Below are 123,772 nucleotides of genomic sequence, written 5' to 3'. Positions count from 1 at the left end.
TAAATTTTATTTTATAGTATTCAATAAAAATGTATGCAATATTATAAGGAAAAAAACAATGAACTACCTACTAATATGAATATCTTTTTACTTGTATGTCAATTAGTTTATTCGTTCTGAATCTGTTCTGACATAATTAAGAGTATTCCATTTCAATAGTTTTCCTCACATTACATATTACCTGTATATTTAATATGATATGGTTAACATAAACATATCTTTACTTTGTTTATTGTTTGTTGCTACTTACTTAATTGTATGTTTTCCATTTAGTAAGTATTTAATACCTAAATCAATAATAAAAAAAAAAACTACACTTATATATACTAAACTAATAATTAATAAGATAAAATAAATTACAAACAGTATTAATAAATTATTTAATTGAACAAAGTTAGATTTTATTCTTGATTTAAAATTAAATTTGCTGTATGAATGACTATTATTTGCTAAAATACAAATTTTATTTTAATCAATAAAAATATTTGCCAAATTAATTTTTTAATGTTTTTTTAAATTTATTAAATCAATTAATTTTCATAAATGTTATCATGATATTCATAATTGAAGAATAATATTACATTTTAATGAATATTATGAATAAACAAATTTTACTTTCATCGATATAGTTCCGAATTTTCCTCAAATATTTTTTACACACTTTGTTTATATTTTTTGATTAACCAACACTTAAAAGTATTTTTTATTAAATTTGTTCAACAAAATGTTAAATTTACAAAACAATGGCTGTGTTGTACTTATATTTTACTGTACTATTATAGAAAATAATGTATGTATATCAATCAATTATATATTAGTTTCTTGCATTTCAATAAATAGCTCAACGTTATACATACTTATTCCTACTGCAATGTTGTTTGTTCATTAAATATAAATTTTGTTTTATTTAAAAATAATATTTGTACATAAAAATTACAAATTATAAATGATATAGCGTACGTATTGATAATATAAATGTCTGTCACTCATATAGAATTGACAACTATTGTAAAACTGTACATAATAAAATATATTATAATTCTTGAATTTAAAAAAAAAATTATTTTAGTGTAGTTGTATAATTTTTAAATAGCTAAATTAACACGTGTTAAGAAATTCATTTCACTATTTTTTATTTACTACCTTAGAAATAAAATACGCTAACACCATTTTATAAGTAATAATTTGAAAATAAAACTTAACATTGTTATACATAAGATTTTACTATTCCTACGATGACCACGCTATTTTTTTTTTAACTTTGCTAAATATATTCTTCAGTGCCAAAATTTATACTTGGTAACATTTTTGTGTGCGTGTGAGAGTTATTTATGAGTTAGTTTTTTCTTATTATTATTATTATTATTATTAAAAACCGACATGTAGATAAGACAAAAAATAATTTTGGACAAAAAAACAATGTTAACATTATTGTGTTGTTTCAAACTTATTGTAAGATGTTATCGTATGTAATCTTCAAAATGTGTAATACGTTGTATTTTTTTTCTGTATAAGCTTCGAAATATGTAATACTTATTATATTAATTTATCATTATTATTTTTTAATTTTATGTGAACTACTGATTATGTGCTTAATTGTGATATACATATTATGCGTAATCTGTAACCATGTGAATTTAGTATTTAATTTTTTTTTACATTTACGAACTAATTGTATTATATTTTAACAATGTACCAATTGTGCAGTATTGTGATTTGTTAAGTTGTTTATTATTATTTTTTATTTCATTTAATATTATTTTAAGATTTCATACTAAACAAAATGTGATACCCTACTTAAATGTATGTCCAAGTCCAACCAAGTATTTTTTATGACCATTAAATGGATTATATACTTACCTAAATGTGTGTAAAATTTTTACTAGTTATACTAGATATACGCTCGTATACTAATTCAATGAATACTTTTATGAAATAGTGATTTAAACTTCATTAAATTTTAATAGCTTTGTAATATTAATATAATATTATAGGCAGTAGTGTCTATATTACTGCAAGTTGGGTGTACTTCCAAAAGTATTTCGTGTTCGTGTACGCTTTAAACGTTGATAATAAAACGCGAAACGAATTCATGCAAATACGAGTACAAGGCGGTAGTAACAATAATGGTTTTTACTTTTCTAATTAACTTTAGTGTGAGTTAATTATTGCAAGTTATATGTACTTAGTTAATAATTAGTGTAATAAATATTACAAACATTATCAAGTTTCCTGTAAGTATGCGCATTTATTTAAAGTTATATATTATAAGTAACTAAATAGTTTATAATAACGGCAATAACGCTATATATAATATTATATATATGCATGTACATAGTACCTACATAATGCAATTGTTCAACATGTAATAAAAAAATATATTAATACAAATTCTATTTTTACAGACAGCTGTAGAGAGGCATTGAGTGTTTGAAACGTTTAAGTTAATTTAAACATAGTGAGATATTATTATAATAACAAAAATCAAGTCTGTAAAACAGTATTTCTAAAAGTTATTAATCCACTCCTGAAAAAATCGCTTTTTTACATAGTATATAGTCTATATACTGATAAGATTTCCTACCACAACAACGCGAATTACATTTTAACAAAAAACGAATTTAATCATTTTTTTCTACGTGTAAAATTACATTAATATACTTTGTTTGAAGCGACGTGCTGACTATAATAATGAGCTGAAAACATAAAAAATTAAATTAAGGAAACAAGTATTATGCACTAACAGACAAATATCTTTTTCGTTTTTTGAATAAAATTACTTTTGTTTCTTTTCAGTCTTGAAATTTTAATAATATAAAGTCTAATATCCAAAAGAACTCTCGTTATAAAATATTAACTGAATAAAATACCTATCAAAACTTTTCATACAGTTCTCATTTAGTATATAAACTTATATATTTTTTGTAATCAAAATAATAGTTTATACTGACTTTTAATGGATCGAATTTGTTGATGATTTACGTGTAATCTTCAGGCTTAGTGCAGTAAAATTGAGAAACTGTCAACTGCAGTGTTATATCGAGTGCGATTTACTAACTTAAAGCAGTCGACTTCTAATAGAAACGTTGAAAAAATTTGACATTTTCTATCATGACATTACGTTATAATAATTTGAAAAACAATTTTTCAACAACGTTACTATAATACTATATTATGTAGGGTGTAATGGGAAAAGCTGATAAACGTAATTAATCAACAATACGTAAAAACTTTGTTCTCATATAATATTGAGAAAAAAACTCAAATATTTAATAACGTTGTTGTAGTGTCATGATTTCACTGACTTTTATTCATCGTGTGTATAATATACGAGTAAAACGCAGCCATAACAAAATGTGTGCGTGTAATTTTTATTAGCACCATAATATATATTTAATTAATATTAACTGATTTTGTTATCATGCTTTTTTCAGAAAAAAAAATACTCACATACATATACATTAAATTATTATTATTCTTTCACTTTCTATAAATGTATTATAATTACAGTTTGTAACGACCCGAGTCATTAAACGTGGGGAAAAAATATCTTGTAACACGATATAATGTATATATTTTATTTTATGTTTAATATCGTTTTTATATATATAGTAATTATAATGTTGAAGTAATAAACACTATTATCATACATTTTTATTTCATTTATGAGTTTTCAATGAATATAAAATATAATTAATCATATTATTATAGCATCTAAATAAATTAAAAACTCAAATATTCAATATTGTTACAAAATGTTGTGAGCGCATAAACTGCAAAATGAAAATGTACGCCATTGAAATGTAGGTAAGTAAATACTTTTAACGATTATTTTTTTATAAAACGAGAATAAGACAATTAAATATTGATAAAGTATTTCATAAATATAACCTTTTGTTCATTATTTAATTTATATTTGTACAAAAAAAAAAAAAAAAAAAAATGGAACATTCTGTAAATGTAGCGTGTATTTTTTATTCGTAATTATTAATACAACTAAAAATTCCATATAAATTATAAATATTAAACAATATATTCTGTTATTACGAGCTCTCTAGTTTTGTTTAAAAAGTTTATGTCAACTCAGAAAATGTTCAAGGTACAGACGTTAAAATTAAATAAAAACAATTGTGAAATGTCAATAGCTATACGTCGTTTTATTTTTAACGGTTTGTTAATGATTTAAAGCAGTGAAAATTGTAAATTGTAATCAAATATTTTTATTGGAACAAAAATATAACATAAATTCTGATTCTAATTTATAATCAAAATCATTACATTTCAGTGCAAACTATTTTACTATTAGTATACTAGTAAATAGTAATTATTAAATTATATTTAATAAAAAAATGTATGAAACTATTCATATTTTGATAAAAATACTAACAAATAAAAGTATATAATATTTTAAATGTACAATGAACACGCATAGATAGTTGATAACTTGTATGATAGATGATAATAAATGTATGATATAAAAATCTCTCTCGTTAAAGTTACAAGTGACGATACTTAAAATTCTTTTAGCCATTACTAACGTGTTTTTGTACATATAGGCAGAAACAACCAAAACAAAGCTTAATTCCTTAAATTTACTGAAAATAATAATAAAATAGATTTTTTTTCTTTTATTAATTGTTGGAGTGACGCATGACCTATTTTATCACTCGGTGAGTTAAAAACGTCATGGTTGAAGGCGATTAAGTGAAGTTAATGTTTAATAATATCTGACGAGTGGAAATGCACTTGACGCTTTGGTAATTAATATTGTTATCATAGAAATAAGAATAAACAATATTGTGTATAATTAACGTAGAATAATATTCTATTGTTGGTTCGCCGTAAATAAACCAACAATGCATTCATTTCCAATCGTATCAGCTTACACAAATGATCCGCTCAACTGTCGGTATGCTGTTTGATGATAATGATAGTGGAAAATGTTTCTAGTCGTTGTCCGTACGTCATCGATCACAGACCACAATGACCTACAGTCATTACTGTAGATCGGACTACATTTGAACTTTAAAGTATTATACTGTCATTATCTTGCTTTTGAAGTCTTTAAAAGGAAGGTAAGCTTTTCTACGTCATTTATAATCTTATTTAACGTGGCCTCGGGAGTTAGGACGAAAGATTGTCGATAAAACAATTGAATTATTTAAAGATACACTGTAACATTTTTTTGTGATCAGTCTTATCTTAGATGAATTAAATTCTGGTTTGAATATTACATTATTTAATATACCTAATCGTTGACTTAATATTACGTTATTTAGTGAATAAAAGTTGTTTACTTGAAATCTGTCATCCGTTTCAAGCATTCAAGTCTTTATTTTATTATAAATAATAATATATATATATTTTTTTTTAAACAACTACTTGAACGAGTATAATCTATATAATGCTTATTAGTTATTAATATATTTTATATCACAGATATTTATATTTCTATAACTTTACACGGCATTAAGAATAGGCAATTTAGGTACATCTTTGTCGTATGATTCATTTGGGTACAATAATTACTAATTAGTAATAGTTATTACGTTACAGTATTGGTTATAAAATATAATCATTAGTTATACTTGTGTTTATGCACATTAACGTACACAACACGCCATACAACATTTATCGCTATAGTGATATACATGAAATTCAATAATAATTACACATTTCTAACTATAACAGTATACCGAGATATGAACGCGCTTTTCAGGTATACATCTATCGTAGATACATTAAATCGGTATTAAGGAAGCATTTAATTATCGGCCGTAGCAATTTTCCTCCATTAATAAGTTACCATTTTTTCCAATATGAAATTAAGAAAATAATAAATATATTTTTAAGTCATATTGTATTAGGTAGCAAAAAAAAAAAAATAATAATAATAACTATTATCTATAAGTTATTAAAAATTATATTTTATTATAATCACAGGATATTTCAGTAACAAATAAATACTCATAAAAAAAATAAATAAATAAATAAACAGATGGGTAATTATTTTAATTTTTATAATTTCCTAAGAATTTCTTCGTTTAACCACGGATTTGCAACTAAAATTAAATCATCTACCGATAATCGCACATAATGTGATCCTAGTCTTACTTTTCTTTTATAACTCTGTGTACAACACTTCAATACACTATTGTTAACTAAAATATAGACTAAATATTTTAATATTTAGAAGAAAATGATTATTTTAGTTAAATAAAATGTTTGGGGGAAATAGTTAATGGAGAGAAATGGACTTGCCTCAATTATCAACACTCCCTTTATTATTGTACATGGCAATTTATTTAAAATTTTAAACTGTTATAGTTCTTTCCCTTTTATAATTTTTATCAATAGTTATATTATTTTTTAGTTTTCTATATTTATAATACGTAATTGATTTTTACGTATAAATTTAATATAATTTTATGTGTAGTAAACTAGTAAGTTACCCTCTAATCTTATGCCTATATCTGCTGGTGTACCTCAGGGCTCTAAGCTTGGTCCCATACTTTTCAACATCTACGTATATGATATCCCTCAGTCACCTCGTACGAACATCGCCCTCTTTGCAGATGATACTACAATTTTCACCGAATCACGTAACATAGAAGCAGTAGCCACAAATCTACAAGTACATCTTAATACAATATCTTATTGGTGTAATAAATGGCGTATCCAAATAAATGCGTCAAAAAGTATAGGTGTTATTTTCAGTCTTCGTCCTTACCACCCCCCTGCACAACTAATTTTTAACAATGTAAATATACCTTGGAACTCGTCAGTGAAGTACCTTGGCTTGATATTGGATAAACGGCTAACTTGGCAGCCCCATATCTCATCCAAACTACAACAGGCTTATCAGCGCCTTTCTATGTTATACCCTATCCTCAATAAAAAATCTTCAATACAGAAAAAATGCTCTCTTCTTATATACAAGCAAATCTTACGTCCAATACTCACTTACGCATGTCCGGTCTGGGGGAAATGCGCGACCACCCACGTCAGAAAAATTCAAATTTTTCAAAATAAAGTGCTACGTATTATAACAAACGCACCTTGGTTTATAAGGAACGTAAACCTACATAAAGATCTTCAGGTCCAGGAAATCGTAGACCACATAAAAACGTCTTCCAAAAACTTCCATACCACTCTGCTCAACTCCTCTGGCTCACTTCACTATAACCTCCACGTACATCCGCCTCAACGTAGATTAAAACGTGGACGTCCGCATGACCTTCTGGTTTAACAACTATACACAAATACACAATATACATTAGCTAAAATATAAGTTAACATGCATATATCTATACTATATTATTCTATATATGTTATATTATACTTTTATTATTAATTATTATTGTATCAGTCACTGTTACTTAATTTTAGTCAGCTACGACTCAGCGTAACTACCACCAATGTTACTATTATATTATTATATTCAATATTGTACATATAGTATATATTAGTTAGTAATTTATATCTTACTAACTATTCTATTTTTATTATTCTAAATAATTATCATGTTAAAATTGTTAAAAATTGTACCATTGTAATCATCAATAGATGTAGATAGCCAAGGCTAGGAACATCTTATTTTAAATTAATAAAAAAAAAAAAAAAAAGTAAGTTAAATACACATATAATACTGTAAAGTGTAAAGTAGGTAATAGATATAAATTTAAATTTGCCCCTATAAATAAAATAGATAAGTATGAATAATATTATAATAATATAATATGGCTGAATCAGTAATGAAATCGGCTGCGCTCAAATATATTTCATTTATACTACAACAATTTTTAAGAAACATAATATATAATTTTTAACATTTTATTCGTTATTCATTAAAATTTGTATTCAAATTATAAATTATTTATAAATAATATAATTAATTATATTTGTTTTACCTGTAGTAATACATTTGCGTGTTATTTATACCTCCTATAGTAGTACATCGTAATCTAAAAATGTAACGAACTACAAAAAAAAAAAAAAAAAATTGTATCTATGGAAGATAAACAATCATTACTTGACATTCATCAATAACAAACACCACAACTAAAAAAAAGCGTCTTTGATGTTACGAAATATTACGTTTTGTAGTACCCGTTTATCGATTCAATGTTTACTTACTTCATTGCAGGCGTGCCGAAATGTCAGGACTTCGGTCACGCCAAACTCGTTGCTGAAAAATTAAGACTCTCTCTCCCCAGTTTCTCGTATAAAATCATAGTAAAAACTGAAGAAGAATATCAAGTAAGTAATTACTCATATATTGAGTATCAAATAATTTTTGGGCAGAATAAATAACCGCAACGGTAAAATATTATCTCTAAACCATTATTGTATACACTATATTTAAAATTATTTATATCCGATATAAAATAACAATAAAACTAACTATTACATCGTGTACAGTGTACACTCAAAATATAAGTTCGCCAATATTTGCAGATGTATGGTAAACTGTAATTTAATGTAATGAATTGCAATTGACGATTGATTACACTAACCCGCAATATGTCGGTCACAGTATAATGACAACGACTAATCGTGTATTCGATTACATCCAATACAATGTTTTCAAATTAAACCGTTCACAATATTTCATTAAATACATAATATATTATATCAATTTACGTATCAAGGCGTGTAAGGTACATTAGTCAATGACAGTATACTACTATTACGTGTCAAATTGACGGAATGTATATGTGCACGTCATATATAATATTATTTACAATTATTGTAACGGTAGTAAATAATTATTTTAAATTCAACCTTTATAACTGTTAGGGATGGATGAATAAATTTTGCCTTGAACAAAAATGGAAAATCAATAAAAATCCGTTAGTCTGGAAACGAGTACCCATCTCAAACGGTTCCTGTCACTTGATCGGTGGCATTAACGAATTTTTTGACCATCTCATAGAATATTATAATGTCGATACACGTTTGGACAAACGAATAAAAAAACAAATAGCGCTGGATAACGAAGAGGTATATTGCTAATGATATTCGGTATATAATAAAGTAGTATAGTCAAGTGTACCTCGTCATTACTCGTTAAATAGGTCACCTATATAATGGATGTGTTCAATTTAAATTCAATATAATTTATTGATTACATATCATTATATTATTATGATGAAAAACAATCGTAAACAAAGCAGGATAGAACAACTTATGATAAGATAAGGAATAATTAAGGAATCATATATTAAATGTATAAACTTTTTTACTCACAAACTTGCATAAATCGAAAATATATTTTTTAAATATAAAATTGTATATATAAATAGCAAAAAAAAGGTTAAAATATTACAAAAATTATTTCATATTAATAAAATGTTATTACAAGTATTAGATTTTTATTTTTGAATTAAAACAACAACAAAAACCTATTTTATCAAAATCTGATTTTGCTTAAAAAAATACTCTTATCCTTAATTTTTTTTCCGATTTTACTAAAAAGTACTGGAAATTTTTTCATTGTTAACTTTTTATAAAGTCAACTAGATTTGATTTGATTCTAAATATTAAAAGTTCAAGTATTTTTACTGCTCCGAAAGATGGTGACAGATGTCAAACATAAAAAAAATATTATAAAATAAATATTGCTGTAAAATTAACACATTTTTCGCTCAATTCCACTCAGACTTAAGTGTTTAAAAAGTGTTTAAACTAAAGTGTTTATACTGTTTCCAGCCTTGAAATAAAATAACTAAGCGACAATATAATAACTGCAGATCGTTAATTATTATTCCAATAAAAGTACCTTAATACCTAATCTAATATAAAGTACCTTTAAATGAGTTTCTTAAAAACACGGCCTTGTTAGATTTTTTTAAATTTTGATGTCCTCAAAGGATAAATTGACCAAACATTTCTTTCTACTTTTATATTTCTCCACTCTAAAATTGTTCACGCGTTAATATCCAAGTTTTCTTTACAGTTTTTATATGTATTTTTTTTTTTTACATCTATCAGTTATCAATTATTATATATACCAGTATGCGCCTATTTTTTGGTGTATTTTAATCTTTTAAATGGATCTTTATTGCTTGTATCATTTAATCAGTACCTCAACGTCCGTTCCGTTTTTTTTTTTTTATTATTATTATCTATTACATGATATTGTCTTGCTGGTTCCACAGAGACTGCCGTTTATGTTGACTGAACAAAAACCCGTGTGCCGAGCTGTGGCGAGAAGGGTGTGCATAACAGGCGCAGCTTATCCGTCTACTTGTTACTTGGTTTCTGAGCTGTTACAGATGAAACAACTCCAAGCTAAAGGTGGCGGCGGTATTACGATATGCTTACACCACAAAGACTCGAATAATTACGGAGGTACATCACTGCACCACTGCAATTACACACACTAGACTTCATGTATTTATACATTAAAATAATAAAATGTTAATAAATATAAGTAGGTATACGTAAATAATTCCTAAGTACATATTGTATAATACTCGTATGAAAATACATATCATATTTAATGTAGGTACATATTTGTATATACTTTTTCGTTATAGATCTGATACGAATTAAAAACGAAATTTGTGACGCCGAATTTAATGTTCGTGGTTGTAGCGTGGTAACGGTGGTCAACAGCGTCGAAGAAGGGCTGTTAAACTGCGATTTGTTTATTGTGATAGGCAGCATGCAAAGGCAAGTCCTTATCGCATATACGAGTCGACATCATGCGATCTAAAGCAAACGTATTCCTAAAACGCATTGTGCCTTTTATAAAAATATAAATGAAACTTGGTAGTAAAGTAAAAACAACGGAAATATGTAATTTCTATTTTTCTATTTACTTTACTTAATGTCGAGTTTAAAATATAATAATGTCCGTGTACAATTCAATGAATTCGATTGATAATGATTATTAATCAGTACATAATACGATAAAATGTATGAAAATACTGAAAACAAAATATTATATTAATAAGAATATTTGATAGATCAATATTTAAAATATATTATACTAAAATAATTCTTATCATAATAAATATAAATTAATAATAAGTTAGGTAATTTTTTTTTTTTTTTTAAATAAGGAACGAATTTATATTCAAATACAAACTTTTGACAATAAGACACGATAAACCATTAAAGTTAATGGTTTCTTTATCCTCTATTCTGATCTATGTAGAGGAGAAAATGAAGACCAATACATATGGACGAACCGAAATTTCACCGCTATGAAGTGTTTGGCGTCAATCCTCAACCGCCACTGTCCCGAACGCTGTAAGGTGCTGCTGATGGGCATGGATCTATTGTGTTTCAACCTAAGCGTTTTGGCTGAGAATGCTGAAAAAGTTTATTTGTACAACATTGTTGGTGTGACCGGTCATCACGGTATGGTGAAGTTACCGTCCATTTCACGGGTTAGTTCCTATACCTAAGTTAGTTATACCCAACGTAATCACATAGTGTGTACCGCTCACACATAACTTTATACATTTTTACTAGCTCCCAAAACAACACTTTATCTAGCAGCATTATTTCTTTAATTCCGTTGTTCCTATTATATTCTGTTAACCATCATAAAAAAGTAATAAATAAAGTACAACGATTACTATATAATTATCAAGATTTTGTTTTTAAATTAATTGTAAAACAATTTCACAATCTGCACAAGTTTTAATGAGAAAAATTGATGGTATAACATCTATATTTCTTTTGTAATAGATTATTTCTAAAAGAATAAATAAAAATCACTTACCGCAGAAACCGATCCAAAAAATCTCTTAAATAAATATTTTTATCACCCCCTATTGGATAATAACTTAGAATATATGTGTGCAAATCCAATATTTTACATGAAAAACCATGTTGCAGAAACATTTAACCTTTAATCCAGAAAAGTGGCTTCATAAATCATAATATTAATACTGATTGTAGTTTAATAAATTTGCTCATTAACTAAGTTACCTATGTTATTAAATATTTAATTTTACTTTCTCAAATCGTTTACGGTACACTGTATACCGTATACATACATAAAAATACATTTGGGAAAACTCATTCAATTTATAAATGTATATTTTACTAAAAACATATAAAGAATTAATAAATTATATATTTTAATATTTGCATAGTTAGAATGATTTATAAAACAATATATAAATTAAAATAATATATTATTTTATAAATTTATCACAGTTATAAGTTCATCTATTTCAGACCGAAACTTCGGTACTACTAGGTATTTCGTTATTTTCCAAGTAAACACTATTAATACTTTATATTCAATTCCCGGTAGAATATACGTGTACTTATAACTTGCATTATAAATATATGACTATATATAGTCACAATAATAATACAATCATGGCATAATTCCATCGTCAATGACGATAAGCCATTCCTAGAAAAAAAAACAAGTTTCGCTACAACTAGATGAAAACAAGAGCCCAATATAGAAATTTGTGGAGTATTGTCGTCAGTCGACACGACACTCATTGCATTAAATATTAATACATAACGACGGTTATAGCTACAACTTATGATCTATTATTATTATTATTATTATTAATTAATAATTAATTATCATCAATATTTGTAAATTGTATTAAAAAAATGTAATGCTTCACGCTTTCACCCCATAGTGACTATACCTAGATCTTATTTCTGACTTCAAATATCATGTTATGTTATAGTCTCTCTAAAATTATTTCTCACTAAACCAACTCAATATTTTTTTTTAAATGAGTTGATCTCACAATGATATCATGAAATCATACTACCAATACTAACCTAGGTGACGAGCATCCCAATCCCAGATCTCCATTGTCCGCCAGTTTGGGGCTTCGACGGCTCGGCGGCACAATACATTGATTTCCATCAAACGATCTACCATTGCGGTAAATCGGTAGCAAACCTTGGCAAACCGGATTACTGCAATTGCGAAGACGCGGCCACAGTAGTGCACAATTATTCAGCAGACCAAAACAAGCACAAACGCTTGCAAAGCGTATTACTGCAGTCTGAGAGTTTGCAGACGCGAGGCGACGGCGAACACGGTGAAGTGAGCACAAGCATTGGTATCTATAGCTATATTCGTGTACAATAATTTACGGGATAATCAATTTGGCGTAAGACGCTCGTTATTTTAGAAAACACTAATGTTTTTGAAAATATTTCTTTTACATTATCTTGATTAAAATTAAAACTTTTTTTGGTCACAATAAATCATTTTTAATATTTTTTATCGTTATCACTTTTTTAAGTTCTTATTATTTTAAATGAAAACATAAGTATATAAAGTTTCGACGAAAATAGTAGTGGACCAACATTTTTTAAGATAGATACCTCCTCTCTACTCCTGTACCATATTATCACCTCGCTCATCTATAAACTTTCAATACAGTTATAACTCATAAACTACTCGCCCGAAATCGGATTTTTACGATGTATGGAAGTAGTTTATAAAAAATTCTATTTTTAAATAAAATTAAAATTCATGTAGTAAAACATTTTAATTTTTAAACATAATGATAAAATACGGTAAAATTATATTATTTTTAAGAAAAATGTTAGGTAATTTTTATCATCAACTTAAAACTATGTATACGAAACAATTATTTTCAAAAACTGTTTTGTGTTTTTTGATAGTAAAACTATTCGTTTCAAACTAATCAAGTTGACTTTGTTTTGAACTAAAATTGCGAATCTTGTTTTAAGTTACAATGACTTGCTATCGACCGTGAACGCTATCGACATAATATTATTACCTATATGGCTATATTATAATATATATTATATTATGCTTTGATAACGAAACGAAAAGCATGAAGCACGGCGTGTTAAATATCATGTTTCAATCGCGTTTCACTTTGTTTTTCTCTCAGAATCAAATACCAACGTATTGTGTCACCTGTGTAGCTTGCCCGAAATACGCGTGGCCGTGCGAATGATTTCGGAATGGTACAAAAACGATAGCTACGTAACCATGAGCGCTGCAGTTTTTTCAGACGGTATTTTTTATTATATAATATTATATTTATTGACTGCAAGCTTTATTTTTAAATGCATTAGTCGTGTTGAATTACTCGTTTTGAAAAAAATCGATCGGCGCATCATATTTACCGATGATAATTTTTACTTGTTGTAAATTGATAAAATAATAATACCTTAATGCTCGTTACGAACATTTAAAAAAATTTCAGGGGTGATCAAGTATCGTATTATTATTTATTCCCTCTTTAATTATGACTGTAACGTTTGTTGTTTATTGTAATTAATTATTAATTATATACGAGCTCTCGCTGCAGTTCTCTAGAGAACGTATTATCCGCATGCCCGTCTCACGAAAATAATGTACAGAATAAAGAAAATTTTACGTTTTCTCGTCACATTTTATTAATAAAATTAGAACTATAGATTTTCATATTGACCTACCTAAATACGGTTAACAATCTGTATACACGTTTATTAATTATTAGTAAAAGGAGGTAGGGGTTACGAAAAGCAGTGGCCTTTTTTTCTAATCATTTTTTATAAACAGCATAAATTTATTAGTAATCAAAAAGCTTTCTGGCGTGTGAGGTGTAAAGGCGAAGATAACGAAAATAGTTAACTGATAATGGAACTGACCGTTAATTACAACAACTAAAATTATCTAAACCCTAAACACTATAAAGGTATATTATAGTTCTAAACATATATATATTGAGTATTGGACCCTAGGCTCAACGTCACCTCCACCGGCTGTATCCACTCAAATGGTGCAGCGGGCACCCAAGCATACAGTTTTACATAAATAATTCATCATTTTAAAGCTATATTAGCTAATTTACGTACCTGATATATGGATATTAGGCCAGGTGACTATTTCGCTCAAAATCTATGTGTTTTATCATTTTTATAGGAACGTTTGGCCTACCATTTGGTTTATTTATATCTCAGCCAGTTTGCATGGAAAATGGTGAATGGAAACCAAATTTTGACTTTCCAACTCCAGATGAAACAATCATTATTGACATACTATCCAAAGTAGCAGAAATTGCATTCGATTATAACCTCGGGAAAAGGTTTAATGTTACGTATCCTGCGAGAGATTCGGGAATGGAAATATTTGACGAATAATACGTGTAAATTTTATGGAAATTATAACTTATTTTTTACTAAACTTTTAAATGATGACTATTAAATGCGGTGTACAGTGGCAATGTCGCGAGAGTCAAAGGAAGAGACATGTCACGTACTTCTATTCTGAATTATTTATTATATATTAAAAATTTGAAAGTTGAAAACTTTTAAGAGTACGAGACCTATTGGGAACATTAATAATGACACACTAAAGTAAAATAAGATTATTTTATTAATTATTAAAAAAATGATTATCCAACCTAATGGTTAAGGTTGCATATAGGTAATATGCGTATGTGTTTAAAATGTGTTGTATTTATGGAGCTCTATTTATGTTGCAGGCTCAATCGCTCAGAAATTATCATTCAAATTTAAACAAAACATACTAATGTACAATATAAATTAGGTAGGTAATAATTAATAACCAATAAATAATATAGTAGATGACAAAATCTCAAAAATAAAAGTTTAAAAGCTTAGACTAACCGATATTAGTAAATATCAAATAGCTTCCAGGTATAGACAAAAAATAATACTGTAGAAATGTAATTATGACTTATGAGTACCTACAGTTTTAATAAAGGTTTTTGGTTTGGCTAAATTTGCGATATTTCTGTGAAAAGACTGTAACTGGACGAACCATTCATATAATGTCTAACATGGTGATTTGAACCTTTGCAGGGAGTTGTATGGTGGCATTATAATTTATAATGAATATTATTGAGTTTCAGCACTTTTGGATATGTTTTTGCCAAATGCCCACACTATAATTTTGGTATTTTGGCAAATTAAACATAAGTATCTTAATATGTAGGTATTCTAACAATTAACACCAACATAAACAATATAATAAATATATAAATTATATTTGTTGTATAAAGAATATAGTATATCATAATATGTACAATATTGACTATATTATTATCATAAGTATACATAAATGTTAGGGAATATTTAAAAAGTATATAATAATAATTAAGTACAATCAAAACCGAAATAATTGTTTATGTTGAACCTCAGAAGAATATTCAACCATAGTTATCAAAATAATTTTGAGGTACTTTCTTGTATTATAAATTTGAACTACCAAAATAAAATATATATTTTAAATAATTATAAATTAAATTCCAAATTTATTTTTAGTTATAAATGAAAAGTATAAAAATATAAGTATCAGATCTTAATAGGTTAGGTTAAATATTATGATGAATTTATCAAAATAAAATATTAATTTAAAATTATAAGTCATTAATTTTTATTTTAGATCAGTTGTATAATGAAAATTAATTTTAAGTACTGAACATGTTCAAGTTAAAATAAATAAAAATTAAAAGGCAACAGTTAAAATGTTATCTACCTGGCTATGACTATGTAATTTAAATAATATTGTAAATTTGTAAATACAATTTTTAAATATCAATTATTAAAAAATACTTAAACAATAATTTATAAATTAAATATATCTTAATGTAAAGTTATAATTTAATCTGAAATTATACGAATCATACGAATAAAATAGTTTGAATAATGGCATAATAGAATCATGAGATTTTTTTTCTCAAGACAGTCATTTGAAAAAAATTGTAAATGGTTAATATATTAAGGTGTTTGTTGTTGTATTTGAGCTTGCATTTTGGCAATGACGTCTTGCATACGTTTAAGTTCAGCCTCTTTTTCTTGTAAAATTCTGTCTTTTTCTGAGCCAGAATTTTTCTCATGTTCAGGTAGTGATCTATATAGATTTAAAAAAAATTAACATGATTTAGAAATAACAATTATTTGTTTTCATCATTATCAATGTAAAAATAATAATCATACGTAGTTCTTTTTGGCACAGGTACTCCTTTTGCTAGACGCTCTGATCGGTAATTTTCATAATGTACTTCTTGTGTTACTTCTTGAAGATCTTGCATATGTGTGCTAAAAGTATTCATAAATAAATTTATAAATGTTATAATTTGAGCACTATTGATTTTTATCAGTTAATTTACATAAGCATAGTGCGTAATTTGATAAAGTCACAATGTTCAGGATTTTCTACTTCGACAACACCCCAAGGATAGAACCGCCCTCTGACTTTTTTACCACGAACTTCTAATAATTGATTTGCACCACAAACAGCAAATGGTACAGCTTCTTTTAATTGCTTAACCTTGAGTATGCACAGTTTAATAAACATTTTAGTTATTTTACAATTTACATATATTTTTTTATTTAATAATTAAATAAACATTTATTAAAAACCTGTTCTTTATAGTCTTCATCTTCGTCACTGTCACAATCGGGTAGAGGGTAAATCTTTATACCATTAGCATTTATTTCTTCTAATATCTATAAATACACAATATAAATTGAATATTATGCATACTGATAATATTATTAAGTCTAACATACATTTTTTCATCAACATAAATATCTCAAATATTATAATTTAAAACCAGCAATCATAAGTTCATGCACTAAAACAGTAGTTCTCTATCTTTTATGCATGACAACACCCTAATTTAAATCCATAAAAAAAGCGATAGACCTAGACTGGAAGTATACTGGCCTACTAACTCAGGTGGCTCGTAGTTACAATGTAAAAAAAGGCCTTTTTTTTGTTCAATAATTGTTTAAAATATGTTAATACTCCACGCGATACATATGGAATTACTCGGTAACACACCGGTTAAGAACCACGGTAATAAAAAACAGTTGAATAAAATATAATATACAACCATGATTATAAAAATACTCAAATGTGCAATAAAATTAATTTTATTAAAAAAATAAAAAATTATTAGTATGAAAAAAAGTTGTTGACCAATTTATAAACAACAAAATTTGTCATCCAAAAATTTTAGATGAATAGAAATTTTGTTCATATATTTGTAAATAATTGTTTTATTAGAATTGTGAGTACTGAGTAGATTGTTTTTTAATAATTTTACAGTCTGTGCATTAATTATATTTTTAAAAATTTTAAATCTTCTGTTTTTAATAAAAAAAAAATATAGGTACTTCTTACTATTAAGGCTATTAACAATGTATCAATATATAATATTTAAAAAATGTTTATATGTTCTTTAAGTAAAAAAAAAAAAATGTACAAATATGAAAAATCCCAAATTATGCAAATATAAAATTTAAAATAAAATCACACATATTAAACCCTGTTCCTAGAAGCAAATTTTTATGTTACTTAGCATTTAAGACTTGTCAAGATTTGTATGAAAATGCATGAACATACGATCCTATTAGTTATACAGTGAAATCTCTATTTACAAATACTTCTCACAGGCAAAAATCACAAAATATTTTTTCAAATGTACATTACCTATACCATCAGTAAAATATTTTTACATTTAACCTTCTCAAATAGCATTTGCTTAACTTTGATACTTACTCAAATGAATATTTTAGTAACAATTCAAATAAGGTAATTATCAATTTCTGAGTTATATACACATTGTACAAGCTACATTATTAAAAAACTATTAAGATCAATTATTATTATCAAACATCAATATTAAATTTGTAATTTCATGCCCACTAATTTTTCTAAAGTTTGGATTATTACTATTAGTACCTATTTACAATATTTTAATTCATGAAATTAGAACATTAGATGTTATTATTTGTATGCATATAAGAGTGGTCTTTTAATGATTTAAGATATGTTACAAAAATATATGTACAAAATTAACTTATATTAGCTTTACATGAACACAGAGAGTAAATTATATTTAAAATTTTCTGAAATTTATGAAGACTTATGCAGATATTTGCAGATAAAAAAAAAAGTATCTATTACATAAAATAATTTTGATTATGTACCAACAAAGAATTGAATGTCTAAAATTTAAAATATGTTTACATTTGACTATATTTCTTAGTATTATTATTGTTTTATAGAACATATAAATTTAATTTAAATTAACTTTATCCGTACAAATAATTGACATTGAAAAATTAAATTAAAACCAGATTTGTATGAATGTATAAATTATAATTAGTAGATCAATATTTTTTATCATCATTAATACAAAAAATGGGGAATAAATATTTATCATCCATCTAATATAATTAAATTATTTTAAAACCATAAAATACATACTTTATACTATGATAATAAAATAGAATTGCTAATTTAGGTAATTTTTTGTGATATTATGTATTAAAAAATAATAACTTTTAAATACATTTTTAAGCGAGTATGCTAGGTTTTATGATAAGTATATATTATTCTAAATAACAAATAATACTTGAAACTTTTTGTTAATCCCGCAACAGTTTTATAATATGTTGCCAATGATGGTAACCTCGTTAGATAATATACCACACCCATCATTAAATTACCAACAGAAATAAGTTCTGAATAATAGAAACATTTGTTACCCACAATAAATTTTAATCATATAGAGATTTCATTGATTACTATTTAAATAATAATTAGCTATTAAAAAAAAAAAAATAAATAAAAATTATATTATTTTTTAATTACTCTTTTTTTTAATTTTTGTATTTCCTTTTTAGTAAGAACATCTGATTTGGCAATGACAGGAACAATGTTCACTTTATTATGCAGTTTTTTCATTAGTTCAATATCCAATGGCTTTAATCTAATAAAATAAATATGTATATTGGACAATATGCTATTATTATAAAAATAATAAGCTAAAAAGCAAGCTTTTATTTTTAACATTCTTTGATTAGGTTAATTAAGACAATATTATTTGACTTACCCATGACCAAATGGAGAAACAAAATAGAAACAACAATGAACACGATTATCAATAATGTGACGTCTGTTTAATCCACTTTCATCTTTTAAAAATCGTTCATACTGCTCATCAATATATTGAATAATAGCTCGAAAACTAAATTATAATTTTTCAAAATAAGTAATAAAAATTATAAAATTGTTATTTTTTTTTTTAAATACCTATCCGAATTATCTATGGCATCTCCAAAACCAGGAGTATCGACTACAGTAAGTCGTAATTTCACACCACGCTCTTCAATTTCTACAGTTGATGCATCTAATTTAACAGTCTGCTTGGTTTTTGCTAATTTAATAAAAAAAATTTGTAAAAATACAAAGAAATATGATTTAATAATTAAATACATACCAATCGCATCTGGAATGGCGCGTTCGGGATATAAATCTGTTAAGAAAAGGCTGTTGACAAGTGTAGACTTTCCTAGACCTGATTCGCCGACCACCATAAGCGTGAATTCAAAGCCTTTTTTCACGGACTTGCGGTGTACTTGATTCGGCAAATTGGCAAAACCTACGAATCCAGGGGACTCCACATTGTTGAACTGTTATTGGATAATCAAAACAAAGTTAATAAGCAAACCACACACTTAATGTATAATCTAGCAATATAAAATCAAAGTAATAAAGTAACTAAATTGACTAAACTTACTGTTTTAATCGAATCGCTAGACATTATTGTTCTCGTAGATCTATCTACTAATGACTATAGCGTATAAAACAAAAACGGTCGCAAACTTGCAAAGTATTAGACAATCAACTTTTTTTTTACTTCTTTATTTGATTGTTCTAAGAAGAAAGACATCAGCATTCAGCGTCACACTTTCGAGAAATAAATAACAAGTAACAACGATAAAACACTGAATAATAATGTAATATAAATGTTGATAAGTAACTGATAACACTATATCATTATTATTTAAATTTTAAAATAATACTTTAATATCTATAATGTGCTATAAAATTTTATTATTTGATGTAAAACGACCTATCACTTTATAACTTATAATAATATATCATACTAAATAGTAATAATATTAAATAATATAAATTTAGTATATTATAATCTATACCTAACCGTGGTATAGGCACAGAATATGGTTGATGACGATTGGCTGCAGCAAGCGCGTCATTTTATTCAGTTTTCTAATTTTTAAAATTCTCAAAATGTTCGTATGTCATTTTTAAATCATCAGGTATCAGCCCGACAGTCCACAACGACAAATTCGATTCAATTATAGTGTTATATACCTAGATAATATAGTATCCAAGGGATGAAATTTAAAATATAAAATCCAAGAATGGAATTTTTTAGATTATATCTAGTTTTGCAATTTTTTTTTATTGTAATATAAATATTATAAATAGGTATGTATTTAACATTTATAAATAGTCCGTGCTTTATGATTGTATACTTCTATGATTGAATTAGTAGTAAGTACAGACTATAAACGACAACACTGTGCCATGTACAATTTTATTTTATAGTTAAGTATATATATATTCTAATAGATTATTATTTCTTTGTAATACATTTTTTTCATAGTATTTGGTCAAAGGTTGGATCACGTAGCAAAAATGTATTTGACTGGTAAAAAAAAAGTTATATAAAAATACTGACTCATCAAATTTAGAACATCAATGACACTTTAATTTTTGACAGGGCAAAGATCAACTTTTATCATATTCTACAGAAACAACCGGCAGTGAACAATGGAAAACACTGAAACTCAATGTAGTAACGTCTTAAACATTAAACGAGTTAAACGACTACAAACTTATTTGCCTATTTTGCCTATGCTCTTAACGACTTTGCTGTCTTTGCTAGACAAATACTTAGATCTCAGATTGAAAATTGACAGGATAGCATTATGTGCACTGTAACTACCACGGTATACGAAGAAAAAAACCAAGGAATAAGAACGAAAATGATAATATTATTATTTTATCAATAGGTTTGCCATTCGTCTCGATTTTGATAGCATGTCCCGGTGTCCCGGCCGGTCATTAATTTTGTCACGGTTAATGGAAGCCTAGAGAAAATAACTTTAATATTGTACCACAGTATTATTATATCATTATATGATTATCGTATTATGTTATATACATTTTATTGACATGGTTTCAGGTTTATTTGTTTGTTTCTTTTTTTTTAAAAGCTTCAGAAATTTTAAGCTTGAGATTAAAAAAATAAAGGTTATTCAATATAATGTTCCGATTTAGTGATTTTAAAATCTGGCAACTTTACTAATTAATATTATTATACAGTATAATTTATATATTTTTATAACTATTTACTCATTCCAATATAATTTATTTTTTTACCGACACTTGCTGTATGTACATCTGTACTTATACACAACTAAATTTAACTTTAAAGGTATTATTGTATTAATGAATAAATTAATTTATATAATTTAAAAAAAAAAAAATTGGGCAAGTGAGCAATGCTTTTCTAAGTTGTAGTTGTACCTATATATTATGTATCGACTGTGTCACTGTAATGGATGTCTTAAATTTGAATTTAATGAACATCATTGTACACGAAACATGATTCTGAGTGGTGAAAATTAATTAACCTATATTTCACTAAGTATATTATTGCATAATTTATTTTATGATATTGCTCACAATGTAAGATTAAATATTCTATAGAATAATTTATTTTACTATTAGTTATATAGTATGTTAATATAATTTGTGGCAAAAACATTGCATTTGAAAATATCATTGTGTGTATAAAATAATAATAATTAATATAAATCCAACCCATAGCCCGACCCATTGGAAAAATACTCTATAGACCAACTTGTCTCTACTTCATAAATCTACTTAATAATTTTTAAATTTAATTAAAATATGAATCAATACATAAATTTAGAAATAACAATATATCTCGTAGTAATAAAAAAATATAAACAAAATTAAGAAATATCTTCGTATTAATTTTTTGATTTCGATCAATTAATTTCAAACATGCAGGTATTAGTCACGTCACACGATACCTACACAAAACTTTAATTTGTGGTTTTTTCTGACACTTGCGGTACATTCATTAGTCAACACTTAACTGAAGTCTGAAATATTAAATACCTATACAAGGCTACAAATAATACAATAGTGTTCTATGGAATATACTCATTGAAAATATTTTGAGACATTATAATTCACAACTGTATAAATTTATTCAGTTCAATAATGACTTATGACTTTATGAGGTAGGTACTTCATCGATTATTTATTTGATTATATCATTCTCGATTCATCCATAGTTATGGATGTTAAAATAAAAATATTCAAAACAGCGAGGGGGAACTAAAGTGCATTAGCACACGTAGCACACTAATACAAATAAATGTTACCAATTAAGTATTTATTAATTTTTTAGGTATCTATTAATGGCATTTAATACTGCAGTTTTTGAAATTTCAATCGCATTTTCTAAAGTTTTTCAATGCATTAAAATTTAAATCATACAAGTTTCATAAATTATTTTATAATTGCAGCATTGAGCACGGGCTAAGAATGTAAAATAGTAAATGTAAAATAAAAAGTATTTACAATGATATATGTCATAATCACAGTTCACAGATTTCAATTATATAATTATTAAATATTAGTATTTAATGTTTATTATTGTAGGTGGTTTTTTAGTAAATGATCACGGCTAATGGCTTTAGCTATATCAGTGCACTACGAAATCCGCCGAAAGCGCTAGCGTTGAGTGGGATTTTGTTTTTTTCAATAACAACACGGGTATATTATGGCACGGCCAAATAATTATCATTTTTTCTCTGTCGTGCAATCATTTATTTTATATCTGAAGTCGGGATTTTTACATTGACCTATGTTGATTAAAAAGTTCATAAACAACAAAACATCAATTGAATTTCGTTCTTTCGCGCGCCTCAAAATGGTTCTCACCCTTACCAACTTCAGCGTATTTCAACCGGTTTAAATTTTAATAAAAAATATATTTATTACATGAATATTAAAGCATAGTATTAATAGCCAAAAAAATAGCTAGTGTGACTAGTATGAGGTCTATGGATAGAATACTTTCACCCTTTTCACCGGTATTACGTATATAAGCTGATATCAGTGAAGTTGTGATCGTATATTCGTACCATAAAATTGTACCATAGGATGTAAATTGAAAGAAAGCATCATTCCCAATAATTATTTTGTCATGCATAGACCCTTTAGACGTATGTACAACTATTGTTTATGTACGCCGTACGGGATAACGGGACGTAATATTACTCTACAGTCTACACTGATGACTGCCGACTGGGAGTTGGAGGCGTGGTCATATTTATTATTACTCGGTCTGTCACTGGTCGTGCCAAACAGATTAAGAGAGATAGCTTGAGTACAAAATAAGAGTGAGATAAATATTGTACCCTAAAGACAGCCAAAGAACAAAAAAAGTAAAAATGAATCCTTGAAACAAGCTCCGCCTACTTGCACGGTTGCACGTGTTATCATACCGAATATTTCGTCGTCGTGAACTCGTGACTCGTGGTTTAATTTTTTTACAACAGCCACTATTAGTACATGACATTATTGCATTAAAACTTTGACTTTGACATAAGTTGGTTTTTAGTGGGACTGGGTTTTAAAATCTCCTAGGCCCTGGTATTACACAAATATTGATAATTATTATTATCTATATATCTATGGGTTTTTAATTTCTTTGGCTTGAGCACATGTGTTTGAAAAACTTTACTGATAAACAATTTTCTCTTCCATATTATTGCGTTGCGCAGTAAAACAGAAACGTGCCGGGTTACCGAACGTCGAACACGCAGTTCTTATGGTTTTTGCGTTTCCAAAGTCACATGGTTATTTTGACAAAAATAATATTTTAATTTTTTATTTAAAACAAGTTTTAGGATTACGTTGTCATTTACTCTCGTGATAATTTTTTTAGACGTGTCGGTACTCTACAGATAGTGTGTAAAGAACATAATCGATGACCCTATTAAACTTGAGTAAGTATTACTGAAGAAAAAACGCCTTGTTACTTGAGTTTCGATTAATTGTTGTGGAAATCAAGTATGTTATTTTTGCAATCGTTTTTACATTAAACGATTTGTTCAACAACATTACTAAGTTGCTGCAATGGCATTTTGAAAAATGCCAGAGTAAAGCCGTTAATCCGTCGTTACGGATCAACTCAGGTTTTTTTTAATGACTACTAGTATGAGTCAAGTAATCGTACCGTCTTCAGTGCCTTCAGTTGTCATGTCTACAAAAAGCGCGTGCAATAAGGAAAATATACGCTCAAAAAAATATGTGCCCACATCTGAGGATATTGACGTAAACAAACATATCCCATGTCAATCTCCAGTGCCTAGTGAAGATAAACCAATTCAAGAACTTGAAAAATGTGACGAAGGTAGTGAAATCAGTAGTAATGATAAAAAAAAATTTGTGGAAGCACCATTACCAAAAACTAATCCATGGACAGCAAATATAAGTGTAGCACATGTTCGTTCAAAAGAATCAGCCAAAGACAAGGATCCAATTGTTGGAGAAAAAAGGATCTTGCTACCGCAACAACAAACTAGTTGTAAGTATTAGTATCAATGAATAATATTTAAAACTTAACTTGGTGTTTATCCTGAGTAATTTAATTCTAAGTCTGGTTATAAACTTATGCCACTTTCATAGATAGGGTGGTCTTGTTAAATTTAGTTTCTCAAATGATCAATAGAAATATATAATGTCTAGGTATTATCTAATCAAATATTTTAGCAGTTAATACTAAAATAATACATTTTAGGTATGTGTTTTTATCATGAAATATGAATTGGTAGATAAATTCCTTTAGAAATTATAAACTAAAATTTTAATTTTGTACAAAGATATTAACTTTTAGTAAATGGATATATATATGTATTTTAATTAATTGATTAGTAAATTATGTCATTTTTATTTAAAAGCAAGATCAGAATTTTTTTGATAGTTAAATTTATTTATTTAACTGCTCAAAGATCTATGCAAAATTAATTGAATGGTTTCGCTAACACTACTCCAGAGCCTTCTAGCTTGAATGAGTTGAGTTTGATAGTAGCCTTTCAACAGTCAAATAACAATTTTTAAAACTAATAACTAAGAAAGACATCTTTGTAATTTTGTAAGGTTTAAGCATAAATTAAATATTAAAAACTTAAAATAAATCAGTGATCATATTACAATTTTTTGTTTATGTCTAGATAGGTACAAAAATAATACATGATATACTAATTTTTCTGATGGCTTATTAATATGTTATATTTCAATGCACAAGTAATTAGAATAAAAAATCAATTAATTTTGGAAATATAATAGTTAATCAACAGGTGTTTTATTCTTCTATTTATTATTAATATACTTGTTAAAGTTGATTATGTACTTCACTTAGTATTCACTAGACATACATATTTTAATTTTTTATTCAGTAAAAATGTAAAATTTTATAGATTTTTTAAAAATATTGATTCAAGTAAGTAATATAATTCCACTTATTAATTTTAGCAAATTAATGGATAAGTTAGTTCACATATAATATTTGGTAGTCTTACATGACTTACTTATTACTTATTATATTTTAATGTTGGGAAAGTTATTTATTAAAATCAATGGTATTAATTGGTATAAAAAGTAATTAAGTAACTGTAGTAGTAATTTGCTTAATTTTTTATCTAAATTAAAGAATACACTAAGTAAAAATATATTCATGTATATTATCTACAAAATGATGCCAAAAAAATGATTATTAATGTGTATTTATTAAAATTTTTTATAAATTAATTAAGAATAAATCATTTTTGAGCTTTTTTCATTATTCTATGCACAATTTTATATTATTCATATTATCTTTATTTCAGTATGTTTTAAAAATAAATTAATAATTAATAATTTTATATTATAGGTAAGTAGGTACTATTAATATTTTGATTGGTAAACTAATTAATTTATTATGAATAGATTATGTTAATATAAAGTAATTACAACCATAGTAGCTATTTATGAAATAATAATTATACCAATAACTTATTACCTTATAGCTATTGTATATAAAAAGTATTTTAAATAGGTAGTGTTACGTAGAATTTTATTTAAATGCTGAATTGTATCTTAATGCTTACGGTGAAGTCTATTTGGCTTATGATTATGTAAATATTATATTATTAATAAAATAATTAAAGTTGGTAGGTTTACTCTGTGTATAATTTTAAAATATTTTAGGTAATTTCCATACCAATTATACAATTAATCAAAATTTTTAGAATTGATGTTTACTCAAGTAATAATATCTAAATTTGGTACACCTTTTAAATACCTGTCCATTTTTTTTTCTATTAGTTAAATCTATCATTGTGTGAAACACTTAATTAAAATCTTAGTGAGAAGATCAAAGACATCAAATGTTTAGGTACTTAATACTTCTGTAGATACTTGAATAATTCTGTAGATATATAGACTTAAGGTGGTAGTAAGAAAGTATCAGAAGTACTTAGCGTACTATTTTATTATCCAACTACTATTAGAGTTTGGTATTTATATAAAACAAATGTTACTACTATTTTATTATTTTATAAAATAAATCTAAAAAAATTCGTTTTCAATTGGAATTACCTACTCCAAGGAATACTTTAACACTTAACGGTTACTATAATAAAATGTATGTATTTAACTACTTAAAGATAATTAATTGTTATGTTGAATTTAAAGATTTGCTAACATAACTCTAGAACTTTTAATTGTAATAAAATTTAAATTTAATAGTAGTTTTTCAATAGTCTGAATGAGTTTAAAATTTAAATGATAAAAATAATAATATTAGGTTTAGGTAGGTAATGACATATTATTGTGTTATTATTTTATTGTTGCTGACATCAATTTTTAGTATTTTATAATAAAATTTAGGTACCTATATAATGAATATTATTTTATAAAATAAATAATAAAGTATGTTCATAACTGATACTTAAGTATCATTTTTAGAATTAAAAAAAAAAATGTAGGTATTTTTTTTTCTTAAATTTCTTAAATTATTTACTGTAGTTTTTCCTTATGGTTCAAGAAAGTACTATAGAAATAAAAAAAATGGTAATTTACTAACTACAATACGATTTTCAGTTAAGATTTAAAAACAACTTAAAACTTTTAAATTAGGTACTCATTTCAAAAATTATCATTGCAAATCTAGTAAAATCAATAGGTATCAAAGAAAATTTACTTTAAACATTCTATACATTTTATAGTTTTTTTTGTTTGTTTGATATTAAATCTATTATTATGTTTATTATTAGATAAGCAATATGATGTTTGTTACTTGCAAAAATCATTTCATGCTTAGTTGCATGTTGTAAGTTTCATGATTCTTATTTATTGTGTGCAAATAAAAATATCGAGCCATAATAAATAAGCTAATAATGTTTTAGTTACAATGGTTCGATAGTATAGTGTGATGATTCAATGTTCAAATACTGATTAGTGTTGTACACAAGATAAACACTTAGATGAACGTCATATAGCAATTATGATTATTAAATTGTATGCCCTATCTAAATTATGTTTTTAGATATACCTATTAATTTATATTTTAATTTATAATTAAACTATTTTACGTAGAAATTATGAGATATGTTAAAAATCTAGTTTAAATAAAAATACTGATTGATTACCTGTATTATAATTGTTTGGTTATTTAAAATTTAATTAAATTAATCATATTTAATAATTAACAAGAAACAGTGATACAGTTAGTTTAGATAGACATATAAAGAATTTGGTTTTTATTTTAGATTTTTTCTAGGTTGTTGGATTTTTGTGGTTGATAAATTTAAGACATGGTTTACAATATTATGATGTAACTATAAAAATTATTTATTATTTGAAGTGTTAAAATTACTTAATATTAAACTAAAATCAGTTACAGTTATTTTTGATTTAAAAAAATCTGCCATAAATGCTATTTTAAAAAAAAAATGTCATAAATTACATTTGAAGCTGTTTTTTTTTCATCTCAAATGTTCAAATTAATGAATTTCACTTAAAATTTATTGAAGATTCTGAATTTGCTTTTCAATTTTTGATGATGAATATTCTTAGTTTTGTACCCACAAATAATATTAAATATATTTTTATCTATCTAATTAATGCTAATTATCAAATAACAAATGAAGGTATTAACTTCTTACAAACTATTTTTAAAATACTCAATTTGTATGAATGGATCATAGAACTATTAGAAACAAAACATTATTTCCTATAAATTTATGGAATTGTTATTCATATCTTGAAGAAAATATATCACAAACAAAATTATTGTGTCAAGGGTAGGCATAATTAATTTTAATCTACAATAAATATCTACCATCTTAGTATTTGGAATTGTGTTATGGTGCTTAATTTAAAGAAAGTATAAAAAGCTGATTAATAAATTACATTATGATTTTATATGTTTTGGTAAAATATATTATGTAAAGAATACTATTACATAATTCATCATGTGCTTAAATAAAGCAAGTAAATTTCACTAATTTGTGCTTAAAACTAGATTTTTATTTAATGTTTTTTTATTTTACAGGTGATATGTCAAGCAGCAAATTCACTAAAATTAAAAAAGTAAATATATTTTTTTTTTATTTTGACTATTATATATAATATATTTTAATTCAAGTAATGGTCCATTATTAGAAAAACATTTTCTTTCATATATATAAAATAATAGGCTTTTTTTAAGTACCAAGTTTTTGACGATACTTTTGAACTCTTTACAATTTTTTTTACAGAGTTGTTCTAAACACTTCCCTAGTTTATCCCTATGTCACTCATTTTTTTTATTTTTCAGTTTTTGTTTGATAAGCTGAGGGGAGAAGTATTGAAATGTTATGGTTTTATAGCGAGGCATTTAAATAATTTTTTTTTTTTTTTACATGTGATGCAGAATAATTTTTATTGGGTAATCTATTCTGATTATCTTCATTAATCTGCATCATGTTTCAAAACTATTTAATCCTTACTATTGAAGTTCTTTTATGAAACTAATGAGTAATGACCTGGGTATATCTAATTAATGTAATACAGTCATTATTTCAGAAAATTTGTGTTTTAAATTATTTCTAGTCATTAAAGAACATTTTTGAAATAAAAATTTAGGCTTTCTACTAGTATTTTGATCTATCAATTTAAATTTTGAATGAGTAGTTTTTTTTAGTTACAAATATTTAAAGGTTAAACCAGTATAACCGTGAATTAGCATTTTATGGCATACTTTTGTTCCACTCCATTTCACTCATCTAAACTTAAAATACTTACAGATAATTTGTTAACTATTTTCCCCAAAATTAAATTTTTATGTATTGATTGATGTACTACAAAATAAATCCCTTTTTAGAATAAAGAATTATAAATGCATATTGTCATTTAACAACTAAAAATTATGTAATAATATTACATTCAAAAATGTTATTAGTTTTTAAAATAATTAATGTCTTATGTAAAATGTATCATCAGGTACAAATACGGTTCTATTAATACCTACCAACATAATATAAACATAGAATACATAATATATGAAATTAATTTTTTCAGTTTGATTTTCAATGTCAAGTTAATACTATAGAATTGGAAATATTATGTATATTTATATTTATAAAATAATGTTATCTTTGTTATGGTTAATAAATAATTTTATTTCTCAAATATTGTTTTCAGAACTAAATTCTTTAAATTAAAAATATTACAAGATTATTTTATATATTCATAAATTAATTAATGTGTCATACAAATGAAACAAATTTTAAGATATTTTGAAATGCATTTATTTTTAGAAATGTTCTTTTATGTTGTATTTATATATTTGTCATTTTTAGAACAAAGAATTAAATGGTATTGAAGCTTGGCCTTCTTTAGGAACTGCTCAAGGCTCAGACGTAAGTATAGATATTACCAATTTAATTTATTTTATTACTGTTAATAAATTAAAAATAATTTAGATAAGTATATTAAATTAATTTTATTTTTCATGTAGAAAAAATGTATATCGCAGAGTGAAAATACTTCACCAAATATTCAGTCACAACTGCCAAAAGTTAATAATTCCTCATCTGCTAAAGATGCTCATACTTCTACTAATGAGGTAACATCAATTAAAAAGTCTTGTCAAAAGATGAATGGTGTTAAAAAAAGTGAAACAAATAATGACTCCCCAAATGTTCATGAACAAGACAATGGTACAAATTCTGGTCATTCATCATCCAATGAATCAAATAATATTGATAAACGAAAAAAAGGTTGGTATTAATCATTAAAATTTAATAATAAATACATTTTTTTTAGGTTTTTATTTACATTTATTATTTCTCAACTTAGTAATAAAATCAAGTTAAAAACTTTTTTTTAGATTAAAAAAAAGTCTTACTCTCATAGTTTTCTCCATTTTAGTAATGCATAACATACCAACATTTAAGTTCAGCAGTTCCAATTTTGTGTTATTAGTTTAAATATTAGACTGAATGGACCAATTTTCAAACTTAAAGGTAAGAACATTATCTATGTTCTATCGTTTTGATTTTTAGGATATTTTAATTTTATGTAAATTAAGGATATGACCTGGATTTTAATGCCTTAAAAACTTAAAAAAAATATTTAAAAAAGAACTTAAAATTTCTTTCCAATACAATTATTACTTTTATATATTTTTAACTAATCTAATTTTATTTGATAGGCATACCAGCAAGAATAAATCAATAATTTAAATTTTAAAATTTTAATACTTCTTTATCTTAACTAAATAAAAAATTTACTGAATAAAAATAAACTGAACTTAATTATACTTAATAAATAAACTGTATACTTGAAATAAACACTAATGTAATGTAGCACTGATTGAAAAATTAGTTATTTGTATGAATAAGTCACTGGAAAATACTTTATTCAATTATTACTTTGATTAAAGAAAGACATAATTACATTTACAAAATAGCAATTAACACTAAGTATTAATGAAAAATTCCCTAAACATTATTAAATTAAATATGAAAACTTTATTTTGAATCTCTTAATTTATATTATTAATTTACATGGTTTATTTTAACCTCGTTATATGTTGCTAAAAATAATAAAATGGTCAGAAAATAACTTTAAATAGAAAAACAGTGAAGAATACAGAATAAATTTCACTTTTGAAGTATCATTTATACAAAAATAAATTTTGTACTTGAAATGCATTATCCTACAGTACTTAAATGTAATACACAACATTTAAATCTTGTTCCTAATTATAAGATGTAAAATATTAATATTTAAATATAAAAATATTGTTTAATTCCAATTAGAAAACTCAGATAATGTTCTTACCTTAAAGTATGAATTATAAGCAAATCTATTTATTTATTTAAGCTTAAATCATAAAATTGGAACTGCTGATTGTAAATGTTGATATGTTGTATGTTAGAAAGACAGAGACACTTATGTGATTTCAAGCACTGTTATAAGAAAAAAAGTCACTGATAGTTTCTAACCATTTGGCATTTATTTTAAAATAGAAAAACACAATGATATATTTTAGTTGAAATATTCTTTGCTTTACCTGGGTATATCATATTATTACAGTTAAACATTCTAAATGGACTCCTCTTGATATTGAAATATCAAAAGAAAACAGTTATAGAAGCAGACTTTCAAAATATCGTAGAGATCGATCTGGTGAGAATAAATGTAATTAACAATTTATGTAGATAATACTAATACTCTGTATTCTTTCTCAGGTGGTCGAGACAAAAGTAATAATCAAATTAGAAATAAAAATAGCCGTAAGATTTCTGATTTGTCAGATAATACTGTTTCTGATTCTGACAAACGTGATGGAGGTCCTATGCGCTATCTACGACATCAACGATCTCGCAATAGGCTTCAAGATGAAGAACCTAGGACTAATTCCCAAAAACCATTATCAGATGGAAAAAATGTAAATTTTTTATTTAAAGTATTAACAAAATATTGCATGAACATTTGATTAAAAATTATATATTGATTTTAAATACCCAAATAATTCAAGATTCTAATAATCTCTAAAAACTTTTATTTTTCAGGCTAGTTATAATTTTAAAGGAAGTGATGTGTTATACTCGGGTCCATCCCGTTTGAATTATACCCAACCTTATTGTGAATTAGTTCCGTTTATGACTTATCCAGTGATAAATGAACAGACTGTGATTAATCTTCTTAAGCAACAAATGTACGTTGATAATTATTAATAAGTTGTTTAATACTATGATATATTTATTTATATTGTTTTTCCAGATCTTACTATTTTTCAACAGATAATCTTTGCAAAGATACATTCTTCAGGTTTCACATGGATGAACAGGGTTATGTTCCTGTAACATTTATTGCATCTTTTAAACGTGTAAGAGAACTTAGTCAAGATATTAGCCTTGTTATGAAAGCTATGATTGATATGGAAGAATTAGAACTTAATGGTCACATGGTATATAAACATTTAGCATTTGTACATATAACTTAAAGTTAAGTGTATTAACCTTTTAATTTCTAATTTAATTAGGTAAGATGCCGAACTGATCCAACCAAATGGCCACTTAAAGAAATACCTCAACAATTTTTATTTAAAAATAATTTAAATGCTCAAAATCCATTATATACTCATCCCATGGGACCGCCTTCTATTGTTCCACTTATTTCTCCCGACTTAATGGTGAAAAATCTACCTGCACCTCCTCCTCCTCCAAGCATACACATTGTTTCTGATCCCCAAGCTGCCATGAATCTTAATCCTGATGTCCCAGAATTCGTTCCAAGGAATGGCCCCATAGAATTGAAGACTGAAGAGAACTGTGATAGAAATGAAAATGACTGTGAACAAATAAAAACAAAAGATACTTGTTTTACCAATATTGATGAACTTATTGAAATACCCAATAAATCCAATGGTCAACATTCTAAACTTGGTAAGAATATTAATGATTAAGCATTTTGTTATTTAATTTTGATGATACTTTTTAACATCAGATACTCTTTATTTACATTATTTTAATAATATGTTTATAAAATTTAAATTAAATTATTTAATGTATATTTTTATTAGTTGTAAATACCAGTAATATTTATATATTTCATACACAGTACAGTAAAACTGCTATTGTATATTCTTTATTTATATGGTGAACAATTATGAAAAAAAATTTGAAAATTATTCTGTATCTGTTTTTTTTCTTATTCATTAAAATTTTTAGAGTATAATTATGACTTGCCAGTATATGAAGAAAAACCATTTAAAAAATAACCACTTTTATCAATATATGTTTAAATTTTAACGTATTACAATAGTTTTAAGCATACAATTACAATGACTTAATTATAGCAAACATACAAGCTAATGTTGTTTGGGCCTGTTTCTTGACGAGGTATATATTTATTTTAATAAACTTGCTTTAAAATAAAAAATAAAAAAAAATAGTTACCAAATTGATCTATGATAGTTTGAAATATTACTTAAAAAAATATTCTTATTATTTGTAAAAATAACGCTAATAAGATAAAGATAAAATAATGTATTTATTTATATTGTATGAAATATTCAGAGATTAATTTTATTTTTTAAATAGCTAATTTAAAGTCTGATACAATTAAAGAAGAATACAACAACAATAAAAGTGTATCTGTTGAAGTTTTAGACGATAAAGAATCGTGGAAAGAAGTATGTTTTTATTTTTAACAATAATCAATTATATTATGATATTTCTTAATGAATAATATTCTTATTTTATATATATTGAGATTAAATATTTAAACTGAACTTAGCCAATATAGTATTAATAAATAAATAATTATTATTATTAGTTTTCTTGAGTATATAAATTACTAAATTAATATTGCAGGTTAAAAGACGCTCGAAACCTAAAAACAATGTTGCTGTGACATCAGAAACACAAAATGTAGCATCTAATATATCCAAACGCAATTTTTCTGAGAATCAAGTTGATAGTCATGCATCAAGTTCATGGGATCTTGGATTTCAGTTTGATGAAGATCTTGCTGTTGTACCATGTGGAAAAATAAATAAATTTAATGAAGATCCAATTGGGTAATTTTAAATTTGTTTTAAATATTCAATTTTATGGTGAAATTATGTAAAATTATATTAATTTTTTTTTCCTGATGGTTTGTTTTTGAAGTTCGGATAGTGATGAATCTGATTATGGTGATAAAGATGATTTTGATGATAAAGATATTGATAAACTCATGATAATTACACAAAAAATGATAAGTCGCTCTCAAAAGATTGAAGATCGATCACATGATAGGACAACCCGTGTAAAAATGACTCAAGATCTAGAACACGCCATTGACTTAGGCTTAAGATTATATGAAGAAGACTTGTGGCATACAAATTCTACGGTATTTATTAATAAATAATATTCATCCAATTGTCACTTAATATATTTTTCTTTAGAATCAAACATCATCTTACAAAACTGTAAATGTTGTTACGCAAGAAGTTTTTGAAAGGCTTGTACCAAAAGCTCCCAAAAAAGTCAATCAAGTTCCTCCACCACCACCACCTTCTCTAAATGTTGATAATTTAACAGAAATAATGGAATCTAATGAACAAAAAGTAATTGATTCATATACTTTTTTATTACAATTGAATTATTTTAACATTTTTATTAATTAGGAAATTGAAAATAAACAAGTTAAAACTCATACTGCAACACAGACTAAGACTAAAGTGAAGTTTGACTTACAAAAGCCAAATCGTCGTCACTTTTATGGAGATATTGATGAATCTGGACATAGAAAACGAAGTCGTTTTAATGTGGACAGTGAACATCATGTAGGTTGGGTATTGGACTCTCGTGCCCATTCTAGACCTCGTACAACATCGTTTGGGTAATATAATTTTAGTAATTGTATGTTTAATATATATAATAGTAAATAGTATATTATTATCAGTGATAGGTGACTACAGTACTCCATATAGTACTTAGTTGAAGCTTTAAAAACCTCTTATTGTTAAATTATATAGATATAAGTTTACTATTATCACATAATGAAAAATTAAAGCATTGATAAAATGAAACCCTACATGTATAAAAAAAAAACAATTTATTTGCATTTTATCGATGTACTGTATGTATATTATAATTTTATCTATGTTTGGCAGGGGTGGCTATCATGAATATGTTTGCTAGCTATATGATTAAATACACTAATGACAAAAGCTAAAATGTTCACAATATATTTTATATAATTTAAAGAATATTTATAAATTTTAATCACGAAAATTTAAATTCATAATAATAAGTAAATTTTTATTTCATAAATAAGATAATTACCGTCTGACTAAAACATAAGCTGCAAATTGGTGGCCCCTTTAATTTATGGCATATACATTTAATAACAGAAAATCTTCAACAAAGTTTTGATACATGTTATAAAATGCACATTTATTTGTTTTTGTGGCAAGTACCATTTATAATGTTCAATTTTATTTAAATGTAAATAGTAATATACTTATTTGACTACGTTTTCATATGCTCAATTCTGATGGTATATAAAAAAAAAATGTTTATGTTAAACTTTATTTTGTTTGCAGCAGTGGAACATTAGGCACTAGTCCTAGTCCAAGTGAAGGTTTTCTATCCAGCACACCTCAATCATTGCCAACTTTCCATCACCCTTCTCATGCATTACTTATGGAAAATAATTTTACTCAACAAGCATACCATAAATATCATTCACGTTGTTTAAAAGGTGTGTATAATAATTACATTTAAAAATATTCTTTAATACTGTTTAATTTTGATAATTTAATATTATAACTTATTGAAGATAAAAATAATTTAAAAAATTTTCTTTATTTTTTTTTTTTCTAGAGAGATTTAGACTTGGGCCAGGAATGTCTCAAGAAATGAATACATTATATAGATTCTGGTCATTTTTCTTGCGGGACAATTTTAATAAGAACATGTATAAAGAGTTCCAATCTTTGGCTGTAGAGGATTCAAATAATGGTTTTAGGTTTGTTGGAATTATGTAAATGTAAGTTATATTGTTATACATATTTTTGTTGTTGTAGGTATGGGTTGGAATGTTTGTTTCGTTACTATAGTTATGGTCTTGAAAGGAAATTCCGACCAGAATTATACAAAGATTTCCAAGCAGAAACTATTAGAGATTATGAAAATGGTAATTTATTAATTTTTATATTTAATTTAAAAAAAAATTTAAAAATGTTCAAATTTTTATGGATAAACTGTAGGTCAACTTTATGGTTTGGAAAAATTTTGGGCCTTTTTGGAGTATTACAAGTATAGTAAAACGCTTCAAGTAGATCCCAAATTAAAGCAATTTTTAAGTAAGTTTAAAACAATTGAAGATTTCCGGAAAGCAGAAGAGGTAATAAGAGTTAAAGACATTAAATAAATAATTGGTCAGCTTATAAAAAAATTTAAATATTATTTTAGCAATTACCTAAAAGTGAAGGTTATTTGGATGCATCTATGCGCAAAATGGCACGCATGAAACGTCACCGTAGTTATTCTGAAAATTCTACTCTTGATACTTTGAAAAATTCATCAGATGTTATAACAAAGCCATTAAATATTACTTCTAACGTTCAATCAACTAATGATGAAAATTGGCGTAAAAACTCGTTATTACCCCGAAGAAGATATTTATCTGTTGGTAAGTTTTCTATTCAATTATAATAATTAATTTGCAATTTTAATAGGTTTAATTAAAAAATATATAAATCATTTAGGTGAGAAATCTGGAGACTCGAAAGGTCCTAGAATAACAAAGGTAACATTTGAATTAAATAAAAAAGGATCGTCGACAATTGAAGAAAACTCAACTGAGTCGCCAAAACTAAAGTAATGTCTCTAAATATCATTAAGAAAATCATGTTATTTTTTTAACATTTTTAAAATGAATATATAGTTAAAAAAAACACACAAAAAAAAATTAATTTTGGACATTATAGATATTTTTAAATTTAGTTTGTTATGTTATTTATCAAGATTATAGACTTGAGTCTAATATATTTTTTAAACTAAAAACTTGATTTGCTATTTCATATGCATATAAACCTAGACATTTTAATATATATAAACACATATAATGCACACATTTGAGTGCATTTATATTTTAAAAGTAAATTCTTATATTGATACCAATAGTTATTATAAATGTGTAATTGTAATGTTTACTTTACACATATTACTTACAATTTCTTAAATAATTATAATGAAGACTGATAATTGTTTTGTCTTTTTAATTCAATATTAATTTCTTCATTTTCCATTCAAAAAATAATCTATCATATTAAGTTTATTTTACTAATGTTAATTGTGAAACACTAGTCGCATGGTTTGCTAATTATTAAGTTTAATATCAAGTAAAATAAATAAAAATGTTTGATGAGTCTTTGATACCTAACATAACAATTACTTAAAGGAAAAAAAATTATTTAAGGACAGAAATTTTATTTTATGTAATAATTTCATTAGTAATATTATGGAATGTTTATTTAGTGTGATAGTTTTTTTAATATTTTAACAATTGTATTGTATAAAGTGTGTTGCTTAATTTAATTATTTTGTTAATACTATTATTTTAGTTATAATGTTAGTATTTAAATTTAATAACATTGTTTAAGAACTATAATATTAGTTTATGGGAATGGGATTAGATATCTTGTATTTTATTTTATTGTTCAAAAACATTGGATTTTAAACAAAAAAAAATCTAATAGTTTGTGTCTATTGCCATATAATTTAAAGAAAGATATATACATAAATATATATATATATATATAAACTAGGAATAAAGTCAAGTTTTTAATTGTATAAGACTAAAATTTGCTCACAGGGTTTCTTTTTAATTATAATGAAAATAAATTCAAAAGATTGAGATAATAGTAGTATTTATTAAAATTATTAATAGTTTTCATACAATTTGGATTAGTTATTCTATTTTTGGTACGTCTAAATTGAATTACGAATATGTATGTAATCATTTGAAATTAAGTAATAAGTTTTTGTATCATCTAACATTTTTAATGAATAATTATATTAAAAATATATTTATATTTTGATTTAAACAATACTTTAATTTAGAAAACATTATATGTTATTATTGTTTCTTCATCTTTTGAATTGCCCATTGCTCTTACTTGAAATTGAGTTAAAATTTGTCAAATCAAATTTCTAATGATTGTGTTCATCTTTTAATTTTTACGAATATAATTAATTTAATCTGATTGCAATTTAAAGAGTATAGCTAATTTTTATCGCTCATTGTATTTTCCAATATTTTAAGTATTTTTAAAGTAGATTAAAATACATTTGTTTTTTTTTTCTTAAAGTATATGTATAATTATTAAATAATAACTGAATTTTGAATCCAAATTTTAAGCCCATTTTTAAAATATATTTTTAATAAAATGTGTTATATCTAAATTACCCAGAATTTTTGTGACTAAAATTATTTTATTTAAAATTAAATTTGGGTGATTATTATACATAACTTTTATTAAAATTATATTTATTTATAAATAGTGTATATCATATAAGTGTTTAAGTTTGTTTGATTGCTACTTTGCTAATAATAACAGTATATATATATATATATATATGTGTGTGTGTGTGTATTATATATATATGTATATATATACTGTTACATAATATTATATTTATTATAATATTTATTATTATTATTAATTTGTTCAACAACATAATAAACTATATTGTTCTGTGTATAATTTTATCAAAATATAGTTATTTTATTTTGAATATTGTAATTTGTATATTTATGTTAATATAATCCCCTTTACTTTTTAATACTTCCTGATGTACAGTTACTAAGTTGTTCTTATAGCATTAGAAATATTCAAATCTATAATCATGGCACCTGCATACATTTTTCTTAGGTAATTAAAAAAAAAAAAAAAAAAACAATTAATTTGTTTTAACTGGATTTATTAATATTGTTGACTAATGAATTGTTACTAAGTTAGCATATAATACTACAATAAGGTAAGGTTTTGTATAACAATTCATTATTTTAAAATATATTAGCTCTAATACTGATGTACAGATAAACAGAGTGGTGGAGCAAAAACGACTACATTTGAGATAAGCGTAACTTTGGGAAGGGACATTGCATAATATTACCGAACGTCTCATTGTTTAGTAAGAAATGGTGCAGAGGAATATTCAACATCGCTCGTTCGCTGTATAGAGATATTTTTTCGAAACAATGTTTCAATCGTAGCTACACAACGCATAATCCGCACGCGATTTGGTTTCTTCCCGCGTACAGTTATTCCCAACCACCGACCTAAATCATCCGTCTAGGAATCTTTAGGGCCACCTTACCATGTTTCCAAAAACCCTCAACCCATTTTAAAATAGGTCAACGGTTGGTAACAACTGCACGCGGATGGAGATCGATTACGTGCGGATTGCGCGTTGTGTATAGCCACAATTAACTCATTATTTCGGAAAAATGTTTTTACTAGTAAACTAGCGATATTGAATATTGCACTGCGCCATTGCAACTTAACTTCCCGTCACATGCTAAATAATGAGATGTTCGGCGATATTTTGCTGCGATGTCCCCTCTCAAAGTTACGCTTATCTCAAATGTGGTTGTTCTTGCTCCGCCACTGTGTACCTATAAGGACAAACACAATTAAAAACCTATACAACTGCCCCATTTTGCTACCCTCCGGCCGCCACAAAACGTTTATGTCTACATTGCTTAAATTACGCATTTTTTTACGCCTGGAAAAGCAGGTTTCTTGTAAATTGTAATCACTTGAAAAATGTTTTCATGACTTCAATAATTCAAATTCTTTTTTGTTCACTAATAGTATTAATTTTTAAATTACAATGGAATTGCTTTTAAGAGTGTAGGTGATTGGCTTTGTAACTGGTAAAGGTTATTACAAACATATTTTATTGGGAAAATGTAGTTATGCGTTTTGCTTTTTAGTTTTTTATAAAAGGAAATTTATGTCAGAAATTCATAAAAGCTGTTAATTTGGGGATTAACGTATCATTTTGATAATTTTCTTTTAATTTAACGTTAGGTACTTTGGTGAAGAATAGGAATATTTAGAATTTCAGAAGTTTATTTTAATTTCAGAAATTCTACATGGAGTTTCTTTTAGGCATTGATACTTTTTTATTTATTTCAGTACTCATTTTTTTTAAATATAAAAAGTTTAATTTTCATTGTTTATTATTTAGTTTTCTATGAAAAAATATTTAAGTCAATAGTAAAATTCAAATATCCAAAGAGACGGTTCGTTCGATCTTCCTCAATGTCACTATTGTCAAAAATACGGACACGCGTAATTACTGTCAGCGCTATCCACGCTGCGTGAAATGTGGATCAGAACACTGCACTGATAAATGTACAAAAAAATGAGAGGAACTCACAAAATGAGCAAACTGCGGTGGTAATCACACTGCTAATTACGCTAATTACGAAGGATGCCAATACTTCAAAAAAATAATAAGCCTCACCAAATCTCAAGTTAAAAAAATAAATAAAGGAAATCATCCTATTCCAAAATTTTCTATACCACCTTCATCTCGAAGAAGTGGAAATGAAGTCCCCAGTTCAAGCTCAAATGAAAAACCGTCATATGCCGAAATCACAGCTAACAAACCACCACTCGATCAATCTTTATACATCATCACCAAATTCCTCGATGAACTAAAATCTATACTAAACCCCCTTACTGTTTTAACATCCTAAATAAACAAAATCATACTCGGATACTCCCCATTGCTCCTACCCGATAACACACACACCGCATATTTCGTACATCCATAACACGAACACGATATAATATAATATATTATATTTACAATTCTAAATTGTTATTAATAAGTAATAACTATAACTTATTGCAACATGTAATATGTTGCAATGTTGCTACATTTTAATTTTAATAAATAATTTAAAAAAAAAAAAGAAGTTTTCTATGATAAACATGCTGTCATACAATTTTAATTAATAATATTTTGATAGTATGTTGATAATTTTATTAAATGCATTCTTACGAATGTATAAAACTCGTGAATCGTGCCTATTATTAATAAATAGGTAGGTACCTATTAAACATAATTGATAGTCCAACAATATTTCATAAGAACTGGTACTGATGTAGTAATGTCACTAGGTCACATCTTCCCGTTTTAGTATTGAAGTAAGTACAAGGTAGGTATTACCTATACCTAGGTAATATGTGTTATGTAATTTTATTATACTCATTATATCTGTACCTTTATACGTTTTCTGTAGAAATTATATTCTAACATTTTTGAGTGTACTTCAATATAATTTACATATTTTCTTCATTTTGATGAGTTTTACGTATTAAAATTTAAACGTTAACAATAAATAAATTATTAATTGCGATATTTCACTAATAAAAAAATTATGTTTTCACTATATGTGCATAGGCAAATCGAAAAATAAAATATAAAATTTTAAAATGTCTATACAATGTAGCTTATATTTTGTAAATCATTATCAAGAAAATGCTAATATAAACATTTGGTTAACAATTCAAATATTTACGGTTATTCGTTTTTGAATTACAATAAAATAACAAAATTGATTTTGTCTTAAATTGGCGTTGCTGTGATCATACTCCAGTTTTTCACTATTTTTATTTTTTCCGATTATTAAGATATAAGAACAAGGGATATTAAAAGGTACCAAATAGATTCAATTTGCTACTAGAAACCAGTAATCACTCTCAAAGAAGTTTTTCAATCCTTAAGTAGGCGAAGGAGTGATTGACATCGGAATTCAGGTATAAAATTTAAATATATGTATTTGTATTTTTTTCGAATTTTTTGATAATTTAAAAATGCTCTAAGATTTTCTAAATTACTAACTAGTTCCAATTTTCAACCAGAACTTCATTTAGAGATGATGATTGGATCACTTTTTTTTCACTTTGAAGTGCTTTAACGCTTTAAGACACAAAATAATAAAATATAGCTAGATAAGTAAGTACTGCTCTGCTATACGTTAGGTGTCAAGTGGATCACTATTAAGGGTGAGTTAAATTTGAATTCAATAATAAATAATTGTATATCAAAAACAAATCTAAAAGGAGAAGATCTGTCGGTCTCTACAACTTATTGAATTTTATGATATGTTATTTAATGTAACTTTTAAAATCATTAATTTTAGTTTTATTGTATTATTAGTATTTTATTATTTTAATAATATACCATATCATATCAAATTACACAGAAGTTAAAATGTAATAACATTTTTTTGTGAATACCGTAAAACTGTAAAAATAGAATCGGATTATTAATAGAAAATAATACTTTAAAAGAAATCTAAAATATTATTGCATGCAATACATTTTATAATATATTATAATATAATATATTAGGTACTTACTTAAAAGTTTCCACGAATAATGTTTTTAAATATAAAAAAAATAATTACAATTATAATCTAATTAGATTTTATGATTTTAATATGAATTAGGTACAGTTATAAGGATTCTTATATTGAATTTTTATAAGTTAGATATAAAAATTAAATTTTTTATGAATTTCTGTCTACAAAATAGTTGGGGCAATCTTTAAGTTTAAAAGCATATAAAAAAAAAATTGTGCTTCTGTAATTTTAATATTTTTTATATAACACCTTATGTAGGATTTTGTATTAAATTTTCAAGAATTTTGACGCTGAATAATTTTTAAAAAACATTTATAAAAAAAAAAGTTGAAAATTTCTCAAGTCCTAATGTTTTAATAATTTTATTGTAAACAAAAAACATTAACACTGATATTTTAGAATTTCAATTATCTACAGTTATTCATTTCCGAGTTAAACGAAAAAAACAAAATCAATTTAGTCAAAAATTGGATTTACGTATAAATTTCTGTTTTTTCTTATTTTTTTAAATTTCTATTTGTAAAGTATAAACTAGTAAAAAAGCATTTTGTCGAATTCACCTACATAAAATAGACAGTATTGAGTTCCGAGTATAAAATTAAAATTATTTTGTATTTTGAATAATGTGATTGTACTCGTATATTTAGTATTTTTTAATTGCTATAAGAATATGTTATAGGAACCTTGTATTCAATTTTCAAGATTTTTTTATTCATAAACAAAAATAAACCTAACCTTTCTGCTATACAGTTGGTGCTGACTGCCGAGTATAGATACTTCGTCATTGAGTAGATCACCGTGATGATGTGTTAAATTTGAGTTCAATGATTGTTTGTAGATATACGATGAAAAATGATTCTAGTGTTGATGATTTTAACTTTTTAGTAACCAAGTTGCTAAACAATTATTTAATAATTTAATATTTGTTTGTATTTTATTTTTCTTTAGTTTATCTCGATTATTTCAAAATGTACTGAAAGTTTTCAATTTTGACCTTCCAAAAATATGAATTAAATCCAATTTGCTATCACAATATTCTCTCGTAGTTCATGGTTTGAGCAACTTTTTTTTGATATAAAGTGTTCACAGAGTTCATTCACAAAAAAATAAAAATATCAGAAAAACACATTATTTTAAAAACAATCATTATTTTCGCTCTATTTGAAATCTAAAATTTTGAAATTTACATTTTTTTTTAACTTAAGCCTTATAAAAAAATTGTGTCTGAATTTTCAATATATTTAATTACTCTGCAAAAATATGTTATAGGAACCTTGTAAAAATTTTCACGATTTATTACTTATCAAAAAATTGAAAATTAATTAAAAAATTAGGTAACTTCTCTGGCGTAGTGTACCTACAGTTGATGTTGATTGTCGAGTCTAATTTGTCATTGAGTAAGGTCGTTTGTGTTAAATTTAAGTTTAACGATAAATCATTGCATAGGTACTAAGAAAGATTTTAAGCGAAAATAGTATGTCTATTTCTAAGGATATTTTATTCTTATTACTATTAATAATAAAGTGCGTACGTGCTTAACAAATGTTTGCCTAAAACATCGCATGTAATAAAATATAATTATATTTATGTTTTTTTCTTTTTATTTAATCTCCCTCTACCACAAAAAAGTACATCAAATGTATTTATTATTAGAACAAAAAAAAAAAAAAATCAATATATTTTGAAAGTTTTAGTCTAAATAAATGCTAGTATGGATATTTGGTAAAATATTCAAGTTTCTATGGCCTAAACAGTGATTCATTTTTAAATCATAACAAACAAAACAAATGCACCAAAACACGTCTTAATTGTTTAATTTTCGGAAAGTAAAAATCAAATAAATCAAATTAAAATATATAAAAATAGTATACGTAAAGAGTTTATAACTATTTAAATATAATATTTTTTAAATTTATTGCAAATCGAATTGGTCTTGTACCATTGACTTCCCGTCGCAAGTATAATGATATAATGTTTGTATACAAGTTGATATACGGTATGATTTTTAATTCCAGAAATGTATAAAATTGATATGCTTCCTTTTCTCTTCAGTACTTATAATTATATAATTAATAGTCCAATGTGTCACTTGTCTAAGTCATGTTATAAACTAGTTAATTTTGACTTTAATTTTGATCATGTATCTAAATTAAAAATTTAATATATATTTAATATGTATTTTAATATGTGTTTATCTATTGTCACATAAAATTATTATATAACAATTAATACCTAAGTATAAATCGCTGTACCTGACTCCTTGTGGGTATTAATAAATAAATTATGTACAATGCTTAAATACAATTTAAGCGGATAATTGAAATTTTTTGAAATAATTGTATTGATCACTGAGATGGTTGTGCTAGTGATTTAGAGCAAAATTTTACGATTGGTTTAAATTCTTGAGAGGTGAAGGTATAAGGCTCTTCTTTTAACGAAGTAGAGTCGATTTTTTTTTTTCACAGTTATAGATCGGAAACCGCATTGAATCTTCCGGCGCATACTAGTTGCCTCCCAAAATATACGAATTGCCTCCCATCCTTATCGTAAATAAAAAGGTTAATTTACACTAGTTGCCTCCGATAACCAGGTAGTTCATAATTATAAACGAGTTGCCTCCCATATAGAATTAAGTAGTGGTTCATAAACTTCACTAAACAGTCCCACATAAATAGATAATGTTTATTCATTATTAAAAATATCAGAGTTGGTTAAAAACAGTAATAATATAAAAATAATCAATAAAAATAAAACATATTATGCTACTTATTAAAAATATATAGTGCAGTTAAAAACATTAATCTTATAATAATATGTAGAATAATGTTATAATAGTATTTTTAGACAAACATTTGCTGTCTGGGATACGATATTTATAAAAAAAAATTACACAACTATAAAAATAAAGTCAAACAAAATAGGAAGTAAAACCTTATTATTAGTCAATAAAATAAATGTATGGTAATAATAATATAATATAATATACATATAATAGTAAAAATTATTTATAACATTGCTTAGGCTTGTATTTTTTAGCCAATATTTGTAGGTACTTAAAATTTGATTTTTATTTCACTCAGCTTTTTTATTTGGGTATCAATGAAAATTATTTTGTTTCTAATTTGTAATCGTCCATGTAGTTTAGGCTTATTAGAACTTTATATTAAAATTAAAGTCTCAGTCTGAATTAATTTTAAAACTTTGATAAATTTGTATATATTAGGATGCGAAGACTCAAAATAGCTATTAAATTTGATGTTAGATGGGAGGCAACTAGTACATACCCTTTTCGATTACGATAAAATTTAGGGTACGTCGGGAGGTAACTCGTATATAGTCGAGAGGCAATTTGTATAAAAATTATTGACCTTTTTGACTTCGGGAGGCAACTAATGTGTCCCCGAATCTTCTTCCAACGAAATAAGAGGAAGAGAGGACAATTAATAATTTTTTACAACAGTCCGCAGTCTGCAGAATAGCTTCGACTGATAGTAAATTGGATCCAAAATTCTGTAAGGTGTTCACCATTGTTAAAGCTATAGTCTATAATCTTAAAATGTAAAATTAATTAATTGTGTATACATTAATATTATACATTATATTATTAATAAAGAAGGTAAATATGTATTACTTTTAAATAAATAGTTGATTTAACTTTTAGATATAAATTAAAAATAAACCTGTATATAAATAAAATGTTTATTGAGAATATTATATACACAAACTGTGGATCACACAGGTAGTGATTTGATTTTGATTCGATGAGATAACAGAGTATATCTAGGTATATTTTCTATTTTTAAACTATTTTATTGTACTACTCTTCTATAATGATATCCCAATTAATGAGACATTTAAATCTTCAGATATACATATTTTTTGTATCCCTTTACAACGTTTTTCTAATTCAAGCGCTGAGTAGGTACATACCTCAATTCAGTTAAAGTTGTACTCGGTAAAATCTCAAGGCATAGTTGTATGCCAGCTAAATAGCATGATAGAAACACGTAATATAGATACCCATTACCCAATAAGCATATATGTATATTATTTTGTAAATATAAGGACGTATTTTTGTGAATAATAAATAAATAAATTACAGATATATTATAATAATAAGTAAGTAAGTAATATAATAGTTAGGTAATAGGTACTTACTGTAAAAGTATGTTTATAATAATTTTTGTCATTAACGTATAACGATATGATTGTTCATTTTTTTCATTTATTTTTTTTAAAATTATTTGTTATAATACATGATTTGATTAATTCGTCCCTGAATTAGAAATAATAATTGTTGATAGTATATCACTAAATAAATGAAAGACTTAGAAAGGTAAACTATATGACCTTGCCATTTTAAATCACTTATAGTGTGGTATTGGTCAATACTACATAATTTGATGTAAGTATATAAATATTATACCCTATAATACTTAAATAATATTAATATCAATACTTAAATACATTTATGTCTTAAATTTTCTTACCTAACTTATATAGTATAAGTGTCATGCATGTTTATAATATCGTTTAATTTGTATTATCATAATGAACATAAAAAAGCTATGAGTACCTAACTTAACCTATAGGCTGTACCTTGAAATGTGGATATTATACTCAATAGTATTATGTAAAACATGAAAATATAAAATGTTTAGATTTTGGTAAATTTGAATTATATATTGTTTATTCACATGGTTTTCTGACTTGAGCCAACACTTACTATAATAAGGCAAGTTTCAGTTGCGTGCGCGAATAAATAGAATAAGATAGAAAACCACGTTTTCAAATTATTTTAACTTAGTAAATAAGAAATTAACACTCTTACCGAATATAGTAATAGTTGATAACACCGAAGCGTAAATATTTATTCAAAAGACCACTGCAACCTACAATTCTAATTTTGGTTTTGCTGCAGTTCTCCAAAAAATTTTTAATTTGCACCAATCAAACGAATATATTCTGCAATATTATCCTCTAATTTTTATTAAAAAAAAAAAAAAAAACGAAACTATTGTATATTTGGAAAGATGCAGTTAAAAACATTTATGTACATATATTACAATTATTGATTGCATTACTGACTTTTTACATTGTTTTGTGATACATAAGAATTTAAAATAAATTTTACGGGAGTATTTATTATTTATTTATTACCTAAGTACCTAACCTGTCCTTTTTGTAAGACTAAAAAATCTAACCTTTTGGTAATAAATATTGTCATATTGAATTGTCATTATTCATTTCGTCGATCACATACAAAGAATTATTTTACTCCAACGCAATCGCTTTTACTAAATTATGTGATATTTTATATATATATATATAGTGTAGCTAGGTAAGTCTTTAGGTGTAGGTACTTTATAACATTTAATCGAATATTTCTATAGTTGTAATTTTTTTAATTTACTCATAGGTACTTATACTAAATCGTATAAATCAATAGTATTTATTAGGCTCTTGCCTAAATAAGATTTTTGCAATTCCAGATTTTTTAGTTGCCATTTTAGTAATTTAATGTAGTATAATATATAAGATTAATATAGGAATATCATACATAAGTATAATATGTTATGTGTACTTTATTTTTGCATAGATGATATTGAAATTTATTTACAAAAGTGCCTAAAGGTGTATAACCATTATTATTCTATGACAGTGAAAGTTGTTGAACGTGTATACTGTCTATATTGAATAGGTACTTGAATGTATACCTCAAGGTTTTAATCATGAATTTTTCATCGGATTTTTATATGCAGTTTTTATTATAATAATTTTCATTAAACCCATAACAAATATTTAATAAGAATTACAACAACGTCTTATATAAACACTATATTATAATGTATAGTAGTTAATCATAGGGAAATTTTATTTTTTTCTACCAATTATCATGTTTTGAACTATTTCCGCAGAAAACTTTAAATATTTATAACAAATAAGGATATGCTAAAGCAGTGGTTCTTAATCTTTATTTGGATAACTGAACACTTAATATTTTACAAAATTTTCACGTAACAGGCGTTAAATTAAATAGTACGTATTTACCTATATATTTTTAAATTTTATAATAAATTAAACAACGCATATATAGTATAAAATAGTTTATATATTTGTCATTAAAAACCTAAAAATGAAAAAAATTTATGAAATTTAAAAAAAATTAATAATTTGAAATGGAATACTTTATTAATTTTAATGGAACACATATATATTAAGATCACGAAACACCGGTTAAGAACCGTTGTATTAATGTCATATTATCAACTATTGTAATAATCATTGAATAATTTAATATTCTATAATTAGAGAGATGATATATATTATATATTATAAATTAGATGATTTAAAAAAAAATATATAATAGTTTCTCAAAAAAGTGTTGAAGTTTTTGGAAATACCTACATATATTTTTTTTATTTGAAATCAGTAAAAAAAACTTTTCAATTATTTTTAGTTGTAGGTTATAATTTACAAAGTTTTTTTATTCTTTAAAATTACAATATTAATTGTTAATTTCTTATTCAAAAGCAGAAACTTTTTCGATTATTTTAATAAAGAATCTAGTAAGCAATTCCAAGTATAAGTAATTTATAGTAATTAATTAGTTAAAACTATTTTAAAGTTGGATAAAATACTGAATAAGTAGTGTGGAATAGTACCTACTTTAGTATTCTGCAAAATATTGATCCTGTTACTTCGATCATCAAAACTTAAGACATTTATAATTTATAAATGAATTGACAATTATGATTTTAAATTCAATTTTTGCTTATTGAAATTTTCAGAAAAATATTGTGTTTTAGAATATAATTAAAAAAAATGTTTGCTGTCATTTAAAAAGTAATAACTTAAGTCATAAACGGGAAACGATACAAAATAGTAATACTTTATTTTTTTTCAAAAATTATGTTTTGTATTAAACTCAAAATATGTGAAAATATATTTTCAATAACGTTAATACTTTTTGAGAAAACCTGTGATAACTTTTTTTTAAATAATTTAAAACCCAAATATTATAATGTTCATTGTAATTTATACTTATAATGACTTTTTTATTTTACAGTTCTTACTTTATTTTTTAGATAATAAACTATTTGTTAGTAGTCTATACACATTAATATAAAGGTGATGGCCGATGATGTAGCCACGTAAGTAATCAAGTCATGAACGATTTCAGTAAGAAGTGATTTATAATAATTATTAGTTAGTACTAACATTAATATTTAATTTAATTTTTTAAATTTAAAAAGTCACGACACGTCGACACCCATTCTTCGTCACGGTGGAACAGTGGACACTAACTATGAAGCGCGAATATAAATTTTACGAGTGGATTAAGACTTATGACGTGATTTTGAAGTCCATCGTAAAATAATTTATTGAAAAATGTCATTGTTTTTGCCTGAACGGTTTTTTAGAATTCATATAATCAATAGGTAAGATACACTTGAAATAAGAGATCATTCATTTTTTTTTTTTTTTGACTGCAATATTTTTATGATGTTATAAATTTTTTTTCGAATCTAGAAACAAAGTCTAAATTAGTGAATCAATATCAATAATTTAAGTTATTAATAGGTACATAGATTCATCAAGAAAATTATTTTATAAAATTTTATAATGTCTAATAGGTACTATATTTAGGGCTGGTAAACTCGTTTGTACCTGCGTGTCAAATAAAAAATTTGTTACTAAAAGTGTGTGCACTCCGTGACACGCAGTCACATGTTCGTTATCACTGTTGTATTATGTTTGGTTTTATGGATATTTCATAAAATCTTACAAACCTAATTTTAGTGTATAATTAAAAAAAAGAAAAATAACGAGCTATGTAATTGTTAAAATGAAAATAATAACATTTCAACATTTTAAATGTCCAAAACGAATTTAAATTTTGAATGAAAAATTTCCGGATTGCAAAATTTACAAAGACCACGGCGGTAATCACTGCACGTTGCAGAAATAGCGCTGCAGGTAAATATAATAACTGTAACTAAGTACTGAAAATTAATATAGATTATGAGTTTATGGCCAATATTTAATTCGTAAATCACATAAATAATAACATGTAACTATATATATAGGTTATAATACATGGAGATAGGTACTAAAACACCGAAATATAGCAAATAAAAAATCGTGACTTTCAACCGTAATATAATGTTAATACATCGAGATCATATTATTATTCTTCTATAATTAGTACATCGAAGTGCGTAGTGTTCGTTATTCGTTTGTACACAGACCTAGGCGACCTTAGAGACTATAGAGATACGCATTGGTTAATAATGTTGGAAATCGTTTAATGTGTTTAAAAAGTGTATCGCGTATACTCCGCTATTATTTACGGTTTACGGACGGCTCTATTACATTTTGTCCGACAACGCCCCTTTACAATTTTTTCGTTCGAGAATTCGTTGTACGAAAAAAGCACCGTATTTTTTCTTCTGATCGTGCGGCACCGTATCTCTGGCTGTAGCCGTTATATATACGCTTGTCGCTGTAGCACTTAATTACTAATTGAATAAAATCCGTCACGGAGTCAAACAATCAAGGTCGTTTCATTTATTAGTCAACTTCTGTAGACTACAATATAATATGAATGTAGGTTAGGTTAGGCCACGAACGCACGCGTCTTAACCATAGGTACATTATATTTGATATTTTGTTATAACACCGCTCACTACGTCTCTCTCTCTTTTTCTCTCTCTGTATATATATGATAGATCGTGTCGCTTTCGATGAAAAAAAAAATGAATCTAAGAACCTATGTATGCGATACAACCCAACTCTTTGTCCTTCTTCACTTGCTGCAATATCAATTGCTATATTATATCTGTGTGTGTGTGAAATACATATTTCAATTTCGTCTTTTATATTGACTAAATTATTATATTCAAACGCAATAATAGGTGTATTAGGAAAATATTAATCGGCATTATATTTGTTAATAGGCAATAATAATTGTACCTAATGTATTTATATAGTTAACTTACAGAAGTTTGGGGGGGGGGGGGGGGGGGGGGGGGGGGGGGTGTAATGCGTGCAAGGTGTAAAGACGTGAGGATCAGTGACCCTAGAATTTTCTATGAATTATTATTTTTTTCCTTGTGAAAAAGACTAAAAACGTAGCAATATTGTAGTTCATATTTGTACAAAAAATATAGCTTTTTGGTTATACCTATTACATTTATCATACTATAATAAATTATTAAACATAACGGTAATAAACGAATTTTATACGGGCATAGTAAGTACAAACAGTGCGACTGTATTGGTATCTATTCTAAAGCTGGATACAAACGAAGATAGTAAGTCGCGATATATAGTATCAATCGTGACAGTTAAAATGTCATGATAGTTTAAAGAGACTGCATCATCACGAGGACAATAATAATACATAATATATAGTTGCTATCGTTACAATGTCACATCATACCTAATGTGCGTATATTAAAAATGCAAGTAGATACGCGTTATGTTATAGTAGGCACCTATTATTATTATTGTCATGTACAGGTAATTGATAGATAAAAATCAACAGTCCGTGTGCCATTAATACAATTTATATTGTGTATACGCTGTGCGTAGCTGTATGAACATTGGCTTAACCATAAGCCTTCGAACTTGCGGATTGCGGTGCTCGAGTTTCCCCTAAAACCATTTTTTCACGTATAGGTTTATACTTATAAATTACATTTTTTTTTTTTTTTTTTACCTTAAAATGTCTATAGTATTCCTTGTACACACGTCAGATTATTTTTCCACTCATCACCACCCCCGTAATAGAAAATATGTGTAACGTGTCGCGCATGTGTATACCGCCGCGCCGTAGAGGTGTTTATGAGACCAAGAATTATAATTCTTATAAGAAGGAAATAACAGCTAGTAAAAGATGTATACAAAATGACAAGAAATGTATTGTAAACGTTTAATATTATCATATCGTTAATATATCAGTGTTTTTTTCTTTCATTTTCTTTTCCTTTTTTTATTGTAAGATATTAAATAAACCGTGCCGAAGTGGATACCACTGGATACTACCTGCAGCTTCACCCACGTTTCCCTAGTCACTGCCCAATTACACTCATCTCAGCTTCCTATTGTAATGTCTACTATTGTATTACAGGTTGTTTTTTCTTAAAATAAAAAATAAAATGTATATAAAAAATGCGTTTAATGTTTATAAATTATATATATCGCATTCGACTTCACGCAACTATGACGGCGAATCGGAGGCAATTACAGGCGCGTATGGTTTGGCCGAAGACGGAGAGCGAAAACCGTGTAATGTGTAAAAGTGTAATGTTATAACATTATACTCTCACACGCGAGACGACCATCGTTCGTTGCACGAGAGATTGCATTTATGATATACGAGTTTTAAACGTGTACAATGAGTTCTGTTTTCTGATAAAACTCTTAAATATCAAACACAATGATCACAAAATATGTCGTTAAGACATTGTTGAGTACCTGTTTACAACATGATACAAATTATGAAATACAAACGTTTTTTTAGAAAAAATTAAGATTCTTATAATTTGGAAATTTTTGTCGTTTTTATTCCTCCTTCTAAGCCACACAAACATTGTTTTTGTGCATGAAAAAATAATGTCTGTTAATTGATATTTTTACGGTTATAGTGAAATAGTTCACTCCAATTTGGAGAGAACGGCTGATAAATTAACACGATAATAATATAAAAGTACGTACATAAACCAGATGACAATTTTCGTAACGGGAAGTTCGAATTATAGACGGGAAACTCTCAAAATTAAGCTAAAAAACTATTTTTTACAATGTCAAGCTGTTAAATATTGTGTTGATTTTGAAGAAAACCATATGGATCATGAAATGTATTGTATAGAATATGTTACGGGTATTGTTTACATTTGGATGATGTCCTACGCTAAGCCAATGTTAAGATGGTCTGGCTAATGTTCAGTTTAACTACGATTTTTGGCAAATAACAGCATTTCGGATTTTAGCTATTAGTAATTGTTTTAATTACGTGAAGGATTCTTATTGAATAATATTTATTATTACACATAAAACTATTATCATGGCATTTCGAATTGCACAATTATAGTTCTGAACTCTCTAAATTGATTTTTATTCACGGGACGAATAAAACCACTAATCATACTCACAAAACAATTTTTGAACCTTATAGATAATAGACCATAATTATATATGTTATAGTATGGAAAGTTCCTACAATTAATATTTTTTGAACTAGAATCGTTATTTTTGATCCAATTACGTCAAAATTTGAACATTAAATATTCCTGTATAATAAAAATTATACAAATATATTTTTAATAATTTTTAATTTCTTTAAAATAACTTATGAGAAAATGTGTACTATATTTTTAATCTCTTTTGAATATGACAAAAAAAATTATCTATAATAATAATTTAAAAATAAAGTCGAAAATTTAAAATGCAAATAAATAGCTTAAAACAAGCCAAAATATTAAAAAAATTATATTTTTTTTTTAGAAATTGGTAATTTAAATATTCGAGAAAACTTTCAAGTATAATTTTATGATTTAATTTTGTTAAAAATTTATGTTATGACGTAAATATTTACATTTTTGCATGCTTAGTTTTTTTCTGATTATTTTGTAAAGTAAGAACTGGAAATTTAATATTTTTTACCCCTCTAAACTCTAAAGTACCGACTATAAATATCCAATTAGTTACTAAAAACCGTCCTTAAAGTTTATGCATTTTTACTACTTCAAAAAGAGATAACTGACACAAAAAAACCTACATATTATTACAAAACCAATACATTCATTGCTTCGCTTAGAATCTAAAATAAATGTTTTATATTTTAATATGACCTATTATATACATAAGTTTGATAATTATGACGGATTTAAACATGACATTACATCACTCATCACTCAGACCCAATAACTTATAATTAAATATTGTATACACCTTAAATAACTTTATACATACCTACATATTTAACTTTACTTATTAAATTAAAATTATTATTTACTATTTAGACATACTACTTTATACTCGAGTTTGTGTCTTAGCGAAGCCGATGATCAACTTAAATATATTATGGGTTTTGATATTTTTAGTTATATTAATGTATCATAAATAAATATTATTAATTAATGTCAATTTAATTATTTAACTTTATCTATTTGTTCAGTAAATATTTTAGAAATATTTAAATTTACCTTATACTCCCATCATTTTTAATCAAAATCGGTCAAATCCATTAAATTAAATTTTTATATTATAGGTATTAGGTATGTAGGCCACAATATCCGGATGGGAGTATCCGGATCGTCTTTAAAACTTTCAATTATGGGTGGTTACGTTTTATATTTACAAATACTTCGCATACTTACGCCTACCATATATTGTGATAAAACATACAAAAATTTCAAAATGACCGATTTATTTGTATATTATAATATTTAAAAATTTTAATCTTTAAAAACTAAAAGTCATATTTATTTTTAGCACTTTTACTTAGCATTAAGCATTACCACGTCAATTATTAGTTTAATTATATTAATGTTTTGTTTTAAAATTTTAGTAAAAACCTATAATATATTGAATCTACTATTTGTGTACAATTTTTATTTTTATTTGATTTAGAACAAATGTTAAGTAGTTTTAAGGATTATAAACTGTGAATAAAAATTACGATTATATTTAATATGCATCGAGGACATTATCTCGTTTTCGCTTGGCAGCGCTGCCTACTTTATGCTCCTTTCAAATACCAACTACGAACCGGTACCACTACTACTTCCACTATACTGCCGTAGTACACCTGAAACTTCGACTATCAGTTACTCTTCAAACGTCTACTTGTTGTGTCTTATTTTTGTGTACAGTGTATGGTTTGCGTCGTGTCGCGGTTTTGAATGTTTTTATTTTTATATTCTGTGTTTTAGTGATTTACTTTATTTAGTGTATAGCATAGCACTTTTTACATGTGTATCTGTTAGCCGAGAAATAGATTCAATTATGAAAAAAGACATAAAAAAAAGTTCGTACTATGTTTGGTTTCTCGGAGCTCAGGAATGTAAGAATGTGAGAGACGTAGAAAGCATAATTCCCGTGATATCGACTTTGGCGGAAAGGGAAAAGAAAGTGACACCGTATAAGTTCACTCTCCAAGTAAGTCACAGGGGATTAAAGATCGTGCACAATGTTTCAGCATTGATTTCGTTGCCGGGTGGCAAAAGTTCGAAAAGTGACTTGGTTAAGCACCTGATCCCCGATCACGCGGTTACCTGCGTCCATCAGGACGAGGACCTGGTGGCCGTAATCTTACTCCTCTACAACCCCGTTACTAAGTGGCCCGTTCATGTGCACGTCTACCGTTGTGACACTGTAGAGACGGCTACTTTGCTCTCCACACAATTGCGAATGCTGGTGGACCGGCCGGAGAATAAGAAGAAACTCAATGACATCGAATCGAGACTACAGACGAAATCCGAAACACACTGCAACGTTCGAAATGAACGAAAAAGAGAATCTCCGCCACAACCGCCGTTATCGCCCGAAAGCGGGGTGCCGGGTACAGACCATGTGACGACCCTGTACGATTCGTTGGCGGCCGAGTTGAAAAAGAAATTGGGTACTGGAGGCAAGACAGGTGGTGTTCCGATTTTGTTGCCGCCCAGAGATTATGATACCGTCCACAGACATCGCGGAAATCTAAACGGTATCGACTTTAGACGGTGCATGAGTGCTAATATCGTTGGTGTCAACAGTACTGGTGCAAGACTGCAGCAAGATTTTCGAAGATCCGGTACGAAAATGGGATCGAGTGGTGGGTCTAGCGGGATAGGATCGGATCACGCACCCAGTCCGGAACAATATGAACCGGAAAACGCATACGCGGATAATAACTCGTCGTCAGGTATAGCACTATATATTTATTATCTTAATATAATAATATGATTAATATAAATTAATATGATACACGATTTTATGATAAGTATACACTGTCATATGTGTTGAAAATATAGTTGCACTATACAGATTCAAATAACTAAAATTAGCCATTAAATATTTTAATAATACATAACTAATAAAATCTTAGTTGAGTATAAAACCAGTCATTATGACCAGTTACAACCTGTGTTAGGTATATTTTAATAATTTTTATACAAATTTATTATTATTTTATACATTTATTAAGCGTTATACATTTTAAATCACCTGTAAATTTTAATGGATCACTCAAAATATTTGATTTTTTTCTATAAATATAATTTTTTTATGTTAAAATTAATGTACAGGTATATTAAATTTTTATTGATCGTAAAATGTCCCGTTCGTTTACCATTTAACGCTATTATTATATTATATTTTAATGTATAGGTATTATATTGTTTATAAATTCATATAAGAATTAATATGAATTTTAATCAGTTAGTAGGTAGATATTATTATTATTATCAAATTGTATAATTTAATTCAAATGCAAATAATAGGTAGTTACCCTTCACAAGATTTTCCACCAGTTTTACTGGTATTTCTGTGTAATATTAAATGTTGCTCTTTAAGCTTGTACTCTTACAGCATTAATACGTTTATATAATCTTGAATATTTCATACGTTTAGTTTTCGATGGGCAATGACTGCAGTTATCCATTATAATTTAAAGATGTGGGTAATATTTTGTAAGAATGCCAAAAATCTTTTTAGTGGATACCATATGTAGCTACATGGGGCTTAACACGATTACGATTTACCTTTTTACCTGAAAAAAACACTACACGATTGTGCACTTTTTACCTTTTTATATTTGAAAAAATACAACATAATTGCGCACAAAATTAATTTAATTTTATATTGTCAGCTTAAATGATTATAGTTTAAATACTATAGTTCTAAATCTGAACTAGGTGTTTGAAACAATTTTTTTCACACAAATTTTTACCCTCGGAAGATGTAGAAGATGCTTTTGCTTATTTAATTGAAAATAGCCCTACTGATAATTTTGAATTCACTGATTATATTATATTCAATAATTATTAATAAACTAATACCACTTTTCCACCGATTTTATGGGCAACAGAAGCTGAACCTTCAACATAGGCAAGAACTTAAAGTAATTAGGTAAAAGGTGCACAATCGTTTTGTATTTTCTCAAATATGAAAAGGTAAAAAGTGCGCGCAATCGTGTTGCACCGACCACATGCATAGCATAGCTGCATTGTGCATAAAAATTTAGAATGCTATTCCAATTAAATTAAATTTATTGAGTTTGGATCTCGTTTAAATAGTTAGGTACCTACTTATATATTTACTATACACTAGCTGTATAAATATTTATTATTTTCGTATTTTTCTATGTAACAGTTTTGTAAACTGAACCTATAATTATGCATTCATTTGAGTGTAATAAAAAGCCTATACATCATAATAGTATTATAGTACATTTAACATCGTATTAAGAACCAAACCTTTATTTTATTTCTATCTCAAACTAAAATTAAAAAAAAAAAAAAATTAAAATAGGTTTTAATGATATGATACCCAAACGTGTATGTGGGTCAAACGATTGTTGTCCTCTTTTAAGTCACCCAACCAGCTTTAGCACGTGCCACATATGCTATAGCTCATAAAAATTAGCTGAACATAATAAGCATAGCATGCAGTGACTTTCTAATGACGTTTTTTTATCATCAAAAATGTATACTTATAATGTAGTCGAATTCTACGCTTTTTTTTTACCATATTTTTCGCAAAAGGGAAATCAATTCATTACAGATTAGTGTTGTTGAATTAGTAAATGTGTTTCTAATGGCTTAAAACAATGTAAACATTCTGTAACATTCTGTAACATTATAATAACTTTTTTTATACATTGGTACTCAAAACATTTGCTGTTAGTTAGTATGTTTTCCTAAGTACAGCAAGCATGTACAATTATTATGATTCGTATTGTTATTGTACACTTGAGTTTAACTTCTCTCATGGATGGCTAAAACTCTATTTTCTACGATTGAAGACTTGACTTCATATTTAGATATTTACCCGAAAACTTTAACAATAATTTGAACAGTAATTCCATGGTCTCACATATTTGTGCACGAATATTTTATCAATTAAAAGAAAATCGGCAGATTTTAAATTGTTTAGACTCTGAGCGTTTATTTCACATTGAAGTATTAAGTATTTATACTTTAAGGGGTCTCTTCACTCTAAACTTCCTGAAATTATTGTATCTAATTTTATCGATTAATTAAGTTTATTATTCAACACATCTGACGGCTAACAGATACTTTAAATTAAAAAAAAAAAGATTCTGAACGTATTTTAACGAAGTTACTTATTTATTTAACAGTGTATTACTAACTTTTTTTTAGAAAGCACTTTCGAACAGCGAAAGAATTCAGTATGCTTTATACAGTGCATGTAGTATGCACCTTTACTATTATACTATTATGTATATTGTATAGTAATTATCTCTGTACTAATAATATAATAATTATTAGGAAATGAAAACCATACAGATTTCAGTAAACATTCATTATTTATATAATCTAACCGTTTTTTGTTTTTGTTTTGGTAAACCAACATCTGTTAATCACCTTGTTTTAACGCGATATAATAGCAATGTTCAAATTAAAAATAATAGTACACTAATCGTTCACAGAACCGAGGTGAACGAAACGAGACGAGTGTCAAACACACGATCTCTGTATCACATTTTTCGTTACGTCGTTGTAGGTCCTCGTGTTAAAAAATATGACCTCACTGCTCTAAAATATAGTTGTTTGAAAAAATACGACATCAGTTAAATGTCTATTGTATTTGAAAATAAAAATTACAATACTTCAGTATTAACACGAATGTAATATAATTAATAATTATTCATTTTGGTTCCGATAATACGTATTCCGAAATCGTTTTTTTTAAATTTTAATTAACTAAATCACGGTGGGCTATAACTCAATATTTTATCTCGTTAGAACAATACTTTGTTATACATTATTATAATGTGTAATGAAGAGTTTTACTCGATTTCTATTATGTTGGTGTTGATAACTTATTTTTTTTTTTTCATCTCTCGGCCGTTGTCGATTTGTACGGTGAATCTCTTCTGCCCAAAATAAATCGTACGAGCAGGTACTTCCGCAGTGATCATTCTCATGTAGACTTTAGCCAAATCATAGTGCATACATTATGTTTAGGTATACACTTCTGTAATAGTGCTATGTAGATAAAACAGCGACAAGAGTCAACCGACTGTGACTGAGTATTTCCTTTGAAGTTATGCGCTGAAAAAAATACCAGCTATATCGACCTTGAACGTTCATTCACTTCTTCTCGTCCATCTTAATTTGGTAAAACTGCTATATCTACGTTTTACCCAGCTGTTATGCATTCCACAATAAACGTCTCAGAGTTTCCCTTTCCCCTTGCACGGACCACAAAAATTCTTTACAATTATTGTTCTTTTTACAACTCGGCAATGCGTCTGCATTCGTATATTAGTTGGTTATGCGTAAACGCAATACTCACACGACGTATCTCGCATTAGGTTAAGGTAAAACGGATAAAATACAAACATAATAATATAATATTATCATTACGATACGTAGAGCAGATCACCCGTTCGTCTCGACCGCCGCGACACACGGCGGCGCGTTTTCTATAGTCGACACGTACGCAGGACTTGTTATGATCATTATTATAACAGTGAGAGTGAGTTTATCCTCCACGTTTTTTACTATTATAATAATAATGTTGTAAAAGGCATACACATACACACACACACACACACATCAAACATGGGGGGGTACGCATAGTATCGGGCACGATATTATTATAGAGGCGTACATCGTCATCGTTTTACAATTTATAATATTATTATTATTTTTATTTTAATATTATGTACCTACCTACCTGCGGTAACGGTGCTGCGTCGTCGTCGTGGGTGTAACAGGATGACAAATATGAAACCGGTTTTTGGTTTTACATCATGTAGCACCGACTGGTGTAGGTACATCAACAACAATAATCATTGTAATAATAATAATAATACGTACGCAGTTCACGCACAGGACCTCGTCCTAGGCGGTAGGTACGACTTATGACACTGGCGCATATAATGTGCGCGCGGCATATATGATTGCATTCATTGTGTTTGATACGTATTTGACATGCTCTGCGAACTGTGTCGTTTACAACTATGATGCGTGTGTGTAGGAACTACTAAGTGTGTGGATAGAAGATTTTTTTTATATATATAAATATATATTAGTATAATAAGACATTATTTTTTTATTAATTACATAAAATATTGGACAACAATATTATTATCAACTAACAGAAAACGAATGCCTTTCATTGAAAATAAAACAAATTCACTGCGTATAACGCCTGCGGCATGTGCCAAGTATTTGCTGTATTAAATTACACATAGAATTTTTTTTTTGATTTTTAAATTAACGCGTAATTCATTACACAACTTAATCAGATATCTATTGCTTATATTATATACACTATCTCACTTATCATCCGCCGTCAAAGATATTCGAACAGTTATGTGTTGTAATTTACAATCATATTGCAGGTTTACTCGACGCATAATAAATAATTTATTATTATTGGTATACGTGTAGACATTTAGAATCGTTTCAACAACTTAACGAGCGTCAACTTTAGGTGTACGACGCATAATTCCAATGCCGGTTGTGGTGCGCTGAGGATTAAAAAGTGTTAAAATTCTCAAACCACTAATCATTCGGCCAATTGCACATCCTAGACGAGTTATTCAAACCACAACGTGTTTTTAGATAACCCTCTAGACTCTAGAGTTCAGATCTTTGAACGACTCGTTTTTAAGTATCGTGCGCGTTCTTGATTTTTGCAAATATTTTACCCGTAGTATCGTGTTTGTCTCGAAAAAAACTCGGTGGTCCGTACACATAAATGTATATTGTATACCTATACATGCGATTTTGAAATCTTACAATTCGATAGACTAGTAGTAATTTATTATACAGCGAGGTAAATTTCCAAAGTATTTTAGTTGCACGTGTACTTCGTAACTCGAATATAGGTAATGAATTGCCAATGATAGTGTTGCGTAAGAGATGCATAAATCTTAAAAACCAATGACCTATACTGTGACAGAAAAAATAAATAAATACGTTGTATTGTAGTAGAAGTAAATGTACTTGTTAAATATTTTAACCCTTATTTTAATTTAATAATAGGTACATACTTTGATTTGGCACCTGTTAATATATAATATTACGTATATTTTTTAGAATAAAATTGATAATTTAAAGAAAGAAACACGTTCTAAACATTTTGATGTTTGAATTTCTGTAGTAATTATTTGAAATTATTTATCAAATTAACTAAAAAGAAATTATTATCTTTTATATTTAATTGTATACAGCAAAACTATGATCATAAATAAAAAATAGTGACAGATTTTATTTTATTACGGTTAAAAAAAAAAAATAAATAAATCACCATGTAATATATCACAAATACAATAGGAATATCTCATGACGTGTTCTATAAGCATGATACTTATTTATGATTTCAGATCGATAAAACATGCAAATATTTGTAAAAGTTTTAAAATTTTTAAAAACGTGATTGTACCAACACAAAATTAATTTATAGGTATTTTGTATGTTAATCACTTTTTTAAAATTATTATTACTATTGGCTGATGGACTTCTGGTAAGTAGAGTTGGTTCTGAAAATTTTATCTAATAAAACTAATTACAATTGTTTGAGATATCTTTTAACGTGATTTCATATAATTTTTTTTCATAACCACAACCATTCAATAAATAATACAAAAATATTTCAATTATTATTATCATAAATACCCTATACAAATATCTATTTTTTATTTTAATAATAAAACTATTAATGCATTCAATAAACTTTAGATGATCTAACTATACAACACAAGCTAGTAAACCATAATTGATGAGTTCAGCCGTATAGAAATGTTCTACGAAAAGTACTAAAATTCATTAATAAATAGCTCTCAATATTAAAAAAAAAATTAAGCTTATTTTTTTGATGGTACAAGTAGCAAACAAATGATTTAACAATTTAAAATACTTTTTTATCGATCCGTTATAATCCTAATCAGATTCTAACGACTCAAAAATATTATGATACACTCAGTTCAAAAAAACATCATAATTTATTTTATAGCTATTATATAAGATTTAAAGTAAATTACAATATTTTATATAATAATATTACCTAACTGTGTACTGAATTAGCATAAAATTTAGTTTTAATGTATTTATTTTGATGAAATATAATAGTATACCTATATAATATACTTATTATGTATGTGCTAAAAGTAGGTATCGTATCACCTTAATTATCTACGTGGTAAATCAATATAATATGTCTAAATGTTGTTTTTTCCACATTAATCTATTAGAATTTTGCGTCATAAAATTGAGATTTGCTTACGGATGTTAATTTTTTTTTAAACTTATTTAAATTTATTGATATGTCACGGTTTTATAGAGGTAATAAGAATAATACAAGACTTTTACGATGCACTGTATACAAAAAAAAAAAAAAAATGTTTATTTAAAGTGAACTTATCTATGTAGCATAATAAGTATAGACGCATTTTAAAAATAATTATTTATTTTAGACAAACGTATTTAAATTGATCTAGAAATTGTTTAAAATAATGTGGATATCATAATTTATCTCTAATATTATTATTGTCGAAGAAGCTTTTTATAAATATTTTTTATTTGACTTATTAATTACATTACACTTAAAAATTTCACTATTTATTAGAAGGTTATTGTATCAGAGGTCATTTTCGTGTCTAGATAATAAAATATTAATATAAACACGATGAGAAGTAGAAACTTCACCGTCCAAGATATATCATCTTGGTTTATAGCTGCTAACACCCGAAGTGGTTCTTGTACAAAAAATAGTTGTGTATGACCCATTTATTGTGTACTGTACGTCTGTACGTATAACGATTTATATATATATATATATTATATATACGAGTAAATTTAAGTATTTAAGTGTCTATATAATATATCATTGATCTGCGTATAAGATTTACTAAGGTATATAATTGTGCGCATAATATAATATGTACGTTATGTTAAGGTATAATATTAAGTATCCTTATAACTTTTTTTTTATGTAGTTAATGTAGATGATGAAATGGCTCCTATTACTATAAAATTAATAAATATGCAAATTCATTTATTTCTCATTGCATAATACTGCAAAGCTTTATAATATTTTATAATTTTTATATTTTATTCAGAAAATTCATACATTTCATGTACATAATGTAAACTCGGTAATGATTAGTAATTTTAACGCTGTTAGAATTATAGTAATTATATTAATGTGGTTTTTGAAAATTATGATTTGCGAAGAGGTAATTCTTACATGCGTTTCATTTGTAATTATTAGGAAATCGTAACAAACGTATATTTCATAAAACAGTGAAATAATATTAAATCATAGATAATTATATATATATATATATGTATTATATGGGTCAGAATTTCTTAAACTTTTTATCCGTGGAACTATTTTTGATATTCACTCTTATTGCGGAACCCCTGGGTTTTTTTTTAGCTTCTTTTTTTTTTTTTTTAGTTATTGACGATAAAAATTATAATTATTTCATGTAATAATAATTATAATAGTATTATTGAGTATAGAATCTATACTATAGACTATACCATATATATTATTATAAAAACATTTTTTTTCCCCCACTAGGCACTAATAATCTTTAGTTAGATATTTTAAAGTATTTTCTTTAACATTTTGAAAAAAAATTACTTGAAAAGCTGAATTATAGGTATCCAAACTAACGCTATTTTCGCGTAGTTTCAGCACATTATATATATATATATATAACGTATAGAATCCCCAAAATGTCTATGTTAAACAATAGTTATAAATATACCCAATAACGAGGGTCAGGATTTTTTTATTCAGGGTAGGGAGAAGCTTAACACTTTCTTGAATGATAATGTAACGTCTAATGTTTATTGATAAAATAATATGATTGTTAGATTTTTTATTGTTACGCTTATGTAACACCTGCAAGATTTAGTTAATACTGTTAAGTCATAAAATACTAAATATTATATATACAGAGATATAACCCCTTCCCCTTTTCTTGACAACACAACTGAATATAGTATATATCTATTATAATTAAATATATTATTGTTCATAACGTTAAGGAAAATGATCTTTCCTCGAATCTATTTTTTTTTTAACTATCCAATCTAGTATATTATACTATTGCTCTAAATATTTCAATACAAACATTTTTAATCCTAATGATAAACATAAAAAATAAAAAATAAATGCACAATTTTAAATTTTGATAATTTTTTTGTCATGAAGTCCGAATAATAAATTATAATGTAGTGAATAAATTCGAGTAATAATATGGATAAGTGATAAAGGTACTTAATTAAACAAATTATAATTTTATGGTTTTGCCTAAATATTGAATATTTATTATCTCTAAACAAACTACTTTCTAACATACCTAGTAATGTATATTATACTGATTATCTCTTCACCTAGGATTTATTTTCAAATTACTATTGAAATATTCGTAATAGTCTATGCATACTGTACAGTATGTTAAAATTAATTTGAAACTCTGCAGTAGCCCAAATTCAAAATGAGATACAAATATTTTAGTGCATTTTAGTATAGTAGGTATATTATAACTAATTGTCACACTTTTAGTCATAATTAACAAATATGTTTTAGCTTATAATAATGGCCAAACCAACTAAAAAGTGCAAAAACTGTAGATTAGGTATTGACAGGAAAATTGTATCTCTTCATATAGTTAGTAATTTAGTAATAAAATAACATTTAAATTTATAATTTTTTTAATCAAGTCACGGTTCGTGCAATGTTTATTTTGATTTGGAAACGTGCCTATTACCCTGATTTCTGGCAAAAAAGTATTTTGACACGTTGCCCAAAAACACTACGTAAAGCAAACGTAGACCAGCAAATTCATAAGATTGCTCGTGACATTATATACGTAACAAACGCAAGGAGATGAAATTTTATGTACTCCTTGCGTTATAAATGCAGCACCCGACAACCGGCTTCATTCAATTCTAAAGTCTTTTATAATATTACTATACTATAACACGCAGAGGAAATTCAACAGAACTCCTGATGCATATTATATACCTTTCAGGTTAACCGTATACATGTAGACTATTTATTTTGATTCTGAATATCTTTTGACGTTTGGTAAAGAGAGCCGTGATAGCGTCCAATCGCAGGACTTTCACACGGCACGATTCTTCGCCAAGATAATTATTATTATAGACATGGTTTGAGTCAGAGGTCGTCGATACGATGAAAACCGTCTTATCTTCGCCCGAATATGACGGCCAAACAAGGCATACCGTACGTTTTATTATACTTGTATACGTATTTGTCATTTGACTATGGCTATAGAATTAAAGATATTTTTATAATAATATAGATTTTGTTCGTAAACACTTCCTACACCGTCAATCAAACAAAATATAATCACAATATAAATACACATGTTTTCCAACAGAAAATAATGATCACCGATTATCGTATACACGTCATATTACCATAATATATTATAATATTATATACCAATACGGCAATACCGACCGTATAAGTATTATAAGTATTAATATTCGTGCTTAATTAAATTTTGTTTCATTTCATTATAAATTGTAGACTTAAATTTCTCCACCTATTATAGTGATGAATTAATCATTACAAAAATATCGATTGTAAAAAGAAACACAAGCATGCGTTACTGCATGCCAAGTTGAATAACGGTAAATGGCCCGGAGCACTTGAGTAAAATTCATCTGGTGCACTTTCTCCATACGAATTTTTAGTAATCTCTTGTATATAACTATTTACAATTTAAAATATATAATTACCTAATTAATAAAACATGTTTTTAAAATTATACATTTTAAATATAATTATGAGAATGTCGCAATAATTTAAAATACTGCATTTTTAATAATTAATAATTACTTGTTTTTAAGTTTACAGCAATAGATATGAGTTTTAAATAAATTTTAACTACTGGTATTTAACGTAAGTTATAAAATCTATAAATAAAATAATTTTCACATAATAAATATAATAACGACAGTAATCCATAAAATATACTAGTTTAGGTGGGCCTGTAGAAGGAAGTCATGCATTCTGTCAATAAATTATATGTTTTATTTTTAGACTGTAAATATAATAATAGTAATCCACTAAAAATATTATTTTATATTTATTCTATTTCTCCAACTAATTTGGATACATAAATAGTTTTATAAGGACAATAGTTTAATTTTTACTGCTACGTATCGATATATGTATTTGGATACGCTATCTTTCGTATAAGCAAATTTCGCCGATTCGGCATTATTTGCGTAGTTTTTATTGAGATTAAATTATATTTCATGTAAAATTGTATGCATTTTTAAGTTTTAATGTAGATTTTCTTATCAATTTTTACAAATCATAAATTGGAAAATTTATTATCATTAAATTACTCTAACCATATAATTACAATATCGATTGTTATACAACAATCAACGCTAGACATAAATCTAATCGATAATTTTTTTAACATTATAAAATTATTCATTTTATTCACCAAATAATTTTTAAAATTAAAAATTATTCTTGATAATATTATTAAATTATAAAAAGGGGGCAATGCCTTCATCAATTTTTATAGGTAAACAGTTGCCGCCTCGCCACTTACGTATACTAGTTTACGCCTGTTTGTAATTTACAACTGTACCAACTTATATGTAGCTGGTAGCTGTGGGTTATTAAGTCATCTTTGTGTAGAGAAATAATTTCATAGGTCCAATATCTACATAAAAATACATAGAGACCTGTACAAAATATAGGTATATATATCGTGTTCTGTAGTTCAATACAATTCCGTGGCTTTTTGTGTACGATTCTATTTTGTGGCGAACCGCCAATTCATACGTAATATGACCTCCTTCTCATGCCCTCTTGCAGTGGCTGAATAAAAAACCGTGTGAATTGTGCCGGATAGACGATTAAAATAAAACTACAATTGTTTTGCTACAAATATTGTAAATGTATAGTGTAAACATAAACGGCGAGTACTACTATTTTCATATATCGATACGTTTAATCTAAGTCTTATATTATATTGTGCCTATACGTTTAGTTGTAACTAATTCGATATGCGTTCAATCAATTATATCCGTATAGTTTAACTTGCGGTCGTCTTTTACATGCATATTGTTGTAATGGTTATTAATTATAATGAATAATAATATACTATTTATTCATATTCATAATATACTTTACTTCGGTCAGCGTTTTGAGCGGCGTCGTCAAGAGAAAAGTATTTCTCGAGGTCAAAACATAAAATTTTAGTTTTCTAGGTAAACTGTTTAAGTATATTAACCTAATCGGTTAACCGAAACAATACGAATATAATATTTAATTTTAGTGCAGAATAACAACAACTTTTAAAGTTGTTATTAGCAAGGCGCTTTGATTGTTGGTTTATAATTTATCATATACGAGCAGTTTATATAATACACATGTTATTTATTAGCTATAGCTTGTTTATAATAATAAAAAACGTGTTTAAGTCGTCCTTAAAACTATTTTTATCAGCTATTTTATAATACGTAATAAACACCAATCATAATTTAAAATTTAAATTGATTTTTATTGAATAAATTTTTTTTTTTTTTATAATTTTAGTCATGTCAAAAATAATTATAGCTCAATAATATATACATTATACATAGATACAATTAGTAGTTTTACTTGACGTTTATTAAAAATTACACTGTTATAGACATAAAGAAGTTAATAAATCGTACCTATTTATAAATAATTATATGTCTCCGAATAAATCATGTTATTTTTGTTAAATTAACCTACATAAATATTTGCATTTTTGGTGGGTAACTGAAACGGTTGCTAAAACCAGTTTATTTTAATACGTTTAAAAATAATTTGTTATTTCGTTTGTTGTCTTTATAAGGTTTCATAGGCTATATGGTAATTTTTTACGTTTAAAGTTAACATAAAAAACAACGATGACAACCATAATATTAAGAATTATTTTTTGACTAATAATTATTATTTTATTTAAATACCTACACCTATACAATACATATTTTTAATAAAGCTATTTAAATATATTTTTAGATGATGACTGGAACGCGAGTCCGTTAGAAGAACCATTGTTTGCAAAACCAACCAATGAGCATCCGTTACCCAGAATCAGGAGACAAGACAGTGGTGTTGACAGTAGCAGTAGTCCAGTTACATCACCAGAAAAAGACTATTACAATGGGAGACAAGAGCTACAACAACATAACAATGTTACAAATTTTAAACGCCAAAACTTAAATAATAATAATAATAATAATAATATTTCACCAAATCTGAGAGAAAAATATTCAGATCGTAATGTTGCGTTGGTCCAACCGAGACCGAGAAATTGTGATGCGACCAAGAACTCTGCGCAGATGCCCATAACCGTGCCTGAACACAGGAAAAAACCTGTAGAAATTAGACAGAGGACACCGTCTCCAAATCGTTTGACAGTTAGAGAATCTCCACGAGAGAGATTCAAGGATGCCAAAGAAAAGTTCCTTATGCTGGAAAAAGAACGGATTGAGGAGCAACAATCAGAACTAAAGAAGCGTCTTGAACGACAACGTAGAGAAAACGTTATGCCCATGATTAGATCAGTGGTCAGAGACTCTTGTAATTGGTCACGAAGTCACCATTCAGACGATGAAGAAATGGATAGGAATCGGTATGATGACGATGGTGACTACAACGACGATCGTTTTGGCCAACAGGTGGAAAAAAATTACAGAAGAACCAATCGACCGAAAGAACGTTCGGATACTGATTACAATGATGGTTATTCAAAACAAATTTCCAACAGACAACCGAGGAACTATCAGGTAAATTTAAATTTTAAAATAAAATATTCTCGCGAAAACAGAATATTAAATATGCTGTTATCATCAATATTTTTATTAGTTTTTAGTATTGTCTTTATATAAATATTTAATAATGATAAAATTTGGACCTTTTCTATTTTGATTTAGAGATTTGCGACTAGCCATAAGTTAATTATCTAATATATTTTGTATACTGGTTTATATACAATTTCCATTTTCATATTAAATCATAATACCTATATATAATGATTTTTAAATTCAATTTGTACAAATAGATTTGTTTCTATATGATGCTGAAAAAGAAATTATAATTATTAATTTTCTTTTGATCGTTTCCGAGAAAAAAATTCACAATTTCTATATTTTTGCAAACATTTATATTGTTTGTCGAAAGCTTATTTATTTATTTATTTATTTTTTGTAAAATAAGATAAGAGTAAATTAAAAAATAAACCATCGACACATCAAAAAAATAATATGGTCACAGTTACAATATCAATATAATATCTCACATCGACTATTTTATTATGATATATTCCAGTGAAATAAGAAAGCTGTTGCTACTTGCAATATTATTTTATTGAATTACAACCATGGACGGTGGTCTAAGACTATTATATTGTGGTTACTTTTACAGTAAACGTAATTGATGGAAATGACTATACCTATTGCATATTTAAAATAAAACTACAATTTATAATGTATTGTTCCTAAATAATTCTCACCAAACAGTTGATTTTATTCGTCCAGAACGGAGATCCCGCTGTATTTATAGGTGGCCTCATTATTAATTTAGTAAGGAACATCAAGAGAACGTCGTAACCACCTGTGTTGTCTTCGTCTTATTAACGCATGATATAATAAAATGTACCAATTTTGTGCGGTTAGCTTAAATAATAGAATGAGTGAATTGACCTATTGACTAACATTAAGGTAAAAGCGTTATCTGAGTTTTTTTTGTTGGTGTTTTACGGTATTTTAATTTTTAAGACAGTTATGAGCGCTTTTAAATATTAATATATTACATATTTATAACTTACTTACAAATTGAACTATTGTAAAAACCTAATGAGAAAACTAGATAATATTTTTACCATTATTTTAGGTTAGATCAATTTACTAAAAAATTTAAGCTAACAACAAAAAATTGGAACTGCTAAAACTGTCCAGTAGTTTCTGAGATTAGCCGATAGTATAAAATACTAATTCCATATTTAAATATATTATATATTATAAGTTAACGATATAAAAGCAAAGTAGGAACTATAATAATATTATACGACCAGTCCGCCGAGGCACCAGAAACCCGTTACGATTTAAAAAAAAAACAGTGACTCAAAAGTTATATTTTTTAGTATTATATAGTATGTAATCGTTAACCACGCTGATTTTTTTTTACTACAACGGTTGCCGAGTTCCTAGATTAATTGGACGAGTTATATCTATTATAACTTAATAAATATAATATATTCGTCCTAAATTTATGGTGGAAGTGCAAGAATCATAAAATTATTGGGCTTTAAAACCACTCGTTTCTACCTGAGCGGTAACTCACTTGCACCCTATCACGTTTTAGGACAACTCGCAATATTATATGATTGATTGTATGGATAATATATACAAATGTATTACGAAGTGTGATCAAAATTTAAACCAGTATTTTTTATTTTCGAATTTCCACAGCACGATCTCAACGAATCCAGATTGGTGCCGAGAAGTTATTCAGCCGAAGACTTCCCGAAATCGGACCACAACTACCGGCCACCGCCACCAGAAGACCGGCGCAAAAACTCACCACGTCGGGCCGCGGTACCGGAAGCTCCTCGAGCCGCGCCCAGGCGGAATCGTTACAACGACGTGTCGCCGCCACCGCCGGAACTATCATCGCGAGCGAACGACTACAAACGGCGGTCGGCCGCGTACGCTTACGAAGACGACGGTGGCTGTTGTCCGCCTCCGTGTTACGGAGGCAGAGCGCGCGGCGAACCGGACATCCGGGAGGCGGACGACGACGACGACTACGACGACGACGGTCTGCCGCCAACGACATCAGTCGGCCGAGAGTACAAGCGGCGATCGGCGGTGTACGCTTACGAGGATCGCCACCCGCACCATCACCAACATCCGCAGCACAAACCCCATCGTCAAAACCACCACCACCAACAACAACAACAACAACAGCAAGACCTCGGCGGCAGTGGTTACGGCAGCAGTAGACGGGAAACGATGTCGGACAGGCGAGCGGTGCAGGTGGCGCCCGAGGACAGCCTCTCGCCGATTTCGCCCAGATACAGGCACAGCTATGCGGAAGCGTATCACAGGCATCAGCACCAGCAGGCACAGGCACCGCAAGAACCTGCGATGTACCGTCACAACGGTTCGTTGCAGTCGTCCGGTCGAATCGGAATCGCAGCGATACATCCCTATTGATGTGTGTTATCATCGTTCTCGTTACGAATACCGGAATACGTGATAATGTAACGACGCGCGACCGAATATAACAATACACAATCTATTGTATATAATACAATATGTCATAATTTTACATTTTTACCCACTGAGTGACGCGACGATGTTACTATTATTTGTCGGACGAAGACGATCTGACAATAATAATGATATTGATTATTGTGAATTTTTTTTCCTTGTTTACTTTGTTTTTCTATTTTTACGAGCTTAATTTTTCGTTGATAACGTCACGTGCTATATTGTGAATTTCGTAGGTTACCCGCAGGTTGCCAGAAAATTTTTTAAAAACTTATCGAGATCGTCTATTCATTGTAACACAATACACTTAGTCAATTTATTAATTTTTGTCTTTTCGAAGAAACAAAATATATACACGTTAACATAGTATAAACGGTCTAGAGAGTTTTTAGATTTATACCTTTTATACATCTTGTCTACCTGACTACCTATCTGTAGGCGATTTTATAGTTTTATAGCTAAATCACTTTCTGACTATTTTACGGTATAAATTATCGAATAACTACTTAATAATTGACAAACATTTAAAGTTTTAGAAGTCGACGAGTGAAGCAATCTAAGAAAGTAAAATCTTAAACAGTCGTACGATATTACTCAAAAAACCACGGAAAAATCCTATGAATCAAATTGTAAATAATTGTTTGCTCATTTATTAATAAACGCATTCATTATTTTGTCATACGCGTACATATTACATGTTATTATGTATATATTACAAAGACATGTTAAACTTGCATCATTATATTATGCTCGTTTGTTTTTTTATTTCACTCGATAAAATCTGTACGTGTGTTAGTATTTATTTATACGTACTTATTTGTGTGTTAAAAACGATCGTAAATAGTATAAATACTAACACTAATTAATTACTATAAATACTTTATGATATAATTATTAGTAACTAATTCTTACTATATGGATACCTAGTGTACCACCTATATCAAATGTATTGATACTTAATATTTTTTTCTATATTTTTTTAGTTATGTATTACTTATTAAAATTTTGTAAATAATTGATTATTATTTTGTTTTAATTGAATTGGTTTTTCCGATTTAACTATTAGTATACTATCATCACATCATATAAAATTAATTTTTACAGTTAAAAATACAAATGATTAGTACTTAGGTGTTATAATTTGATTATGTTTGAGTAATTGGCTATCAAGCTTTACATGACTAGATCTATAGTTCAGTCTAGAGTGGTTTTTGTTTTACTGATAAAATATTATTCGTAATTGAAGCAGTGGCAAATGAAAGTGATTAATAACAATAATGCACTAATTTCACTGATAAAATGTACGTAAGTATAAAAACTATATTCCAGTATGCAGTAATACTATTATATATTATATATTGTACACTGGAATTTATTGTTGTTTTGTATAGTAAATATAGAACTTATAGATGCGGAATAGTTGCGATTTATAATTTGTTATTAACGGATTTTTTTTTTTTTAACGTACTCTTCTATAATTGAATAATAGTGTTTTTTATGAACACACATTATGCATTTTTCATGTTTAAATTGATATACCGACTATATACGAATGGCGTATAATATAATAATTATTTAACTTACCTAAGTTTAATTTGAATTGTACAACACTATATTATATAAATATATATATACACGTAATTACGTGACGCTTGCAAAGTACACATTTATACGGTTAAACATTCCAATGGAATTTCGTCGCATTACTATTACTAAACATTTCAACAATTTTCAACATTAATACTCATGATGACAACTCGAGAACAGCTTGAACGACATAAATCGAACGGCACAAAAGCTGACAGTCGCGTTTTCTCAAACATTGGCAACCGATGACGGTAAAAACTTAAAATCATGGTCACTCGTTCGTGAGCATACCGTAAACAATGAGGAACGCATTTAACCGAATTTATACCACGGTCATAATGTTGACTTTATACCAAAATTAAAGATAAATACATATTATCTTGTAAATAGCGAGCAGAGAACCACGATTTTTGCCCATTGTCAGTATATTCTGTATAGATGTTGGCATTTATCGATGTTATCGGTTAAACAATAAACTTATTCTACTATTATTTAATCAATATATTTTATAGTGTAAATAGTTCTTAGTTCTATAATAATAAAATATAAAATACGTTGCTTATTTTGTTTGTCGACGATAAACACTAAAATTAACTAACTGATTTTGATTTTCACCATTGTTTAAAGAATCTCAATGAGAAGATATAGGTGTAGTCTACAAGCGTACTACTCGACTTCTGCCAACGAAAACTGAAAGGTAAAATATAATTATACTTATGGCGCTATCTATTCGGTTATTTATACCACTTAGTTAAAAAAAAAATATGAAAAACTCACCACTTGAGCATATTAGGTTACTAAATATATTAAACGTTTACAAAATCACAATAATTTTTATGTATAAAACGAAGTGGACGAGTTAGCAAGTTTCCTTATTTATAAGAAAGTTCCCAATGTTTGTCTGGAATAAACTCCAACATCACTTTCTTAATATATGTGAAGTTTTTCATATATTCTAATTGTAAATTTTTTTTTCAAAGAAAAAATAATTTACATAGACTATATAGTTATTATTCGACTGACGCAACTTCTGTACCCGTTAAACTAATTGATAAACAGAAAAATACACGCTTAGGTTCTACTAAAACATTTTTTTTTTTAATTTTTTAATTCTAAGTGATATGCATTGTTTTTTCTTGTGTATCTGACATTAATTTTAAGTTATAACTCACAATAATACATATTTCCATACTAAAATTAAAATCATACGGAATTTTAGCTAGACAATTTACACTATTGTTGTGGTTCATTAAAATAATTAATTGTATTTACAACTAAGCCTGTTGAAAGAAGCTACTTAATTTGAAAAAAAAGAAAAAATACGGCTTTTAAGAATTTAATGATTTAGCCAATATTATATAACTTTTTTTCTGAAAATTTCTATTTTTAAACTAGTAGTGTTGATCAAGGTTTTATATTGACGACGAAATAATAGCTCTTACACCTCGTTAATATTTGACGATTTTCAACAATATCTATTATACATCCATATTATGTAACACAAATTATCAAAATTCCTGATTCGTAAAATATTTTACTTTTTTTTTTTTTTAATCGATACTATAATTAAAGTCCACTATAAAATCATCTGAAATAATGAAAGATACTTAATTTATTCTATTTCAATAGGTATTATTCTCTAACTTTTTGTTTACGTAGACATCTAAGTAAATAAATTGTGATCAAATATATTTTCAAACAAACATAATAGTAATTAACGTATTATTTTTTCAAAAATTACGACTTTAAAGTATATGGTCCTTAAATTAAATATTGAAATTGTTGAAAACAGTCGATCATACTTAAAAAAATTATTTAAATAGTGACCTCATTCTTACCCGTGATAGAATTAAAATTAATAATCTCCATTTTGTTATTAGAATTTATAACTCGAAAAACTTGAAATATATAAAATACATTCAACTATAATAGAATGTTATTAGTAATTTTAAGATTAAAGTAAAACGAATAAAAATTTTTTAACGTTTTGTTAAAAGTATATTACATACAATCATACCTAATATATAGTACCCATACCCATTATTATAAAATATCAAAACATAAGTAATTCATACAAACATTACCAACTAATATACTGATATAATTAGGTATATTGCATTTATAAATGAAAAATTGTATTAAATTTTAAAGGTTGTAAATTTAAAAAAAATTTATACAAAAATTAAAAAAAATTTCAAAAGTCTTAAATAATTTAAAAAGAGCTAAAATAATATTTTAAATTATACAACGCTTAGAAAATTCTAATATAAAATATATTTCGAAGAAAATTTCAAAGCATTACGTTTTTAATTTTTGAATTACAACAAATAATATGTTTCGTCAAAATATCCCCGTTTCCTAATCATATGTCATTCCCCCTATGATTATTGAAATAATTACTGAGAATTTGTTTACTTTTGATGATCTGGCCTCTCTTCCTACCATCACAAAAAACTAAATAATCATCCCTAAAGCTTAAAATGAAGTATTTTCGGCCCAATTGTCATAAAAAAATACGGAAATAAAACCATAAAATTATTTAACCAATAATACATTCACAACTTAATTCAAAATCTAAAATTCAATTAATAAGTTTACATTTTAGTACATTACATAATACATTTTCATAAAATATTTTAACATGTAAAAGTAATATTAACTAGAGCCTTGAAAAACTAAATTTTAAGTCTAGTTATATTTAGTGACTATAATAACTTTTGTATTGTATGAAATTTAATAGTTGGTTAAAAATAAAAGCGTAAAAGTGTGATTTAATGAATTGTTAATTTTAGCTATTACCACAAATAATTTTATTTTAGTTAAATTTGCTAATAATATAAAATTTTAGACGTTTTAATCGTGATAGATAAAATTATGATACATAAATATATTTATAATATGCTTAGTATTTGTGTTTGTAATCCAACCGTTTTTTATTTTATTTTTGACAGTTACTTTTTAATAACAGCTTAAAATTATTTAGACACGTAGCTTAGTAGGTATAGTCATGGAAAAACATAATTAATTTTAGTTTCACAACAACTTTTTTTTTTTATTTATTTATTTTGCAACTATGCTATTTTATTTAAAAATCATACCCTGTTTGCCCATATGGGCGATATAATAATCATGGATGATAATATGAAGCAGAATGTCACAAAAAATTTGCCGGACCTAATGAAAGTATGTAAACATGTAGCCATGTGAAGTTGGCGATAAATAAGGAATAGACCAAATATGTGATAATTACTAGTGACATATTTTTTGATGAAGATGAATCACACTTAAAATTCGACGGGATATAATTTCAATAAGTACATGCCTTTAAAGTTTAAATACCAGCTCTATTATATTAACATAAATTGTAGAAACTTTATGGTCTTTATGTATGTATACAACGAAAATTATTTAATGTTGATGGTAGAATAATCAATTTTAATTAACTAATTTACTAATAATATTAATAAAAAGATTAATAAATTCGTCAATAATTTCAATTCAAATTATTGAAAACATTTAATTTGATAGAGCTCAATAATTCTTTTTCTAATTTATTATAAAATAAATATTGGTACAAAAAAAACCCATTTCATTCATTTTTTTTTTTAACACATGTATTTATTTTAGTTGAAATTATCTATTCGCTTCATTAAAACTGTAGACGGTTTGAAATCAAACTTGAATTTTACGTATTATATAATTATATTTTATAATATAATATACGAAGATATTTTCAAAACATTTAGACTAATTTTCGGTTATTGCCTATTTACAGTTTATACCACGCATTACTAATAGTGAAATAAATTACCATAATAATTATTAACAGTCATATATTTATTAGACGATAATTTATTATAGGATGACCGCTGATAGACCGTCTCCGTTCAGGATCATTTTTATGTATGCAACGATTTATCATTGAATTTAAGTTTAACATATCCATTAGCGCAGCAGTGACCTACTCAATGACGGTAATGACGGTAGGTACACTCGAAATTCCTATTCTAGACCAGTGTGCGGTTAACGTCTACTTTCCCCCCTTTTCAGTTCTTCTTTATTATCGATTCGTTACCATCATTATTCGGTATCGCGAACAAAAAAAAAAAAAAACCACGACCAGCACGACAGTACATGATATAATTTAAATGTTACAATATTGTACACTTTATCCGCTTGCGGCCTGCAAGTTTGGTGTAACTAATTTTCGTGTCGGGAGTACAAAATATTATAATACGTATAAATCGATTGTACGTACGTCATCATCATATTACTGTGCGATACGCGTCGCCTTTAAGAACGACACATCGACTACGGAGGTGCAATAACGTTTAACGGGAAAAAGAGACGTTTTGCGCGCGATCGCTTTATTATTGTAACGCAGACAGCGGCGGCGCCACGATGAACGCGCGCGTGCCTCCAATATTGCTCGACTTGGCGGCCGACGCGCATTCTACCGGTCACGTCGGCGTCTCATCAAAAATCGAAATCGGTTATTTTCGTCGATACGCTGGCAGTGTGGTCAGGGCCGATATTGCGTAGGGAGGGGTAGAAGCCTGTGGTCTAGAAATGAGACGATGCCATTGCGATGACGGAAAGGAGCGGTGGATAGTGGCAAAGAAGGAAGTGTTCTGAGCGTGTTGTTGTGGCGGAGCGGCGAATAGAGTGAAAACTCCGTGTGAAAAGCGGAAACGATAGTGCCACCGAACGCCAATAAAGAGTTATAATGCACATTTTCGGCAGTGTATTATTATCATGCTCGACGCGTATTAATATTTCGTTTTGCGGTTGGAGAGCGATGTAATTGGTAAATTATGAATGGTGGGTCGTATGGGTGGCAGGGTCATGCGTATCCGTTGGGTCGATGTATATCGTTGTTGTATATTATTCATATAATAATAATAATAATAACTGTTGATTGACGACAACTTCACGTCGAATTTAATAATATATTAGGCATATATGTATATTTATAATTATGATTTATGAATATATAAATGTAAAATTATAGGTGTCGTTATTATAATATAATAAATATTATGTAAAGCTTGGAGCTTTAAATGCATATAACTATCTTATAAAGTGATTTGCTAAGCATACTGACTATATTTTATTTTTTAATAATTTATATTTTCGGAATTATTATACGTACCTATCTATCTATTTTATGAAACACATATTACCAGATACAATCAAGTTTTTTTTTTAATTGACAACCGCGTTTTTTTACTGTAAATATAGTAGAACCTCGATTATCCGTCTCCCCGATTAACCGTCTTTCTCGGTTAACCGTCAGGCATCACACTTGCACCGGATATTTATGCGTTGCAGTAAAATCTTATCGCCTTGTGTATGAATAGATATATTCGAAACTTTCCGGCAATATCTACTAGATAGCAATAGCCGATAGGTACATATGTATATATAAATTAAAAAATAATAATAATGTACCGATAAGTAATAATACCTAATTATATCAATATGCATGTCATAATTTAAAAAAAAATATTAAACAATATGTATGTATGTTTAAAAATGTCTGTTGCTCGCTTAATCGGAACGCTTAATCGTTCCTAGACTGACGGTCAGGGACGTCGTTTAGGGGGATTAGGTTATGCGGTTGCACCCTTTACTTTTAAAATAATATACTAATTAGCCTGCGTCCTGCTGAGATAATGCACAAAATTAAATCTTCTTAAATTGTATTTTAATTTTCATATTGACAATTTTTTAACAATGGTATCTATATAGGTACAGTCAATTATATTATTATGATTGTGAATTATTTATTATATTTTAGTTTTTAAATTGATTTTTACTGCCTATTTATATTGATGCGTTGATTCGGTCCATGAAATGTATAGAAATAATTAAAAGTAGGATAATGCGTACATATATTTACTTTTATATAGCCTGGTGAAATTTCAAAATGGCCTGCTTGAAACCTCGCACACCTAAAAAATAATCTGAAATGACGCCCCTGCTGACGGTTAATCGAGGTTCTAGTGTAATTCAAAACAGATCATTTAATGTAGTTTTAAATTCGAATGAAGAGCTTATAATTGGATGATTATTATTAATAATGGTTTTACGCGAAATAGATAACGGTCTAAAACAAATGACGCGCAGTGTAATATCTTGGTCGAGTATCTCGTACTCGCCACGTACACTCAAATATTTTTACACGTCATAACGTCTGAACCGTATGTATTAGTAATAGTTATTACTTATTATTGATTACTATAATTTTCAAATCATCATCATCGAAGCTCATCACCCTTCTTAACTTTAACGACGGCCGGACATGGCGCAACAATTACACCCGTTTTGTATTGCGTGTAAATTAGCGACGAACAGTTCGACAACTCAAAAACCGTTGTACGTCGGAATTCAAACATTACACATACCTATACGTAGTAACAATTATAGACAAAAAAACTGTCAATGATAAAAATCGAAAAAAAAAAATAAATAAAGGTTAAGCTTTTGATCGCATAAGAGACATTCGGCCTGTACGCCGGGCTCGTTCATGACACGGGGGGGGGGGGTCAATCGTTAACCTTTGGCCGGGGCCGCGGTGTTTGAGGCGGAGTAGAAGCAGATAAATCGGCTGTGCGCGGAAATCATGTCGTCTCGATCGGACGAAAAATTAGATAAAAATTTACTGCTCTTCGCGTACACACGTCACGTAGGTGCGCGCATATACGCGGCGGACAGTAAATTATTTGTATTTCTTGCCGGCGGCCGCAGGGCGCGCGTCACGTATCCGCCGCGGGCGCCAACAGGGGCAGAAATATTGATCATTCCGTTTTGGTTGTTGAACACGACGCTCGTCGGATTTCAAAGCGGAGCCGTTCAGTGTGGGCCTCTCGCGTTCGGGGGTACAGATGTCGTTCGGAGTTGACGCCGCCGCCGCCGCAGCGTACAACGACGCGTGTGCAACACCAGTCTGTCGCGGTCGCCGCCACGACTTACGCGCCCGCTGAACGCGCAAGTGTGTGACGTTACGCTGACCCGCGCCGCCCGAGCGCAGACAGCCAGCCGGACGCCGCCGCGACACCCTGCACGCGCGAACGACGTACGCACCGCCGAGCAAACGCGGATCGCCGCCCCGTCGGTTCTTCGTCACACGCCGGCCTTACGAGTAACATGCGCGCCGCCACCGCCGCCGCCGGAACAACCGCAGCATCGCGACACGGACACCAATGATCGTATACCGCCGCCGTTGCCCAACGCCACAAGGTCGTGCTCGTCAACTCGGCTACTGTACAAGAAAAGTGAGTACACGAGTACTACGTCGTCGATCGTATACTGTATAAATGAGCGCGTCGTATTGGGTGCCATTGAGCAGGTTACGTTTCGTGTCAGCCGTACCCGGTCGTGTACGGGTCGTCATCGTACCACGCGCGCGGTTTGAGAACGATTCCGAAAATTTGAGGAATCGTGTGAAGACCGTAACGGCTGTATCAAAATTTATTCCAAACGATAAAAGATTCCTAGTGAACCTAACCTTTACGTTTGTTTGGTCTCGTTATGACGAGATCGTAATAATCGCAGTGCGGAAAACACGATGCATTGTCCTCTGGGCGCTACCGACGACTTGAGCCAAAATTTTCACAGCGTCCTAAAATATTGCGTTAAAATTCCAAAACGTATCTCTAACGATCTCGCGGGCAAATAAACCACGAGTCCGAGTCGTCAGAATATCAAGTGCGACAAGTCCAACAACGTGTAAAGCGTACAAACTAAAAAACGTATATATAAGTTTATCCATTAGAATAATACTACAATAGAAATATACATATTGTACAGTGTAACGTGCAGTACAGGCATGACATGAAATATCTATAGATGGGATTGGGATGGGAATATTATGCAAATAAATTTGTCGCGGACGATTTGCATACGTTGTAGATATAGGTACGGCTGTATAAAATATGTCGTGTTCTGTCGCATTATGTTTTGGATATTAAAAAATGATTTCTGCCTATTTTTTAAATGACGGTTTTTTGCCTGGTTCGTTTTTAGCTTTATAGCTATTAGTCTACGACTAAAATATAAAAAAAAAATTGTATTTTATATGCACCATGCGCACAATACTCGAGTTGCTCTCTATATCTACACAGCATACTTAGGTATTTTACCAGACAGATTACTCGATAAATAATTATGTGCATATTATACTTTATACTATAATCGTAGTAGATATGTAGATAGATACATCGACGTGATTTTCAAACGCCGTTTAACCGCAGAAAATGTGAAATACGATTACGAAAACACAAATAAAAAGAAAATAACCTCAATAAAATTTAAAAAAATAATAGCTAGATACAGTTAAAACAAACATACTAGTGTTTGAAAATCATAAATAGCGAACTTGTAATAGGATTTTAGTGCTTGTATATTATCTACCAAATGAAAAAAAATATTTTTTTTTTATTCGTCTATTGTACATTATTTTAAATGTTAACAAGTTACAAAATCTTATGAAAATATTCCATTAAGTTTTTGCTACGTTAAACGTGATAGTTAATTCAGCATAGATAGATACAATTAAAGTTTCATTCATTATTTAATAATATGAATCCGGATAATTTGCTGTGATTTAGAACATAATTTATTAAGGTAATAATATATATTTTATTAATTTATGTATAAATATATCCACTTAAATATAATGGACATTTTTTTTATATTTAATTTTAGCATTTCCATATCGATTTATTTGCACCACATTTCTCGAATATATAGATATAGACTTTATATTCTATTTTTTTTTTTGCCACGTTCACTTTTTATGTTACTAGAGCCACATCATCTGGGATTAATCTTTTGACTAGTCATCGAATAGTTTTAAATTGTTAAAAGTTTAAAATTCAATATTATATTGCTTACGTCATTAAAACACTCGATGATTGGTTAACTATCATAGAAAATGCAAATTTTACTCAGAGATAAGCTTAGGGATCGATTTACAATTACATGAATGATAATGAACTTTTATTAGAAGTACCTACGATCTAGTATGAATCTATTATAAAAACCAAGACGGCAAGACGGATTAGTATATATTTTCTGTATGATAATAACCATATCTATAATAACTGGAAGAAAAATTATAAACGTTTCGTTAAACATAATATATCGTTTTAATGTTTAAACTCGTATATTATGTGCACCCGTTATATGAGTGCATGGTGTACATAAGTGTCACAGATAGAGCGAGAAGGGTGTTAAAGGATGGGTGATATTATTACGAGTTACCTATGTCAAACATACACTCACATGAAATAAATTTGACACTAGATTATGTCGTAGAGTATTTTAATTACTGATAGGTGGTAATGTGTCATAATTCATAAAGTTTTGCTCTACTGGTGGGTGTACAGAACGGCAATTACGACCCTAATAATTGTTTATTATTGTGTTTTTATTCTTTAGTTGTATGTATTGTGTTGATTAAAAAACATAGAGAAGACAATCAACAACATATTATATGGAACTAAAATCGAATTTACTTGCATCGATAATTTAATTTTAAAATTGTTAGAAATCAAGCATTGTAAACCAAACAATGACTTCTCTGTACTTTCTATTGACATTTTCTTTGAGTCGTAATGAACGAGTGGTTTACTCAACGGTATTTACTGCAAAAATCATAGAGGGTCAAATGGATGTTTACTGCTTACTACTTACTAGTTACTACCGTATAAAAATAAAAAGGAAATTTAAAGGGTCTGAATATTTGCATAATACACCAGTGTAGTTGAATGAAGGTTTTTTTATTTATTTATTATGTTTTAACTATTTTTTCAAAAGGTGTTAAAAATATTTACAAGTGGATACGATTACATTTTTGTTTATAGTATCCTTAAAAGTTTTTATTTAACGTATTACCCATATGATAATTAATTTAAAATTATAACATAAGTAGATATACTTCGATATGTAAGTATATTCGCTGAACGTTTAACTTTGTGTATAACGTATAACTCTAGGTATTGAATCTAAATAATAAATATGTGTAATCGATTCATCGTTACTTACGTCACTAATTATTTTCAGTATACAGACGACTATAGTATTTATATATATATATTGTTGATTTTTACAATTTGTCACGCAAAGTTTTACAACGATTAATATCATTGATATAATGATTAAATTACTATTATTTTATTTTTAAGGATAATATTATTAATATGGCTATTTTCATTAATAATAGTCAACATCGCAAAGGTATATGTGCCTATATATAATATACAACAATTATGTTATGGACTCGATGGGTAGGCTGGCAGGGATGGTTGCGGCCTCGAGTCATGGATGCATGTTGGTTGGGTGGGGAGGTCTGGAGAGTGGAGAGGTATGTACCGTTTTCGGATCAATATCTCATCTGCCAACGTACCACAAAACAGGACGTTACTGTCAATCCATTTTATTAATATACGATCCGTGCATACATATTAAACGTTAACCATGCATATAGACCAGATAAACGACTGTTTGATAGGTTCAATCTGTTCTGAATGCATACACTGTAATATTATATAATAAACATAATGTATTAAGTGTGAGTGTGTATATTTATACATATCTTTTTACCCTTATAACCATTAGAGAGACTTGGGATTTTTCTGATAGTTGGTGAAATATTAAATTACGAGTTTTCCTGGACGGGAATTGTGACGGGTTCGTTTATTATAAATTATAATACAGAATAGCACGAGAAAAATATTAAGTACATTTTAACTGACATGTTGAAAGTTTGAAACATTAAACTAACAAACCAATACCATACGTTTAATTAATATTAAATATTATTTTATTTTTTTTTAAATTGCCCGATTAATTTGATAAATTATTTAATCCAAACAATTGAAATTATCAAAACATTACAATGATATTAAATTAAATTTAATCTTATAAATTATTAATAATACTAGAAAAAAAAAATTATATATTTTTTTTTTAAAATACATTGTTCTTATCGTCAAATTTTTATAACGTTAGGAGGTATGCATATTAAAAACTATATAATATAATATTATAAAAATGCTACTTAACGATTTGCATTTATCTTAAAATCTCTGGTTAATTATCACAGAAAATAAATTCATTAAAAATCTGTCAAAGATATTATATTAATAAAATTAGTTTAAAAGGATTTTGAAATAGTAGCAAGATAAAATAATATTCTCATGATCAAAGCTCGGGTTTAATAGTATTAAAAATATTGAAATTTTCTTTGTGATAACTTTGTTTCAGAAATATAGCATGAATAAAACTTATTTCTATATGACTGTAAATATCAATTATCTTTTAAATTAACCTATTAAAATTAATAAATTCATGTATTATAATGAATAATGAAAACACTTTACAGAATAGAGAATGACATGAAAATAGCTGGCATGAGTAAAACGTTGGCAGGAGACAAAGCCTAATTGGTGGTGTAGACTGTAGTGTAGGAGTGGCCGACCCCAAATAATTTGAAGTGAAGGACGAAAAGTAGAAGATATGTATATGTTATGTATATTATAGTAATGAATAAATAATAAAAAAACTTTTTCAATAAGTTATTTAGTACTCAGTTTAATGATGTCATTATTATCAAATACTTGTGAAGTTCACTATTGCGGTATACTTCAAAACAATAAAAGAACAATTCTCCTGCTACCGTTAGTTTGATAAATCCAGCATAAGTTGAATACTAAGATATGTGACTATATCCATGTAATTATTATTGAAATCGCAATAATTATTGTGATCATTATTTTCAGAAAATGCCTATAGTGTTTTAAATAGTTAATGGAAATTTTTGTAACCTGCAATGACAACTCTATATACAAACAAAATAATAATCGTTTTTCATTAACTGTATAATCCTTGTGTAACCCCTTTTTAAAAATGTTATTTTCGCAAAATCCTTGTTTGATATGTATTTTCATTATAAATAATATAAACCATAGATACTGTAGAAAATTCAAGTTTTTACCTATCATAGTTTAAGCTCTACGTTAATTCAGTCATAACAAAGCCGCTTATATATATAAATATAATAGCTGTAAAAACCCGAATTTACCCAAAGAAAAATAAAAAAAACTTAAAAATACGGTACTATATTGGTGTTTATTAGTTCTAATGTATATTAGTTTACGAAAAATTTTTGTCAGACTTACTTCGTTTTGTGAATTAATTCTACCGAAATGAGATATTCATCCGTGGGGAATTGAATTTAGCATTAGATATATTTTTTAAATGTAATTCAGATTACTCTTTAAATAATTACATAGCAACGTACAACGGGTTGACGACTAATTTATTCCAATTCTATTTCTGTAAACAATGACAATCTTAACTAGAAATTATTTGATTTTTGTGAGCAAGAATAAAATAAATTTGTAAGCAACCATTTGGGGCTGAAAAAAGAAGCTTAGACCCCTCCCCCTTGACTTTCGAGTTTTTCGAATTCTATTGATATAACTTTTATTTAAATTGGTATAGTAGAGATTATCTGCAAGTTAGCAAAACATTTATTTCGTATCAATTTATATATTATAATGGGTGGGTTTAGCTTAATTATAAAGATGTATTTGTATAGTTGGAGTGTTTAAAATTATTAAACGTATGGGCGCGAGTAGAGTACATTAGTAAGATATGTAATACAAAAATTGGTCACTTTTACCTCTAAAATAAGATTTTGTTAATTAATTTTCACTAAAATATAACATTTATTTGTAATTTTTTTATAAAAATATATTTATGAACTGAATTTCAAATCGTCTTTTTATTAGCACAATGAGTTTGTTCATAATCTATTACTGAAGCTGATTTTTTGAAAATAAAAGTTTTAAGTTATCAATATTATAAATATTTTAAGAAAAAAGGATTTCCAAGCGTGTATTAAAAGGTTCTTTGTAGAAGTCATATATAGTATATAGTTATTTAATCTGAATTTCCCGCGCGCATGCCTATAATTAAAAATATCAAAAGAGGGGTTCTTTTTTCCTCATTGGTAGCTTTTATCGATTGGAATTTAACATAATAAGATACGAAAAAAATATGTTCAACAACTCTTATCATGCTCGCACGGTACTCAAGTATTTACGCCGTTATTTCGAGTTAGATACAGAATTATGGTTTTTAATTAATAAACAAAATATATATATAAATTTCAAAGATCTTTTAATATTTATTTTTTCAACACAAAATAATTATCAACATTTCATAATTTTTTTCTCATTCTTAAATTTACAGAGGATCTTACTAGTTATTTTCACTTTTTTTGGAAAAAATAATATTCATAATTAATATTTTATGTTTAAGCTTAAGCTTACGATTGTAAAGAAATTAAATAAAGAATACAAGATTGCATCAGAGGCAGAAAACATTTAAAACAGTATTAAAGTACTAAAAGTAAAAACCATACGGTCTATGGTATGAAATATCGTATTACGTGGGGATAATATTAAATTTGATCATTTTATTATTTGATAACATGTACTCAACATTTTACTGCGTTTTTTGCCGCTTAAAATTAATACATTTCTTATGGTAATCATTACCTGAAAGCGCTAAAAATTGTTTTTTAGTTTTTCAGATTCTTTTAGATTTCGGGTCATGATACTCCGCATATATATATATATATATATTCCGGAAATTTACAGTCCAAGAATGAACAGTTTAAACCTCACCGGATTCTTACAGTTCAAATAATATTTACATTCTAGAATCCTACAGTTGATACAATTATTTTCTGTAATTACAAGTGCGTCTGTTTATCGGTGTAGTCTTTATTCCCTAAATTACGGAGAAAAAGAAGGACATAATAATATAATACAATTTATTATGAAAATATTTTTTAATAATAATAAATTGGTATCGCGGAGTGTGAAATTCCATCTCAGATTTTATAGTTTAAAACTTTTAAATCTTCCTTAACTGTATTTCGTTTGCGCATTACAATTGTTCATTTCAACCTTTTTTAAAAGACTGTTGCACACCATTCGATTTTTGGTGTATAAATAGTTTACAATTGCCCGTTTACCTTAGGTAAAATCATTGCACATAATTTGCGCATTAGAATTTTTAATTATTTAACTTAAGAGTTGAAGAGATTAAGAGTAGCCAAAAACACAAGTTGTTTACTAATACTTTTAGCTTAAAATTTGACACCCATAATATTTAATTTTCAATATTATGTAGGTTTTATTTCTATTTTTGTTTAAAATGACTGTGTATTACGATAATATTGAATAAACAACTGAAGTGTAGGTATAACTCTATATTATTTAAAATTTGATTGAATAAATAAATTTATTTTTAACTGCACTTATACAGGATGATTTTTGGAGTATGGTTAGCTCTTTTTTCTTTTAAAATAATGTTGCAATTTAAAATCTGAATTCTGAGTTGAATACACTAGAAACCTAACCTAACCACATTTTTAAGTTCTTGCGTTTCTTTTTTTTTGTATTACTAAAGGAATATTATAAGTAGAAATACATATTTTTGTTTTTTAAACGATAACTTCCTTTTTCTATTGTAAATTATTTAGAAGTTAATTTTTCTGAAAATGTTGATGTATCGAAATCAAAATTTTAAACGAGTTGTTATAGAGTTATTAACTCTGCGTTCTAAAGTTATTATTGACCCAAGCTAATGGATTTGGAAAATAATAGACTGGCTATAATTATTTGAAAATGTTAGTAATTTATATTAATTTAAAATTTTTAATTAGATTTATCAAATTAAAAAAAAAGGAAAAATTATCCACTCAATAATTTATTGTAAAAAGGGGATTTTAATTTGAAAACAAAAGTTTATATAACCACTGGACACTCTGTTACTACTACAAACAATGTTAGTAGTTTTAAAAGTATACTTAAAAGTTTACTTAAAAATTTAAAAAATAGAAGTTAGAATAAATAATATTAATAAATTAAATTACGAAGATGAACGTACTTAGAAAATTAAACTGCATACTTATCAGTTATCATAATAAATTATAATAGTTATTGAACTTCCAAATTCAACTAGAATATGATACTTTTCAAAATTTTCTTATTCTTTTTTAACCCAGTTTCAGTCATCATAACAATAATGATAAACATTGTTCCTTCCTTTTTTTCTCTATTCTATGACGAGTCTCGCCACGCAGTTCCGGTTTAACTTTGTTTACTTCTATTTTTATAATTTGATCTTCCTACAATAAATATGCTCAGCTTTTAAGAAGCGTTTTTTCTAGATTACTAATTTGTACTATATATTTATATATATATTAAATATTTACTTAAGTGCTTAATCTCTCAAGCGTGTCCAAATCATTGAAGTTACCTTATTCTAATTTTCTCTATGATGTCAGACTTTTTATATAACTGGCTTAGATATTCGTTCTTTCAGATACACAATTCTCTCGACGATTTATCTATGTATACACGTAATATCCCCAACATTTTTCTTTCAAAAGTCATTAGGTTATTTTGTTTTGTATATACCGTACGGTTACATACTACATACGTTAGTCCACGTTCCACAGCCATAAATCACTGCAGGTCGCATTAATGTATGATACATGTTTTAAGTTTTTAAGGTTTTCAATAAAATTCTTTGTGTTCGCTAAGATTGTTTCATAGCGCAAATACTTGAATTCTTTCACTGTAGGGACTTAAAACTTTTTTAATATTAAGTATATATTATTATTTTCTATATACACAGTGACATTTCATAAATATTTAGACTTATTTTAAATAATTTTTACCGTTTTAAAATTAGAACATTATCTACAGTATAGATTATCAATATTGTGTTATAAGTTAATTAAAATAATTTATTATAATATTTACTATATAATATATGTCGTGTTTTGGAAAGAATTAGTTTAACATAGTCCATCCATCATTAGAAATTAAAGCTGAAATACTGTGTGATTTTAGAACCGTGTAATCAAGGAATCAATGATGTATATTTTAATTCAGATGTATTATATCCATCATTAAAATAACCGATTTAATGACAAGATACACTCAAAACTTACTATGTGACAGTGGTGAGTTCCTTGATTTTTGCATTTTCATTTCAAATTTGTATAATAAATACAAAAATACATAGCTATTGTGTTTTGACATAATTCACAATGCCATACGTATTTATAATAATTAATTTTTCATTTGTGCTTATAGTAGCCGAAAAATCAAACAATAATAATATCGCCATTATGACGGTATAAAACCGAGTATCACTGAGTTTATGATCATATTCGTATATTATATTTTATTTTGATAATTTCCCATTCATGTATATACTCATAAGTGGTCGAAAACCATTATTACCAACCCATTCACAACCCAATATTAATGTTATTACTATAAAAATATTTCCCGGATAAAACGTACCTAATGTAAAATGTTTAAAAATGCATGCCATGTTATTATTGAATTTAATATGTCATTTAATTTTACCGGTAAAAATGATAAAATGGGATGTAAATAACTTAGCAGCTAATATAGTATTATTCCATTTACACCAAATTCCTAACCCTCATAATGTATTTAGGCGTTAAATATCCGACATTTCAGTCTGATAAATTATGTTTGTCAGTTGACGTTCATTAAACGTCCGAAGGCCTTGTTTCGGATACCGAGATTGCGCTCGTGTGTCACATAATTGTGTTGGCCGGGTGGCACGATGGCGTTGCTAAGTGCGGAAGTGATGAAGTACCCGCAGTATTTGAATGAAGTTCGTTTGCAGTAGTGCCTTTTTCTCGGAAAGATCAATATTACGGAAAATACATTGGATATGGCCTATATTTTCTTCGTTGTTTTGAATAAATAAAAAAAAAAAAAATACGATACTTCAATGAATAGGTATATTGAGAAAGATCTTTAATTTCTCGTAGCCGGATTATTTAATGAGTAACAAAAAAAAAAAAAAAAAAATAATAATAATAAATAGAATAATACACATTTATACCAATATTACGTATACAGTGTTTCGTAAGAACATTCTGTATAATATCTTAACGTGTAATTACTCAGACTATAATTAAAATATGTTAATGTAACAGCTAATATAAATTTATGGTATGAATATTATCCTGAATAAAACAATTCGATAGATAAACGATAAATGTATATTACTTACAGATCATAATTTATTGGTGTCGAAATCAAGGATATGCCTTTACATCATTAAGTAATGCAGACATATTGTTTTATATACCTTTATCAATTTGTATGTATATAACACATAATATATGTACATAATCATGGATTAAATTATTTACTTTTTAAGATGTCAAAAAAAGAAATTATAACTTGTTACATAATAAATGATAATATAAAACTTGTACAAGAAATTTGCCCCACATAAACGTCACAAACCGATGTGAAAACAAAAAACATTGGAATCTTTGCACAATGCTATTAAATGTGGTTTCAATATTTAAAAAATTGATTGTCGGTGAATTTTTATAGATACCTACAATATTTGTAGTATACAAGCTTGGTCGTGTTTCAGACTTCAAGGAAAGTGGTTCTTACTTTTTAGTAATATAATTTTTAAGGGAACTATCGATATACATAAATATTCAGTATAAATTATAATAATATATTTTTTATTGTATTTTCTAATTTATTACTACAATGATATTTTTAATTAAATACTTATAATTTATCAAAAATAATATCATACATAATATGTAATATTCTTATTAAGCTATAAAATCAAAAAGCAAATTTTATATGTAAAAAGTAAATTAAAATATATAACAAGTTTTTGAATAGTCTAAATAAAAACATTATTAAAAAACTACAAGCATTTAAAAAAGTTAAAAATTGTTATCTCTCTACATTGTTTTGCGTTAATTTAATTACCTGTGCATTTATATTTTATTTTAAGCATGATATTTTTTCCCATAGTTTTAGTCTAGTCAATTATTTATTTTTTACTTCTGGCATGGGTAAATAACATGATTTTTTTTTTTTAGTTTTCATTTTTTTCCATTAAACATTTCTTGAAGTTATTTCTTTTCTGAAAAAAGATCTTTTAAACTTTTAAAAACCGACTGTGGAAATTTTGATATTTGAAATGTGCATAACGGCACTCGTTGATGAATAATACTTAAAAGAGACTTCTATAGAAAGTTTCCTAATTTGTCATTCATTAACATTAATAAAATTTTATCTCCAGTAATATTTTATAAATCTTTCGTAATTAGCTCTTCTAAAGTTCCAAAACGAATGAAGACCTCTGCATACAGTCAAAGAAGTTTTAGAATATATCATCCTCGTTAATTTTGAATAAAACATAACTTTGCGTTAAGGTTTTTCGCAGAACCTTTCCCGACAAGGAATAATTTATTATCAGCGGCCATTGATACAGATAGTAAAATAAAAATACGTGATAAAGATGCACTATAGTCATAAACCACTAGTCGACCCGGTTAGTGCCAAGAAATCAGGTAAACCGAAAAAAATTACGTTCTGTTCAAATTTACGATGTTTAGATAACTCCAGTAATTTTTTTTTTTTTATTGATCTTATTTTAAAAGCCCGATAACTAAGACCATTAGCTGTGAATAGGAACAGTAGGTTTTTATAGTGTAAAGTTAGATTAATAGAATAGAAAAAGTGTGTGCCATTGATTTGTCACTAAGAACTCGGGTGGTCACTCATCAGAGAATTAGCGACGCTGGCCGATGCTTGACCTCAGAGCACATTATAGTGATTGAGGCCAACCACCGCGCCACACCAGCCACTTCAGTAAAATTTGTTTTGCCAAACAACCAATCACTTAAATTGTAAGCTTCGGCTAAACTCATAAGTCTTAGCCTTAGGAAATTGATGTAGACATTTCGGTTTCCAGTCCAACATTCTTAGTCTTTAACGTAACGATCGTATAAGTCATTAATTTAACACATTTATATAATGTATAACTCTTAAAATTAACTCGTCTATGTATCTTATAGTTAAAGTATGCTTATAATGATGGTGTTATTATTTTTAATTTTAGAGCTTCGATATTGATGTGGTAGAAATATTGACCAACATCTAAAAAGAATCCAGAATAAAAATAAGACACGAGCGTTGAGTTATAGAAACTAAATTAAACTTATATTTGATGAGTAAAACAAAAAATAGGATCATACTAAAACCAAAATGCGTATAATATTGTTTTAGTCGGACAGAGTTTTAACTATGTTGAATTACATTTTATTACAAATTACTTTTTTTGTAATGATAAAAATTGTTTGAGATAATATCTAAAATGGTTGATAAATAATATCAATAATATCAAACCTATGCACAATTCACGAATTGCAAAAAAAAAAAAAAAAAATATGAAAAAGTAATTAAGTAATTAAATAACATGACTAGTTAACTATTTATTACTTACTAAACATATTTTGAAAATTAAATTATTTTATACTAAAATATGAAATAAAATATTTCATATTAATAATTAGTTGTATTACAAACATAGCTCTAAATTAAATTAATAAAAATAAGTGTCATGATATTTTAGGTTAGTTACATATAAGTTAAAAAAATAAAACAAAAATATGATATAATTGGATTTTTTTCAAATGTCTTTATTTTTCATAATACATTCACCACAAAGAAGTTAAGTTATTATAAATTGAGTGTAAAAAAAAAACTGGTACATTCAATGTGTATATATATATATTTTAAGGAATAAGGAAATGGAGGTATAGCAAATTACATATAATCTCTGCAGATTAATTTCTTACAATCTTATATAAAATGCCTATTAGTTCATAAACTTGCATGAATAATCACTGTAAAAATTTGAAATTCAATATTTATTTAAAACAATATTCATAAAAATAAATTCTTTATCAGTGGTCTTAAAATATTCATTTCAAGTTTATTGATTGTTATTGAAATATTTTTCAGAATTAAAAACTTTCATCGCTTCGTTCAGGATCAAAATATAAAACTTATATAAATACATTAATTATTTATAGTACAAATGATAAATAATGGTTTAATTAATTAAACAATAAAAGGACACTATATAGTTCCATTTGTGGGATGCATGCGGTGCATTAATATCCCATGGGGTTTTTTTTAAACAGTGGCAACCCATGCAATTGTTTTATTTTATGACTGAAGCGAACGGTTTTGGTATTGATTATTATATTATATATAGGTCTATTGTTATGTCTTATGAAAAATATAATATCAGTTTATGACATCGCTAAAAATAACTATACTCACACCAAAGTACTTATTTACAAACAATAATATTGTTCTTTCTTTATTTGGTATAAATGTGTCATTTTATTACATTCATGTGGTATAAAACAATTTTAGTTTATTTAATTATTTAACAGAATAAAAAATGTTTATCTACCTATTTATGTTATTAATGTATATGTATATTTTTCTTTTACAGAGACGTCAATAGGAATGACATGAAAGTAATTGTATGTCAGTTTGGGGTACAGCCCCCAAGCGATGGGAGATAGCGTCGATAACTACATAAATGCTACTGAATCTGACATCATGATTAAAAGACAAATGATTAGAGCCGAATTTTATAATACTTACGATGTGATGACTGGAGTAAATAATTAAATAATAATTAAGAGTTTATTTTTTAGATCATTTATAATATACATGCAACTATATATTTATTTTTCAGATTAGAATTGCATCCACTTTAGGAGGATTTTTTTTAATGATGGTTCTATTAGTATTGTATAAGAGTAAATGTAAAACTCGATCTCTCTCTGACCAACATCTTGAAGCGGTCATCAAAGCAGCTGTAGACCAAGAAGAACAACTTGCTGCTTTGGCTAAAAGAAGTTCTAGTTCTAGCTATTGCTCTGGCCATGGTCTTTGTAGATGTTCTCCAAGTAAAAAAAAATAATTTTTTAAAGTATAATGTATTTACTAAATTAATATATTTATAATTTTTTTTTATTACCAGGATATAGTATGACTGAAAACAGTAATGCTGATTGCAATAATTGGAATCGTAAATCTAAGACCTATCTGTCTGAAACTCAATACCATCCATATTCTTCTTTATCTCAAACCAGCAACAAGTTCATGAAATCATCAGTATTAGAATACTCTTTTGAAGAGGTAAGTGTCTTGCAGCGAATATGTGATGTAGTATGTAATAGTTTATTTCTTTTAAAATGTAAATCGTAAATTTAACATATGATTTCTTATCTGCTGTAATTAATAAAAATTTAATTTTCAACAGTAAAATACAACATTAAGAAAATAATTTATTAGCAATGGATTTAGGGTTAATAATAATTTATCTATATATTATGTTAAAGGTTTAATTTGATCAGTTTATAAATTAAATTGTTGGTTTATCTATAAATAAACAAACAATCCACAGACATACCTTAATAAAAAAAAAATATAGTATTTTATATTTTAAGTAAACTCTGTAAAACCTACTTAAATAAATTTTTAAATAGCGAAAATGAATTTATTAGCACTCCAAGAAGCCAGGATTAAAGAGCTTCTAAGCTGTGATGCAAACTTTATTAGGTCTTTTAAACTCTTATACTTATAGCCCACTATTTCCTCACTTATGTATTTGCTTTTAAAAGAATATGATTTAAAAATAAATGAGCTTTAGGAGCGTGCTCACTACTTGGTCGTCCCTTAAAGGCTTTTGGTTGTACTTATTATTGTAATCTTATATTTGTTCTTCGTATAAATCTTTACATTAAAGTATAATAATTCATAATTACCAATATTTGTTTGGTAAAATTCAGCATTTACTATATTTAATATAATTTTGGATTAATCTAACTATAATACGTAACATAACCTATTATTGAACTTGCAGTTTCTGTATAATTTGATTTGAAATAAATTATTATTCAAAAGTACATTTATGAAACTTATAAAAATTATTTATGTGGATATTAATTTTTTTATTTATATCAACAACAAATTATGTTTTAAATAGTTGTTTTTAAATTAATTTTAAAAATTTAGCCAATAGAAAATCATATCCATCTTAAAAAAAAAAAAAATATAGAAATAGAAGCTTTGTTTATAATCTAGTAACTTGACTTATGTAGATAAAATGTAATCTGCAGAGAATTTTTAGAGATTTTATTTTTTATAATAATTGTATTATTGAATTTAGTTAACATTGAAATTTATAAAGACTTATAAATATATTATATATTCCAAATTTTCTACTTTTTTCAATTATTTTAAAATGTATTAACATTTTTCTATTTTCGACCCTCAATAACACCAACTAGATCCAATTTATTGTCAGAAATTAAATTTACAGAACAAGAATTATTTTTAGTTCAAAACACGATGACAGGTATAAAAAAGAAAGAAAAAAAAGAACATATACCATTGTAAAACCAATACACAAATTCATTGCCGAGAATCTAAATAAATACTATTAAAGTTAAATTATTATCATTAATAAAATATAGTAAAATATTTTGTTTTATTAATTTAAGTTAGTGAAATTAAAAACTAAATTGAATTTTTATACTTTTGAATTAATTATTATTTAATAAAAATAAATTAATTTTAATTTTAAAACAGGTTGTATAAAATGTCATTTAAGTACCTAATTAATTGGAGTATTTTCAATAAAAGAGCCGTTGTGGTTTGTAGCCATTTTGAGTGATGAGGAAATGTTTTATTTAATTTTATACTGGGTTAATCAATGTTTTTTTCTTTAAAACCTCAGGCTTAAAAAGAATTTGTATTGAAAAACACATTTTGTTATGAAAGACAATTAATACGTTATTGTTAAATAAATAGAAAAATTTCATAATGTAAGACCGTAGGAAAAAATATATAATTACTGATTTACTTATTATTCATTACGAATTTTAAATTATAAAAATTATAATATTTATATGATAAGTATTTTAGAAGTGATAATATGAAACAGTTTTATCTACTTCAATTTAAATTGAATAATAATTTAAAATTTTTTAATTACTTGGTATACGTATGTATTATGAACTAACAAACAGCATAGATGTTCATCTATGAATACCTAGGTATATTTTGTTTGCTCTATCTCATTTAATAATTTATGTTTAAGTTATAAACGTATGAAAAGAATATGTAGGACAATTAAAACATATTTTGTCATGGTAAAATGAACTGTTGTGTTTTATTTTTTTTTTATTGATTAATTCACTCAAAAAATTATAGTTAGTTAAATTTAATTTTCAGAACTGTATAATTAATAAAACCTTAAACTTTTTATAGTAATGAATATAAACATACGATATTTAACTCATTTAGATTAAGAGACTTATCATATTTTAATAATAATAAAAATGTTTAAAAACATCATGTTAAATTATTTAATGAAATTAAATATCAATGGTTATTGGTTATTATAAAAAAAAAAAAAAAAAAAAATAATAATAATAATACGTCTTTAACTTTGCTATCCATGATTACATAATATGATTTATATGAATATATTTGATTAATGTTTAAATATTATTTAAATTTAACTAATAAAATTGTAATTAATCTTAAATTTACATTTTTACATAAAAAAATGGATGTAGAAATATTTTTAATGAGTCCAAAATTTATGTTAAATTATGTTAGATATATGCTAACTACCTTTTTTTACCATTCAAGGGTGGTGGTTATTATTGTAACAACCTTTTAAAATTTTTATACTTTTTTGTAGCATACCAACCACCTTATTATCTGTTTATATACACGTATAAAAAGTTATTTCTACATTAGTCTGCTATCTTTTCTCTCTTCATTAAATTTAAATTACATTTTACCAGATACTAAAAATTGGCAAACGTGGAGTTGGTTCCCGGGTCAATTAAATGTGTACGAATTGGTTCCCGAAAAAATACTGTCTAGTATACAATTGTTCGAATTGGTTCCTGAATAAAATTACTTATCAGTTTATCAGTCTAGTTTATACTGTTACAAGATACGTATATGTACAGTTGATAATCTTATAATATTTTATTAGGTTTATAAATATAATTTTATATCTAATAAATTGATTATGTTTCGTCAGTCTTGTGACAACTAATCTAGTGCGTGCGTTAAAATGGAAGTGATATTAAGTGAAAAAAATTAAAAATTCTTCGTTATTAATGGTTTCAAATATGGATTCCAAAAAGAACTATCGGGAAATATGGAACGTTGGACTTGTACAAAAAGAAAATGCAAATCGTTTTTAACACATTGACGGACAGTAACGAAAAAGTACTGCTCAGCAGTATTTTCGTTTGGTGATGTTAGAGGACATAGAGGACAGTTTTGAATATTACTGCTATAGTAGTACTGTAAAAACCGACCGAAAACTGACACTACTGCTATAGCAGTGGTTTTTTTCAATGATATCATATGAAAGAGCAAGTTGTACTGTCCCCATAAAACATAAAAGGACATCGGGCACTGATAAAATAGGGCAGATAATATTATTTTGTTGTAATATCATGAAAGCTTGCGGGAATCAATTCGTATGTTACCTGTAGACAACCCGGAAACCAACTTGTATGTTACCTGTAGACAATCCGGGAACCAATTCGTAGTCGTCCCTAAAAATTATGTATAATTTATTTAAAATAATTTTCTCTAAGTATATCATTAGTTACTATTAAATTTTATGATTTTTAATTAATATTTCCTAAACCTAACCTTTAATAATTTTATTATGTTTAGTGTCTTGTGTTTTTAAGTAGGTATAACTATATTAGTTGTTATAAATTACACTAATATTTAAATGCCATACGGTGTCAAAATAAACGAATAAATAAATATTTATTTCATACATCATAATGTATGTTATAGCTATACTAAAAAAGTTTTAATAATTATAATTAACCAAAAATAGTAAAAATAGAGTTTACCAACTGTTGATATTTTAATCATTTTGAAAGAATAAAGATTCTTCTAACTTTTATTGAAAAAAAAAACGGATGTCATAAAAACTAAAAAAGAATAATAGGTATCCGTAAAAGTTTGATAAAAATATAAAATAGACAGATAATCCATTGTATTCCATATTGTTTTTGAGAAAACAAAATAAGTACTCCATATTTGAATTTAATACCGTATTTTTTTTACAACTTGTTTAAGGATTTTTTTCGACACCTTGTTGTTCAAATGTATAATATAAGGATTTAAGATTCTAGATCAATGTTTAATCGTTTGATTCCAGAAAAAATAATTATATCAAATAAATATTATAAGTTATATAATAGATTTTTAGTTTAATGGATATTATTGACATTTTAATGATTTTTGTATTTCTAATAATTATATTACTTATTAATGCATTTTATTTTATTATGGTTTTGATTTTTTGTTTGTCGAATAATACTTTAATTTAAATTATGTATTAAACGATAAATAGTTTAATGGAAAATTAATTATTGAAAAACTCAAAAAATAACAGTTTCATTGCCCACTTTTGTAGAAATTAGTTGTAATAAAATGAACATAAAAACGAAAAATTCTTTACCATCATAAGATATTTAATAAGTATTGATTTGACGTGAAAAAAAATTCAAATACATTTATAAAATATTAAATTCAACAAATAAATTAATTAATAATTATTATACACAAATTAGCTAGTATTTGTATAATATTACAGTTAATACCTAAGTATATTTTTAAGGAAATATATTAAGTCTATGGCTTTAGAAGTTGAGTATTTACAATAATTACAAAACTTGAATGTGACCCAATTTTATAAAATCTGACAATACATCATTAATTAATTTAAAACACCATGTTGACATTCATATATCGATACACAATTCAAACTTTTATTATAATTCAATCATGTATGAAAAATCATAAAACATCCATAAAATATAATTTTATAAAAACATAGATAAATAAATAAAATGCATACAATAATTCATAATTTGTAGTTTAGTATATGTACGTATATAAAGTAAAATGGTTTGTATTTGATGTTACTTAATTAGTTTTAATTGATTTAACATAAAGTTGAAGTGTGCGCAGTATTATTATATTCTGATTAATTTCACTTTTATATGATATAGTATTAGTAATTATACTGATTCAGTAGCATTCAGATGATTGATCAAAGGAAATTTCTTCGCAATTCGTGAACATTTAGGTGATATTATTGTTTATTGATATTATTCATAGACCACAATCATAAAAAATAATAATACACACAGAAACGTATTCATCATCAATAGAACAAATAAATAATTTATTTTTATAATAAATGATAAATGTACATAGGTACCATGTAGTTAGTAGTAGTAGTAAAAAATATACAATATAGGCACATGCTGTATTTACACTGTACAGTGTACTATGTACAGCTGTATAAATTAGTTACTAAATTTACTTTTTTAATAATTTTACCAACCGACGTAATGTAAAATTATGTGGATAAGTTTTATTCATGAAATAATTTTAAATAAATCTAAATATTTTGAAAATTTCAATAAAAAAAACACAATAATACACAATATTTACTTTATGATTTTTATTAACAAAATAATTAGCATATTTTCATAATTTTAACGAAATTTCTCAAAATTTTAATTTTATAAGTTTTTTTGTTTTAAAAACAAAAATATTATCAGTATAAATTGAAAAAAAAGTTTTACTTTAAACTTATAACCTAATCTAACTTTTTCTCATCAAGAATAGGTTACAATGGAGCAGTATACACTTGCTTTTTTTATTAATTTATATTAAAACTAGGTACCTATTAATAATATTATAATACGGAGACTAAACTTGAAGATAAATTTCAGTTTAAGTTATAGTAACTTATAATTTAAAAAAATAACCACTTTGCACATTTAATGTGTAATTTATGTATGTAATATAATATAAGTCAAAAATAAGTTATACCTACTAAATTATTATAGTAACAATACTCAAATACTATCATAATTACTTCATTAATTTGTAAATTACCTATGCAATTAAGTTGATTCATTCACAGTAATTTTTTCCGTGAATATTTTTTTGCCTTGGCATTATTTTTCACTTTATTCTGTATCTTTTATTCCAATTTCAAAATACAAACAAATTACAATTGTATATAAATAAAAATGTACAATAAAATAAAAATAAATAAATTCTTGAATTACGATAAAAACTGTATACCTACTAAGTATTAAATATGACATTCGTTTTTAGAGTTTAGACGAACCTAATTACTACTCTTGAGTTTTAAAGAAATCATTGAGATTTTACATTAAAAACGATTATTGATTTTGAATTTTAATAAAATTAATATAAACAGTTATGTATAAGTACATGTTTTATTTATTGATTGTAGCTAGTGGTAGATATTTATCAATATAAAATCGTTTTGTATTAATAAGATAATAATAAATTATAGCTCATACATGTGTTTTAATTACAATTAGGATGAAGATGATAATATGGATAATGATGATATTGAGGACGTATGTAGTAACCATGGTTACCGTGTAGCTAAATGGCTGGAAGTACCATGTGACCAAAAGTGGATTCCAAGAGGAAATAGTGCTATAACGGTCAGTAGCAACGATACAAGTTACTTGGAAGCTAGAGGATCATCGTTGATTATTGGACAGCCACCATCTCCATTGAACCATCCACCACCTGCCGGCTACCCGCCATGGGAGTTTTATTATCCCATTGACATACAGGTTAGTAAATACTAAATACTTGTATCCCAAAAACTGCTATGGGTTATACATAATATTATCTTAACTAATGCACGTTATATGAAAAAAAAAATTATTTAATATCCGTCTACCTATAGGCCATATAACCTAACCTAACCTGTATGCATTAAGTAATAATAGTAATAATTACATAATAATTATTATACTATACTTAATTCTTATATGTGTACAATGTATGCATGTATTAATTAATTGTACGATCGATGAAATGCGACGAATAGTTTTTGTTTTCATTAGTCAAATTACTAAGTCTCCAAATATATTCGATGATGAATTCGCGTTTAATAATTATTATATATTTTTTGTTTATAATCATAAACTGATAAATAGACATCTAATAGTATTTATTTTATATGTGTACCTAAAGTATCATAGTCCAGCGCTTATATAATATTGCGATTTACTCGTATTTATCTATATATTCATTATTTAATATTGTAGTAGTAATTAATTTTGTTTCAAAATATATCCATTAGTTTATTCACCTTTTATGACACGATATTTCATTAAGTTTTTAATACACGAGATAAGTGAACAAACAATAACGTCTTTAATGTTATAACTAATAATGTATTACACATTGTTCTTACCGACTACCATGCAATCACCAATGAACTATGATTAATTGCGTCTTATTTATTATTTTTATTATATATTTATATCTATTCACATTTTATTTTATTGGTTTTCGGAATTTTAGATAGTGAAAATCCCAGTATTTAGTATCTACCTACATTTATTTTAAAAATAAAATCATAAAAACATTCATTAAAATCACAAAAATTTCCAGATTATTTAAGCGATTGAAATTTAAATTTTAATAAAATTTTGTGTTCAAACGTATAATTATATTTTTGTTATTATAATTATTATTGTTATTCAAAGAATATTAATCTTGAAACTTGAAACTTTCCATTATTGCTTAAATTATTATTATTTATATTTGCAACCAAATTTTCAAAATATTTAGATAAATTTTAATTCATTTATATTACAAACCCATTCACACCATCTTACGGTATGCAAGTATGAACTTATAAGTAAATAAAAACTAGTAATATTAAAATTCGTAATTTGATTAAAGTAAAAGTGTCACTGCGTTGAAATATTATTGGTAAGGACTTGAATAGAGCGTATATTTAGTTTAATTCCGTTGCTTTTTGTTATTTGCTTACGTTCTTAATGCAAATAATATATTACCTATGCATATATTTTTGCACCTTACAAATATTTACAATTGAAAAATATTGAGTACCCTATCACTTTGACATGTCGTATAATATTATTATTTTAATCATAATCAAATATTACCTATAAACTATTTTGAACCAATTACTTCTTTTATTAATGTTACCATAAAATATAATGGACATAAATAGGATTACATAAAATATACTAGCCTAGGGAACTTCTGCCTTTTTTATGTTAAGCTGAATAAAAATACGTTTTAACATTGCAGGCCAAAATTGTCTTTTGGAAGGGAAAGGGGTAAATACGTAATGATAATATTATGATTTTAAAAAGAGAGAAGAAATTCTATTATTATATTTCACTACATTTTACAATAAAAAAAAAAATCATTTTGTTATTTTATTTGCATTAAATTCGATTGATTTTCTCACAATAAAAACTGGTTACTTATTTATAGCCTGGATTTTGGAGTCAAAAGTAATAAAAGTATTAAGTTAGCTTATTAGGTTTGTTCAAAAAGTTTAACAGTTAAATTGAATAACCTAGCGTCGATCTGTATTCATTATCACTGAATATAACAATACATAAATGGAATTATAAAATATTTAATTAAATTAGTAATTTAAAATAAATGTATTCCTTTAAATTTTTAAATTTTTGTTAATGACTAAATTAATTATCAATTTTTAATAAATATAAATAGATAATGAACTGTTGATTAAACTTTTAAAGTAAACAATGTTATTTGAACGATCAAATTATTTACCATTACATGATACAATATGCATAATTTATTTATATATTTTTCTGTGCCGAGTGATATAATTTAAATAGCGCAAGCGCATGTATATAATTTTAATTTTTATATTATATATTATATTTATTCATTAAAAATCTTTTAATCTATATGTACAGGATTTTAAAAATTAAAAAATATTTTTGTGCTTGAAGTTTTAAGTAATTTTAAACCAATAATAAGTTGAACTGCATTTCCCGCTAATTCCCGGGTTCTCCACTCATAATAATTTAATCTTGCAAGTTACAATTAATCATATGTAATATGTATAAGTAAATATCATAATTTCTGTTGTGTAATTTAATGATTTAATGCTAAAAGTAGGTTAAATTGATTGCCAAAAGTCGTAAATGGGTCTGAGATCTGTTTGCAAATATTCTATAAATATAAAATATTTTGAATTATTCAATGGTATATTTAGCATTTCTCTTGTAAAGGTAGTGTAATACATAACACAATAAGTGAGACTTCTGTTTAGAAATACCAAACAATAAACTTTTTTTTTTTCAAATTACGATTTTGTAGTGTAGGTACTAAAATAACCTATACATATAGCATGTACAATATGAATTTTTATCGTATGAAAACATATTCCAACAAAGTATGATATAAAAAAGAAATAAATAAATAAATAATAAGCAACATATATTTATATATTTTATTGCCTATATATCGTGCATAATATATCGAGTAAGAAGATCGATATTCTGGAAGGAGTGTCGCTATTAACTTCTACCCCTATAAACACTTTACCTATAATAGCTCCTCAGCGTGTCAGAACTCAGAACACAGTACTGCGACTGGGCTCAAAACTATTATTATTCACTTTGGCACAAATCAATAATAATAACTATTTTTAGGGCTGGGATTTTGATTTGAACGTAGCTTCATAAGTTTAAAATATGTTTCAGCCGTGTCATGACGATTATTTTAATGATATATTTTTTTTATATAGCTAAATTTAAATTTTTAACAGTTTTTTAAATTTTTTTAAGTTTTCAGAATTTTTTTCATAGTATATTTTCATATCGACCGTAAAATAAATGTACATTGTTGTACTGTGTACTCGTAGTTTTAATAAATCCCAATCTATCATTCGTAGAGGATTAAAAGTTCATTAACATATTAGTGGTTAGACAACATTAAACATGTAAAATGGTAACGTCACGTTGATTACATACGAATACGAGTATAGTGAGTGATCGCCGACGACTGTTTACATTTACAATTAAATTCGCTAAGGAGACGGTTACAATCATTTTGGATTACACTTCCTTAGCATAATTTTAAACCGAAACAAAGTCATCGTAGCACACAACGCGCTACGCGCCATATATCAAGATATCCGCGGTGTGTTTTCGGATCGTTTATTTGATGCGTAAAATCCTAGCCCTAGCAATAACACTAATGGTACGTGTACCGGATAAAGATTTAGGGGTGAAAAATATGCCATCACAGTGGCACAACAGTGCTGCGTTGAATAATAATATTCGTGTCGTTATTGTATTGCGCCGCTGTAGGTGATCCAGCCAACACCGTGCATGTCACCAAGCGGCGGAAGCCAGGAAAGTTTCTCGGACGTGCCCAGGCACACCGAACAGCTGTTGCCCGCCGCGTCCGAGCGGTTCCGGAAACCACCGCAGCCACCGCGGAAAACGGTGTCGCCGTCGTCAACGGTGGCGCCCATCGCGTGCATCCGGACGTCGTGCAGCAGCTGCAGTGACGACGCTGCTTCCACCGCCACCACGGTCAATTCGTCCGTGTTCGTCGAAGAGTGTTGCTGCGCGACCACGTCGTCGCCAACACCGCCGCCGCAAGTGCCGCAGACCCGCGACAACGATTGCGACGACGGCGCTTCGTCAACGTCACAACTGATCATCGCCGAACCGGCTAAAGGTGGGGGGACATTGACTATAGTTTGACATTTTTATTTTTTTTTTTTCAACCAACTTACTTCCGGTTTGATCGAATGTTGAAATTGCTTAGCATTTTTTAGTCTATAGTCGATTTAAAAGCAATCTACCGATTTAAAAGAATTTTCCACATCTTTGGTTTTTGATGATTTCACACGCTAAGCGCTATATATACACGATAGTTTTCAACAAAAATAATCTAATACTTTAATAATATCTGTAGAGTACGTTTTTCATAAAATAACATTATAGCGTTACAAAGGCTATAGGACATAGGTGTATAATCCGAGTTCGTTCGAGGAAAAACGAACAAATACAAAATTCGACGCTATATTGATGTATACCAATTTTTTTTCAATATTTTTTTTATGATTTATCTCATGGTGACTAAACCTATATATTATGTTATTTAAGCGAGTAGTTTTTAAGTCACATGCAAACCCCACTCGAACGCAACATTTATTCGATGTTTGTGATGCGATCCTTGTTCTAATTATTTAAAAAGGTTGATTAACTTTTTGAAACCAAGTTAATTTCATACTTTTATCGGTTTCAACTCTGGACTACTAGCAAGTCAAACTTACTATCATTTGTCAACTATTTGAGTTTTTACATTATTATTTTTGTTTTTTATTTGTTTAATTCGCCCGAATTTGGTTACAGCGTCTCGTGGAAGGCGATACTCACCGCCATCGACCACTAACCGCGGTAACGGTATGTTTCGGTATGACAGCGATTGCAACGCGGCTACTACAACAGTTGGAGGTGCCACCGCGTCTGCGGTCAGATCGTACCAAGATGTTAACCGCAGGCCGCAGCAACCAACGGCAGTCGGTCGGAACGTGATCGTTGTCCAAGCGGACGTAAATCCCGTAGCCGACTCGATCGTCAACGCCAACTCATTATCAGGGTCTTTACGCGCGCTTTACGACGCATCTAAAGAAACACTATTCTAGTTTAAAGCTAAAATATGTGTCGTATTATACGTGTTGTTCGAGAATATTGTCGTATGTATACTTTTACGTAGGCATATTATTGTGTATTGAATAAAATACTTGTGCGCAAGTATACATATTACAATACTTATTTAATATATGTATAACATATTCTGTATACATATTATACACACATGAAATCAGGGTTACCTACTATTAAACATGCCTACAGACATTCAGAGCCTCGGTCCACGATAATAGTGGCGTGAAGCTAAGTAAAAAAAAAAAAAAAAATGGCGTAGCAATCACGACTAGTGCGACTTTTATGCGCACGAAACAACTCGTTTCCCGAAACCAATATTGTGACGTCTTATAACATTTCATGAGGGTTAGAGGTCTAAAACGAACGGAGATTATTCCTGTGAGATATTAATAGATCGGTAAAGTTGCATAACCGTACTTATACCTTTAATGAAACATTCAATGTGATTGGTTGAATAACGTAGCAATATACCTAGTTATATAAAAAAAAAAATGTTTAAATTTATTGCATTTTTCATTCGATATAATTGTAGCCATTGCGTTCCACGTTGGCTGGCAGTGGTGGCGTCGATAATATAACCTCCCTCCCTCCCCAATCACATCACCATTAAACTTCCAATACGTAACGAATAATGCGTATATAAGCTCACCACCGGTCTGATTCGACGATCGTACATAATATTATACATACAAAATACGAGCACACATCTTCACTGAATGTCGATGCGCTTATATAATATAATATTTATCTATGTTAAAGAGTTTATAATAGCTAAAAAGTTCAATCTATTATATACTTGTAACAAAAAAAAAAAAAAAACAACACTTCCGTCAGTATTGCCGTACACGGTATTTTGGGCGAGGAAATAATTTAAAAATGTGATATAAATTGGAAACTAAGTTAATGGTTGTTTTATCTGTAGAAATATATCAATTTAGATTTAGTTCACGTGTGGCTGAAAGATATACCCTTAGAGTTAAGAATATTGATTTAATAGTTATATAACGATTTACAAATTAGTATTTATTTTCGCTTGAGTTGACTGAATTTGGATTAATACATTTCAACAAACTAGACAATTTATTTGGTTTCTGTTTTTTAACAACCTTTAAAGGCTATTATTTTTAAGTTTTTTCTTACGTGGAGTTAACAAAGTGTTTTTATTGATATAAACTTCAATTATTATCGGACTTTTTTCTATCGATATCGTGTTGTTTTTCCGGTTACTTGTCTAAAACGCCACCATTACCGCCAATAATCTGTTTATCGTTATGATTGAATGCCACTGTCTTTATCATTGCCTACTATTGTTGGGCTATTAAAATAGCAAAAAATATCGTCATCTGGGCGTGAAACGTAATTAATTATCTAGCGGTCCCGCAGAACCTCACCCTCTTAAAAGATTCATACCACATTCCACGATAAATCATCTCGGGACGATAATAGTAATATAATAATATATGATTCTCCGTAATGATTAAATTTTGTACAAAGGTTATTTACACATTTTGAAATCGTGTTCTTGAACGGGATCCGCATGGGAATTCTGTATAAATGCAAATAGCAAATAGTGCCCGTGTGTCGTATAATACCTATAATCATGTAGAAGAATATGAGTGTGTATCTTATGTGTGTTACTTGCATAATTTATTATTATGTCTTATAGAATACTATACTATATAATATATATGTTAATTATAGAAAATCAAGCTATGTTTGTGAGTTTGTCCCCGTTAAAAACGTATTAATATTTTTGTGATAATAATATAACTGTATTGGAGATCCGTGATATTTGTATAATCTGTAAAATATTTTTGATTTACCAAAATAATCGTTTAAGTAACGATTAACGCGTTAGAAAAAATTTGGGTAGAATTCGATTGTATACTGTGTTTATTTGCAGAAACGTTTTCATGCAACATGATTTCGTACGGTAATTTAATTTTAGTTGAGTGCGATATCTCCAAATCTTACCAGTACACAGATTGAATACAAATTCCAAATAAAACAAATCTATTGACTGTAGAACAACAAACAATTAATAAACAATAGCCAATTCCAGTGTCCATATAAAATTTGAAGCAATATTAAAAAAGATCCTTTTAAAACACATCTATATTATGTGTTTAAGTATGTACTTAGCTAAACATGTTATATATTTATTCACTTATTTTTTTTATTTATAATTTTTTTACAATATTTATTTTAATGATGATTTTTAACTACAGTATTAAGACCTACTGGGAAAAATAGACATACTCGTACATTTATTTATTTTTATCCTTTTAACTTATAGTTCGATTTTTTGAGCTATAAAAAAAATTATTCTAATTACGTTATTTATTAAATTGTAAAATAGTTATAAATGTTACAAATGTTAGCTATTTAATAGATAATTACATACAACACATTTTAAGTATTACTCTTTATTTATTAAAATATATGCGCACTCCTAAAAAACTAAATCATATGCAAAATACAGACGAATTCTATCTAAAAAATGTATGTTTATACACATGGAGGCGTGAAGCATACGAAAATATTGGATAGATAAAATATGGTTTTTTTCTGGCAGCATGATGCTGTAATAAGTTAGTTTAAATTACATTCAAAATAGGAAAAGCAAATATTGATATATTCCCCAATAAGATATATTTCTGTATAAATGTTAAGTAAAACCTCGTGTTTGATTGTATATTAATAATTTTATCGTAGTGTACTTTATCCCATAAAAATGATCTAACCGAATATATGATATTAATTAGCTGCGTGTTACATTTTAAAATTTAAAATTGAGTTATTATATGTGTCAATGTTAGTACATTCGACGTAACGAATTTAGATAGATGGATTATATTATCTCTGGCCGAATGAAAGATGATATTATAACCAGTTAATTTTAAGCGGCCTAATGTTTGTGTCATTACTTAATCACCTATAATATGATATAGGTTCAATATATTTAAAAAAAAATATTATTATTAATTTTCATTTGTTATTTTTTTTACATTAACTTATTTGAAGTTTACACGTTACATATTATTGTGTTGAGTACAGGGTATTTTTTGAGACACAAATTTAAGGTTTGCGAAAAAAATGAACTAACATTTTTAAGCTAACTAATGTTATGCTTATTATGATTTGTAAGATTTTGATGAATGTCGTCTCAAATTATCCAAGCAAATACTCTTAAATTATTCTTTTCACATGACGCAGATGCCTAATTTGCATGAAACATTTTTTAAATGAAAAAAATAACTATTTTTAATTTGTACAAAAATCTTTTTGTCTACCAAAAGGGCATATATAATATGAATTATGAATAAATAACGTTCTTATTTGTTAAGTTTTTTTTTTTTTTTTTTAATAAAACATAATATATTAAAATATTATTATGTACGTCTTGTACATGAAAAACTTAAATGTGTTCACGACGAGAAAAATGCAGTTTAGATTTGTATCACAAATATATAGTTTGTTTTTCATTTTGATTGTATTAAAATAATATATTGTCGTATAATTATTAAAAATCGTTTTTTATACATATAAAATGATAAGATACCTTGTACATATCATGTTCATGAATATAGGTACTATCTGGCGCGTTTTGATCAGAAAATATGAAAAACCGTTTCAGTAATCACTTACTGTACTGTTTAGTTTCTGTTGCTTTCTCACTGTACAAGGGTTGTCACTTTTAAATTGTGAAATGTTAGTAATGAAATAATTTTTAAATTATATTTTATAATAAATTTGTATAATTATATATATACGATTTGTTGTGTTTCTATTGAGTGTTATAATCATGGTAATATTTTAGTCATATTAAATAATTAAATATTAATATGTGTGTAAATGATTGCTTATTTGTACAAACCATTTTGAATAGTTCATAGTACTTATAAAGTTTATAATTTACCCGTAGAAATCAATTCTGATTGTTTTTGTAAAGATGAATGAGAAATTATTGTTAACCTTTGAATAATAAAATAAAATCATGTACAGTACATAATATATTTACTTGTTTGTTAACGTGGTTCGAAAATGTTTTGTTTAAGAACCAATGTTATCAATAAATTAGAAATTATATTTACGGAAGCAATATGATATTATTAAAAAATAATCGTCTTTACTTTCAGGTTCCATAGAATAATTTTAATAACAACATTTGAACAATAATAGAAAAAATAAATTAAAATCAACCAAATTTATGATTTAAAATAAATTATTGTATTGTCAAATATTATATATATATTTGTGTATTGTATTTAAAGTAATTTAAATCGTTCTTTATATAGGTTGACTATTTTTTAACGAAAAACATTAAAAAGTCATTGTCAAAACCTATTTTTTTTTTTTTTTTAATTAAAGATGTAATACAAGATTAATATGAAATTCTAACGTGTACGTGGTTGATTTTGTTTTTATTTTATAGGCCAATCAAATTAACTTAGGAATTTTAATCTCATAAATAATGGTACTAGTTTATTTTTCTAAAAAAAATTAATACCAATTATTGTTTTATTTATTTACTTACTAGAATTTTAAATTTAATTATAGTAGGCAGGGTTCCCTTACTTATAACATGTTCATAATTGAATTTCTTTTCTATAAATTAATTTATAATAATTTATGCTTAAAAATGCATCATTTGGTATAAAATATAATACTTACTCACATAAAATTTTCAGATTATGAAATCAAAAATAATGGTTGTATCATACAAGCAAAACTATCTCAAAACTGTAATTAACACTACACGACTCTTCTCAGTAAGGCTCAGTGTTTTCAGTAGAAATCTAATTAAATAATAAATAAGAAAATGTATCGACCACACAATAAATACTACTTAGCAAACTGCGTGGAATAATTGCAATAATTTCAAGAGAAGTAATACTATTAATCACTCTGTTATGGTTATCTCCAACACTACAGCTATTTAAGGCTCGAGGAACAAGGATGAGTGGTTGAAATAACAAAGACCATCGACCACAGCACAAGTACGGCCACCCTTAAAGCCCGAGTTTTTTCTTTTATCTATAAACACTCATACATATACAAATATAATATCTATTGTCCTATAGACGTAACTAGAGGAGAAATTGGACGCTTAGTTTTTCACTTATTCACTAATCGCTATAAAATTCCTGGGTCTGAAGCTTTGTAACTTTAGGATCTATTTACGCCTTTAGTTGGTCTCATTATCAACAATCTGAAAGGATAAGCCTGCGTCTTCGATAAACACTGTGCAATTAGGGCTATTAGCATTAGGCACTAATGGTACCATTGCCTTTTTCATTGTTATTATTATAATTATTATGCCAAAGCAATATTGTACGCAAATCTTATTATCATGTAAAACCAACAAAAATAATTCGTAGTTGAGACTAAAGAATATTATATTGTATTATTATTTTCCAAAGAGTAATTGTAGCTCTTATTTTACTCAATTTATATGACATCTCAAATCAACCAAATATTAATCATTCTATTACTTGTAATTTCACAGAAGACAAACCTCTTCGCACGAAGATCACAAAAACTAAGCGGGAAATCAAATAAACCAATAAATTTGCTGATTTTTCGAGTAAACATCAAGTCCATTATTTTAAAATCACACTCAAACTAAAAAATGTATCAACTATTTTACCTTAAAAATATACTTCTATAATTTATATCCTTACCAAGACACAGATACTGACTATTGACTGATTTTGAGAAAATTTATATTAAGTGACTAAATTTATCATTTAAGGGAAATGTCATTATATAAATCATATTAACAAACGTATTACATCATTATTATTGTAATTTTTGGTTTGCTGAAAATACAAAAACCATTAATTTTTTCTTTGATCCAAACTAATTATAAAATAATAATACATTTTAATTTATTGTATTTATATGATATGAATAATATATACCTACCTAATAAAATATAAAGTAAATTAGATAACAATTTAACAAATTATAACATAATAATAATTAATATCTGACGCAATATTACATTAGATTGTGTATTAATATATTACTAAGCCTTTTACTTGGTTATTTATATAATACTACAACATAGATAATTACAAACATATAAATATAAAAATTTAATAAAAATAAACAATTAAATCACGTGAACAGAATATATTTTGTAGCCGAATTATTCAGATCAACATTATTATATGAAATTAATTAGGAAAATTCGTAGTTTAGACTAAAGAATGTTGTATTTTATTATTATTTTCCAAAGATTAATTGTAGCTTTTATTTTACTCAATTTATATGAAATCTCGAATCAACCAAATATTAATCATTCTATTACTTGTGATTTCGCAGAAGACAAACCTCTTCGCACGAAGATCGCAAAAACTAAGCGGGGAAATCAAATTAACTAATTAATTTGCTAATTTGTCGAGTAAACTTCAAGTCCACTATTTATACAATCACACTCAAACTAAAAAATTTACCAACTATTTTACTTTAAAAATATACTTCTATAATCTATATCCTTACCAAGACACAGATACTGACTATTGACTGATTTTGATAAAATCTATATTAAGTGACTAAATTTAAAAAAAAACCAAATTTATCGTTTAAGACTTCTTTTAATTTTCAAACATGTGAATCTCATTAAATAAAAATACGTAATCTTATAATATAATTAAACAATCATAATATAAGCCATATGGCCACCAAATAATTTTTTCAAGTAACCACTCAAAGTCATATTAATTTTAGTATAAAAAAAATATATCAAAGTTATATCAAAATTGTTCCAAAACATAATGATAGACTAATAAATTTCGTAAAAATTGATTTTTGGTTACAACCACTGATTTGCTTTAAAGTGAATGATCTTATATATTATATATATATGTACTTATTTTATATCATACTAATCATAGAACTTACAGAATAAGGTTTTATAATGTGTTTGTGTGAGTACAGAATATTTATATGTAATAAAGCAATGTATACGTCAAAAATAAAATATTTTAAATAATATACTTTAATTATCGATCGTTAATGACTAAGTAATACAACTAAACAATATTTGTGTGTTAATAATTGATCTATCGTAAAGTAAGTTATGTCTATAATTTTTAAATATTATTTTACAACTATATCCAGTTAGTACTTTATTTCGTTAAATATTACTCATTGCATTTTATTTTTAAATCAGTATTGCTTAAAAGATGTATTAAGCAGTGCAGTGAGGTGAAAACTATCACTAAAATAAATAACCTCAACACTTCTTTTAGATTCTGAACAGAGTAATTAATGTATCTATTAATTTTATAAAGATATGAGATCTATTTTTATTTTTTTTTTTTTTTTTTATGTAGTTTTTAAAAGTAGTAAATAAATATGTTTATATATTCAATTCTGAGGGAGGTTTCTGGTATAAAACTGTTTTTAGTAAAAAATTTTTGGGTTTTGATGCAATTCAAAATTATAATTGTAAAAATATTCTTAATGATATTTGCTGTAACTATTTAAAAAAAATCTAAAACTTTATTTTTTTTTTCACAGCATAACAAAATTGAACATTTTGATGATAAATTTAATAATGATTTTAGTTATAATTTATTTTTTGAATTTTCTTAGATTCAAAAAATATTAATTATAAGAACTTTAAATTTTTCATCATTAAAATTTAATTTATATAATTTTCAAATTATAGTTTTATAATTTTAAACTTATTATCATTAACTCATTGTTCTTAGTAAATAGTAGTAATAAATATTAAATAGACTATATACGATTTAATAACTCAATCATTCAAATTTTGATTTAGATACGTTAAAAATCTACAGTAGAAACGAATAGTAATTATAGTTTAAAATTAAAAAAATGTATTTTCTTGATTTTTAAGATATACCAAAAAAATGAGAACAATTATGAATGATAATTTAAATAATTAAAAACCTATAACTAACAAGGAATAAATAAAAGACGCAAAAAATAAGGTAATTACTTTTCTCTAAATTTTAATACCTTAAAAAATAATGTAGATACTTAAATTATTGTACAGATAAATATCATTAAACATAATAAGATATTTATGATATTACAGGCAGGAGTAAATAGCATACATTACTTTTTAATTTTAGATTTTACTTAAATATTAAATTATCTTACTGGTAATCTTTAATATTTCTTACTATCATTTAAAAAATATATCTATTTATTTTATTTATATTTTGTATGATATAAATAAATGCAAGACTATATTATAAAATATATAAAAATTTTAAGTAGTTATTTAATCTTATTCTTATATATATTTCTATATGTTATTTAAAAACATAAATTCTTTTTTAAATATTTCAATCTAAATTTTTATTCTATTTTTGATAATCAATGATATAACTAAAATATATAACATGTTAACCTGTTTATATAGTTTTATTACTCACGCGCATTTTGCACGTGTTAACTTGTACATATGGCCACTATTAATCACGTGATGTTTTTTAATTTAAAATGATAATTCATTTAATGACCTATAAGTTAGAGTAAAATATTTTTTTTAATATTCTTTTTATTTGAAATAGGCAATATAATAAATATACATTGTATAATATGATTTCAATTAAAAAAAAAAAAAAAAAAAAAAAAAAAAAATATAATAGATAATATGCACAAAAATATATTTTTATTTGGTATTTTACTCTAATTAATATTTATATAAATTAATAATATTATTAATTTACTGGAATGCTAAAATTTTAAATTATACACTCGAATATTAATATTTTTCTAACGATTGTTGTTAAACAATATCATTATTACTTGCTTATTTTAATTATTGTATTTTTTTTTGCTACAGAATATGGCACAGTATCAACTATATTCGTCCTCTAAAGAATCAGCATCTGTGGAATGTTGTCCAGTAGATTGTATAATTCCTGGATATTCTCCTCAAGAACCACTACTGTCATGCAATCAAAATAGTGCTATATCGTTTAAAATTGACTATTCATATTTCATTAACGAAAAATCTTCTAAACGCCAACCATCAAAACTTCGAGAAATTAGTAATTAAAATATTGTGATTAATATTAGTGTGTGTATTTTAGATGTAATGGTTTAAAGATAGATTGACGGTTTTAAATTCTTAGTAGTGCATTAAATATATTGATTTTATAGTGATGTGTACATTTTTCTTTTTTGTCATCATCATTTAAGCAGTAAAAATACTTTAAATTTTAACTTAAAAAGATGATTTCTGGTTACTAATTGATACTTTTGAGAGGTTAAACGTAAAAAAATCCCCATTAATTTTCTTAAAAATCGAATAAAATAAAAAAAAAATTAAAACCGTAAATTCTTTAGATAAACCAATTTTTGACTGAATTAATTTTTTTATTTCATAAAATAAATATAAATATGATATAACTTTAACTTATTGAATATTTTCCAGCAAAATTATTAGAAAAATTACCACCAAATTGTATAAAATTTGGTATAGGAGTACCAAACGTATTAACATTTCCGTTCAAGAAAGTAAGCGTGGAACTAATTAATGGCGAAATTATTAAGCTTGAAGATAAAGAACTATCTGATGCCTTGCAATATCTGCCTTCGGTTGGGTATGTTTTTTTTTTTCATTTATTAGAAATATAAATAACCTAGTTATTCACTTAATATACAAGTTTAAATGATAATAACTTAAAAAATAAAACTAACTAGTTAATTTAGTGCTCTAGATAGTACCTAACTAAACTCTTTAAAATTATTAATATTATTTACTTGAGACATTATTTCATTGACTAACAACAAAAAAATATGTTTACTAATACATTTTTAAATATAAATACAATAGACAATAGATAGGTATTTACCTAACATTATTTGGATATAAAAAATTATTTAATTAGATTGATAGTTTTAAAAACAACACTATTTATTTGTGTTTAGAAAATAATAAAAAGGTAAAAACTTATAACAACCTGATTGTGTGCGAGAATTATTTTTGAATCAAGTCGTGTACACTATTCGTTATAACTTATAAGTGATAACTTACATAATTTTATCACAGATTTTTTCATATATTGAAAAATAAATAGCGATTAAAAGTAATAAACTACAAAAGTTTCATATTAATAACACAATTGTCAATTTTGAAAATAAGTAATATCAACTAAATAAAACAGCTTAAATTAATTGACAAATTATTAGTATTTATATTATTATCATTGTATTGTAAGAAGTTATCGATTCTAAGAACAATCATGAAATTATATTGCTTTACAGTAACTTTAATACTTAAGTTTAATCAAAATAAATTATTTTTAACTAAAATTGACTGTACACAATTATTTAAAATCCACGACTGTTGAGTGACGGAAAGTAGGTACGCTACAATATAATATATCCATTATACGATATAAAACGATGTATACGATTTTTAATCGTTGCCGTTAAACATTTTTAATTGAAAATATCGTATATTTAATACTTGACTAAGGCCCGAATATTGTAAAAATATCAAAGTACTATACGCAATTGTTGAGTAGCAGTAAGCCAGATCGACACTGGTGACAAACAATAAACATGATTTTGTAATAATACATTTTTGAAATTTTAAAGTTTAAACTATTTATTCACACATCACTTTAAAAATGCTATTATTTACGTCATTAACTCTAACAAAATTTAAAATATTTGTGCATTTATTCAAAATAGCTATTAAGTGTTCGTTTATATGTTTAGCAGCTGATTGTTCATGATGAATGATGAATGAAACAGTGAGTTGATAAAATGTTCTTATGATAAACGTTCTTTTTTAGATACCTCTAACAATACCATTAAATTTACTAGTCGTATGATTTAAATAATATGTAGGTGACCTCTAGATCAACAATATTGTATTAGCTAAAACTTAATTTATTGATTTTACTATCAATTGTTTCATCATAGTTACTTTTATTTTAAATTTAAATTCAATATAAACAATAATGCATATATTATATTTTTGTTAATTATATTATTATCAGAGATAATAAACATAAAGAAATTTAAAAGAAAAAAGATATAAAATTTACATTAATAAGGTCATGTTAATTATACATAATATTACTCACTCAGTAACACACTCATACGTTAATAGTAAAAGAACTATAAAATATAAAATATACAACTTGATAAAAATAAAGTTTTTTAAAATTTTTAAGTAATATTAGAAATATTAATTATAATTGATACAATATAATTTTATAATTTTCGATTTAACTTATAAATATATAATATTAAAGGTCAACAATTGATTGAATAACCATTTTTATATAAATATTATCTTTCCAATTAAAAATTTCAAAACAAAAAAGTATATATAGATTTATATATTTGAGATAAATTATTTATGTTTATGTTGAACAATACTGTAAATATATAAATATTAACCGTTAAATGGATTTTCAAATGGTTTCAAAAATTTAGATTTTAGTAATATTTTTTGGTTTAGTGAAGGTGTAAGAAATTAAGATTTTACAAGATTTATCATTAACCATAATTTATACTTATTTATATAAACTTAGGTCATTGAAATATATTTGTTCACGTAGATTTAAACATTTGAACTAAACCATAAGCCACCTGAAATATAAGTAATTCAAAATGAAAATGCATAAATTAATTTTCCAATCTATTATATAAAATATCACATTGCCTGTAAATTTTTACTTTACTTAATATTTTTTATTTTGTTTTGTTATAAATAAAAAATTTTAAAATTAGTATATTATTGGTATTATTATTATTATTATTATTATTATTATTATTTAATGTTGGTATACACTTCAGCTGCAACAACCATCAAGACCATTAGTGTATAATATAATATTTTTCTAATTGTTTATACAACATTAATTAATTTGGTTTATAGGAAAAAATAATAGGTTTAGTTAGTTTCTGGGTCTTGTTCTTAGGCTTCATCTTAAGTGTTAGGTATTTTGCTTTTTTTCGAGTTCCTCTAAGTATTATTCTGTTAAAAAGAATCTTACCGTTATTATGACTCCTTAGGTTTTGCATATGGATGGAATATCTTTGGACAAAACAAATAAACGTGATTTATTCAGTTATATCCAATTCCTCAATCTATTTATTTTTTTACTATTGTTATTGTTATTATTATAATTATTACTTTGTACTTTTTTAATTTAATGAAAATATATTATTCTATATTTAATTATTTAATTTATAAAATTGTCATAAATTACTAAAAAACTAAATATTGATTGTTATTGCAATATTTTTGTTTTTTAAATTTCAATGAATTTTTTTTTTTTTATTTATTTATAACATTTTGCTGACTATTTAAATGTTAATGCGTATTTTTTCCAAGTTTAAAAGTATATGGATCTTTTTATTTACGTGACTATATTCACGATTGAGGTATATTAACCTAAGTGGTTACCATGTCGGAGAAAGAAAAATATGAGGAAGATTAATCTCACTATAAAATACCTGTATATACAATATGTATGCATTATTGTAAAATAATTTCAAAACTCAAATCCCAAAATTCTATTGTCTTTGAATGTTAGAATATATTATAATCGTTGTCGTTGTGGAATAAAAATGTATATGGTGGTGGATAAAAGAAGCTTGTCGTACGCAGGTTGACGTTGATTGGCTTACAAAAACGAAAAAAATCGTCTGCGGTACCTTTAACTATAAAAAGGTTGTAGTGGAGAACAGATCCGCCAACTAAGCGACAAGGTACGTTCTTATTTCGCGACGAATGTTATATGGATGGTGATGTTTAAGAGACGAATTGGTCGTAAATCGTAATAGTCCCATATAACATCACCGACAATTTTTTTGTATTATTTATAATTTTATCTATTAAGTTATCAAAGTTGCAATCAATTCATGTTAAAATTAATCACAAAAGATTTTAAAGGCTTATCTATACAATGTACACTATAACTGTGTATACAACACTAAAAACAAACTTGTCTGATAAGACAGTAAAATAATCGAACGTATATAATATGTATTTACTATCTTCTCGATATATAAACACATAAATTATGCTAAGGTTGAAGTAACAAAATGGAAAACACATTCGTAAAATAAATATAGTTCTGTAGATTGAAATTCCTCCCCTCTTCTCCTATAAAAAAAAAAAACTATTACCTTGTAAAAACACACACACATATAATAAAACTTCGTAAAGTAATGAGTAATTAGTTGATCGTCACACTGTCGTACACCGTACACGCCAATTTTATTATTTTGACGTATATAAATAAAACAAAAAACATACAATTACACTAGAAAGCACTTTATTAATATTCTTCACTATAAAGAGAACTATATTATTGTAGCTTAACCTAGTATTGTCGATTTATATATAGTATATACATAATTGTTATTGGCCAACTGACTATAGAATTGTTATAGTGTTGCATGTACACAAATATACATAATTGTTTTCTTAATTTAGATTTATTTTTTAACAATGTTTTTATATTACAACAGTTGTAGTAATATTATATCTGTACCCTAACTATAAGTGTATAATATGTATATAACAAAAGTAGCATTAATTCTGAACTAGTGACAAAAAACTTTATAGTTGTATTGCATAGTATAAAAATGATTAAGAACACCGTTTGGTTGCACCTAACAAAACACTCGCACGCAATTTAAGTGCTTTTGAGAACAATTAATTTTTGGCTAAACCCACAGTAACCAACTATTTTGAATATAATTTTTAAAAATCATATTTTTATAAACTATGTAAATATTTTAATTAGATATCGGCCTCTAATAAATATATTAGAAGAAATACAAGAACGTTTTCACGGACCTCAAAATTGGAATGATAGATCTATTATTGTAACGTCTGGTGCACAAGAAGGATTGTCCAACGTCGTGGACATGTGTATGCGTTATAATGACCCAGTAATTATGCCTGACCCTGTTTACACGGGAGCTGTTGATTTGGTAAAACCTTTAATACCTTTTTAAATTTATGCTTCGATATTATATTTCTAATTATTATAACATATGATATATCCAAAAACTGAAAATGCATTATTTCAAATGCTAAAGTATACTATAGTCTGTGTTTATAATATCTATGTAACAACTATCTAAATATTCAATATTGAAAATAATTTATAAAATGACCCAAACTCATAATCTCGTTTTTATCATGAAATCTTATGGTTAACATAATATGTTTGCAGTTTAAACCATATGATGCTGATATAATACCGATAATACAAGATTCTTGTGGTGTTATTGTGGAAGAAATTGAAAAAGTTTTAGTTGAAAGAAAAAGAAAAATGATGGCAATGCCCAAAGTAAACTTTTACTATATGTATATATTATTCGATACTCGTATTGTAATAAATAGATACTAAGATGAATTGTTGAATTGTTCCTTGATCGTTATACTTGCTAACCACTATTTTATTTTGTCAACTCCCTTAGATATTTATCTAAAATGATTTTTATATTTCAATATCTTCTCCTCATTGTCATACGTTATGCTATTTATTTATTTTTTTTTTGATACATTTTTTGCTATAGAAATCGTATGATAAGCAGTGATGAATATTTTAAAATTAATTTTATTTAATTAACTATAATAAATGATATAAAACCTAATATTCTAAGTGGATATAATTATAGGTACTATAAAAATATTTCTAATAGAAATAATAGAATAAAGAACTTTATAATGTGTATTTCAAAAATTGTTCCAAATATACATATAAGGTTATGTTAGGTCTATCAATTAGATATTGAAAACTATTAATTCATATAAATACTTACGTAAAAATTAGAAAATCACAAACCAGTTTAAAAAACCTACTTTTTTAATTATTTTATTTAAAGATATAATACTGTTCACATTTAAATTAAAAATAATAATACACCTTTGTCGAATATTAAAGTAAGATAAGCGCCAATATTATGTAATAATCATAATGTTAAAAATAGATAATTTATTTGAACCCTACTGCATCAAATCCTGCTGGAACTACATTACCTACACATAGAAAACGTGAAATTTATAAATTAGCTTGTGAATATAATTTGCTTATTCTTGAAGACGATCCATATTACTACTTACATTTTGAAAAGGTAACTATCAATATTTCTCAGTTTAATTAATAATAAATTAGTTAATTAACTAGAATATCATTTTAGGAAAATCCAGTTAGTTTTTTATCGATGGATACAGAAGGTCGTGTACTTCGATTCGATTCTTTTTCAAAACTTATGAGTTCTGGTTTACGCGTGGGCTTCCTAACCGGACCCAAAACATTACTGCATAGAATAGAGCTACATATTCAAACATCATCAATTCACACATCATCATTATCGCAAGTACTTTTATACATGCTTCTATCACGTTGGGGTAAAGACGGTTTAAATTCTCATTGTATGTATGTCAGAAACTTTTACAAGCAAAAGTTGGATTATATGAAGTCTGCAGTTAATAAACATCTTACTGGTAAGAAACCATTCAAATAAACAGTTACTCTTGAAATTGTATTTGAAAATTGGAAAAAAAATTCAAAATATAAATATTGTCAAAAATGATGATTTTATTAAGAAATTTAGTGGAATATGCATGCTTTTTACCATTTCTGTTAATTTATTAGATTAATTGTTTTGGAGCACCAGCAATTTTTAGAGTAGTCAATTGGTATCTGTTCAAAATAAAGAAAGTAATAATATTAAAGTAATAATCGTGAAAAAAATAAAAAATAAATTCAGTGAAATAGCTAGTGAATAGATAATTAATTAATCTAAATAATAATAAAAGTAATATGTATCATCAATTATATGACAACTGTAAATAATATTTAAATGAAACAAAAGAAGAAGAATATTATGCAAGTGAGCAAGCAAAAAAAATTTAAAGACAGTGCAAAGATAATTAAAACATTTATTGATAATTATGACTGAAATTATATAATACATAAAATTATACATTTTTTTAGAAACCTAGTCTATAAAAATTACTAGCTCTCAATAGACCAACATTTAATTAATGATTATGTGGAATGGGATAATAGTTAAAGGTGACCCTGAGAATCTGTAGATACTTGGGTGAAAAATTTGTTGCCACATCACTCGATATACAGAAGTTATGTTAGTTTAGTACACACTGAGTTATCTTCATATGTATTACTTTATTTATTATTTATTCGTTAATTTAATGATGTAAATTATAACTATTCTAAAAAGATTATATTTTTCATCATAAAATCATTAAAATCTTAAGATTTGTCTCACAATAAATATAAATTATACATACATGTATATTTTACCAACAAAATATAATTATATATAATACGTGCTTATGTAAATATAATCTATAATCTGTAATCGATAAATACCAATAATATTTTTAAGATATATATAAATATAAAAAAATTGTCCTTTATTATATAAGATGAATATTTGTATTAAACGGAATAACCATTAAATTTTACTGGTAAATAAACAGATATTTTATACCTTAACTTGTATTATCATATCATGAATTATCCTAGTAAATAAAAATAATTTACTTTAAACAGGATTAGCTGAATGGCACGAGCCAAACGGTGGCATGTTTCTATGGTTGAAAATAATTGGACTGAACGATGCCAAACAATTAGTCACTACTAGATGTTTGGATAAACTAATAATTTTAGCTCCTGGATTTGCGTTATCAGCTAATACTGAAAAACCAAGTCCCTACATTCGAATTTCGTATTCCATTGCGTCACCAGAAGAAGTTGATCGGGT

General features: G+C 26.5%; 6 protein-coding genes across 8 annotated transcripts in view; 5 read left to right on the top strand and 1 right to left on the bottom strand.

The window, feature by feature from the left end:
* The first annotated feature begins 8,124 nt into the window (after window positions 1-8,124).
* Window positions 8,125-15,177, top strand: LOC112602895 (putative malate dehydrogenase 1B). The gene is made up of 8 exons (XM_025351245.1): window positions 8,125-8,259; window positions 8,800-9,003; window positions 10,161-10,353; window positions 10,542-10,677; window positions 11,165-11,399; window positions 12,776-13,058; window positions 13,866-13,991; window positions 14,885-15,177. The coding sequence occupies exons 1-8, from the start codon at window positions 8,125-8,127 to the stop codon at window positions 15,100-15,102; spliced, it is 1,530 nt and encodes a 509-aa protein (XP_025207030.1). The 3' UTR covers window positions 15,103-15,177.
* Window positions 15,178-16,573: 1,396 nt separating this feature from the next.
* On the bottom strand, window positions 16,574-20,728 carry LOC112602860 (septin-1). Of its 2 annotated transcripts, XM_025351201.1 has the most exons (9): window positions 20,520-20,727; window positions 20,220-20,412; window positions 20,033-20,156; window positions 19,833-19,967; window positions 19,592-19,709; window positions 17,350-17,436; window positions 17,097-17,257; window positions 16,924-17,025; window positions 16,577-16,837 (listed from the first exon to the last, which is right to left on the bottom strand). In XM_025351201.1, exons 1-9 carry the CDS (start codon window positions 20,541-20,543, stop codon window positions 16,705-16,707), a joined length of 1,077 nt encoding a protein of 358 aa, XP_025206986.1. In that variant the 5' UTR covers window positions 20,544-20,727; the 3' UTR covers window positions 16,577-16,704. The 2 variants fall into 2 exon arrangements, with proteins under 2 accessions (XP_025206985.1, XP_025206986.1); XM_025351200.1 differs by having other exon boundaries at window positions 16,574-16,837; window positions 20,033-20,412; window positions 20,520-20,728.
* Window positions 20,729-24,631: 3,903 nt separating this feature from the next.
* LOC112602843 (la-related protein 1) lies at window positions 24,632-37,865 on the top strand. Of its 2 annotated transcripts, none has more exons than XM_025351167.1 (20): window positions 24,632-25,442; window positions 29,451-29,488; window positions 30,739-30,798; window positions 30,897-31,158; window positions 32,480-32,572; window positions 32,635-32,834; window positions 32,959-33,104; window positions 33,170-33,356; window positions 33,432-33,834; window positions 34,492-34,583; window positions 34,765-34,970; window positions 35,062-35,284; window positions 35,340-35,501; window positions 35,562-35,776; window positions 36,486-36,640; window positions 36,763-36,907; window positions 36,966-37,075; window positions 37,149-37,285; window positions 37,354-37,573; window positions 37,650-37,865. In XM_025351167.1, exons 1-20 carry the CDS (start codon window positions 25,061-25,063, stop codon window positions 37,763-37,765), a joined length of 3,552 nt encoding a protein of 1,183 aa, XP_025206952.1. In that variant the 5' UTR covers window positions 24,632-25,060; the 3' UTR covers window positions 37,766-37,865. The 2 variants fall into 2 exon arrangements, with proteins under 2 accessions (XP_025206952.1, XP_025206951.1); XM_025351166.1 differs by having other exon boundaries at window positions 36,483-36,640.
* An 18,282-nt stretch (window positions 37,866-56,147) lies between these two features.
* Window positions 56,148-73,513, top strand: LOC112602858. The gene is made up of 3 exons (XM_025351195.1): window positions 56,148-57,245; window positions 69,578-70,347; window positions 72,031-73,513. Exons 1-3 carry the CDS (start codon window positions 56,345-56,347, stop codon window positions 72,775-72,777), a joined length of 2,418 nt encoding a protein of 805 aa, XP_025206980.1. The 5' UTR covers window positions 56,148-56,344; the 3' UTR covers window positions 72,778-73,513.
* Window positions 73,514-81,249: 7,736 nt separating this feature from the next.
* Window positions 81,250-109,084, top strand: LOC112602884. Its single transcript, XM_025351228.1, has 7 exons — window positions 81,250-81,698; window positions 94,846-95,015; window positions 95,095-95,308; window positions 95,383-95,540; window positions 101,828-102,091; window positions 105,638-106,013; window positions 106,694-109,084. Exons 2-7 carry the CDS (start codon window positions 94,908-94,910, stop codon window positions 106,984-106,986), a joined length of 1,413 nt encoding a protein of 470 aa, XP_025207013.1. The 5' UTR covers window positions 81,250-81,698; window positions 94,846-94,907; the 3' UTR covers window positions 106,987-109,084.
* Window positions 109,085-115,819: 6,735 nt separating this feature from the next.
* LOC112602907 (kynurenine/alpha-aminoadipate aminotransferase, mitochondrial-like) overlaps window positions 115,820-123,772 on the top strand; it is an 8,367-nt gene continuing 414 nt past the window's right edge. The window contains exons 1-7 of the mRNA XM_025351260.1: window positions 115,820-116,046; window positions 116,433-116,601; window positions 120,775-120,964; window positions 121,210-121,326; window positions 121,970-122,113; window positions 122,180-122,486; window positions 123,562-123,770. Coding sequence (XP_025207045.1) covers window positions 115,842-116,046; window positions 116,433-116,601; window positions 120,775-120,964; window positions 121,210-121,326; window positions 121,970-122,113; window positions 122,180-122,486; window positions 123,562-123,770 — 1,341 coding nt within the window. The 5' untranslated portion in view covers window positions 115,820-115,841. The remainder of the gene's footprint in view (window positions 116,047-116,432; window positions 116,602-120,774; window positions 120,965-121,209; window positions 121,327-121,969; window positions 122,114-122,179; window positions 122,487-123,561; window positions 123,771-123,772) is intronic.

Source organism: Melanaphis sacchari, unplaced genomic scaffold (assembly GCF_002803265.2).
Source record: "Melanaphis sacchari strain LSU unplaced genomic scaffold, SCAv2.0 Contig91_pilon_pilon, whole genome shotgun sequence".
Classification (NCBI taxonomy): domain Eukaryota; kingdom Metazoa; phylum Arthropoda; class Insecta; order Hemiptera; family Aphididae; genus Melanaphis; species Melanaphis sacchari.
Note: the sequence above shows the minus strand (reverse complement) of the source record. Positions and strands in the feature narration are given on the sequence as shown.

What these genes read in the sequence shown, in the direction of transcription:
- LOC112602895 (XM_025351245.1), top strand. Translation starts at nt 8,125, where the DNA reads ATGTTTACTTACTTCATTGCAGGCGTGCCGAAATGTCAGGACTTCGGT. An exon ending in AGACTCGAATAATTACGGAG is followed by an intron (nt 10,354 to 10,541) that starts GTACATCACTGC and finishes TTTTCGTTATAG; the next exon opens with ATCTGATACGAATTAAAAAC. An exon ending in CGCTGCAGTTTTTTCAGACG is followed by an intron (nt 13,992 to 14,884) that starts GTATTTTTTATT and finishes TCATTTTTATAG; the next exon opens with GAACGTTTGGCCTACCATTT.
- LOC112602860 (XM_025351200.1), bottom strand. Translation starts at nt 20,543, where the DNA reads ATGTCTAGCGATTCGATTAAAACA. An exon ending in GCCATAGATAATTCGGATAG is followed by an intron (nt 19,968 to 20,032) that starts GTATTTAAAAAA and finishes ATTATAATTTAG; the next exon opens with TTTTCGAGCTATTATTCAAT. An exon ending in ATGAAGACTATAAAGAACAG is followed by an intron (nt 17,258 to 17,349) that starts GTTTTTAATAAA and finishes TGCATACTCAAG; the next exon opens with GTTAAGCAATTAAAAGAAGC.
- LOC112602843 (XM_025351166.1), top strand. Translation starts at nt 25,061, where the DNA reads ATGACTACTAGTATGAGTCAAGTAATCGTACCGTCTTCAGTGCCTTCA. An exon ending in ATAAAGAATCGTGGAAAGAA is followed by an intron (nt 34,584 to 34,764) that starts GTATGTTTTTAT and finishes TTAATATTGCAG; the next exon opens with GTTAAAAGACGCTCGAAACC. An exon ending in TATTAGAGATTATGAAAATG is followed by an intron (nt 37,076 to 37,148) that starts GTAATTTATTAA and finishes GATAAACTGTAG; the next exon opens with GTCAACTTTATGGTTTGGAA.
- LOC112602858 (XM_025351195.1), top strand. Translation starts at nt 56,345, where the DNA reads ATGAAAAAAGACATAAAAAAAAGTTCGTACTATGTTTGGTTTCTCGGA. An exon ending in GGATAATAACTCGTCGTCAG is followed by an intron (nt 57,246 to 69,577) that starts GTATAGCACTAT and finishes ATATATTTTTAG; the next exon opens with ATGATGACTGGAACGCGAGT. An exon ending in GACAACCGAGGAACTATCAG is followed by an intron (nt 70,348 to 72,030) that starts GTAAATTTAAAT and finishes GAATTTCCACAG; the next exon opens with CACGATCTCAACGAATCCAG.
- LOC112602884 (XM_025351228.1), top strand. Translation starts at nt 94,908, where the DNA reads ATGGGAGATAGCGTCGATAACTACATAAATGCTACTGAATCTGACATC. An exon ending in TAGAATACTCTTTTGAAGAG is followed by an intron (nt 95,541 to 101,827) that starts GTAAGTGTCTTG and finishes AATTACAATTAG; the next exon opens with GATGAAGATGATAATATGGA. An exon ending in ATTATCCCATTGACATACAG is followed by an intron (nt 102,092 to 105,637) that starts GTTAGTAAATAC and finishes GCGCCGCTGTAG; the next exon opens with GTGATCCAGCCAACACCGTG.